The sequence below is a fragment of the Pelobates fuscus genome, chromosome 12, assembly GCF_036172605.1.
Source record: "Pelobates fuscus isolate aPelFus1 chromosome 12, aPelFus1.pri, whole genome shotgun sequence".
In the NCBI taxonomy this organism is placed as follows: Eukaryota; Metazoa; Chordata; class Amphibia; order Anura; family Pelobatidae; genus Pelobates; species Pelobates fuscus.
This window is the reverse complement of record NC_086328.1, coordinates 106,925,381-107,069,559: the sequence shown is the minus strand read 5'-3', so window position 1 is coordinate 107,069,559 and position 144,179 is coordinate 106,925,381. Positions and strand designations below refer to the sequence as shown.

General features: G+C 41.5%; 2 protein-coding genes across 3 annotated transcripts; one reads left to right on the top strand and one right to left on the bottom strand.

Moving 5' to 3' along the window:
* The first annotated feature begins 51,611 nt into the window (after positions 1-51,611).
* DKK3 (dickkopf WNT signaling pathway inhibitor 3) lies at positions 51,612-85,932 on the top strand. The gene is made up of 8 exons (XM_063437953.1): positions 51,612-51,780; positions 53,199-53,456; positions 60,417-60,554; positions 62,767-62,841; positions 70,239-70,331; positions 75,877-76,015; positions 79,571-79,727; positions 84,947-85,932. Exons 2-8 carry the CDS (start codon positions 53,229-53,231, stop codon positions 85,161-85,163), a joined length of 1,047 nt encoding a protein of 348 aa, XP_063294023.1. The 5' UTR covers positions 51,612-51,780; positions 53,199-53,228; the 3' UTR covers positions 85,164-85,932.
* A 2,376-nt stretch (positions 85,933-88,308) lies between these two features.
* Positions 88,309-135,828, bottom strand: USP47 (ubiquitin specific peptidase 47). 2 transcript variants are annotated; one of them, XM_063437948.1, is made up of 29 exons: positions 135,683-135,828; positions 117,258-117,317; positions 115,818-116,021; positions 115,225-115,338; positions 113,754-113,907; positions 112,494-112,590; positions 109,140-109,285; positions 108,518-108,597; positions 107,989-108,138; positions 107,730-107,825; positions 106,642-106,794; positions 104,387-104,554; positions 104,028-104,156; positions 102,412-102,488; positions 102,267-102,322; positions 101,615-101,727; positions 101,331-101,435; positions 99,807-100,014; positions 99,188-99,303; positions 98,845-98,964; positions 97,656-98,421; positions 94,659-94,834; positions 93,248-93,328; positions 92,661-92,776; positions 92,398-92,516; positions 91,850-91,980; positions 91,257-91,304; positions 89,841-89,971; positions 88,309-89,133 (listed from the first exon to the last, which is right to left on the bottom strand). In XM_063437948.1, the coding sequence occupies exons 1-29, from the start codon at positions 135,719-135,721 to the stop codon at positions 88,959-88,961; spliced, it is 4,128 nt and encodes a 1,375-aa protein (XP_063294018.1). In that variant the 5' UTR covers positions 135,722-135,828; the 3' UTR covers positions 88,309-88,958. The 2 variants fall into 2 exon arrangements, with proteins under 2 accessions (XP_063294018.1, XP_063294017.1); XM_063437947.1 differs by lacking the exons at positions 115,225-115,338; positions 115,818-116,021; positions 117,258-117,317; positions 135,683-135,828 and having other exon boundaries at positions 104,387-104,557; positions 113,754-113,849.
* Positions 135,829-144,179: the final 8,351 nt, after the last annotated feature.

The following is a 144,179-nucleotide window of genomic DNA, read 5'->3' as shown; positions in this document are numbered from 1 at the left end:
TAATGTCCGATCAAGCATTTTTTTTACTATTATTTTGTTATTCACTAGATCGGTAATTGTAGAAAATTGACAAAGGAAAGTGACAGAAAGAAGCTTATTGAAAGAGCGATACACTTACTGCCGCAATTCGTACCATAGAGACGGCACTGCAGAATGCATACCTACCTCTGACCCTGGGGTTGGGTGAGAGACCAAAATGGGGGCATGCCAGTAACGCAAATTGCAATGGTGGTGATGATGTGAGGAGATGTGTCAGCCTGGTGTGCATGTGTACCAGATCAAAGCACACGACTGCCAGCCATGGAGGTCCAAGTGCTGGGAATACAGGAGCAGTCTTATATGGCCGTAAATGCCATGCAATCACCTTGTGCAAAATCGAGAGCGTTTAGGGATGCGTTTGAGCATCCCCAGAAATGACAGGTTTGCAATTAGAGAAAGGAGCATTCCAGATATTGAACAAGATGGGTTCATTAGTCACACAAACTCGATATGTACCTGGAGTGGGGGAGAATGAGTTTTGTGCATCTTCCATTCCCTAATAAAGATGATGGGAGGTCAATCCCCCCCTTTTAGAGAAAATGGCACCCGGTTCATCGTCACACCACCAGCAGGCCCTGCTAAAATGGGGGCATGGAAATGTTCATAGATAATGATGCTGCTCTATTTGAAACATGATTGGCATCCACGCTCATGTATCTCACCAAGCCAGATACCAGCTGTGCCAACATGGAAAAGTGATAAGATTATGCTTTATGATTTTTCTTTCCAGATGATGTATAAAAACAGGCACAAAAACATGCCTTTATTTGGATAACTTTATCATCATTCATAGTTATGTGCACTCTATAAAACTGGTAAAAGCCACATCTGACCCTCCTCCCCAGTTTGTTCTCCTACATAAAGGGCCGTTCAGAAATAGTTACACATATTATAGGGACACGAAGCCAAAAACATGACCAAATGTTTTGTGGTGGTGTTATAAATCCTGTTATTCTTTACACATGACCCCACTGCACTGAGATTTGATGCAGTGTGGTGGGTGGCCTGTCCCACCACACTGCTATGTCAGTGCAGATTGCCAGTGTTTGTCCGAGATGGGGCAGTTAGTCTGTTGGCACGTTTTATTTGGATGATAAAGTCCATTCTACATTATCCCTTTAACCCCTTAAGGACACATGACATGTGTGACATGTCATGATTCCCTTTTGTTCAAGAAGATTGGTCCTTAAGGGGTTAAACGCCTGGGTGTTTTGTTTTTATGGTCATTTCCGATTTTCCATTGCTTGTGAGGCTGACAGTCCAGGTTCCTGGCATTGCAGAATTTGCTGTGTTAATGCCCAGAATACAGCTGGCAAATAGGTGAAAGGGCAGCTTTAACTTTGCCCGCTTGGTTAATGAAAAATGGTCAATCTGTATATCACCGGGAGATCATATCCCCTTACAGCTTTACAGGAAACTTTGCTGACATCAAGAATCATTTCACGCACTATAATATTAAACATAGGATGATTATGGGCAGCAGTAACCAATACAAGGATTCCCAAACCTTGCGAGTGCTAGAATATAGAAAAGAGTAGGAGGAGACCGTGCCCCAAACAGCATAGATAAAAGGTATATACGTACACAAATCATTTGAAGTTGTCCACACAATTGACCTAAAAAACAAAAAGACAAAGGAAATACAATAGTGCAATATGGTAGTGTTCAGTGGGTGAATACTAGAATAATTTTATATGGTATCACTCACATTTGCTAGAGCTAACTTAGAGCTCAGCTGATGCGCATGGACGGAACAATCCCCGTCTAAGGATATATGTAGATATAGATGTCTCTGGTGTCTCAGATATGGTGCAGTTTGCAGGTCACATAGAAAAACATAGAAAAATATGCCAATAGTGAAGTAAGTACTTTTTGGTGTTAAAAAGAGAATAAAGTAATGTACTCACATTTACTAGAGAAGAACTTGCTCTAGTGTATACAGCATAGGTGGTATAATCCCCCCCTGGGAATATGATGGTGCCAGGAAGTGAATAAAATTAAGGTAAAAAAATGAATTTGTAAATATAACAATTTTACCATTTATTTAACAATAACAATAAAAACAATATCAAAGAGGACCCTTTGAAGATATTTGATAGTTTTTATTGTTTTTGTTAAATAAATGTTAAAATTATTATATTTACAAATTGAAATCACATTTTTTTTATGCAGCCCTAGTCACACCTCCCTGCATGTGACTTGCACAGCCTTTCTAAACACTTCCTGTAAAGAGTCAACTAATGCTTACACTTCCTTCCTGTCAGTCACAGCCAGGGTAGGTGTGGCTAGGGCCGCATAAACAGAAACAAAAAGTGATTTAACTCCTAAATGGCAGATAAATGATCAGTGAGACTGCAGAGGCATGCTCTATACACCAAAACTGCTTCATTAAGCTAAAGTTTTTCTGGTGACTATAGTGTCCCTTTAATTAGAATATTTGCTTATTACACATTTATAGCATTCATATGGCATTTACAGCTATATTTGACCATTAGACACTTTTTTTTTAATATCTAGATTCTTTCTGCAGAGCCCCAGTTATTTCATTTATTTATACATATGGTATATACTGTAAAGAGCAGAGGTGAGTAACAAGTTATTAGCTCCTAAAGGAAATTAATATATCAATTGTTGTAATAACTTTTTATATATTTAGTGCTTAATGAACTGATAACCATTACAGTAAACCTGTCATCAATTCTTAAGGCCCTACTCGAGATTATGTATACTTTCAGATCCCAACTCCACTAACAGACCTGACTTAGCCTTCTAGTTTAGTTTAAAGTGCTGACCATGATGGTTTCAGTTGAACATGATTTGGGTAGAAAGCACATTATTTAATTTCCATAATTTATATATACCGTACTTGTTCTGTACTGAATAAAACAAGGTCTCTGTCCAAATAGACAGAGTTCGACTGACATCTATGAGAGTAGTCATAGATAAGAAGACTTGAAGGGTTCTTATTATCAGAACATAATTTGGCCGCTGCCACCATCACCAGTGGCGTTTGGAAGTGGCGTATCAGCTGGTAAACAGCCTCCAGCAGACAGCCACAGGTGTGGCTAAAAAAACCATAAATCAATCAACATGCTGGGTACATCCGCCAAGAACCGCTTCCTAGCTGGAACAGGGGAAACCTCAGAGCTTCTGCCCCAGTCGCCATGGCTTGTCTTGAGTCCTCCTGGAGCCTCTCTGTCCCGGAACAGGACAGGGGACTAGCTCTATTCACTTCCAGGGACTGGACGACACACAGTCCTGGGAGCTGTAGTCCTTACAAGGACTTTCCCCGCCGAATCCTCCTCAGGCTGGAACAAGGTGCTAAGCAGTGATTATAGCCCTTCCCCTACCAGTAACTAGACGACACATAGTTCTGGGAGTAAAATTGATTTAATGCATCCAAACACAGCCTTTTTATACACAGACCCCAGCCGGGGGTCTCCATTGTCTTCAGCACAAGCTCCACTCAAGAATCTTGGGACCTGGGAGATAATTGCATTAAAGACCGGTAAGCTAATAATCTCCCAGGAACAGAGAGGCAAACAAACATAAAAATACCCCAAAACATGATAAAAAAAAAAAAATAACCCCACAAAAAATACATGATTAAATAGCCCTGATCTGAGCGCCAAAGTTCTCCAAATAGCACTCAGATCCATGCAGTGTAAGGGAAATGCCACTGTGTTAAAGTTTTGACTGGCTGCACACGTGGTCTTATGCCCAAAATAGTTCCAGGGAGTTTGGTGCTTTTGCCAGTCAACTTTCGGGAGCTCCTGCGGCCGCAATATGGGGTGTTCCGACCTGGTTCTTAGGTAGCGATTGTTCCCCTTAGTCTCAGATACCTTTCCTCCAAAAAGCGCTCTTCTGGCAGATTTCAAAGTGGTTCAAAACCACAAACCAAGTTGTCCGGGAAGCGCACGGTCACCTCATGCTGAAAACAGTTCCAAAACATTCACGGCTTGTCCCACTGAGGTGACCGGGAACCCACAAAGTCCTCATGCCAAATTTAGTTCCATAGTGGTCATGGCTATGTACCGCTGGGACTATTCATGGATTTGGTTCATGCGAATGGGAGCGTTTGTCACAAATACGTTCAAAGCAATAATAAGTAAATTATAGATTGAGGTTTAAATGGAAGGATGTCAAGAATACAGACTTGCATGGCATCCCAATTATTTTTTGTTTATAGCAACCCAAGAAACATGGAGCCTCCCCTCTCACCTGCACATCCACGGGTAATTATTTGGGACAATACTTGGCAGGAATTGTTGTGAATAGGATATCGAACTGCTAACTTAACCGAAATATAATAGAAAACAAAGTCCAGTTTAAAAAAAAAACAGCACTTTTTCTTAAAATGTCAAACATTTTAAAATATTTTTTAATGTCCAGCTTTGCACTCATTACTGTTTAGTAAAGTGAATACACTTTCAGTGATAATCATTTGATGACACATTCATTAGTGAAACCCTAAGTATCTGATGGGATTACAGCCTTTACACCTTTAAGCCAGCGACAGAAGAATCTATTCATTACAGCTCTGATCCTCATCCTGTGAAGAAGTCATTACTGACGACTTTGTCCAATCAGATGCTTCTCATACAGACATGTTGGAACAAACTGTGCATGCGCGACAATCTCAGAGATCACCCATAATGCTTCTCATACAGACATGTTGGGACACACTGTGCATGCGCGACAATCTCAGAGAGCACCCATAATGCTTCTCATACAGACATGTTGGGACACACTGTGCATGCGCGACAATCTCAGAGATCACCCATAATGCTTCTCATACAGACATGTTGGAACAAACTGTGCATGCGCGACAATCTCAGAGATCACCCATAATGCTTCTCATAGAGAAGTACTGAAACCAGTGCTTCTCTTTGAACTACAGTAAAGTGATTCATGAGCTGTAACATTACAATAAGCTATGCAATAAGCTGTATATTAAACTGCACAATAATCTGTACAATAAACTGTGCAATAAGCTGTATATTAAACTGCACAATAATCTGTACAATAAACTGTGCAATAAGCTGTATATTAAACTGCACAATAATCTGTACAAGAAACTGTGCAATAAGCTGTATATTAAACTGCACAATAATCTGTACAATAAACTGTGCAATAAGCTGTATATTAAACTGCACAATAATCTGTACAATAAACTGTGCAATAAGCTGTATATTAAACTGCACAATAATCTGTACAAGAAACTGTGCAATAAGCTGTATATTAAACTGCACAATAATCTGTACAATAAACTGTGCAATAAGCTGTATATTAAACTGCACAATAATCTGTACAATAAACTGTGCAATAAACTGTACATTAGACTGTACTATAAATGATACAATAAGATGCACGATAAGCTGTGTAATAAATAAGCTGTACAATAAGCTGCAGTGGTTGTGGTCCTTGCAGAGTCCCTTTAAACCCATGCAGTCAGGGCTATTCACTAAGCTGTTTTTGTGAAGACCTTATCAAGAATTGCAGGTTAAGAAGTGACGTTTCAGACAAGTAAGGCCTTTGTCAAGACTTACTTGGCCGAAACGTTATCACTTCTTAAACTGCAGTAAGTAATAAAGTCTGTGCAAAAACGTTTTAACGTTTTAATAGTGCCCAGATCTTCTTCTAGTTCGGTATAGTTTGGGGCATGCTAGCCCCTTGTTCTGGAGCAGTTCTCTGTCACTGGTACATTGTGGGAACCAGAAGTCAAGTCCCCCTTTTTGCTGGGAAGAGAGGGTTAACGCCATTAAGGAATATTTACTAAAGACAGAATTAACCCATTCCTGGTTATAAAAAAAAAATATCTGTAACGTAAGATTTCAGTCTGTCTGGATGTAAATTAATGTAAAAATTAAAATCCAGCGCACTCCCTTATCTGCTAAACAGCTATTGTGCTAGTTTTATTAAAAACACCTAATCTAGGCAAAAAATAATGGGGGTTTAGTTACATTATAGGATCATACATTGCATAAGCCTGCCACAATGTCACTGTACCCCATCTTTGGCAGGTCCTACTCTAACAGTCAACTGTCTACTAAAAGAGCTACTCACTTGGGGAAATCCTTCCATCTCGAGTTCTCTGCAGTACAGGGCTAAATAGGGTCTGAAATCAGAAACGGAATAATGAAATAGACAAACTCTAATAATCCATAATAATTCGTCAAAATTGGCCACTTTCAGCAAATTTAGTTCAATCGAATTTACAAAATTACAGTTATTGGCCAATTCTGTTACAAGCTAATACATTGTGAAAATCTGTCATTAGCATTATATTATTAATTTTGAATATTTTAACCCTTCTGCTGCCAGTTTGCACAAATCTTGCAGATTTCTGTAGGTTTGCCAGAAAAAAAAGCAGGTAAATTAATTTTGTGAGTTTGCCTTCTACCATTTTTGTGAATCCGGCTGAAATTCTGTGTTTGATAAACATGTGACTCCATATATGTGAATTCATGCGAGAATTCTGGATTTTAGAGAGGACACCTGTTGATATTGAATAAGATGTGTTTGTTTAGTTGAAAGAACCAAATTTAAAGCAGGTGTAAATATGTTAATTGCAAAGTTTGGTGATCTGGACCAAATTCGGTCCTTAGTAAATGACCTTGGGTAAAGTTTGAAAGAAATTTAACTCTCTCATGTATTCGCATCTCCTACCTGCTGCTACGATCACCAGTCTTACTCTGTTTTCTTAATGCACAGTGGGTAACTATGGTCCTCCTAGAGTCTGATTCCAAACCAACTGTGTTTAAAAACTGTAGCCATACCCTTAAATCTGAAGCCATTTACCCATATAGGGTATGAGAATAATTCTGAGATAAGCATATATGGCGTTCCCTAGCAAAGCAGGCTTATTAATCAATAACTACGCTCTATGTACCTGTATCACACAGACAGGTGCTCTCTCCGTAAAAGGAGCTGCATCTACAAATAAACAGCCAGAGGCAGACATGGTATGCTCACTGCCTTTTATAGATATATTTGTCAATGACAGTTACGGCCAACCGCAGCTCCCCAGATAATGTGTGATTGCGTTTTAGCTGCCGTGGAGGAGCGGTGAATGAATAGTGATGGCCAGTAGAATGTATCATTCACATTGTAACGCACAGGTAACGCGCTCAACTGTCGGAAATTCAAAGTGAATTTTGCGATTTAGACCAAAGAAACCAGACTGAAAAAATAGTTGAATTGGAGATCTTTTCGAACTGCCTGTTTTGACCTAAAATGTTAAAATTCACACTTTGGTGACGAACCCTGTGTGAAAATCAAGTTAATTTATCATGGAAGTTATGTGAATTTTTCCAACACCATGTAAATAATACATCTTACAATCCTACACAATTTATGTCTTTCCCACCAGCCCGTAGAATTTAAACCGACATCAGAAAAATTTATAGGGGTATTAACTGTTTGGGTACCATAACAACTTCATTTAATTAAGTTGTTTTGGTGCATGTAGTTCCTTTCATGTTTAACAATGCCAGCTTTCCTCTTTTTATATCTCGCTGTAAATTGAACAGTTTTTAATAATAAAAAAAACAAGAACAATAATAATAAAACAAATAATTTATGCAAGTAAAAAACACCGCATAATTTAAACCCCATTGTCAGAGAACAATGTCCTCTGTGACCATAAACAAGGACGTTTGTTGGCATTTTTAAGAAACTTTTTTTGACTGCTTTCTTTTGTAATTTTTTTATGTGTACGTTAAGTCTGGATTGTCGCTTTAACATTTGCCTTGGGAAAATGGCTGAGTTGGTAACGCTAGAAAAGGCATCATGGGTAATGAATGAAAAAATATCTGCGGCAACAACAGTCCAACCTGACCATTGAATTATTGCGCATATACATAGCTTCTAATGCTACAGAGTAAGTGTCTCCTTTAGGTAGGTAATTTCAGTATTGCAAGTCTAACAACATGACACTTTGAAGATAAAAAGATCCTACATGTTGCTGTTTTTTATCTGTGACAGATTTGGCTTCTCCCAGGGACAATCAAATATTTACTCGTGTAGGAATTCAGAATGAGATGCATGTATTAACAATCTCTTGGGGTTTGTCCAGGTGACAAAGTGACACAAACCATACCTTTCATTCATACAATTAACCTCTTTTTAATCAAAACACAAATGTTAGCATGGTATTTATGGTTTGAAACATTGGATACATTATATATTCTTGACAATTCACATTACGTAGCAGAACTCTGTGACTCTTTAGGGGTACATGTGGCACTCTGGCGTACGTGTGAAACTCTGGGATCTCTCGCCTGGACTATTGCAATACTCTTCTCAGTGGTCTTACATGTTCCCAGATTGCACCGCTGCAATCTATAATCAATGCGGCGGCGAGGCTCATTTTCCTGTCCGCTCGCACCTCCCACGCCTCCCCGCTCTGTCAGTCCCTGCATTGGCTTCCAGTTAGATATAGGGCTCAATTTAAATTTCTGGTGCTTGCTTACAATTTCCTACATAATGCTGCTCCAACCTTCCTTTCCTCCCTAATACACAAGTATCTCCCATCAAGGCCCCTACGCTCTGTCAAAGACCTGCGTATATCCTCTGTCTCTACTCCCACCTCTAACGCTCGCCTCCAATACTTTTCCAGGGCTGCACCTCCTCTGTGGAACTCCCTTCCCTTCTCCGTAAGAATTTCACCCAGTCTCCACTCATTCAAAAAATCATTGAAAACTCACTTCTTCAAGAAAGCATATCAATTAAACTGTTAGCAGGTTTTCATCCCCCATGACTCCTCTCCTTCAACTGTCAAAAATTACCTACTAAGCCCTCAATTAATGCTTTTCTAACCTACTTCGTACCCCTACTTTTACCCTCTGTGTCACTATACCCCACTCCCTCTAGAATGTAAGCTCATTGAGCAGGGCCCTCCACCTCTCTGTTCCTGTACGTCCAGTTGTCTGGTTACAATTACATGTCTGTTAGTCCACCCATTGTACAGCACTACGGAATTTGATGGCGCTATATAAATAATAAAATAATAATAAAATAATAATATGGCACTCTTGGATACATGTGGCAGTGGCACTCTGGGAAACATGTTACACTCTGGGATACATGTGGCACTCTGGGGTACATGTGTGAGCACATGTAACGTGTGTTCCCCTTTATATCTTTTATTAGTGGAAGCTGCATGCTTCCTCCATTTCTGTTAGAACATCGGTCCAGGTAACTACTACTTCTTTTTGAAGATTTTACACTTGATGCTTCATTCTTTCGTTCTCCTGCTGCAATTTACTAAAGTCAGGTCTTTTCTATGTATGTGTGCGCAACTCTGTGAGGGGTCAGGCCAAAAATGGCTGCCAGGCAGTGAGCTGCACAGATGCTCCCTAATCACCAGTGGGGTGGATGTATAGCAGGCGTGCTTCCTACTGGCCGGTCCCTCGCCCCCCTTTCATGTCTCCCAATGATGTTACACAGTAAAGGCTATTTCAGTATGGGATTCTAATACATATTACTGTATCTATCCTGACATATTACACAGCTCTGCTTCTAAGCAGCGTATTCACTAAACTGTGAATTGTGGTAATTTGCATCAGTCTGGCAAATACAGCCTAAATTAGCTGTGTTTGATTAAAAAAAAAAAAGCTCAAATTCAGCAGAATTATGTTTTCCTAAATTGTATAGTTTCTCAGTTCACTCAAATGTGCTGTTTAGAGGATTAACCCCTTAGTTTCTGACAATTACTGTTACACGGGAAGAATTGATAGAGTAACTACTCTCTAATTACACTGGTGAAACCACTAAATAAATTTACAGAGTTCATCCTCCCTTACAGACTTAGCATCGCTGATTTTGGCAATGGAGGTGACTCCAGTTACCCCTCTTGGCGGACCTTTTAAGGACCTTACTTCAAGTTCAGTGTTCTCAAAATTCTGGGAAAGAAGTTTACGCAAACAAAATGAAAGAAAATATGATGGATTTTGGCAAGCAAAAAAGCACGCCGGTTAGCTTGGCAGAGTGTTCCTAAATCTACACGGTTTCATCCATATTTGAGGAAGACGACTGTTATACGCCAGGGGCAGCAAGAAAAGAATGACTCCCCATCTATTTTAGAACTACATCTACCATGATCCTTTGCCAGTTCTACATATTTTTATGGCCACCATACTGTATACGGCACTTCATTCCAGCAGACATGCAGGTCCTCCCCCTATTAGGCCCTATGAATGATTTATTGCTTGACAGTATTGTGTTAAGTACGCAGTCACACCTTATCCTGCAACTTATCTACCCATGCAAAATTACAACAGAAATATCTCTGCAGATCCACAGATGAAGTCATCGTAATGAATTTAAAGCAGCATGTGCCTAGGGCGATAAACCCTCTCGCTGCCAGGAGACCCTCTGGCTGGGTCACAACTCAGAAAGGAAATTTACGGATCTGATTACTAGTGTAGGGAATGCACATGAGCAGGCAACAATCAGACTAAATTAGTAGGTTTGAATCAGGAGATTACAATCCGCCCTGTTCATGTTTCCCACAGAACTCTACGGTGGATGTTAAAGTGAACTTTTTTATTTACAGAAATGAAAAAAAATAATGATTTCAATCTTGTATGGTTTTCTATTGCTAAGGAAAGTTTCAGTAAATGCTTTACATCTCAACTTAGGAATACAGTAAATTTTTGAGATAACACATATTTAAATAGGCGCAGATTTTTTTTGCAAGAAAATAAAATTCAATTTCTGTTATAATTATAGCTTGACTATTTTAGCCTAAGTTTTGAAATTAGCTTTTCAATTCAATACAGTTTTAGTGTTTAGTAAATTAACAACCGAACTGTTTTCAGTGTGAAAATCTGCCTTTTTGGAGTGTTCCATTTGGTTCAGATCATGTCGTCGTTCCTCCACTTGTCACATTTACAAACATTGAGTGTGTGAATTCACATGCTATAAAGAGAGCAGACAGGTCGGGTCACATTTTATGGAAAATAAATCTGATTTACTTTAGGGAGGCGAGAGTGAGTCCCTCTTTTATGTTAAATTGCTTGTATTTCTGTTGTGAGGCCGATATTGATGTTTTTGTAGAACTTGTTTCATGATTTGTTTGTTTTATAGACTTCCTTGCTTGTCGACAGTTTTGTTCTGTTACCTGTTCCTGATAGTAAATATGATGTTCTTTTTCCAATACTAATTAGCCTGATAAAATCAGATTTAATGAGTCACTAATGCCTCGTTTCCACTGAGCGGATCGGTTCGGGTCGGTACAGTTTGGAAGGTTTAGAATGGTCCAGCCTATTCTGGTGAGCGTTTCCACTGCAAGTCAGACCTTTCAGGCAGGGGCGTATTAGCCGCGAGGCAAACAAGGCATTTGCCTTGGGCGGCATTTTCCAGGGGGCGGCAAAAAAAGCCGCCCCCAAATGCCCAAGGCAAATGTCTTGTTAGCCTTGCGGCTAACAGACATGCCTGGCTGCTGGGCGATCGGGCGGCACTGCCTGGCGGGCGGGCGGGCGGGCGGCCGGCGAGGGAGCACTTCCCCTGAGCTGTCTGCTCAGCTCCCTCGCCAGCCGCAGAGTGAGGCTGGGAGGCGGAGCCGGAATATGACGTCATATTCCGGCTCCCAGCCTCACTCTGAGGCTGGCGAGGGAGCTGAGCAGACAGCTCAGGGGAAGTGCTCCCTCGCCGGCCGCCCGCCCGCCAGGCAGTGCCGCCCGATCGCCCAGCAGCCACTGGACCACCAGGGAGGAAGAGCCACCCCCCTCCCCAGCATTCCCAAAGGTAAGGAGGCTGGAGGGGGGGGGGGGGTGTTAAATAAAAAAAAAAGTGTTAAAAATAAATAAAAATAAAATGTGTTAAAAATAAATAAAAAAAAATGTCTTAAAAATAAATAAAAAAAATGTCTTCAAAAAAATAAAAAAAAATGTCTTCAAAAAAAAAAAAAAAATGTCTTAAAAAAAATGTGTTAATGTGGGTGGGTGAGTGTGTGTCTGTGAGTGTGTGTGTCTGTGAGTGTGTGTGTCTGTCAGTGTGTGTGTGTCAGTGTGTGTGTCTGTTAGTGTTTCTGTCTGTGTCTGTTAGTGTGTGTGTGTCTGTGTCTGTTAGTGTTTGTATCTGTGTCTGTTAGTGTGTGTGTCTGTTAGTGTGTGTGTCTGTTAGTGTGTGTTTCTGTTAGTGTGTGTGTCTGTTAATGTGTGTGTCTGTTAATGTGTGTGTCTGTTAGTGTGTGTTTGCCTGTGAGTGTGTATGTTAGTGAGTGTGTGTGTCTGCTAGTTTGTGTCTGCTAGTGAGTGAGTTTGTCTGTTACTGAGTGTGAGTGTGTCTGTTAGTGTGTGTGAGTGTGTCTGTTAGTGTGTGTGTGTGTTTCTGTTAGCTAGTGTATGCGTATCTGTCAGTGAATGTGTGTGTGTGTATTTAGAATGCGGGCGGGGGGAAAGGTTGGGTGGGGGTGGCGCGGGGGGAGGGGGGGCGCCTGAGTTTTGTCCTGCCTAGGGCAGCACAAAACCAGGATACACCACTGCTTTCAGGGCCATGCGGGGTTTAGAAAAAATGCTCTTCCTGTCCACCAATCAATGGATTGTATAGTAGCTCCACCCTAACCGAACCGTTCCATTTCCTATGGCCCTACATCTGAAGCAGGACCCTGAATGGTGCGGTACGGTTTGCTTGTATGGACTTCTTTCATAATGGAAACACCCAAAATAACGAACCGTACCGAACTGAACCGAACCGATCCGCTCAGTGGAAACGAGGCATATAAGACACCAACTCCTGTAATATCAGCTGCCTCGCAACAGGTCTCCTTGCTTGTGCATGTGCATTATGGGAATTTCAGTACACCATACCTTCCAACTGTCCCGGATTTAGTGTAACAGTTCTAATTTGGGATATAATAATTATGATTTATAAAGTGCCAACATAGTTTGCTGCGCTGTACATTAAGCAGACTAGCAAACAATAGTTTCAACACGATGAGTTGGACGTACAGAAACAGAAAGGGCTCAAATTACCTTACATTCTAAATGGGAGTGGAGTTGACTCTCCTGGTTTCTGATTTTGAGTTTTTTTAATGAAAAACTTATGAAAATTCACTTTTGAGGGTGTCATACTATAGTCCTCACAAAGCCCAGTGTGACTTCTTCAGTAACGGGGCACCACGACTTGCATTGACAGAGGCTATTTAATGCGTGATATAGATAGTACATTAAAACAATGCAAAAACTAAACTATTTACTATAAAAACAATATAGATATATATAATTTTCAACAAGTCCCATGCCAGGCCGCATCTGCAGTGACCTCTCTCCAAACTTTTTGGGAGCCGCCAACCGCCTAGCACAATTAGGGCCAAATAGCTAAGTTGAGGGACAAAATAAACACACTGTTTAATGAATAAGCCCCCGAATGACCAATCGGTAAAATATGCTGAGTGTTTAAATCTCTTAGCTATGAGGATCATCATCTTAGTACCACTCATCGTGTTCCCAAAGTACATGTGGGGGCGAGTCAGATAAATGTAGATTGTGTTTCAACATCCCGTGCAAAGTACCTGCCCAAATTGGGATTAGTGTTGGAGAGATGCTGTGTATTTAGAAGAGAGTTTGAACATTCTTATAACGTTTAATTTTCTCCCAGCTGCACTTAGTCACTGGTCGCGTAAGTGTCGAGTCACATCCTGAACCGGGAGCGCTTTACTCTTAATGGTTTTAGGATATTAACCCTATGCCGTCCTCAGTCATTCGATGGGGTGCAAACATATTAACTGTATCATGGACAGTACAAGGCCATCTCTTCCTGGAACCACAATAGCTCTCTCAATATATCATCAAAGACCACATAGGGCCAGATAAGGGGATATATGTATATATGTGGGACTACATCAACTAGGATAGGAACTAAAATAATTTGGCATCTGAAGCGTGAGATGCTGAGCCTTGGCACGCAAAGGTTTAATGAGTTTATATCCGCTATTAGAAAACGATATCACCTGGCCTAAATGACACTGTAATATGTGTAACAATCATTTTATAGCAATGATGATATCAAGTACAGACAGCGTGGTCTGGTTAATAGTGTCATGGAGTAGAACGTGCTACAGTATTCAGGAGATTATGATTTATACTTTAATATATTAGATGTGAGTAAGGTCCTTTGTCACTGTGAGCACTATAATTAGACCATGTAGGGGGAAGATTTTATAACGTGCTATTACGTAAACCTGCTCCTGTAAGGCAGCACAGCCGCAGATACAGTGTGCATTAACATTCCAATATTTTAAGGCAGACTGTCTGGGGCCATTTTGTCTCTGGAAGACACGCCTCTTCAATAGATTATGTTGAATGCTCTTAAATCCTAGATCACTTGCTGGAGGCATCACCTAGTGATTGTTTTTAACCATTGATTGGCTAAATACACCATTTATAAGATGTAAATAAAACTTTGTGCTCAGCAAAAGCCTTTAACTCTTGGCTTTATGGAAATACTAATGTGTCTCCACAGCTCTGTGTCTGACTACTGCTGCCTTCACAGCTCTAGAGCTACTTCATCCACAGGTCAATGTCCTGCTACCTACACAGGTCAATGTCCTACTGTCTCCACTGCTAATGTCCTTAGAGCTCTATGTCATACTGTCTCCACTGCTAATGTCCTTAGAGCTTTATGTCATACTGTCTCCACTGCTAATGTCCTTAGAGCTCTATGTCATACTGTCTCCACTGCTAATGTCCTTAGAGTTCTATGTCATACTGTCTCCACTGCTAATGTCCTTAGAGTTCTATGTCATACTGTCTCCGCTGCTAATGTCCTTAGAGCTCTATGTCATACTGTCTCCACTGCTAATGTCCTTAGAGCTCTATGTCATACTGTCTTCACTGCTAATGTCCTTAGAGCTCTATGTCATACTGTCTCCACGGGATTGTATTTACCACAAGGCAACAAGGCATTTGCCTAGGGCGACACTTTCAGGGAGGAGGCAAAAAACGCCATCCCAAGCGCCCAGGCAAATGCCTTGTTTGAATATTAAAGGACCACTATAGGGTCAGGAACACAAATATGACCCTGTAGTGCTAAACCCACCATTTAGGTGGGCTCTGCCCCCTTTGGGACATCATCAAAATGGCTGCTTTATGGGAAAGCATTGGATTGGCTAAAATCGGCACGGGGAGGGGCCAAATGCTGTTTTGGACAATCAGGACCTCCTCATAGAGATCCATTGAATCAATGCATCTCTATGAGGAAAATTTAGCTCATACACGCTGAGGGAACGCTGAACGGCAGGGCTGCTTACTGTAAGCAGTAAGCAGCCCTGAGTCAGGAAGTCCCTCCAGTGGCCATCTAAGGAGTGGCCACTTGGAGGTGTCCCTAAGGGGAATGTAAAAAGGCAGTGTTTGCATTAAAATGCAATTACATTAAGCTGTAGTTGTTCTGGTGACTATAGTGTCCCTTTAATATATGTACTTATCATACTGTACTCTTATTGGTCTATTAACCTACAGCATTACTCAGGATCCTATCATACTATATTGTAGTTTACACTATAACATTATGAAAAGCTTCTGGAGCTCCATATCTGTTTTTAGTGTGAAATATGCACATTCTGAAGGGGTTAATATGGTTTTACTATGGAGGTTGTTTCAGTGCCTGCCGTTTCAACTTGTTCCCCTTCGGGCTTCCTCCGCCCACCCTGACGTCGTGGCATGAGATTGGCCGCTATAGGTCACTGTTCTTCGGTTATCCCCGCACCCTGATGTTGTGGCACCTGATTGGCCACATGACGTCATTTGAGGGGTGGATTTATACCATTTAAATACACTGCGGGCTTCCCCTGTCAGAATGCTCTTGATAAAGGCTCAATGTAGCGCCAAACCGGGCGTCGAGCAGGACGCTGACGTTAGGCTATTTGTTTTTATACGGCCCTCTATGTTTTTCATACCTTAGAGCTGCCTTGTAGCAGCTAACTCTGGCCCCAGCATCACCAAGCAAGAAGAGCTCAGTTCTCAGCTCAATTGAGCGCTTGTACAGCCAGCCCAGCCAGTAGCCCCAGCAAAGCCAGTCCAGTCAGGAGAGCCAGCCAAGCCAGCAAGGAGCCTGTCCAGCCAGCCCAGCAGCAGTCAGGGACAGGAGCCACCCCAGCTCTCCCAAAGGTTGGGAGGCTGGGTGGATTTGAATTGAAAAAATATATATATTAATAATTGGTGAGTGTGTGAGAAGATTTGTGTGTGTGTATGAGTGTGTCTGTGAGTGTGCTTGCGTCTGTCAGTGTGTGTGTCTGCCAGTGAATGTGTGTGTGTGTGTGTGTGTGATTGTGAGTGAGTGTGTGTAGCTGTCAGTGTGTGTGTAGCTATCAGTGTGTGTATGTGAGTGAGTGAAGGTATATGTGTGTCTGTCAGAGTTTGTCATATCAGTGAGGATGTGTGTGTCAGTGTGTGTCTGTCAGTGTGTATGTATCTGAGAGTGTGTGTCTGTCGGTGAGTGGGTGTGTCAGTGTGTGTCTGTCAGTAAAGGTGTGTGTTTGTTGAACAATGTGTGACTGTAGTGTGTGCCAATGACTGTGTATCTGTCAGTGAGTGTATGTCAGTGCATGTATCTATGACGGGGGCTGTGATTGTCAGCCAAAAAAGTGTCATTGACACAAATTGGTGGGGAAAATTTAGATTGGGGGTGTGCCTGAATTTAGTTGTGCCCAGGGCAGCACAAATCCAAAATACACCACTGTGTCTCCACAGCTCTACAGCTGCTGCCTCCACAGATCTATCTTATACTGCCACCACAGCTATTCAGCTGCTGCCTCCACAGTTCTATGTTCTACTGCCTCCTCTGCTCCCTTCAGAGCTCTACAGCTATTGCCACCATGGGTCATTGTCCTACTGTCTCCACCCCTACTGTCCTGATAGCTCTATCTCATACGATCACCACAGCTCTACAGCTACTGCCTCCACATCTCCTACTGCATCCATACCTTCAAAGTGTTTAATATATAGAAACACATGGTTAAGTGGTAGACAACTCTATTCGAAATTTGTATGCAAGAGTTTGTGAGCACGAATGCTTTATGACAGCACATCTGCGCATGTTCACTATATACTGATAGGGATCCCTGTATTGCAAAAGTCAGCCCTCAGCAGCTGCTGGGCTCTTGGGAGTTCTGATGTTATTATTTTATGTTATTTTCATCCACAGGGAAGCAATTCCAGATCAAGGTGCACAGATAAGGTCAGGTGAGATAAGGATTGCAAACTCAGTCACACGGATGCAATTATTGGAAAAGTAAAAAAAAAACATTTTATGATCAATGACTCATGTTTTAAAACAAATATAAGGCTGTGTTTACACATTCAGGTCATTATATACATTTACTGCTAATGGATCCTATTAAAAGACTACATGCTCAAAATCTGTCAAAATGGGTCTGATATAGCATCACGCAGGTATACGCCTTGCACCTTAGCTAGATTCCCTGTCTGTCTCATCCAAATGAAGTGCGGATACACTATCAGACAGCTTACAACTATACATCACCCAGAAACCACCCAGTAAATGCATGACAACGTGTAAGTACATTGCAACCACAAACGCCATTTTTGCAAACTCCATTTTGATCATGAAAACAGTTCATGCAAAGGAAATTTAAAATAAAACAAAAACAGGTGAATATATGGACACTTGGTGTCTGTGGCGACATTCTGCGAATATTTCAAAGCCCTCTTTATACAGAAATACAATTTCCATTTTAAAACTTAAAAAATAGAAATTTTGTACCTCGTTGAAATACAAACTGCTAAATAAATTGATATGCAAAATGGCTGATCTGGAGATTGTTTAATAAAATGACTGTGTCTTTGCCTTGTCAAGACTGTAAGAACAATATTCGCTTACTCAGTTATTTTTCAGTATGGAGAGGTCAAGCCAATATTTCAATGACAAATATAATAGTGGAATGGTCATAAATCTTCCTCTCCCATCATGAAATTCAAACTATTTCACAGCAACTTGTGACAAAACTGGAAAAATGGCTGCCGCAGCAAATTCACAGCTAAAAGTGGCCTTGGACGTCTATATTGATTTCAATGGCAGATTGCTGTCCCTTTTAGGAGGTCACGTGTTTACGTGTTCATTACACGAAAAATTTCAATAAAATAATGTTATAAAAGCAATTTTGCTTTCCTTTGGAATCCAAAGAATTCATAATTTAATCACAGAGTTTAATTGGAACTAAATTATACTTTAAAGTCTCGTAACAAACTAATCATTGTATATCATAAAAGTGATGAACTGTTTTAATAAAATGTTGGCACTGCATGTACACAACTGCGTTATTGAACTGCGCAAAATTTACAGTGACGGCTCAGCGTTAATGAAAGGTTTCGAATTGTCCCGTTCAGTAAGTTGATATCCACATTGTATAAGGAGTGGCTTAAATATTGTATAGCGATATGGACACATTTAATAGCAGTAATAAACTACTCTAAAGTCCCAGTTGAATTCTGCGCAGAGAAACTTTTTTATTAAACTGACACTCTATATAAAATAGTTCTGAATTATTTTTCTGGTGTCAGAAGTGTTTAATATTTCTTAATGTGGCAGTTATTGCTGCCGAATGGATTTTTTTTTTTTAATAGAAATTTCATCGAATGTAATCGTACTTTTAGCTTCAATAATTTAATGCTCTGACTGTAAACTATTGCCACTTGCCAATTTTTAATTACAAGGCAATACCTTGTGCATGGGATTTTATATTACCTCTTAACCAAAAAAAGAAAACGCAATATTTAAGGCATAGATAGCATTTTTCAATATGTGCTTGTACTTGTGATAAAAAGATTGCTCAAATTAATGAATTTTATTCTCACTAGGAGCGTGTCCCCCCAGGTTTATTTCTTACACTGAACAAACATTAACAAGGTTATTCAATAAGTACCACATTGTAGTAGATTGCATTTTTATGTACAAGAAAAAATCAAAATCATTGTGAATTCCTGACAAATTTCACTTTAGTTAAAACCTCTAAAATAGTACCGATTTGGAAAAATTTGCGAACTCCACTATATTCATATATTGATCATTTTAGATTAAATATCACAATTCGGATTTTAAATTAAGTACACGTCACTGTTGAGAGAATAAATCAGGACGATGCAGGTGATTTCAATAACTTTGGGATATTCACAAATATACATTTCTACAGATATGTTCCCTATTTCACAGCAACTAATGAACCCCCCTCCAGAATAACTTTGTAAGCAATACGCTCATTCTCTTTGAGAGACCCACACAGACAGAGACATTAACGAAGATAAGACAAACATGCCTAAACATACAAACAGAGACAGACAGACAAAGTGAAAAAGACAGATAACAAACACATCTTAAATAATAAAAATCATTCAATACAAAGTTGTTTTTTGTTGTATTTTGCCATAAACGTAAAACACTGAAATTTGACTTTACAAACCTGCGTTTACTGTCTGTTTGTCGAAACTGGAGACTGCAGCCAGGGGATATATCAGCAGATGGGGTATTGGTTCCTCAAGGTCACTGGTTGGTTCCTGAAAGTGACAGTGTAATAAACAGAGGCTTGCTTTTAATTTAGCTTTCCCCAAATTATAATTAGACACTACACTTGGATCCAAGACCATATGGAGTCTCAGATTTATGGTTCATGTGGTTTAAAGGGAGTAAAAACCAGAAGATTTTAGAGGAAGAAAAGTTTTATTCCAAATAAACCATTTATTCGAGCAATCAATCACAGTAAACTGGTTTCTCTACACGTGTCTGTTTGTAATTATCCATAAATGGGAATAAAATTGAGCTAAAACACTTTCCTGCCATCATTCACATTAAGTTTTGTTTGTAATACACAGTATGTGTGATATACAGAGAAACCAGTGGTATTATTAAACGAAACTCCAGGTACGTTAAATATACATCCCAACATGTCACATGAACAAAGAGGGACACTTTATATTTAGGGGTGAGACTGGGGTGTGACCTGGGGCGGGACTGCTCTAAGTGAGTGGGGGGAGGGGGGGGGCATGGGCAGGGCTATTCTGAGTTGTTGGAGTTGGAGTGTGGCCAGGGGTAGGGCTATTCTGAGTGTGAGTTGGGGTGTGGCCAGGGGCAGGGCTATTCTGGGTGTGGCCAGTGGCAGGGCTATTCTGAGTGTGAGTTTGGGTGTGGCCAGGGGCAGGGCTATTCTGAGTTGTTGGAGTTGGAGTGTGGCCAGGGGTAGGGCTATTCTGAGTGTGAGTTGGGGTGTGGCCAGGGGCAGGGCTATTCTGGGTGTGGCCAGTGGCAGGGCTATTCTGAGTGTGAGTTTGGGTGTGGCCAGGGGCAGGGCTATTCTGGGTGTGGCCAGTGGCAGGGCTATTCTGAGTGTGAGTTGGGGTGTGGCCAGGGGCAGGGCTATTCTGGGTGTGGCCAGGGGCAGGGCTATTCTGAGTGTGAGTTGGGGTGTGGCCAGGGGCAGGGCTATTCTGAGTGTGAGTTGGGGTGTGGCCAGGGGCAGGGCTATTCTGAGTGTGAGTTGGGGTGTGGCCAGGGGCAGGGCTATTCTGAGTGTGAGTTGGGGTGTGGTCAGGGGCAGGGCTATTCTGGGTGTGGCCAGTGGCAGGGCTATTCTGAGTGTGAGTTGGGGTGTGGCCAGGGGCAGGGCTATTCTGAGTGTGAGTTGGGTTTTGGCCATGGCCAGGTCTATTCTGAGTGTGAATGGGGGGGGGGGGGGGCAGGAATGGGGCTAATCTGACCTACTAATAACAATTTATAAAACCAAAATGTAATTTATAACAAGACCAATGTATCTCATTTACACAGACTGATTTCTAAACACATTTATTAGTAGTTTAACCCCTTCAGGACGGAGTCAATAGTGCACGTTCTGATCAAAACAAAACGTAAACAAAAACTGGAATTTGCGCTATATGTCTGTTCACCCGTAGTTCCCCTCTTTCAAATTATATGCACCCACACTTATTATATATCATTTTGTTCAGGAGAAACAGGGCTTTAATCTATCATTAACTATTCATATATGGAACATCATTTATTATGAATAAAAGTAAAAAAAAGTGAGAAAATAAGATTTTTTTTTAAATTTGCATTTCCGTCTGACATTTTAACTGTGAATGTCATGATACTGTTAGGTTTTACTGCAAAAAAATGCACATATTTGTAATCAGCGATGTCTCACGAGTACAACAGTACCCCCCATTAACAGGTTTTATGTTGTTTTGGAAAGTTACAGGGTCAAATATAGAACATTACATTTTCAAATTGAAATTTGCCAGATTGGTAATGTTACCTTTGAGACGGTGTGGTAGCCCAGGAATGAGAATTACCCCCATAATGGCATACCATTTGAAAAAGTAGACAAGCCAAGGTATTGAAAGTGGGGTATGTTTAGTCTTTTTTAGTAGCCACTTAGTCACAAACACTGGCCAAAGTTAGCGTTCATATTTGTTTTTGTGTGAAAAAAGCAAAAAACGAATATTTGGCCAGTGTTTGTGACTAAGTGGCTACTAAGAAAGACTGGACATACCCCACTTGCAATACCTCGGGTTGTCTACTTTTGCAAATGGTATGCCATCATGGGGGTAATTCTCATTCCTGGGCTACCATACGCTCTCAAAGGCAACATAACCAATCTGGCAAATTTCAATGTGAAAAAAATGAAATGCAAGCCTTATATGTGACTCTCTAACTTTCCAAAACACCATAAAACCTGTATATGGGGGGTACTGTTATTCTCGGGAGACTTCACTAAACACAAATATTAGTGTTTTAAAACAGTAAAACATATTACAACAATAATATAGTCCATAAAAGTGCCGTTCGTTTGTAAAAAAAAACTTCACTTTTACTTAAAATATCATCGTTGTAATACAATTTACCAGTTTGAAACACAAATATTTGAGTTCAGTGAAGTCTCCCGAGTAAAACAGTACCCCCTATGTACAGGTTTTATGGTGTCTTGGAGAGTTACAGGGTCAAATATAGTGCTTGCAAATTAAATTCTCTGCACTTTCTCCCTGTGTTGTCAGGCATGTCAATCAAATTTTAATTAATCAAATCACATAATTACGTTAAAAGATTATTTAAATATACATGTAGAATTTTAATATATATGCATTTATAGGTATTTAAATTCTACGTGTATACTAATGTAATCTTTTATGTAATTATATGTATTTATCTATATATATATATTTGCGGTTATTTGTATTTTATATATATATAGATATATATAGAATGTCATTCTAAGTGTATTTTGTTACCGATATATATATATTAATAACAAAATACAGTTAGAATGAAATTACATATGCATATATAATTTATATTAAATTTTGTTTCAATATATTATTTATTTATTTTATTATTTTATTTATTTATTATTTTAATTATACGTATTTATATATAATATACATATGTACATCTATTATATATATAATATATATACATATTATATATATGTAACGTCATTCTAAGTGTATTTTAATATTAATATATATACTTATATTAATATTAAAATACACTTTGTATGACGTTACATATATATAATATGTATATATATTATATATATAATATATATACATATTATATATATATAAAAATATATTTAATTTATTTTTACACTTGTGTTTTATTTATTTTTTATACTTCCCACCAGCAGGGGGACTGTCTGATATTTCAAACAGTCCCCCTGCTGGCATATCCACAGCCAGCTATAGGGGGCCATGTGATCGCTCTTTGAGAGCGATCACATGGCCCCCGGGGGCCTGATTTGCCGTGGGAGGGCTGCCTGGGCTGTGAGGCAGTCCTCCCGAAGCGGATCGCGGCGGAGGTAAGTATAACTTACCTCCTGGGGCTGCAAGCCGTTACGGCGTGCTATGCCGTCATAACGGCGTTAAAGCCCACTTAACCCGTGACAGCATAGCACGCCGTAACGGCGTTAAGGGGTTAAATACACATTACTGGGAGTATTATTGCAGTGGAGCTCTGTTATACACTCAGACTCATCAACAAGATGGAGCTCCTAAAAAAGAGGGACATTAGGATAGAAAAGAGGGTTTGAATCCAAAATATTGACTGTCCCTCCTAAAGAGGGACACTTGGGAGGTATGAGTAACTGCATAAATACACCTAATGGAGCATTGTGCAGGGTATCTGAGATTTTGTTTATTTTGCATTAGTTAGATGCATTTTATTTTGTTTTAAATAAGTAAATGCAGAAACCTGTACATTAGCTCTATCCCACGTTTTCCCTCCCAACAATAACGAAGAGAAATGCTGGGACCTGTACAGCTAGATGTATGTTACCCAGAAAGCCTTGAGAAATACACAGGTCTCCCCATTCCTGTGGATTGCGTTTATCACAATGTATCTTATGTTATCTGTATTTAATGCATCTGAGATAATTATTTAACAGTTAAATTGCATTTAAAAAAACCGGGAATTGCGGTGGGGCCGGACCATCAAGCTGATCGGACGCCATATTTCACAGCTCCGGTCTTGAGCCCGATAACCTTTAACCGTCTTCTTTACAAAGGCTTTCATCTATTACCACTTACTATTTAACAGAAATAATCCTCCAGCAACAATTTGATAAGCTTTTTGTGTTAACGCTTCAAGAACTCCTTTTACAAACAATGCGGCCTACTGCTCACTGCGAGACCTGTAATTTGGTTAAGAAGCCATGTTTTCCCTGCAAGATGATTCCACTTTGTATCGATATTGTTGTGTACAAACGGAGTGACAGAAGCCCCTCCCCTCTTTTTGGGTCAATGGGAGCTATCCCGGTTTCCATGCCCAAGTTTCAATTTGTATAATATTTCATTTTGATTTGTCTCTTTCCCCTACCTTCCATGTGACGGGTTGTAGATCTGCTAGGCCCTATTTATCTTCTACCACACCTGCTACCTACCTACTGTCCTAGAGACTGAGGCCTTGTTTCTGTGTTGCCGGATGTGATCGGTGATGAAATTCAGAGGCCTCCAGCTCCGGGTCTTGGTGAGGAGTCTGGAGATTGTTCCCTTTGCTGAGAGTCCGACTGGCCTGGGATGATGAGGCCTCCAGAAGACTGGTTAATGAGGGCTGTGTGATGTTCGACTCAGACAAGTGGCTGGCAATGGGAGAGACATTTGTAAATCTACGCTGGGACTTTATTGGCGAAGTGGAAGTTCAGGAGGCTGCTGGAGAGGGAGCTATTTGGATGAGGGTGGGGGAGGGGCAGGGCTGGTCAGGTGGATTTCTGAATGCCCACTGTGCCACTGATGATCCCACGAACGTCTGGCCTGGTTTATACAGTTCTGCTGATTCCATACGGTCTGTTTTGACTGCGAAAAGAATAGGCTATCACATCTCTGGAGCTGCTCACTAAATTCTATAAAATGGTCCTGTGGACTTGTTAGCTCGTTGTGCATATAGTTTGTAGTGATGCTACACCAGCCGCGAGTGCTAGGATTCATATCTTCCGGTTTGCCCCAGAAATGTTCTGTTTGCTCACCAGGCATACCACTGGGCTATTTCCACGCAGACTATTTCTTTTCATGTGACATATTTCATCGGGACCCATTCCTTCTCTTCTGCTTCATTTCTCTCTCCCGTTCACTCTTTTCCTATCCAGCTACTCAATCCTTCTCTGTGATATATGACACTATAGTCACCAGAACAACTACAGTTTAATGTAATTGTTCTGGTAAGTATAATAGCTCCCTTCAGGCATTTTAATGCAAACACTGCCTTTTTACATTGCCCCTAGGGACACCTCCAAGTGGCCACTCCTTAGATGGCCACTGGAGGGACTTCTTGGCTCAGGGCTGCACAGTAAGCAGCCCTGCCATTCAGCGTCCCCTCTATGAGGAGGTCCTGATTGGCATTTGGCTAAAAAGCGGCCATTTGGATGATGTCACAAAGGGGGCGGTACCAGTACCAGCAGAAATAAGGTGAGTTTTAAACTTTTATAGGGGAGCTAAGGGGGGGGGGGGGGGGGGAGGGCAAGCCACCTAAATGGTGTGTTAAGCACTATAGGGTCAGGAACACATGTTTGTGTTCCTGACCCTATAGTGATCCTTTAACTCATATACAAAGCACAATATTTTATTGTCACTTTAATATGGTAACACCTCAGGTCTTCCTACAGGAAATATGTCTATGTGCCCTATTCGTAACCTATCATTTTAGACCCTAGACACGATTCAGTGGAGTCTTAATGGATACGACTTATAATTTAGTAACTTATAGAATAGGTGCTTTCTAATACTACTACTATTTTCTAATACTATATTTCTCTCTTTAAACCATACTATGTCATATTATTGCAGTATGTACCAATTGTCATTTGCATTATACATCACCCCACTGCTTATATGTACATTTCATATTACTGATATCCAGGACATATGCGATATCTGTCAATAAACCTTGAATTACAAAAAAAATGTGTTTTGTTTTTTTAAAAAAATAAGAGTTCCACGTATGTAAGATCGAATGCCAATGGGATAACTCACTAAAATATGAATGTCAGAGATTCAAAGTGAATTTCAAAAAGTTTACCAAAATAGCTGAATTGAAAACGGCTCATATGGAGGTTTTTTTTTTTCCAATTTAGATATTTTGACCTACATTTGAAATTCACTTTAAATGTATTTTTAATTCCTGGCAATTCATTAGTTCACCGAATGGCTGTTTATGTTTCAAAATGCGTTAGGGATTTATTACTCCCAAACAGGTGTTTAGGTCCTGACAGAGGGCCCTTTAAACAGTGAGGTGGATCACCAATCATGTTATTCTGGTTAGTGGTAATTTGGCGCCATCTGCTGGATTACACAAATTTGTGCAGTCAGTTTTTACACTATCCTTATTTCCCTCACAATGCATAGTTACATACAGTAGTTATTTAGACTGACAAAAGAATTGTGCCCATCAATGTTTCTCAGATCTACTTTTGCTGTTGATCCAAATTAAGGCAAACCGCCCCCCTCACAGATTGAAGCACTTTCCAATTTTGCAACAACCTAGGAAAAAAATCCTTCTTAACGAACGGCAGTCAGATATCTCCTTTGGCTATCAAACCCATTAACCCACTAATTAAAAATGATATCCCTGAATATTATGTTCTTGCAAGTATTCATCCAGTTGCTGCTTACACATCTTTATAGAATCTTCAGGTAGATAATTCCACATCCTTTCTGTTCTCACTGTAAAAAATCCTTAAGACTAAATCTCCTTTCTTCCAGTCTATATGTGTGTGTGTGTGTGTGTGTATGAATGCAGTGTGTGTGTGTATGAATGCAGTGTGTGTGTGTGTATGAATGCAGTGTGTCTGTGATGCAGAGTGTGTGTGTGTGAATGCAGTGTGTGTGTGGGCATTTTATTATTTTTTACAATTATTATTATTTTAATATTATTATTTTTTTGTTATATTATTAATATTTTATTTTTACATTATTATTTTTTTTATATTATTAATATTTTTTTATTATTTAAATTTGTATTTATATTTTTTTCGTCCCCCCTCCCTGCTTGTTAGCTGGACAGGGAGGGGGGATCTCATTCCCTGGTGGTCCAGTGGATGGGCTGCGTAGGAGGGGGGCATGCAGAGAGCTGTAACTTACCTTTCCTGCAGCTTCTGTCAGCTCCCTTCTCTCTCCTCCGGTCAGCTCCCCACTGTAAATCTCGCGGTGTGACTGCTGCGCGGAGCATTGCCACGGTAACCCGTGGCAACGCTCTGACCCCGCGACTCTCACAAGATTTACAGTGGGGAGCTGACCGGAGGAGAGAGAAGGGAGCTGACAGGAGCTGCAGGAAAGGTAAGTTACAGCTCTCTGCCAGCCCCCAACAGGACCGCCGGGCTTGTAATGAGCCCGGCGATCCTGGTCTGTATTATGGCAATGTAAGTTGCCATAATACAGACAATTGACTTGAGTATAAGTCGAGTTGGGGTTTTTCAGCACAAAAATGTGCTGAAAAGCCCGACTTATACTCGAGTATATACGGTAAGTTAGTTTGACATGACCTATGTTTCATAGAAACATGATATGATTTGCTAATAACAATGCTCTTCTCAATGAATTCCAGAATATTATCCCTTAATAACCTTGCAAATACTTTTCCAGCCACAGACATTAAGATCTCATGTCTATAATTTTCAGGCAAAGATTTTGAACCCCGTTTTGAATATAGAGATCACATCTGCCTTTCTCCAATAGTTTGGTACAATTCCTGAAAGAAAGATAACCTGAAAGAATAAAAACAGAGGTTTGCTTATTTCTGCGCTTGGCTCCTTAAGTTCTCATGGGTGAATACCATTAGGCCCTCTGGCTTTGTTTATATTCATAGCAATGTTCCAATAGAGTGTTTTTTTAAAGTCTTGGTATCATAATCCCTAGTGGGTTCTATCCCTCAGGTTCTTGGTGAAACCTCTTTTGAGGGGTTTGACCAAAACGGAGGATCCGTATGACACCTGCATCTTAGCCATTCTGCATGTCAGGGCTGATAACATGGAAGCTAAATTTTGTTTACTGTTCTGTTTAATAAAATAACACAATGTTGCATAAACAGCTGAAAAGTGGGACAGCACATTGTGATGTTACTTCTAATAAGATTATATGAGAAAACAAGGGGCTGGCTGCACTCACCTAAACATGCTTAAATGGGGTGCTGCTGGGGGCCAATAATGACAGTAAAAATGAAAATCCAGCGCACTCCCTTATCTGCTAAACAGCTATTTTGCTAGTTTTATAAAAAACACCTAATCTAGGCAAAAAATAATGGGGGTTTAGTTAAATTTTTAGTAAAAAAAATTTGGGGGGAAGGATTTTCCCAAGTGAGTAGCTCATTTAGTAGACAGTTGACTGTTAGGACCTGCCAAAGATGGGGTACATTGACATTGTGGCAGGCTTATGCAATGTATAATCCTATAATGTAACTAAACCCCCCTTGTTTTTTGCCTAGATTAGGTGTTTTTAATAAAACTAGCAAAATAGCTGTTTAGCAGATAAGGGAGTGCGCTGGATTTTCATTTTTACTGTACTTATTGGCCTGCAGCAGCACCCCATTTAAGTACGTTTAGGTGAGTGCAGCCAGCTCCTTGTTTTCTCATATATATATATTTAAGAGTCTAACCAGCTCCTTGGGTTTGCACCCCTCCCTGTCACAGGTGTCTCCCCTCAGGACCCTATTTAGCCCTGTACTGCAGAGAACTCGAGATGGAAGGATTTCCCCAAGTGAGTAGCTCATTTAGTAGACAGTTGGTTGTAAGAGTAGGACCTGCCAAAGATGGGGTACATTGACATTGTGGCAGGCTTATGCAATGTATAATCCTATAATGTAACTAAACCCGCATTATTTTTTGCCTAGATTGGGTGTTTGTAATAAAACTAGCAAAATAGCTGTTTAGCAGATAAGGGAGTGCGCTGGATTTTCATTTTTACTTCTAATAAGATTGACATATAAAATTGTTATAGACTATCATTACATTTGTCTCAACTCTGCCCAGGTTTCATCCCTATTGAGCTAATTATTGATTTCTAATTACAGTGCAAAATCCGTCAGCAAAGAGATATTATCAGATGAAGGGAAGGAAATCTACAAGACTTAGATTTGGAAAAATGTAGAAACATGTCCAAACTTTTTCCTAACTTAATAAATTAATTTAAAATTTTCTATTGCAACATCAAACTGCCACTCCCTGGAGGACCTCATTGTAGAATATAACGTTCTTGCAGTAATATCAGATTACACTCTCGTTAAAGCCTCATCATGCCTATAATGTGATGATTCAGATGGAATCTCAACTGGTTGTAAACTTTCAACTGATGCTTTAAGCACCAAAACCATTATATCTTACATAGACAGTGCACTGTAGTGGTTAAGGTCAATGGACAGTTCCTTCAAAGCAGAAGGGAAGAATGTTGTTTCCCTCCCACTTTTTAATGGCTCTTGTAGGGTTATCCTGTGTCCCTAGCTGGCCATTGATGACTGGCATATACTGTATTAATGTATTTTTTAAAATGTATTCAAAGTTTATTGAATCAGGGTCAGTCAAATGTATGCTATGATAAAAAGAACAAGAACCGAAAAAAATAAACTACAGCAGTGGTTGACACAGTTGGTATGTAGGATAAAAAAAGGATAACATAATGAGATAATTATAACATAACTGAAATAAGCATGAAATAAAAGAAACAGTTAAATATCAGTAGTGTGATTACGGACAAGGTGGTAAAAAGGGAAAAAATAAGAAAGATGAAACCATAAAGTAGTGTACTCCAGTAAAGGACGCGGGGTAAGCACGCACGTCTCGGCGGAATTAACCAGAGATGCGGGAGTAAAGTCTTACAATATTTTGAGACTGATATTGGGAGAGAATGTCGCAGGTAAACTTCAGGAGGAAAAATAACTGGTGTGTCAATGAATGTAGTAAGAACAGAATACATGTTTTTCCAAAATGTCTACATAAGGGCGTACATCAACCAAATATGAAATAAAGGGCCGAGTTACTGATTACGATGCAGGGTCCTGATGTGCAGAGTAAGAAGTTAATTTATCCTGTGTTTTATATTAGTGGTTGAGCATTTTGTAACCAGATTCATGAAACTTGGTACTTTACCCGTAGATGAGTTATGAGTAAATCACTTATCTGGAGGATGTCCTAGGTGGGGCAACTTGTATCTAAAATACGGGAGAGAAGTATTGTCTGTGGGCGCAATCAGTGTTGTGTATAAAAGGGATATGATTTGTGTCAGGGGTCTCGAATAACTGCATAGGAATTCAAGAATGGAAAATAAACAAGATGAAGTTAAGACTCCTGGCATGAGTTAAATAAAATATGTGAAAGTTAGTGGGAGCAGAACTTTAACGTCATTGAAAAGGGCTTACCTATGCCGTAGCCTGACAGTGGAAGAAGGGTGCCATCTTTACATACATTCACCAAACAAAGAGGATAGAGTGGCAGTGAATTGTCTGGATAGAGCAGTGGTAAATAAAGGTCTCCAGATATAGGAAACATGGGGGAAAGTGGTGGAGAAAGTCCTAATGTCTTAGCATTCTGTCTTCATACAATATAATAAGTATAGTAGGATGTCTTTGAGCTATGCCAAGACATCATCCCAATAGAAGCTAAACAAGAAGAGCATATAAAGAGGTTTCAGAGAAACCATTTTCCAATTCCACTCAGAGCTTATTCAGTGGGCAGATAACCCACTAAACTATCCTGTCTAGATGTGCTGCCTTGTAGTATTTGGCAGATGAAGTCCACCATGTTGTTTTGGTCCGGTAAATCCAACAATATTCTCTGTTCTCAGTCTAGCTCACTGTTAACATCATCTTGTTTTTTTTCTGCTTTCTACTTTATCATTTCACTATAGAACAAATGATATCTCTTAATTCAGAGCCTGAGGAGCGATATTTGGGGGTTTATTTACTGAACACCAAACAGAAGCGGAGTATTAAGTTAAATTTAGACAAAATTATCCAATTGCAACACCAGCACTGATCCATCTCACTGATCCATCTCACAAAATACAGATATAGGAGGATTTCTCTTATGGATGGTGGAATCCTGGTGGTAATGGATGGCTAAGACTGATAGGTATTATGTGAATAGTATAAAAAAGGGACTATATGACTGAGGAGGACAAAGTCTATATGGGACTGTATGGCTGAGAATGATGGGTATTATATGGATATTAGCATGAGCCAAGGAATGGATGGCCTGGGATGGTGACTAATAAATGTTAAACAGGGATGGAAAGAGGGAGAGAGGAATGGGAGGGATAGGTAGATAGATACAGATGTAATCCAAATTATTCAATCACCATTGAAAATCGGGTTTATTGTCAAAATTGACACTGTCGAGCAGAGTAAGTGTTGAGAACCGCACTCAGTCCCAACGGCCAAGGGTGCTCCAGAGCAGGACCAGCAATCCCAGTACAATAATCCAAGAAGAAAAAAACTCACAGGCACTCCAACTTCAAGCCGCAGGCAGATTTATTGTGACAGAATGCAACGCAACGTTTCGACCATTGGGAAGCGCATAAATGCGCAATACGAGGCACCTTAATTCGCCAGGGAGCGCAGCGCAAGAAACTACGCGCCAAAACTATCATGGACCTCATCCAGACGGTCGCCGAACTGGAAAAAAGACACAAAACCACACTGGATGAGCAGGTACATACAGAACTGGTCGTGGCCCGGGCCGCCTTAAACTCACACCTATCCCACAAGATAGCATTCCAACTACGCAAGGCACAAACTAATTACTACGAATATGGCAACAAAAGCAGCAAAATGCTAGCTAGAGCCCTCAGGAAGAGCAGACAAAAAAGCTTCATAAACAAAATAGTCCACAACGGCACGACTCATGCCACGCCAAAGTCCATAGCCGAAGGTTTCCGGACTTATTACGACACACTGTACAACATCTCTCCGCGGGGCACACACTCAGAGGAAAGAGAACTCCACAACCACGCCTCAAGACGACAGGCTTACCTAGACACCCATATCCACCAAAAATTAGATGATGACACAGCACACTCTATGGAAGAGCCAATCACGGCAGAGGAACTGTCCTTAGCCCTGAAACTGGCCAAAAATGGGAAGAGCCCAGGACCGGACGGCTTTACCACCAAATACTACAAGACATTCTTTAAGACCTTGGCCACACCCCTCCTTAATATGCTAAACAACCTGAAAGACGGTGGCACACTAGACCGGAACACGTTACTAGCGCATATTGTCGTATTACCAAAGGAAGGGAAGGACCCGACCGCATGTCCCAGTTACAGGCCAATCTCCCTGTTGAATGCGGACTTAAAACTGCTCGCAAAGATCATAGCGCTACGTATTCAACCAACCCTACCACAACTGATCCATCCAGACCAGGTAGGGTTTATCAGAAACAGGGAAGCACGAGACAACACTACCAAAGTGATCAACCTGATACACGCAGCCAGAAAGACCATGGAGCCTTCGCTTCTGATATCTACAGATGCGGAGAAGGCATTCGACAGGGTGGATTGGCCTTTTCTGTTTGACACGCTGAAACAAGTGAGACTAGGACCCAACATGCGGGCATGGATCGGAGCTCTATACAGCAACCCAACCGCACGGGTCTACGTCAACAACACTCTGTCGAAACCGTTTGAGATACGTAATGGCACCAGACAAGGGTGCCCCCTCTCACCCCTATTGTTTGTCTTGAGCCTGGAACCATTTCTTAATGCCATAAGGGAAAGGCCGGATATTAAGGGCATACGCGGCGGATGGGGAGAGAGCAAAATATCAGCGTATGCAGATGACCTACTATTCACAGTGCAGAACCCATCAGCATCACTCCCGGCCATCATGCAGGAATTCGAACAGTACAACGCCCTCACAAATCTCCAAATCAACTATACAAAATCGGAAATTCTCCACATCGGCTGTGACCGCACACTGATAGCATCACTTAAAACACGCTTCCCACTCCGCTGGTGCAAGGACGCAATCAAGTACCTAGGAGTTTGGATAACCTCTGATATCACGCACCTCTTCCGACGCAACTTCCCTCCTCTACTGGAGACGGTGACCGCAAACCTCAAAACGTGGACGGTGCCTCACATCACCTGGCTGGGGCGGGTGAGTGTCCTCAAAATGAACGTGCTCCCAAGGTTCCTGTACCTTCTGCAGACACTGCCAATACCAATCCCTCAGACATTCTTCGCTCAGGTGCGCAGAGCCTTCACAACATACATATGGAACAACCGGATGGCAAGAATTAAATACGAGATCCTGATCAAACCCAAACCGCAGGGAGGCCTTGGGCTCCCTGACCTAGCCACCTACCACCGAGCGATCCATTTACTACGGGTGATCGAATGGACAACAACACCCCCGGATAAACTCTGGACGAACATAGAAGCCAGCTTCACGACTTTTCCTCTGCGAACACTCCCGTGGCAACCCAAAACACCAGTGACCAGGGGAGACCGGAGCCACCCCACAATAGCCGCCACCCTCCACATCTGGAAAAAAATACAGGCAGGGGCGGACCTCTCCCCACCGACCTCTCCCCTTTACCCCATCACAGGAAATCCGGTATTTAGGGGCCTGGACACCGCCCGGACAATGACCAGCCTGGGACTGCCGCCACAATGTAACCTACATCACCTGCTCACAAACGGAGCCATCACACCACTCCCTGAACTGACCACACCGGAACCTCCAGGTCTATTGACCAGATTTAGACACCACCAGCTCACACTCAGACTCAAACAAGTACCTAACATAAACTCAGCTGACAGACCGCTAACCACGTTCGAGACACTTTGCATCCAACCGCTCCCCCCACCACATGCCATTTCGCTGCTTTATCGACTACTGCAGACACCACCAACGAACCAGAAATTTCCGTATTTCACCAAACACTGGGAACGAGACCTAGGCCACCCTTTGACAACAGAACAATGGACCAACGCCTTTACGCTAACGCATAAGTCGTCAATCAGCACGAAATACCAGGAATCCGGGTACAAACTAATCTCTCACTGGTACAAAACCCCAGAGAAACTCGCTTCTATTAGCACCACATGCGCACCGGAATGCTGGAGATGTGGCAAGGAGCTGGGCACGCTATTCCACATATGGTGGACGTGCACCAAGATCCAGCCATATTGGCAAGAGATACACCGGATCGTATCGACGCTCACAGACGACTCCGTAGAATACACCCCAGAAACCTACCTGCTCCACATGACCCCCATACCGCTGAAGACCTACAAGAATACCGTCATTCCATATTTGATAAACGCGGCACGCAGCCTCGTCCCGACCTTCTGGAGGCAGAGCACAGCCCCCTCCACCAAAGACTGGATCGCGAGAGTGGAAGACATCAGGAACATAGAGGAAACCATCCTGATGGCAAAGGGGAAAAGCCAAACCTACCATAAAATCTGGTACCACTGGACACATTGGCTAACAACAATTTACCCGACCCGGAACGGAAACACACAACTTTCCACGGCGACGGAACAACCCCCACAGTGCACGAGGACACCTGGAGTGGTGGGGCCGCCTCCGGATGCTTCCCGGGGGGGGGGGGGCCGGGGCCGACCCGCTGACACCCCCTTTCCTACTAGACCCCATCCTCTACCTCCGGACCGGGCCTCCCCCTCCTCCCCCTCCTGCCCCCGCCCCTTGCCCTTGGGCTCTTCCGTCACTCCGGGTTACTGGACGCAAGTCCCCTCCACTCTAGAGGAACATTCCACACACATAGACGACCTAGGCCGAACAACCACACAGTGGCAAAGGACCCCCATAACACAACCCCGATACCCCTGACCCACCCTCCACGATCCCTCACCTGCCAATGAGCAACCAACAGGTCGGAAACAAACAAAGGGCTAACGTGACAAGATCCCCTCAGACTCACGGCTAGTAATAGTCCACGGAGGAGGTCTGTCTCAGCACAGGGATGCCAGTAACAAATGACGGAGCAGCCCCCCTACTCTGTTGGCCTACCTGGGATCAGTGTATGGATAGGCAGGGATGGCTCTGTATTGGCTTACTATGATGCATTGCAAACTCTCACCTTGGTCTCACTTAATAGTAATATTAGACAGAGGGAGGAATGGGGCTGCCAGTTCCCAACCCTCCCAACCCCCGCACCCAATACCGAAGCTCTGCCCTGATCGATTCCTGTGGCGGGCCGTGAGAGGATGAGATACCTCAAATCTGTAGCACCTTGGGGAATACAGAAAGGCCGTTTTCACTCCTGTACGAGGTACCATTTCTGGGCTTGTTTGTTTATGGTTTTGTTATAGTTTTTGCTTTGTTTTCTTTGGTATGCCAGTATTTTTATCCGTACACACATAAGCTCGGGTTAAATCTGAATGTATATTTAAAAATTCTGCGCAAGTTACAGCTCTGATCCCCTGCCTGCTGGTTACATTAGGTACTTGTACCTTGCTTAAATCAAGGAAGGGGGGGAAAGGGAAAAGAAAAAGAAGAAAAAAGAGGAAAGGAAAGAGCTATATAAACACATATATTAACCAAGGACAAGTCTAATGCAATCAGAACTTGCATACCTGTTGACTCATACTGCAAATGTAGGGGTACTAACCTATGCAATGATCCCTTTTTGTAATGATTAACGCTATGTCAAAAATACCAAACCGACAAGCACAGAATGTCAAAAAAAAAAAAAAAAAAAAGTTAACCCATGAGTAACGAAGCATTTGAAACGGTGCAGATAGCTTGCAATATATGACTAAATATAGCACTATGATTTCAAGCAAAACTGTTTTAGACAGCATGTATAACCTGATTGTTACTGGTATTCTGTTATGCCTGACTATGTTTACTCTTGAATTTCTTATAAAAGAAAAATTGCAATATATCTTAAATCTGACACCAAATGTCGACTACTACAACATTCTCTGTCAGTATTGAAACTTGTAATCATCTATGCACATTCAAAAATAAAGAATTATAAAAAAAAAAAAAAAAAAAAAAAAATGATTCTACCCCCTAAATAGAATCACTCACAACAGCACAAATATGCAAAACAAGTGTTGTCTCAAGCGCACCAGGTGTGCTTGAGCAGGAACACTTGAAATATCTGAAATGTGTAGGGGTTTGTTGAGTGTCACTTTTGACTGCTTGTTATAAATAAGTCAAAAGAATGGTCCACAGGGGGGGCGGAGCCTGACACGGACCGGAGCGGCCGCACATTACCGGAGCTCCGGTACAAGCCACTGCAATCTGCAGAAATCGGGGAGAATCTACATCACCCACAGCCACACAACCGAGCACTGACCTCGGAGGACTACACTGATCCGCCGATGCCGTTCCTCCTGACACCCGGCTCCAAAACTAAACGCCGAGGCGGCAAGGCCTACAGGACGGGAGGGCAACCCCAGACCCATTCGGGAACGCACTGGCCCTGGAACGTCCCGGACTTTGAGGACTGGTACCCCGACCCACTGAGCTGAGATGGTACCCCGACCCACTGAGGTGAGATGGGCCGCAAGACGCAAAAAACGCCCCAAAACACCGCAAAGCCACAGCGCGATATAGGCCAAATGCTACAGGCCTCAAACGCAGCAAAGGCCCAAACTCCCCGAGACACATCCCCACAGCCTTCAGAGGAAGGAGACACACAGGGCAATCCACACCCCAGTCCCCAGCACCCAACACCCACATGGACAGCAGACACTAGCGCACCGGCCTCCAAAAGTGACATACAGGCAATGCTGACAGGCCTTCAGCAGAATCTCAGACAAATGTGGGAAGCAGATCTAGCAATACTCAAATTGGACGTACACGCGGTGTCAACGCGCACACAGGCAATCGAAGAAGAAGTCAAGGGACTGAGGGAGAACTACCTAGCCCTAGGGGAGAAAGTGCGACACTTACACAACTCACAATTGACAATGGCCAGGCAAGTTAATCTCCTGGATGACAGGGGGCGCCGCAAGAATATTAAAATTCGAGGGGTGTCGGAATCAGTGCCATTGGAAGAATTGCCACACTTCGCTAGACGCCTTATGGCCACACTTTTACCAGCCAAACAGGCGAAAACATTCCAATTCGACGGGATCTATAGGATAGCTAAATCCCCACAAGCACCCACCTCAGCTCCACGGGATGTAATATTAAGATGCCAATCAATGGCGGACAAATTGGGGCTAATGGCAGCAATACAAGGGCAGACCCCGTTCGACTTCGAAACATGCAAAATTTCCTTCTTCCAGGACTTGAGCAGAGCCACACTACAATGGCGCAAAAGCATGCACCCGATCACCAAGCAACTCCAAGCGGCGGGTATAACCTATAGGTGGGCGACCCCAGGAACTCTCTGGATCACTAAGGACGACAAGCACTTCAAGGCCACCGAACCCACGGAGGGCCCAGCACTGATGACTGCCCTGGGACTACCAAACATCACAGCGAAGATGGGGACACCACAAAACCCTCAGCCTGGGACATCCGAAGCTGACATGGCTGAGACTCCTGGAAGAGGCAGAGATGCCAAACCCAAGACCTGAGGGACATATTTAAGCCGACAACCGACTAGGCTCCTGTTCGAACATTTTATTTCATTTCAATGTTTTGTGTAGCTAACCCTGATTTTTAAACCATATGTTGTTCTTTATGTTTTCTCGTTCTCACAATTGTTGCAGTACGAACGAGGCTCACTAGAGCCAACCATCTTTGCTCCGACGACACCTCCCCCCCCCCCTCCCTGGGGTTATAGGGAACTGATATCGAGGGCGACATAATTACACGGACTGGTATCAGGCACGTCAAATACGCTATTAACCATAACCTGTAACCACACGGGCTCGACCTGATCATGTCATACTATAGCGACCTCTAATCGACTAGACATACTAGCCATAGCTGTGAACTGATTTAGCGACTATACGCAGCCACCAATAGACAGAAGGGGCACCTTAAGACTCCTTACATGCCATGCACACAGGTGCATCTAATAACCTTAGTCAGAAGCGAACACGAGAGCGGTCCCAGACCTAGAAGTGACACCCACAGAGGGATCCCATGACCACCATGGTCTACTCCGGACCTATGTGCAGATGGGCCACATCATAAACCCACATCCTTGGGACATAGGGCGAGACGTTAGACATAGTACCCAGACTTAGTCTTTCCCACCCTCTCCCCGCAGCCCACGACCCTAAAATACAAGGGGCGATATTAGCAGACAGGTACCCTTTACCATCACGATTACACGACTTACATTACTCATTATAACATTGAGACCAACTGTAATTATAAACTGTTTGTGAAACGATTCTAGTCATACATGCGCACATTATTCCCTGTTTCGATGTGTACAGGCTTTTGTGACCTTACACATATGTTCATCATTTTCACATTCGAAAAATAAAGATTTACAAAAAAAAAAAAAAAAAAAGAATGGTCCACAAAGTCAAGAGAAGAGATCATCACCCTTCAAAAACAAAGGACGGGATACAAAAAGATAGCGAAGGCACGGAATGTTCCTAGAGAACCTGGAAGCATAGTTTGCAAGTTGAAAGTTGAAGGAACAGTGGTTACACTACCTGGATGGGGCAGAAACAAGAAGCTATCAATGGCTGCAAATTGAGATTTCTGAGAAGGCAGGTTGTGAAAAACCCTTGAGTGAATGCAATAGGCTTGCAGCAAGACTTGGTGGCAACAGGCACTGAGGTTTCAGTGAGCACAGTAAGGAGCATACTAAACGCAAAAGGTTTCTATGCTAGAACTCAAAGACGGACACCACTACTGACCCAACGTCACAAGAAAAGTCAGCTCCAATATGCTCAAAATCATAGAAGTTTTGGGATTCTATTCTGTGGAGCATTTAAACAAAACTGGAAATTTTTCAGCTCAATGGATCAGCGGTATGTCTAGAGAAAGAAGAATGAAGCACATGCTGAAAAGTGAGCTCTGCCTACAGTTAAGCATGGTGGTGGGTCAGTGATGCTCTGAGGCTGCTTTGCTTCCTCTGGCACTGTAAACCTGCAGTGTGTTGAAGACAAGATGGATTCATTGAAGGATCAGGAAATCCTAGGGGAAGGAAGCAGAGGAAGCTTGGGTGTCATTGGACTATCCAACAAGGTAATGACCCCAAGCATACCTCAAATTCCACCAAGGCTTGGTTACACAAGAAGTCTTGGAAAATTCTACAGTGGTCATCAATCACCCTACTTGAGCTCCATATAAAATCTCTGGTGGGATTTGAAGAAGGAGGTTGCAGCACGCAAACCCAAGAATATTACTGAAATAGAGGCCACTAAGAATTCAAAACACAAAACACTAAGAACTAATGATGCTTGCCATGAAGGAGAGAAAAACAAGTAGCAAGAGAGGTGAGAACGGACAACAGCTCAATTAGCCTGCCCTTCGGTGGGTCCCCGCTCATCTAGTGCCATTACAGAACATATCTGAAGCATATGAGACTGGTCCCACCCGTACGGACAGTCCAGATCCAAAATGCCAGCAAGTTCCCTCTGTATGAGAGATACAGCAACCCTAGATGGTCGTTTCAACCTTGCAAGGTATCATCAGTGAGGTCTAGCTAATATCCCTCTAGGCACCGTGAGGTCCACGTCTGGATTGCCCTTTAAACTTAAGGAGAGGAAAACAAGTAGCAAGAGAGGTGAGAATGTACAACAGCTCAATTAGCCTCCCTTTGGGGTTAAATAATTTTGAGACTGGAGAAGTCATTATAAATTGTATTCTCAGTTGAATTTGAGGAAACCACTTGAAGCATTTGTTGTGTTGAGCTATTTCTTGGTGGTTGAATAATTCTAAATAGATGGATGGATAGATAGATAGAGAGATAGATGGATGGATAGATAATGGCTGGATAGATATGATAAAGAGATAAAAGAAGGATTCTGACTTCCATTCTTGGTTGAAACACATTGTCTAAATTATCTTGAATACATTCCTAATATTGAATATATTTATTTCACGATTGAATAATGTATTAATAATTATATTAAAGAAATGTAGTGTATTTGAATTCTGTTGGAATTGGAAGACAGAAAGGAGTATTTTTTATATACACCCCTATATACTTATTAACCCTTAATAAGGAACACATGGGATGGGTGGCAGCATTGTAACATAGCTGTGTGATACGAAAAGTGAATACAAATACAAAAAGATAAGTCCTGCGCTCACTCCCATCACTCCTGGGCAGCAGCAACGACCACAGTATACATCAGCCCCAATACATACAGAAAAAAAACAAAGTAAAAGTTACCTGCGCTCTCTCCTAAATCCCTATATATATTTAAACAAATGGAGGTTATTTAGTTACTCCAATGGCCATTGGAGGCGCAGGACTTGTTTTTTTGTATTTGTATTCACTTTTTGTATCACACAGCAATGTTACAATGCTGCCACCCATCCCATGTGTTCCCTATTAAGGGTTAATAAGTATATAGGGGTGTATATAACAAAATACCCCTTTCTGTCTCATTAGAGATATCTTTGTCAGAAGCTCAAGGAAACAAGGAGAAAGGTCAGTGTAGGACCCACCTGAGGGGGTTTGACTTGACGGGGCAGGCGGGCATTCCCTCCAATGGCCATTGGAGTAACTAAATGACCTCCATTTGTCTAAATATACATAGGGATTTAGGAGAGAGCGCAGGTAACTTTTTCTTTGGTTTTATAATAGTTACTAAGGTTCTAATGTTTTCACTCTGTTTCTGGCCGTACTAAATTGATTTTTTTTTTTATATACCATTTTTTAACAGCTCAGCATAGTAATACTGCTTAGTAATACTGAATCACGTGAGGAACTGGCAGTCCTTCCAATACATATGGTTGTAATTATATACCTTCAGACATCTGGGTGTTTTGTTCCCCGAGACATATTCACAGAACGTTTTTTGGTATTGTTATAATATATTAATAGAAACTCTGAAAGGGTTTGTTCGAAGTTGGTGTATTAACCCTTTAACTATGAAGGACTTTAAAATCAATAAACATAACACAATACATTTTTGTTGAAACAATGTATTTACAGATGTTACTAGGACCAAACAACACTTTATTCATAAACTACTGATACCAAAAAAGGCAAAAATTTAATATTTGTCCCCGTTATTTATTTGTTCATCTTCTTTGCAGTAGTACTAGGGTGGTGTGTTAACACATTCAAATTAGAGAGAAAAAAGTATATTTTTAGTTTAGAATAATACAAATTTCACATCAAATATTTATGTATGAAACATAATTTAATATGAATAAAATATAAAAAAGTTGTTATTTTTTTAGTTCTGCGTGGCATTTTAACTGTGAATGTCATAATAGTGTTAACTTTTACGGGGGCGGGGCCTGGCAGCCAATATGGACGGAGGTGCTTTCTTTGGGCTCCTGCACTAGTGGGCAAAAAATCGACTCTCACGACTGCCAAAACTGTCCCAGCTACGCAAGAAGCCTGTAATCAGTACCAGGACCGCACGGGGAACAGAACAATACCCGTCTAACAATCCAACTCAACACAAGCACCGGAACCGAACATGCGGCCTACACCAGAGCAGAGCCTGAGGCCTGGGGGAAGCGGCCGATCCCCCGGTACAGAACCTCACCACAAGCGGCAATCAAACACTGCCCTGCAACCCCCCCCTCTGGACCGGCGGGGGTTATCCCGGTCCTCACGGGGGCCGACCACCTCCACAAAACAACTCACACACGCGAACAAACTTGCAGCCGAGCGGGACTCTCGAGGCCCGAGCAAGATGGCGGCGCAACAAACGCGACCGGCAACAAACAGGACCCTCACCACACCGCCTGCTCACACTCTGGAGTTTTTCGATCGACTCTATGCCAACCTACGGATACAACTCCGCACCAAGAGTCAGCACCTCCACCGGGTTGTGAGGGAAATGGCGGCGTGGATACGCCCGGCCATCCGGCGCCACCTCTGTTACCATCCAACCAGAGCCCCTAAAGCAGCTTCCAGCCGGGGGAAAAGCAGGAGACCAGAGGGCCAGGAAACACCGACATACTCCACTCACCTTCACACGTGGCAGAGTGAGACCAGCAAGATTGACCCATCCACTCGCCAGCAGGCGGCATCGGACTCCCCCGCCCAACGTAACGAGCCCCTACATGCAAGGACTGACACCGTGAGCCGCGCGGCACACTCCTTGGCAGCACAGCTCCTCACCAGCAAGAGACACGGGCGGAGAACACCTCCGGACCCTGCAAATGGAGACACAGGACCGCAACACCGCATCATCCGTTGCAGCTGGCCCGTCCACCAAGATCCCAGAACCGGCAAGGGGGACATAGAGCGAGAAGGCAGCCCACGAGAAGCCCGCTATCAGCTCACCTGCACGGACGCCCCTTCTGAGCACAAGTGGTTCCAGCCGAGAGCCGGAGTCGGGTGAACCCCAGAGACTGTAAGCTCCAGCCACTGAGGACATAATAATGACCCCCAAAGAGACTTTCCTATGATACCGACCTACCACTTGCCTGATAGCCCAGTTTAAGCTAGCAATTCTGCCCAAATGTTCTATTTTAAGTTAATCTAGGCCTTTTACTGTTACAGCAAGTAATTCACCCAGTGGTACCCTTACGCATTTAATCATAATAGCATAAAGCTTAATACACTAATTTACTAAGCTTAATCGTTTTGCTATGTTTAGTAGTTTTAAAAGGCTATGGCACACCACATATCTGTATAGCAAGAGTTAAAATATATATTTGTTTTTTGCATCCAGTGGCAACATAAGTAAATCATAATGTCAGTTTGTGTATCCAGCAGTATGACATGTACCTCTCTATTTTCTCCTATGCTATTCATATCAGCTTGTTTACTTTGATGTGTCCTTTAACGTCTCACTATACTGCCATTCAGCCTAGCATGATATATCTACCACTTATGTGTCCCTATCTCCTGGCAAGTTCTACTTTACCATGTTTATTAACATGACACAACTGAGCCGTGACATTGTAAAACACAGTGACTCCCACGCCTCAATCAGGTACTTTCCGCAGATGGGCATCGGCTGAACTCGGAATGATTGCCCAGTACACATTACCATAACCCACTACTGTGGTACTGAACCCCTGCAAGAACCAACGGACTGTCTCTGGTGTGCTCATGTTCCCCCCCCCCCCCGGCATGATATGCTTTATTTAGCTAACTCTGTTACTGTGCTAGATGAGGGCAGATGGGGGGCGGCACAGACAAGACGAGGCTGTATAACCCTGTTATTTTGAATTTTAGAGTGGGCTGTTATTTAGATTTGTGCCTATTTTGCTTCTGTGTTATTAGTGTTCGTAGACCAACGACTAGCAAATTTACCGACGTTAGATTTCTTGATAGCTCACTCTAGCTTATGCCACCACAGTCTTAAGCCAACAAAGAACTCATCTGTTTTTCCTTGTTCTTGTGAAGGCACTAAACTGTACCCTGTAAACCGCACAGACACACCAGTTACATGTTAAACATTATTGAATTGTATAACCCATTGGGCCCAGGTGGACCAACACGGTAACTTATTATGCAAGCCAGGCAATCGCTACTAACACTAGGCATAGCACTGACGGGCTTCTTATTTAGCCCCCACAGATCAGCCTTAGCTCATGCCACACAGCCTGAACGTTTACGTGTAACACTTAGGTGATATGGTCGCACCTGCCATGTAATACCTCAAGCTAGCCTGTTTCAACTGTGCTACCTACCGGATCCTATGATCCATAGCCTGTATTTTAATCCACTGATTGATACTTATAACATTTAACCTAATGTTTAACCACTGTTTCTTTAAACTGTGAGCTTATTGCCTACACACGTGAAATCACCTGTAGGACCTCTAAGATTTTGGCAAGTTGCTTACCGGATCTTGTGATCCTTAGCCTGTATTCTCTAACTACTGTTTTAACGACTAAAAATTTAAAAATTTATCTATGTGTAATCTGTCGCCTGACTAGCAGGACCTAGCGAGATATTAATCCGGATCCTACGATCCTTAGCTTGCAATTTCAAATTGGTGATTATCTACGTTACTTTAAAATAAAAAAATAAAAAAAATTAGGCATTGAAAATCTGGAAATGTACCTTAACTTTGTGTATTGTTGTACCGACCCTATAATGTAACTCGCTTTAGCGTTTCCTCCGTCTTCTCTTCTGTACCCCATACTATATGCCTTAATAAAAATCAGATTGACAAAAAAAAAAAAAAAAAAACTTTTACTGCAATAAAATACACATAATTGTATTCAGTGATGTCTCAAAAATAACGTACAGGTTTTATGGGATTTTGGAAAGTTACAGGGTCAAACATAGCACATTCCCCTTTTCAGTTTATACACATTAAAATTTGCCAGTTTTGTTATGTTACTTTTGAGGCCGTATAGCAGCCCAGGAATGAAAATTACCATTTGTAAAAAAGAGACAACCCAGGGTATTCAAAATGATGTGTGTCCAGTCTTTTTTTTTAGCAACCACTTGGGCACAAACCCTGAAAAGTTACTGTTCATATTTGTATTTTGAATTTTTCACAAAAAATGCTGCCATTTTACTAATAATATCATCAGCATTATACATTTTACTGCTCTGTAACACTCATATTTGTGTTCTGCGATATCTCACGAGAGTAACAGCACCCACCATGTCCAGGTTTTATGGTGTTTTAGAAAGTTACAGGGTCAACTAAAGTGCTTGCGCATTTCAGTTTTTACACATTGAAATTGGTAGCCCAAGAATGAGAATTACCTCCATCATGGCATACCATTTGCAAAAGTATTCAATGGTATTGTAAATTGAGTATTCTGGTACACCCACCATCCTCATGGTTTTAAGCAGAAAACAGAACACTTTTTGACAAAACAGTAATCAAACAAAATTACTACTCCTTTCTGCCTGTAGGTGGCACTGTACACACAGCTTTACCATACCTCCCAAGTGTCCCTATATAGGAGGGATAATACCCTATTTTGGGCTCAAATCTTTTCTAAGAGTTCCATAAACTTTTTAAATGATTTAATATTTTTGGGAAAAAAAGGTTTATTATTTTGATATTTTATTATTTTGATATTTAATATATAATATAATATATATTTGTATTGATTACTTTTTAAATATAAATTAATATTTTTTTTATATTAGATGCATTTGTGATATTTTAATATATTAAAAAATCATTGAAAATTGTATCCAAAAATATTAAAGCAAGGTCAAAATAAGTTTTTATGAAGTTTTTCAGTTTTTATGTGGAATTGTGGAGAATTGAAAAGAACGTAAGGTACTTTAAAACCAGCTGAGTTGGAGTTTGTTTGCCTTCTTTTGGATTAACAACAAAATCAGATGTGGGAAAGGCTGAACTTTATGGACACAAGTCTTCTTTCAACCTATATAACTATGTAATTAAGTACAGGACGAGCATATGGTCAACTCGTTATGGACCAAGGCTTTTTTGAGAGACAATGCATTTGTGACAAAGGCCTTTTGGGCTCCTACCACAATTTATATTTAAGTGCACCCATACATATGTCATTGTTTAAAGGAGAATCGGGGCTCCCATATGTATACATTATGCAATATTAAATATTAATACAATATTTTAAAAATTGGTAAAAAACAAACAAAAAAAAAACTTTTTTTCTCTGTTTTTCATTTAATAATTTCTACACACCAAGTTCAGATAAAGAAAACTAACTCAAAATAGATTCACTAATTAGTCCTGAATGTTAAATTACCCGATGTGTCTAGGATTTAAAATAATTTTTAGAAGTTAAAATATAAATACTTTTAATGGTAACTTTAACTTAAACTTTAATTGTAAGGACAATGACCATATAAGGAGGCGGCTCTTGTTCCGATTCACCATTCCGCACTGTATAAAAATTATTGTTTTTATTACTATGTTAGACTTTGCTTGCTAAGATCTGACTGTGATCACAGTTGCTTTGGATGATCAATAAAACTCTTCTTTGAACCTAGTAGTGATTCGATTACTTGGCTAACAACTGCAAGGTGTGAATTACAGTTTTAAAGCTAAAACATTGCAAAATTTGGCACCCTGATATTACAACCTTAATAGTAATCACAGAATCCAAAACACAAAAGTATATATTTGCAGAAAGTAAACCTCCCACGCTATGTAACTACGAGCATCTTAATTTATTGTGTTTTTGTTTCCCACACATATTTGATTTTGGGGAAATTCACAGACTGCAAATGACCCACTACTGCAAACACCTCTTATTTGTATTCTGTTTCTATTCCCGGGAACAATGATACCTACATGTATACCTTCTCACCCAATAGTGCCCCAAATTGTTTCTCTAATCCAACTCATGATACAACCCCTAATACTTGGGGGTCACCTTTTATTTAACTCTGCGGGCTGGAAGCAGTGTTAGAAGTAACACAGCTCAGTAGGATCGCTCAGTTGAGGTATTTAAATGGCTATGAGCAGAGCTAACTCTGAGCGCTGCGCATAGATCATCTGTCAGTCTGTTGTCCTTGGTACCAGCAGGAATTTAACCCCTGCTGACACCTTTACTGCATGACAGTCTATGCCGTCACTGGGCGTTACAGCCCTGCACTGCATGACGCATAGACCGTCATGCGGTTCTTAAGTGGTTAACCACATTGTCACTGCTCATATACAGTCCACGGCTGGTTTCTAGACACTGCTCTTTCCAAAGTCCAAATTATTATTATGATTATTATTAGAATGTGGAGTGTGGAGTTGTGCAAACATAAAAATGGTCTGGTAGAAGGCATGGGTTGTAAATAAAGGAATATTTGAGAGAGTTTGGGTATAAAGATATAGTAGCTGTATATGAAAAGATCCAGTAGAATATGTGGGACTATGAATAAAGGGATCTAATGGAGGGTGATGACATGTATATAAAGGGATCTGGTACGGGGGGTTGGGCTGTGTATAAAGGGATCTGGTAAGGGGGTTTGGGCTGCGTATAAAGGGATCTGGTAAGGGGGTTTGGGCTGTGTATAAAGGGATCTGGTAAGGGGGTTTGGGCTGTGTATAAAGGGATCTGGTAGAAGGTACGGGCTAGTTATAAAGGGATCTGGTAGGGGATATGGGTTGAGTTTAAAGGGATTTAGTAGGGAGTGATGTGGTGGGTTAATGGATCTGGTAGGGAGTATGGGCTGGTATAAAGGGCTCTGGTAAGGGTATGGGCTGGGTATAAAGGGACCTGGTAGGGGGTATATGCTGTGTATAAATGGATCTGGACGAAGGTATGGGCTGGGTATCTATGGACCTGGTAGAAGGTATGGGCTTGGTATCAATGAATCTGATGGCAGATATGGGCTGGGTGTAAATGGATCTGGTAGAAGGGATGGGTTGGGTATATTAGGATCTGGTAGGAGGTATGGGATGGTTTGGGTATCAATGGACCTGGTAGAGGGTATGGGCTGGGTATAGATGAATCTGGTAGCAGGTATGGGCTGGATATATTAGGATCTGGTAGAAGGTATGGGCTGGGTATAAATGGATCTGGTAACAGGTATGGGCTAGGTATAAATGGATGGATCTGGTAGAGGTATATGCTGGGTCAGGGCCAGATTAGGAGCCCAGTGGGCCTGGTGCTGACAATCATGATGGGGCCTAATTACAGAATCTGATCGACCAAAAACACTAAAACAGTCATATCTCTCAAGCGTCTGATGGAGTTATAATAAAGCACTCTATGCTAATCACTTTATCTAATTAATGCTTTCTTCTTTCAATTAAATCCAAACCCCCTAACAGCAGTGTCTAGTAAAGCAGGAAGTCAATGGGCGGGGTAAAAGAGTGTACCACTGGTGCGAATCAGGTGACCAGAACTGCCAAACGGGGCGAATATGCCCAAAAGGGGGGCATGTCTGTCCAAAGAATTGGAAGGCCAGCCTGGCATCAGTGTCCCTATGTATCACAGTGTCAGTGTCTCCATGTCGCCCAGTCCCCTAGTCTCCCAGTGTCTGTGTCCCCACAGTGTCCCCTAGTGTCTCAGTGTCCCCTAGTGTCTGTGTCCCCATGTGTCCCGTAGTGTCTGTGTCCCCATGTGTCCCTGCAGCCTTTACCCCATCCCTCACTTCCCTGAGCTGTAGGCTGTCTCTGCAGGCTGGGAGCTGCTGTCTGGACTCTCTGTGCTGTGTACCTGCTCCCCCGCGGATCAGTGAGTAGAGAGAGGCAGGGAGGGAGATGCTGTAACTTCCTATCCCTGCCTCTCTCCACACACAGTGACCCCTACTGGGCGGTGCTGGTATTGCAGAGTAATCTCCATTTATTCTGAGAAAAATATTTGCATTTATATTGCCGGTATTACTGCAATACCGTCATGGCCATGCGGCCTCAAATACCGGCTGTGCCTTAAAATACCAGTCAGGTGGCAAACCTAAGAGTAGCGTGTAAAAAAAAAAAAAAAAAAAAGTAATTTTTTTTTTTCTAAATGGGCCTATTCCATGAGCCTGGGCCTTGACCTGGAGCTGCAGCTCCATCAGCCCCTATGTTAATCCGGCCCTGTGCTGGGTATCAATGGATCTGGTAGAAGGTATGGGCTGGGTATAAGTGGATCTGGTAGAAGGTTTTAGCTGGGTATAAATGGATCAGGTAGAAGGTATGGGCTGGGTATAAATGGATCTGGGGGGGGGTATGGGATGAGTATAAATGGATCTGGTAGGAGGTATGGGATGAGTATAAATGGATCTGGTAGAAGGTATGGGCTGGGTATAAATGGATCTGGTAGGAAGTATGGGCTGTGTATAAATGGATTCGGTAGAAGGTATGGACTGGGTATGAATGGATCTGGTAACAGATATTGGATGGGTATAAATGGATCTGGTAACAGGTATTGGATGGGTATAAATGGATCTGGTAAAAAGGTATGGGCTGGGTATATTGGGTCGGTCAGTCTCATGTCTCCTGTCGGTTTTGGGAGCTGAGTTTAATTCATCCTGTCTGGCTGCAGGCACAGACATTTTCGCCTGTGGAAAAACGTTGAAACCACTAATAGCACATTACTGACTCACAAACAAAATCTGCTTCATATTAACCCGCTCAGTGCCACCGTACTGACAATGTATACACTGTAATCACATTACTTTATATAATAATACTTAGTATATACTGTATACAAACCTCAGTAACAATAAACATTATCTACATCCTAAAGCAAATGAAAATCTCCTTTGTAAATTCCTGTCTAAATAGGTCATTTACCAGAGCCCCAAGATCATCACGCACTGTTTATTGTTGCAAGCCAAGGCTGCTGGGACTTATACGTTTAACTCATTTTCTTATACCAATGTTAATTTGACCGTTTAATTTTCCTCAGTTCTTTTATGTTTACGCCTGCTGACACGCTCCACTTATACAACCGCAGTAGGGCGTCAGAACCTCCACTGACCCAGAACCCAGACACATGGGTTTGGTAAACCTGGCGGGATGCACTTTAATGCACCCTCCCCTCCCCCCATTCCCTAGGTTACAGGGATAGAAATCACCGGGGCACACACGGGTCACCACTTACACGCCGACCTTAGAGGCAAGGGTCACACCTCCATTGGAGACCAATAACCCCACACAACCCTAGCCTAAGTCGTTCGACTCATTACTTGCTCCCCACAAAGGAGACCACCGCAGTAGACACGTAGAGCGTCAGGAAGGAGCAACATCTCCATGACACACCACAAACAAATGTAGCGGGCATACCCACAGACAAGCTTCACTCGGAACTCCCAACGGAGACACTATGTGACTCACTATGGGGATACACTACAAACACATAGGTCACCCCGTTATAACCACACAGCCCAACCAAAACAAAATGTGCAACATATTGAATGCCATGTTCATTGTATAACTTTGACAGTTTGACCACATGGAAGTGGCAACCACAAATGATCTGTATTATACAACATGCACCAAAAATAAAGAATTTAAAAAAAATAAAAAATAAATAGGTCATTTACAGCAGATGCCAATAAGTCTATGTTACGATGTTCTATATTAACTGTAATATATATTGCATAGGTAGTACAGCGCTTATTTAATATAATAATACTCTGGTCTATGCTATCACATTGTATATAATATAAAGATAATATGTTACTTTATATAATAATACTTTATATTGTAATACTGTATATGTTATATAGGTAATGTAGTAATATATTAGTCTATATAATAACAATAATACACTATTATGTAACATTGTATATATTGTATAGGTAATATATTCTATATAATAGTACTCTGTGCTGTAACATTGTATATATTGTATAAGTCATATATTATATATAAAATAATACTCTATGCTGTAACATTGTATACAGTATATATAGGTAATACATTCTATGTAATAATACTCTATATACTGTAACATTGTATAGGTGATATATTCTATTTAATACTATTCCATACTGTAACACTGTATAAACTGTATAGGTAATATATCCTACATAATACACTGTAATGTTGCATTGTATATATTGTATAGCTAATATATTCTATATAATAATATCCTATACTGTAACATTGTATACATTGTCTAGGTAATATATTGTATATAATAATACTGTATACTGTTACATTGTATATATTATCTAGGTAATATATTGTATATAATAAAACTCCATACTGTAACATTGTATATATTGTCTAGGTAATATATTGTATATAATAATACTCTATACTGTAACATTGTATACATTGTATAGGTAATATATTGTATATAATAATACTCCATACTGTAACATTGTATATATTGTATATGTAATATAGTGTATATAATAATACCCTATACTGTAACATTGTATATATTGTCTAGGTAATATATTGTATATAATAAAACTTCATACTGTAACATTGTATATATTGTCTAGGTAATATATTGTATATAATAATACTCCATACTGTAACATTGTATACATTGTATAGGTAATATATTGTATATAATAATACTCCATACTGTAACATTGTATACATTGTATAGGTAATATATTGTATATAATAATACTCCATACTGTAACATTGTATATATTGTATAGGTAATATATTGTATATAATAATACTCCATACTGTAACATTGTATATATTGTATAGGTAATATATTGTATATAATAATACCCTATACTGTAACATTGTATATATTGTATAGGTAATATATTGTATATAATAATACTCTATTCTGTAACATTGTATATATTGTATTGGTAATATATTGTATATAATAATACTCCATACTGTAACATTGTATACATTGTATAGGTAATATATTGTATATAATAATACCCTATACTGTAACATTGTATATATTGTATAGGTAATATATTGTATATAATAATACTCCATACTGTAACATTGTATATATTGTATAGGTAATATATTGTATATAATAATACCCTATACTGTAACATTGTATATATTGTATAGGTAATATATTGTATATAATAATACTCTATTCTGTAACATTGTATATATTGTATTGGTAATATATTGTATATAATAATACTCCATACTGTAACATTGTATACATTGTATAGGTAATATATTGTATATAATAATACCCTATACTGTAACATTGTATATATTGTATAGGTAATATATTGTATATAATAATACTCCATACTGTAACATTGTATACATTGTATAGGTAATATATTGTATATAATAATACTCTATTCTGTAACATTGTATATATTGTATTGGTAATATATTGTATATAATAATACTCCATACTGTAACATTGTATACATTGTATAGGTAATATATTGTATATAATAATACCCTATACTGTAACATTGTATATATTGTATAGGTAATATATTGTATATAATAATACTCTATTCTGTAACATTGTATATATTGTATTGGTAATATATTCTATATAATAATACTCCATACTGTAACATTGTATATATTGTATAGGTAATATATTGTATATAATAATACTCCATACTGTAACATTGTATACATTGTATAGGTAATATACTGTATATAATAATACTCCATACTGTAACATTGTATATATTATAAAGAGCTCCTGATCTTCATCTAAGTGACGCCCACCCTTCCCAGCTCTGCAGTCAGCCAATCTGGTGATAGTATGCAAATTAGCAGGAGCCTGACTGTGGCTGGGAGGGGAGTGTGCGATACAGAGAAAGGAGCTGAATGTATCCTGGGCTGACTGTATCAGGATACCAGTGTCTGTCTGTCTGTCTGAGTCTATCAGTGTCTGTCTGTCTGAGTCTATCAGTGTCTGTCTGACTGCAACAATAGCTGTCTATTTGAGGAGAGCTTCCTTCAGTATCAGGTACATATCCCACCTCTACCTCTGTATACAGACACATATCCCTACCTCTGTATACAGACACATCCCATCCCTACTTCTGTATATAGGCACATATCCCACCCCTACCTCTGTATACAGACACATATCCCACCTTTACCTCTGTATACAGGCACATATCCCTACCTCTGTATACAGACACATCCCATCCCTACCTCTGTATATAGGCACATATCCCACCCCTACCTCTGTATACAAGCACATATCCCACCTTTACCTCTGTATACAGGCACATAACCCTACCTCTGTATACAGTCACATCCCATCCCTACCTCTGTATACAGGCACATATCCCACCTCTACCTCTGTATACAGACATTTGTCCTACCTCTACCTCTGTATACAGGCACATATCCCTACCTCTGTATACAGTCACATCCCATCCCTACCTCTGTATACAGGCACATATCCCACCTCTACCTCTGTATACAGACATTTGTCCTACCTCTACCTCTGTATACAGGCACATATCCCTACCTCTGTATACAGTCACATCCCATCCCTACCTCTGTATACAGGCACATATCCCACCTCTACCTCTGTATACAGACACATATCCCACCTTTACCTCTGTATACAGGCACATATCCCTAACTCTGAATACAGACACATGATCCCATCCCTACCTCTGTATACAGGCACATATCCCACCCCTACCTCTGTATACAGGCACATATCCCACATCTACCTCTGTATACAGGCACACATTACACCTCTACCTCTGTATACAGGCACATATTACACCTCTACCTCTGTATACAGGCACATACCCTACCTCTACCTCTGTATACAGGCACATATCCCATCCCTACCTCTGAATACAGGCACATATCTGATTCCATCCTCTATATACAGACACACATTCCATCCTCTATATACAGACATATATCTCATCCCTATCTCTGTATACAGACACATATTCCATACCATCCTCTCTATACAGACATGCATCCCACCCGTACCTCTGTATAAAGATACATATCCCACCCCTACCTCTGTATACATGCACATATCCCATCCCTACCTCTGTATACAGACACATATCCCATCCCATCCTCTATATACAGACACATATCCCATCTCTACCTCTCTACTACAGACCCACTCCCTCTATATGTACTTATTACCCAATATGATGATGAAGTTAATCCCCTCCTTGGTACTGTTGTGTGTCCCTATTCCAAGTTGCACGCATCCCCCCTCCCCATGAGTGCTATTGTTTTTCTCTAACTCAAGATTGCTGCTGGATTTCAGGCATTTCCCTATTAATGGGTGGGGGACCACCTTTCCTAGAATAAGTTACATTATTTGGTGCTAATTGTGGCACCGGTCCAGTTGCTGACTGTGCACCCTCCCCTCACCCTGAAACTTTTCTATTTCAGGGGGATCCAGACGAAGTGACCCCAAACGAAATGTCCAGTCTCATACTCTTTGTCCTGCCCTTGCTCCTTGGGACTGTGGCCCCTTCTCCTGCCAGGTGGGCCCCAGACGGTGAGGATGTTCTGATGGAGGTAGATGTTTCTCCCATGGAACCTGCCTTCAATGTTGGAGCTGAGAAGGACAGCCTGAATGAGATGTTCCGGGAGGTGGAGGAGCTCATGGAAGACAGTCAGACCAAGCTGCAGAATGCTGTTAGAGAGGTAAGATCCCCTTTAAAAAGATTTAATCTTTATAAATGACCATCAACTCTAAAAGACTCCAAATCATTATCACTGAACACTGGCATTAAAAACTCCCATTGGATAACTTATCAGTGATCACCCTCACCATTGGGAAAACAACCGCTAAAGGTAGATGCCCAGATGTTTTAAAACTACAGTTTCCATGATGTTTTGTCATTCTAAAGGCATGCAAAGCATCATGGGAGTTGTAGTCCTACAAAATCTGGGGATCTACCTATTGGGCACACCCACCCTAAATCATTATCAATAAACACCGGCCTTGGAAGAAGACCCCTACAATTATGATCAAAGATCAGTCACTCTGCGAAAGACCACCAGATCATTATCTGACCCCCCCCCCCCCTTTAACAAAAGACCATGAGATCATTCTTTTTATTATTCATATTATTTATGATTGAACTGTCTTTCTAATTCTCACTTTAACATTGCTCTCACTACTTACAATGGTAAAAGCAAGTCTTATGGCTTGACTGGTGTGTGTATTTGTGTTTAACATTGCATTAACTATCCACTTACTTCAGGTGGAAGGGGTTTTCATCCACACTTTTTTTCCCACCACAACTTAGTTGGTATGTAAATCTTACTATATATGCATTGTCTGTGTCTTAACCGCTCATATTTATTAGTTTTTAGTTTTATATTTACCTATAGACCGGTTAACTTACAGGTGGATTCCAGGTGTTTTGTAAGGGTTCCAGCGGGAGATGTGAAGTTGTAGCCACCCCTTAATTCTAGGACACTTAAAGGCTATGAGGACCCCTTTGGTAATACACTAGGGGGATAATGTATAAAAAGAGGAAATATTTTATAAAAATGTATGAAAAGATTTACCTATTAAACTTTGACTTCTCCAGATGCCAGGACGTAACTGACATTTCCAATCCAATCCTGGCACTATAATTTCTTTAGGTAGGAGTTCTCCTGAAATCTTATGAAGCACATGCAATTGCAGAAAAACACGGACAGCAAGCTCTGTGTGTCATTACCATTGCAGGGAGCGTAGGTGCTTGGAGTGGCCCTTAAAGGGACATTATAGGCACTCAGACTACTTCATCTCATTGAACTTGTCTGGGTGCAGTGTCCCTGTCCCACTTAGTCCTGCAATGTAAATCATTGCAGTTTTTTGAGAAACTGCAATGATTACCGGGAAGGACTAAGACTGCCTCTAGTGGCTGTTTGAAAGAAAATCACACAGCCACTAGAGGCACTTGCTGGTGGTTAGGTGACGTTTGGTTGCCTAAGTGACGCTGGACGTTCTCACGCTATGCATGCAGACATCTAGCGTCTGTAAAATACTCATACAAAAGCATCGATACAATGCGTTCGAATGGGGAAGGCCTAATTTTAAATTTCTCACATTAACGAAGAGATTTGGGTTAGGTCATACTGAATTGTAGAACATTGAATGCCAACATTTTTTTCCATTAAAGTCAATAGAGTCTGGATCAGCATGAGGGGCATTGCAGTCTGCCCCGGGCAACCCCTAGTAAGTGGCACCCGGGGCGGACCTCCCCCCACCCCCCCTTAGTACGCCACTGGTCATATCATATGCGTAGAATTTCTCCTTATTTTCGGTTCAGTGTTTTAGTGTTCACAGTTTTTCGAATAGTGTAATTTTAATTTTGCTAACAATTTGAATGTAGGCCCATCTTGATATTGAGGCCCTAGGCTGAAGCCTAGTTAGCCTATAGGAAAATCCGGCCCTGGCTAAAGTAGCCAAGCTAGAAGCATAGCCGAATTACAGAATTTTGTCAGTTCAGCTATTTTGCCTTTAAACTTAAAATTCACTTTATATTAATTTTGAATTAACACTATAGTGAATAACCCTGTTGGTTTTCAATAAAATGCTGCTCTTAGAGAACATTTGATTGGTGCAGCATGGCACATTGTCACGCGTGCTCACTAACCTCCCAGTGCCCTATAGGGAAGCTTTGGATTGGCTGCGATCATCAATCTTGATCATCTCAACCAAGGAAGTGGGGCAGCCGCTGCGAGACGACACAGCGAGGGAGTAAAGGTAAGTAAACTCACCTTTCAAACCCTGATTGAGGGGTGACTCCACACCAAAAAGGTAGGATAAAACTAATGCATTAGGAATACATGTTTGTAATGTTCCTTTAAAATAACTGACTTTGCAATCTCATATTTACTATTGGCCAATCTGGTTAAAATTAAGTTATTTGTTTGGTACTACCAGTGTCTGCAAAATAAAAAAGTGATTCTATAGAATCCCTCATATAAAACAAGACTTGCATACTTATAAAACACCGAATTTCAACTGGATGCAGTCCGAACAAGTACGGCAGAAGGCAAATCCCCAAAATAAATGTACCTGCTTTTTGCAGGTGAACCTCCTTTTCATAAATGAACCCTTTATCAGCGTAAGCAGCCAGCGATTTAATAAATAATAATAATAATAATAATAATAAAGGAATGATATAATATACAGTAACCTAGATAAGCATGTTTTAATTATTTTGGACTCAACATTTGCTTTCGTTACAAATGACAGCTGTCTTCCTTCAGCTTCGACCCAACTGATTTGTGTAAATTGGGTTGAAGTGAGTTTGCGGCAGATAGCTGTGAATTCTTTCTAATCCTCACAGTGTTTGTGGGTTTGGTTGTGTATTTCTTTCATTCGGTTCTGGATTTCTTACATCAGGTTGCATCAGGACATGCTTAAAGGAAGACTATAGTCACCTAAATTACTTTAGCTAAATAAAGCAGTTTTAGTGTATAGATCATTCCCCTGCAATTTCACTGCTCAATTCAATGTCATTTAGGAGTTAAATCACTTTGTTTCTGTTTATGCAGCCCTAGCCACGCCTCCCCTGGCTATGATTGACAGAGCCTGCATGAAAAAAAAAACTGGTTTCACTTTCAAACAGATGTAATTTACCTTAAATAATTGTATCTCAATCTCTAAATTGAACTTTAATCACACACAGGAGGCTCTTGCAGGGTCTAGCAAGCTATTACCATAGCAGGGGATAAGAAAATCTTAATTAAACAGAACTTGCAATAAAGAAAGCCTAAATAGGGCTCTCTTTGCAGGAAGTTTTTGTGGAGGGCTGTGCAAGTCACATGCAGGGAGGTGTGACTAGGGTTCATAAACAAAGGGATTTAACTCCTAAATGGCAGGGGATTGAGCAGTGAGGCTGCAGGGGCATGTTCTATACACCAAAACTGCTTCATTAAGCTAAAGTTGTTCAGGTGACTATAGTGTCCCTTTAACCCCTTAAGGACACGTGACATGTCATGATTCCATTTTATTCAAGAAGTTTGGTCCTTAAGGGGTTAAAGGGAAACCCCTTCTGTCACTTACCTGAGTCCTGTGCCGCTGTCCCTAGGTGCTGATTCAGGTTCCGCATCCGCTCCTCCCCCACCAACAATGGCCGCGCTCACATTAGTACTTCCCCCATAGGAAAGGTCTCTCTAGTGGTTGTCTGGTAGACAGCCACTAGAGGTGGAGTTAACCCTAGCAGGTCATTATTGCAGTCTATTTAAAACTGCAATAATTACCTTTCTAGGGTTAAGGGACCTGGGACACTGCACCCAGACCACTTCAATGAGCATGCCTATAGTTTCTTTGAATCTGGTTTACATTCAGTCTAAGGTGGAGGCTGTTTTGCAGAATCTGAACATTTCTTCAGAACAATGATGGATTTTGCAGTCGATATACCTCTGAAAGGATTAGTTTAAGAATAACCCTGCGTATGGAATTAAGACCACAAATTACATTTTGGAGAAATTCCTGAACTCACTAGAGTTACAGCTTAGCTGTTAGAACCTACATTTTGCCATTCGGGTTTAGATTTGATACAATTTGAAGTTTAGTGAATAGATCACTTTATGATTTGTGACCAGCGCATGATTTAACAGTAAATGACTGAATTGTGTGACTTTTCTACATTTACCGCTGGTTTTCCGAGGGCTTTGCACATGCCTTAAGAATTACCCACAGTTCCCTAGATTTTTCTTTTATGTTTTTTTTTTTTTCATGCATTGAAGAGATTTTTCTCGACAGCTCAATAAGTAAAACCTGCAGGGGAAATAAAACCATTCGTCTTTAAAGTTCTTTGTGGTTCGCTTTTCCAAAATGACTGCTTCTACAAGAAAATGTCCTACCCAGCCAACTTTCCGAAGAAAACCAAATATTTACAAGCAAAATACCTTTAACTCGCCGAGTCCCAAAATATAGAAGAAAGGAAGATTGACAGTTTACAGCATTCAGGCTAATATAATCAAGCTATGTATGGAACGGAGATACAGAATGATTTCAAATAATTACACCTAAGTTTTGCATAAGGTTTCCAATTCAACGTTTAATGGATAAAACCCTATAGTTATATTGTTCCCCTTTAAATCCTAGAGTGCAAGCTCTTTCTGTTTGTATCAGTAACTCTCAAAACGTATTGAAATGTGTAACGCAGTGTGTGTTGGGTTTTATTTGAATTATTATTATTATTTATAAAGCGCCAACAAATTCCGTAGCGCTGTACAATAGGTGGACTAACAGATTTATTTGTAACCAGACGAGCTGGACGCACAGGAACTGAGGGGTTGAGGGCCCTGCGCAATGAGCTTACATGCTACAGCAGGGGTTCCCAACCCAGTCCTCAAGTACCTCCTACCTGTCCAGTATTTAGGGATTACCCTGTTGTATCTAAAGTGTTTTTTTAAATCCTTAGACACAACTGGGCAATCCCTAAATCCTTGACTGGTAGGGGGTGCTTAAGTACTGGGTTGGGAACCACAGTGCTAGAGGGAGTGGGGTATAGTGACACAATGGGTAAGGGTAGGGGTAGAAAAGTAAGTTTGAAATTCCCTTCGAATTCTCTTTTAAGAATATAACCCTTTAAGTGCTATGAAATCTGGTAATAAAGAAAACTATTTGTTAAGACTAATTGTAGTGGTTATAGTTGACTTTTTTGTCAAACCGTTTTTGGTCAGTTTGGCCCAAAAAAATGGTCTCCCCCCTCTTTTGGCACCCAAAAACCCACAGCCATTACACTGGTAAACATATAGGGAGGGATTTAATTTCCTTATTACCTGTCCAAATTTTTTACTGTAATAAATACAGGCTCTGGGGGTGGCCTAGTGTTGCTGTAAGTAAAGTTTGTTTTTCTTGTGGTCAAATATCTGCGTTATCAGAGTAGCAGCAGTAGGGATGGGCTATGGGTGCTGGGAGTAGGGATGGGCTATGGGTGCATGTAAAACTACTTGAAATTATTTGACAAAAAACTGAGAGACTGCCCCGAAAAACAGCTTGTTCCACGCTCATTGCTCTAAGCCGAGATCACTTATTAGAATCTGTTTAACTGCAGCAGGGCATTGTTTTACCAATGCAGGACAAATAATGTATTGATAGATTTGTTTTCTGAGGAAAATGTATGGATTTACTCTCTAAAATTTGGGATTACAGATGCAGGGCAAAGGAATTGCAAATTATAGGGCAAAACAGGCAAATTGGGAACGTTCTCAAACTCAGATATTTCCACACAGGTATTTTGACCTAAAATTTGCAGTTTCTTTCTTAATTTGTGCACTGTTAAGAATTTGGCGGAACCCTAAAAGAAAATGGACTTATTTGTCGGCACAACATACATTTTTTGTGTCATTGATATCCCATTGTATGTACAGTGCTGTGGTATATGGTGGTGTTTGATAAATCGTATTATCGGCTGCAGAGTTTAGACTTATTTTCCTGACTATAGTTTCCATCTGGCTCCAAATGCGTCATTTTTATTTCTTGAGAAATCCAAACAGAATTATTTGATTTGGCACATTTTCACTGCTCTCTTCACACGAGTAAAACACTGAAAAATGGAGGATAGTTAAACATATGACTGTTTTACATGTCGGTATTTGTTCTGTTAATGTCATTGTCACCCGGTGCCATGCTTATCAGTCTGTCACATAAAGCACTCCAGGGTTTGGGCGGATAACTGTGACACAGCCCGAAATGGCAACTTCATCCCTGGAGCTTTAATTAGTCGCAGAACCTGCCAAACTGGGCAGGAAAACCTCTGACTTCTGTACAAAAAGTGAATTCCTTCCAGTAAGTTCTCTAATAAAACAAAATCTTATCGATTGGCACATTAATCCCATATAAAAACAAGGATTCTAACAAGTCTTCATAACGATTACTCCGACTGTCCTGTCACAATATAATGTAACGTTCATATATGTATATATATATATATATATATATCACTTTGCAGGTTTTGGTTTTAATCTTTTTTTTTGTCCCTCTATTTGTTCTTCTTCAGTTTTTTTAATTCTCCTTAGTTTTGTAGTTATACTTAAAGGGACACTATAGTCACCCAGACCACTTCAGCTCAATGAAGTGGTCTGGGTGCCAGGTCCCTCAGGTTATAACCCTTCAGATGTAAAGATAGCAGTTTCAGAGAAAATACTATGTTTACATTTGGGATTAATCCAGCCTCTAGTGGCTATTTTCCGGACAGCCACTAGAGGCGCATCTGCGACGCTGGAGGCATATTATGCCTCCATCGTGAAGAGCGTCCATAGGAAAGCATTGAGAAATGCTTTCCTTTGGACACTTTGAATTTCCTGTACTGCAAATCCACGCGTACTGAGCCACCTGGTATTGAAAGAGTGCACAACCAGTTCAGGGATTCTATTCACGGAACACTAAGCTGTAGTGAATTGAAAACAGAATTGCAAAATGTAGACAAAAAGTGTTGATCTGGAAATATTCTGCAATTCAGCTATAATCACAGCTTGAATATTTTAGCCTAAATTATGGATTGACTGAGATTGCTGGTTTTCAGTTTATTACAATCAGCTGTTTAGTGAATAACTGGAAGGAATTCTCAATGAAAACGTATTCTTTTTATAGCGCACATTGCTCTTTGGGCTCTTTTAGTAACACCTAAAATGTTAATTTTCCAGATGGAGGCTGAAGATCTGTCCGCAGCAAGATTACCAATTGTGAACATGAAAGATTTGCCGCCGAATTACCATAACGAATCTAGAACAGACACTAAAATTGGAAATAAAACCGTTCACACTGAGCAGCAAATTCTAAAGGTACGAGGGGTTCTGGGATGGGACAGTTTGAGGGCAAACCATCTCTGAGAGCAGGAGGGAGGTATTTCTAACAATGGTAGTTATATAGAAAATGTGGAGTAATAACCATAGAAACCAGAGAAATGTTGCTGTATGTAGCTGCGCTCACCACATAAAACAAACAGGCCCCTCATTCGCCGCTATAGCGTGTCGCTTTATTAACCCCTTCGTACCAGTGGACATACATTGCACATAGCCTCAGTCATAAACTCTCATTAGCTTTAATGTATTTAACCTACACTCTTAACAGATATGTCTAAATATTTTTTTGTATGCATTTTGTTTTGCACTGCAAAATCTGCATATATTAATATTTTGTATTACCTCTAATTTATTACATATTGGCATGTATTAGTTACTGTTCTTTATTATTACTTTAAAGTACCTGAGCGACACATGCCAAAAATGATCACTTTAATTTGCAATATGAGGATTTGTGCTCCTCATATTTACTAAAGATAAATTAAGAAACATGTAATTTGCAACCATCTGGCGTCTGTCTTAAAATCAATGAGGCCTTGATTTAATGTTTTCGGATATGTTTTTCAAATGATTCCAACCTGTTAGAATAACTTTTCAAATGATTTATCTACAAAAATTCCCATAGACCTTAAAGGGACAGTATAGTCACCAGAACCATTGCAGCTTAAAGGGACACTGTAGGTACCCAGACCACTTCGGCTCATTGAAGTGGTCTGGGTGCTTTGTCCCTTTTGCCCTTAGTGCTGCAATGTTAAACATAGCAGCTCCAGAGAAACTTCAATGTTTACATTGCAGCTCTAAGTCTGCCCTCAGTGGCTGTCTATTAGACAGCTACTAGAGGGCTTCCTGAATTGAAACGCACCTTTGGTCCGGTATCTGGCGCTGGACATCCTCATGCTCTGCATGAAGACCTTCGGTGTCAGATTTTTCCCCATAGGAAGCATTGATTCAATGCTTTCCTATTGGAAGGTCTAATGCCCACGCAGCATTTGCCGCGCATTCACATTAACGCCCACTCGTCACGGGACGTTGGAGGGGGCAGAACTTTGACCAAACACAGAGGGACATTGCCTCTGGGATCAGGTAAGCAAATAAAGGGATTTAACCCTTTATTTAAGGGGGAGGGGGAGTGCGTTGGAGGGGAGAGGCAGGGGGAGCGATTGTGCCAGAAATGCAGCTTTGTATTCCTGCCACCAGGGACGTATTAGCCGTGAGGCAAACAAGGCATTTGAGTTTTGTCATGCCTAGGGCAGCACAAAACCAGGATACACCACTGACACTATAGTATCCCTTTAATGTGGGAGAAAAGGTACGTTTAATACCTTTTCAGAGTGATCTGAGGGGGCCAGGAAATTAGTTTAACCCCTTAAGGACCAAACTTCTGGAATAAAAGGGAATCATGACATGTCACACATGTCATGTGTCCTTAAGGGGTTAAAGGACCACTCTAGTGCCAGGAAAACATACTCGTTTTCCTGGCACTAGGGTGCCCCCACCCTCAGGGACCCCCTCCCGCCCGGCTCTGGAAAGGGGAAAAGGGGTAAAACTTACCTTTTTCCAGCGCTGGGCAGGGAGCTCTCCTCCTCCTCTCCGCCTCCGTTCCTCCCCGTCGGCTGAATGCGCACGTGCGGTCCTATGGACGCTTGCGTGCTCTCACTGTGATTTTCACAGTGAGAATCACGCAAGCGCCTCTAGCGGCTGTCAGTGAGACAGCCACTAGAGGATTAGGGGGAAGGCTTAACCCATTAATAAACATAGCAGTTTCTCTGAAACTGCTATGTTTATAAAAAAAATGGGTTAACCCTAGCTGGACCTGGCACCCAGACCACTTCATTAAGCTGAAGTGGTCTGGGTGCCTAGAGTGGTCCTTTTACACTAAGTGTTGGGAATACATGTTTGTGTTTCTGACACTATAGTGTCCCCTTAACCCCTGAAGGACCAAGCTTCTGGAATAAAAGGGAATCATGGCATGTCACACATGTCATGTGTCCTTAAGGGGTTAATGGTGCCTCTGTAGTCAAATCATTTAAAAAGCTTTTCCAACGGATTGTGATAATTTGGAAAGCGTATCCAAAAGAATTAAATCGAGACCCAATTCTCATCTTGGCAAATACTCTATTCTTTGGATGTACATTAAATACACGTTATCTTGTGACATGAAACACTTGTCTTGTCTCACTTTTTTCTGCAGGCAACAGATAATCAAACAGGATCCACTTTCTATGCAGAGTCTGTATTCTCGTCAGTGAGAAACAAAAAGAATTACGTAAGTCTCTTCATTACTGTATGAGATGTCGCTATAAGGTGCCAAAATCTATTTTAAATACACCCCCAAAGAATATATGCAGAACTAAACGCATTCATATTTTCATGGGGTACATCTTCTAAACAGTGATTTTTGTTTTATGAAAAAAAATGGACAGTGAAGTGCCTCTTCTGTCACCTACTTGGGTCCAGTGCCGATGTCCCTTGGTGCTGGTATGGGTCTGCCTTCTCTCCTCCCTTGACTCGCCAACAGCCGGCTGGGGAGACCTAATGCGCATGAAAAGCATTTCCGTAGGAAAGCATTATTCTATGGGGTTTTGGGTAATGCTGGATGTCCCCAGGCATAGCGTGAGGACGTACAGCGTCAGTTAAGCGACCAAAAGTCGTCTAAAAGCTTGGAAGTACCTTTAGTGGTAGTCGGGTAGACAGCCATTAGAGGTGGAGTTAACCCTAGCAGGTAATTATTGCAGTTTATTAAAAACTGCAATAATTACCTTTGCAGGGTTAAGGAACCTGGGACACTGAACCCAGACCATTTCAATGAGCTAAAGTGGTCTGGGTGCCTATAGTGTCCCTTTAATGAGGATTGTGTGAGATCCCTGTTCATTCGTTTGCGGTAGCAGAGCTCCATCAGATTCTCTCTGTGTATGTTGGACCCGTAGAGATATTATTGCACTGATCTCACTTATTGATCCCTTCTGGTTATAAGGTGGTCCTTCCGACCCCCAGTATCTCAGGGTTTCATGGTATTGCGACGTTCCCAGAAGATAAACTTTGCTCTTGTTCGACCAGCTGTAACAGTGTATGAAGGGTTTGAAGCCCTGAAAATTAGCTGATTTTGCCATTATTTATTTTTATTAATTGACTAAGTGTACATAGGACACTGTACAAGTCATTGAATATACATTTTATATTCAATTAATGTTTTCTTATGAAATCTCATATTTTATTAAGAATGTGGAGAGTCAAACATGGATGACATCAATCATACAGTGAATACGATGGGTCCTCTGATGGTATTATCAAAGCATCAGGCACTTATAGTTCAGCAAGATCTGACGATCTATCCGTTGATTGCCCCGGCTATAGCCTAGTAGCTTTCATGTTCAGTTAATTATTTTAATGGTCTCAGATCTCGACGGAAGTATGTTGCTTAAATTTTGTTTTCACACAATGAATTTATGAATAATATTACTAATAATAATTATAACATGCAAAGTATGGGGGGCTGAGTGTGGAAGCCGTAAGATGACAAAACATAAAGTCACTGGCTGAGTGCTCTATACTGGGACACGCGACATGGTCACATACTTAAATAGATAAGTCAGGAGAGGACATTTCACTCACACTCACTCTAGATAGACACACAAATTGTCTCGCTGACACTGGACTGCTAATAGCAGGAAAGGTGTGTGTGACAGTTTGCAGGGAACCGGATTGCTCCTCTTAGGGGGGTGCTTGCAATGCCCAGATATGGATCTGTGAGTAAAGATGAGTGTGACAATTCTTTCATTTCTGAGTCCAGAAAATAGGATTATTGCTTTTTACCCCTTCATGAACAAGGCTTTTTTTTGAGATCCGATGTCTTTTCATGGAGAAATAGGGCTTTCTTTTAATAACCTACATGTATACATTATGCAATATTAAATATTATTAAAACTTTAATTAAAATTTGAAAAAAAACTATTTTTTTTATCATGTTTTATCTAACAATTTCTACACAGCAAAAACCTGGCACAAAATCGATTCACTAATTAGTCCTGATTGTTAAAATGCCCAATATGTCCAGGATTTCAAATAATTTTTTAGAAACTAGAAAATAAATATTGCCAGGTTGGAATTACGGTTTAAAAGCTATAACTTTGCAAAATTCGGCAAGCTGAGATACCTTGCCCTAGGAATCTGCCAAACCCTGAATGGACTAAAATACATTTTTATTCACAATCCGAGCTGGCAGATATTTCAGAAAATGTACAATAAAAACATATAAAAAAAATTAAAATAGTGCTTTTACCATCTTTAAAACTTGCTCGATGAGCGAAGATACACATTGCCATATTGTGTTTTTTTGTAACGCTGCGTTTAAATGTCTTGATGACTCACCCTGTGTCTCAGACATGCCAGCTTAATGTCTGCCTCATATTAGCAGACAGATGTTGAAATAATTAATACATTACGTGCATGCAGACGTGTCCTTACGTAAGTGCAAATATGCTCTTTACAACCTCAGACACATCTATCTCTATGCTCCAGGCCCGCGTCACTGTAACCTGGACTCGGGTGACTCAGCCGCAATCTTTCAGTTTTTCGAGCTTTCTACATTTTGCTTGTTAACATTTTTGTTGGTAACTATTGCATTCTCTCATCGTCTACCCTTGATTGCTTTTGTATTTGTTCTGAATTTTCATGGAGTGGTGCCATGAAAATGTACGGATCAGCCTTCTCTCCTCCCTCGCCTCGCCATCAGCCGGCTGGGGAGACCTAATGCGCATGCGCAACAATGCCGGCGATCTCATTAGCCGGCCGCTAGTATGTTTCTTGACAGTTCCATGTTGCGAGGATGTGATGGTTTAGTGTTTAGTGTCTGCCCTGCAGTATTTTTTCAAACATGTGCAATAATTTGTTCTCAGCGATTCTTGGTAATTGTCTAGTGAATCGGTTCCAAATCGTTTTACCTGCATTTTTAGCTGTGAAGTCTACAGATGAGAGCAGTTCAGAATCAATTAAATGGAATTTTATTTGGACGAACCAATTCAAACTTATTTTTGCCCAAGTCTAGTATTCATAGCACCCAGTGCAACAGGTGAGGCTACTTTAACCTTTTACCATTCCCAGGTCAATATAACAAGCTCCATTAAGTTGGGTAATAATCTCATTTATCACAGGAGATTATTTATGGTGTTTACCATGCTAACTGGAATTAAAAAAAAAAAAAAAAACCACTATATATATATATATATATATATATAAAACTTATCAGATAATGATTTGGGCAGAATTGTGGCATGGAAGGGGTTAAAGATAGCTAACCTTTTATATTTCCCTACATTCGCACACTGCAGAGCAAGACAAGACATTATATCTGCTTTTTTCACAATAAAAGATAAACACTTGGAGTCGGTGCGTAATGGCAGAAATATCACGAGATGTGGTGCTTGCCAGGGACAGATGGATCCCGGCAGCTTATATTAGGAATGATAATAAATAAAAAGAATAAGACAGCGCTAGATAACTTATGGCAGCAACCTTAAAAAAAGGGAATCCCTCAAACCCTTTGAAATAAGATAAATAAATACAATAAAAAAGGCTGCGCACAAATATAAAATCCAATGGTTAAACAAAAAAGGAGAGATCTCTCTCCTTTTTTGTTTAACCATTGGATTTTATATTTGTGCGCAGCCTTTTTTATTGTATTTATTTATATTAGGAATGGTCTGAGTTTTGTTTGTTTTTAATGGCCAGATACCAATTGGCTTTGTGAATGCTTCCTTGTCTGCTCTGTGCTGAGTGAGCAATCGCAATACTTAGAATTTAATGCTCTTATCTCTCCAGACCCTGTTTATATCAGGAAATGAAAAAGATATCACAGCCAGTATCCACAGCAGGCAAATAAAATAATATTTTATTAACAATCCTGGCTGGACGGAACCTAGATCCAGTAACTGTTGCATCATGGGTGTTGTAGTTCTACAACGGATGGGCATCCGCCTCTTGGGCACTCCTGAATTAGCTCCGACTATTTGGCAGACACGGTTTAATCCAGCAAGTTATAAATACACATTTTCTAGTCCAGGCAGAGTTTGCCATTAACTCTCAACATATGATTTAACACATCGATAATACCATAATGCAGACTGAATCTCTGTCCTTTCTTTCATTTTTTTGTTTCATTTTTGGAAAAAACTAGGTGAATTAGGTAGGGATTGCAATTTGTGACAATAAACCTGCAGTATTTTTTAAAAAATTGTGACATTATATTTCCTCTGTTCCGTATTGCAAAGCCAACATATTTCTAGTTCCTTCATATTACATTTCTGCCTTTTGTTTCCTCAAGAAAAATATGAAAAAATCATATGTATTCAGTATTAACCTGACATCCCATTAACCCGGTATCTATTAACCCGGTACCCATTACCTGGCATCCCTCTAATCTAGTACCCATTAACCCGGTATCTATTAACCCGGTATCCATTACCTGGCATCCCTCTAATCTAGTACCAATTAACTTGGCATCTATTAACCCGGTATCCATTACCTGGCATCCCTCTAATCTAGTACCCATTAACTTGGCATCTATTAACCCGGTATCCATTACCTGGCATCCCTCTAATCTAGTACCCATTAACCTGACATCCCATTAACCCGGTATCTATTAACCCAGTACCCATTACCTGGTATCCCTCTAATCTAGTACCCATTAACTTGGCATCTATTAACCCGGTATCCATTACCTGGCATCCCTCTAATCTAGTACCCATTAACCTGGCATCTATTAACCCGGTACTCATTACCTGGCATCTCTCTAATCTAGTACCCATTAACCTGGCATCTATTAACCCAGTACCCATTACCTGGCATCCCTCTAATCTAGTACCCATTAACTTGGCATCTATTAACCCGGTACCCATTACCTGGCATCCCTCTAATCTAGTACCCATTAACCTGGCATCTATTAACCCGGTATCCATTACCTGGCATCCCTCTAATCTAGTACCCATTAACTTGGCATCTATTAACCCGGTACCCATTACCTGGCATCCCTCTAATCTAGTACCCATTAACTTGGCATCTATTAACCCGGTACCCATTACCTGGCATCCCTCTAATCTAGTACCCATTAACCTGGCATCTATTAACCCGGTACCCATTACCTGGCATCCCTCTAATCTAGTACCCATTAACTTGGCATCTATTAACCCTGTACCCATTACCTGGCATCTCTCTAATGTAGTACCCATTAACTTGGCATCTATTAACCCGGTATCCATTACCTGGCATCCCTCTAATCTAGTACCCATTAACCTGGCATCTATTAACCCGGTATCCATTACCTGGCATCCCTCTAATCTAGTACCCATTAACTTGGCATCTATTAACCCGGTACCCATTACCTGGCATCCCTCTAATCTAGTACCCATTAACTTGGCATCTATTAACCCGGTACCCATTACCTGGCATCCCTCTAATCTAGTACCCATTAACCTGGCATCTATTAACCCGGCATCTATTAACCCAGTACCCATTACCTGGTATCCCTCTAATCTAGTACCCATTAACTTGGCATCTATTAACCCTGTACCCATTAACTTGGCATCTATTAACCCGGTATCCATTACCTGGCATCCCTCTAATCTAGTACCCATTAACTTGGCATCTATTAACCCGGTACCCATTACCTGGCATACCTCTAATCTAGTACCCATTAACCTGGCATCTATTAACCCTGTACCCTGTAAATGAGCTATATCGATTTTTTTGTTGGTAAAAAGAAAACAATGACTTTGAGTTTATCGCGCTACCGACACTTTAATAATAAAGCACATTACCAGCCGTAATGGCTAAACAAAAATACACCCAATCCAGTGCAACGGTAAGAGAGCAATTTCATGCGCATGCTCTCCTAACATCACAGTACGTGTGGATAAGAGAGCCAGGAAGTAACAGTCTTGTCTATCTAATCCAGAGGGCTTGGAGGGGTAGCTTGAAACCGCGCTCCCAAGTCTTCAAATTATTAAAATAAAGAAATGTAAAATCTCGGACACATTGTAACTACGGAAGGCACTCTAGCAATTTCACTTAGATGAAGTTGTTATAGTAAGTACTGTGATCTTTTCAGGATATTCAGTTAACCATTCAACAACCGCAGGCTAATGCTAAAGAAACTCCAAGTTTTACTTTAACGTTTTGAGAGATTTCACTTTGAGGAAGAAGAACCCCCGGAATATCTCCCTTTGTAAAATCTGCTGGCCCCTTAGTACATTTCTCCCAGTTTCTAGTTCCATACGTGATGATCTGACATAACTAACTCGTGACGCGTGCAGGGTTCCTGTCTTGGTACAAAGAGTTAACCAGGCTCCGAGACCATAGCAAATAGGTCGCTGTTCAGATTACATATTAGATTGTGTTTCTATGGGGATGGTGCAGTGATAAGCAGGAAATATCAATAAAGCTTCATTTCTCCACCAGCTTCTGGTACAGTTTGTGCTCGGCAATTAGAGGAAGAATCGGAAATATAAACAATCATTTGCCATTCTTCAGCTTTCTTTCTAATTAGATCCAACACGGCATTACAGATACGCAGGACAGTTGCACGCTCTGGATGTTTGGCGAGACAATGGATTTGTAAAGCCAAACAGCAATATATTAAAAAAAACTATGTGTTATTTTTGTGTCTGAATAAGCTCTGTAAAGTTATCTATATAAGTTATTTAAAAAAAGGAATCTATGACGTGACAGTAAACATTAACTTAATAGTAAAATTGCAAGCGCTTAAAATATACTTAAAAAGTAGGAAATTTTTTAAGTGTTTGTGTCAAATTTCATTAATCAATAGAGAGTAGGAAACATCTGCCTTAACCAAGCATAGACATATTCTTCTGTTTTCAAAATGTATCTCCAGTCTTCCATTTAATGGACAGATTAAAGGGTCAAAGTACCATACCCTGGACCTGTAGGGAAGGTTTATGGGTTAATATCAGACCCCTAGACCAGAAATAGGCTTCTGATTGGTTGAGTCTCTTCCTGGTCTGTGAGGAAGTCTGTGCGGCATTTGACTTTGCCTATTGTGTCCCTTTAATCTTAGGCTGTCATGTGACAGAATTAATAGGAGCAGGCTTTGCTGCCATAGCAACAAAGTGAAATGAGTGTATAAAACTATTGAACACAGAATCCTGTTTCTTATTGCTTTGAACTTTGAAAACTGCTTGGCTGAAACAGCAGCTTTAATGTATTTGTTGTTGGTTTGCTGACTCAGCGGAGATTTAACTGGATCCTTTTAAATCCCCCAGATAATTCAACGCCCAAAACAGAGAATTGTGGTAAACTGAACACTGATTTTCACAAGGTTACGACAGAATAGCTACGCTGGAGTTAAAGATAATTTTAAAGAAAATGTTTTATGGAAAAAAAGCAACACAATTTCATTAAACGGTTAAATTGTTTTAAATTGAATTAATTAAAGTTCAGACTAATTATTCTACAGCAAATCAACTTGGTTTTGTGGGTGTATTTGAATAACGTTGCCTTTATTATTATCTTAAAGGAATTGTAGTAATTATTATAGATGTTACTAATCAAGCATTTACACATGCATGAAATATTTATATTTGTGATTATGTTCTGCAGCACGGAGATATTAGATAATTAATGTATTTTATTTATGTAATTTTTTTTTTCTAGGAGTGTATTGTCGATGACGACTGTCAGAATAGGACTTACTGTCATTTCGAAAAATCTCAATATAAATGTCTTCCATGCAGAAATGAAGGCACAGTAAGTATTAAAAGGTCCTGAACGGGAACAGCTCATTATATCAAGAGATATTCAGGAGTTTACCTACTTTATCACAGGTTTATTGTGCAGAGAGTTCTGTTTTCATTATCCTTAAATCAGTGGAACGCCAATCTAAATCTAAAAGAAAGAAGCAAGACTTGTATTTTTACTTAAAGGGCATTCTCCAGGCTCTCACACACATTAGGTGCACTGTGTAGGTTAGGTTAGTTAGTTATACTGGGTGAGTTTATATTATTAAAGGGACACTCCAGGCTCCCCACACGTTAGGTGCACTGTGTAGGTTAGGTTACAGTTAGTTATACTGGGTGAGTTTATATTATTAAAGGGACACTCCAGGCTCCCCACACGTTAGGTGCACTGTGTAGGTTAGGTTAGTTAGTTATACTGGGTGGGTTTATATTATTAAAGGGACACTCCAGGCTCCCCACACGTTAGGTGCACTGTGTAGGTTAGGTTAGTTAGTTATACTGGGTGGGTTTATATTATTAAAGGGACACTCCAGGCTCCCCACACGTTAGGTGCACTGTGTAGGTTAGGTTAGTTAGTTATACTGGGTGGGTTTATACAGGGGCGGACTGACCGGTCGGGCACTTCGGACATGGTCCGAGGGCCCGGCCGGGAGGGGGGCCCGCCATCAGGGGGCCCGGCCGCCCCTTTAAATGCTGCAGCCGCCTGAGCGCTCTCTTAAGAGCGCTCAGGCGGCTGCAGCTTCTCGCTTCCCCTCCCCGTAGCGCGGCCGAGCTGCTCTGCGTCCGCGGTGCCGGCCGGAGTTATAGGAAGGTGCACACACACTGAGTGTGCACCTTCCTGTCAGTCCGGCCGGGTACAGGAAACAGAAACTCCTGTTCCGCGCGGAACAGGAGTTTCTGTTTCCTGTACCCGGCCGGACTGACAGGAAGGTGCACACTCAGTGTGTGTGCACCTTCCTATCAATCCGGTCGGCACCGCGGACGCAGAGCCTCTCGGTCACGCTACGGGGAGGGGGTAAAAAGAGAGAGGGAGGGAGGGGAGGGGGGTTAAAAGAGAGAGGGGGGGTTAAAAGAGAGAGGGAGGGGGGGTTAAAAGAGAGAGGGAGGGGGGGGGTTAAAAGAGAGGGGGGGGGTTAAAAGAGAGAGGGAGGGGGGGGTAAAAGAGAGAGGGAGGGGGGGTTAAAAGAGAGGGGGGGGTTAAAAGAGAGAGGGGGGGTTAAAAGAGAGAGGGGGGGTTAAAAGAGAGAGGGAGGGGGGGTAAAAAGAGAGAGGGAGGGGGGTTTAAAGAGAGAGGGAGGGGGTTAAAAGAGAGGGGGGGTTGTTAAAAGAGATGGGTTAAAAGAGAGAGGGAGGGGGGTTAAAAGAGAGAGGGAGGGGGGGTTAAAAGAGGGAGAGGGGGTTAAAAGAGAGAGGAGGGGTTAAAAGAGAGAGGGGAGGTTAAAAGAGAGAGGGGGGGTTAAAAGAGAGAGGGAGGGGGGTAAAAAGAGAGAGGGAGGGGGTAAAAAGAGAGAGGGAGGGGGGTAAAAAGAGAGAGGGGAGTAGGGGGGATAAAAAGAGAGAGGGAGGGGGGTAAGAAGAGAGAGGGAGGGGGTAAGAAGAGAGGGGGGTAAGAAGAGGGAGGGGGGTAAGAAGAGGGAGGGGGTAAGAAGAGAGAGAGGGGGTAAGAAGGGAGGGGGGAGTAAGAAGAGGGGGAGGGGGAGTAAAAGAGGAAGGGGGGAGTAAGAAGAGGGGGAGGGGAGAGTAAGAAGAGGGGGGAGGGGGTAAGAAGAGGGGAGATTAAGAAGAGAGGGGGGGAGTAAAGGGGGTAAGAAGAGGGGAGGGGGGAGTAAAAAGAGGAAGGGGGAGTAAGAAGGGGGGGAGGGGGTAAGAAGAGCGGGGAGGGGGTAAGAAGAGGGGGGAGGGGGTAAGAAGAGGGGGGAGTAAGAAGAGGGAGGAGTAAGAAGAGGGAGGAGTAAGAAGAGGTGGGAGTAAGAAGAGGGGGAGGGGGAGTAAGAAGATGGGGAGAGTAAGAAGGGGGAGTAAGGAGAGGGGGAGGGGGAGTAAGAAGAGGGGAGAGTAAGAATGGGGGTAAGAAGAGAGTGGGAGTAAGAAGGGGGTAAGAAGAGGGGGAGGGGGGAGTAAGAGGAGGGCAATTGCCCCCTCCCCTGTCCGCAGGCACCGTGCGGGCAGCCGGCAGGGGAGGGAGGAAGAGAGGACCCGGGAGCTCAGCCTGCAGCTCCTCTGGGTCCTTCTTGCGCGAGCACAGATCGTTGCCGCGGTTACCACGGCAACGTTACGGCTCTTGCAAGAGTAAACTCTAGCCCTGGAGCTATGGGCTAGAGTTCACTCTCAACACTGTGACCACCAGGTATTCCTGGTGGTCGCAGTGGTGAGAGTGAACTTTAGCCCCATAAACACACTGCCCCCACACCATACACATTCACACACTGCCCCCCATACACACACACTGCCCCCACACACACCATACACACACACTGCCCCCACACACACCATACACATTTACACACATTGCCTCACACACACACACATACACTGCCCACCCATACACACACAGCCCCCCATACTAACATTGCCACACACATACACAGCCCCCTCGTACACACATTGCCCCACACACCCTACACATTCACACACTACACCCCCCTCACACACACTGAACCTTTCACACAGACTGCACCCCTTACACATTGCACCACTGCTCCTATACCCTACTACAGCCTCATATCCCAGCAGACCCCAGGTAAGTTGTCAAACTGTTCTTAAACGGTTTGACTACTTACTCTGGGAGGGGGGCCCGGCCCTCCTGGCACCATAACGACTACACAGAGTAGTAGTGGTTATTGTGCATGGATTATTTCTTTAAATAATCTACGAGTGCCCCAGTAGCCAGCAAGCCAGCCAACCCACAGGCCAGCCAGCCCACAGGCTGGCCAGTAGACAGCCAGCCAGCCTACAGGCCACCAGTTAGGCTTAAAGCCAGCAACCCCACAGCCTGCCAACCGCAGCCAGCAAGCCACAGCCTGCCAGCCAGCAAGCCACAGCCTGCCAGCCGCAGCCAGCAAGCCCACAGCCTGCCAGCCGCAGCCAGCAAGCCCACAGCCTGCCGGCAGTAGCCAGTAAGCCCACAGCCTGCCAGCAAGCCCACAGCCTGCCAGCCGCAGCCAGTAAACCCACAGCCTTCCAGCAAGCCCACAGCCTGCCAGCCGCAGCCAGCAAGCCCACAGCCTGCCGGCAGTAGCCAGCAAGCCCACAGCCTGCCAGCAAGCCCACAGCCTGCCAGCCGCAGCCAGTAAGCCCACAGCCTTCCAGCAAGCCCACAGACTGCCAGCCAGCAACAGTAATTAAGGTAAGAGGAGCCAACTTGGCCTAGGTATCAGCTATGTTGTGTTGCTATATTGTGAATAGGAACCAGAGTGTTGGAGAGACCCCCCTCCAGGCCCCATTAGACTCCATTGTAGTCTCTAATGGGACCTGGAGGAAATTCTTTCTAACACACTCTCTAAAGGACACTGAGATAGCCTCTGCTAGAATGCTCCCCCCCTCCATGGCCCATTAGCCCTCAATTGTAGTCTCTACTGGGGCCTGGAGGCGACTGTTTCCAGCAGGGACACTGAGATGGCCTCTGTTAGAAAGACCCCCTTCCAAGCCTGTTAGACTCCATTGTAGTCTCTAATAGGGCCTGGAGGGGATTCTTTCTAACACACTCTCTAAAGGACACTGAGATAGCCTCTGCTAGAAAGACCCCCCTCCATGGCCCATTAGCCCTCAATTGTAGTCTCTACTGGGGCCTTGAAGGGATTATTGCACTTTTGTTCCTTGTGTCTAAAGATTGTGTAGGGTGTGGCTGGAGGCGGTGCATGGAGGCGGGACATGGGTGGCGCTTGCTGCGGAGTATGGGTGGGGCCTGTAAGGGGGCCCTTGATTTATTTTGCCCGGGGGCCCTGAGGGTTCTCAGTCCGCCCCTGGGTTTATATTATTAAAGGATATTCTCCAGGCTCCCACACACGTTAGGTACACTGTGTAGGTTAGGTTAGTTAGTTATACCCTCTTCTCCTGGGGGGGCCATGAGCCGGCCACCTCAGGGCCCCCCGAGGCTGGCCCTGGTGTCACCGGGTGGCCAGTCCTGCGGGCGTGCGAGGGAGCACTCTCCCTGGCTGAGCGCTCTCTACCCAGCTCCCTCGCGCACTGCACTGATGCCGGAGCTGGAATATGATGTCATATTCTGGCTCCGGCATCAGTAAGCGGCGTGCGAGGGAGTTGGTCAGAGAGCGCTCAGCCAGGGAGAGTGCTCCCTCGCGCGCCCGCAGGACCGGCCCCTGGGCAGCCCCACTGGACAGACAGCCAGAGAGCCAGCCAGACGGCCCGGTGACCGGCCGCCCAGCAGCACCACTGGACCCCAGGGAATCCCCTCAGCTCTCCCAAAGGTAAGGAGGCTGGGGGATTACATTTTAAAGAAACGTGTGTGTGTGTTAGAGTGTGTGTGTGTGTGTGTGTGTTAGTTTTTGTGTCAGTGTGTGTGTTACTGTGTGTGTGTCTGCTAGTGAGTGTCAGTGAGTGTGTTAGTTTGTGTGTCAGTGAGTGTGTTACTGTGTGTGTCTGTTACTGAGTGTGTTAGTTGTGTGTCTGTTAGTGAGTCTGTTTGATGTCTGTTAGTGAGTGTGTGTTTGTCAGTGAGAGTGTATGTTTTGTAAGTGAGTGTGTATGTATGTATGTCGCTGTCAGTAAATGTGTGTGTCTGTTAGCTAGTGTGTATGCGTCTATTCGTGAGAGTGTGTGTGTTTTTAAAACCCCTTCAGCACTTACCTTTCTCCAGCGCCGGACTTCCTTGGTGCTGGGGATCCCTCCGCTCCGATCCGCCTCTCAGCTCCGAATACGCTTGCGCGGCAAAAGCCGCGCGTGCATTCAAACCGCCCATAGGAAAGCATTACTCAATGCTTTCCTATGGACGTCCAGCGTCTTCTCACTGTGATTTTCACACGGAGAATCGCGGAAGCACCTCTAGCGGCTGTCAGTGAGAAAGCCACTAGAGGCTGGATTAACCCTCAGTGAAACAGCAGTTTCTCTGTAACTGCTATGTTTTCAGCTGCAGGGTTAAAACTAGTGGGACCTGGCACCCAGACCACTTCATTGATCTGATGTGATCTGGGTGTCTGTAGTGATCCTTTAAGTGTGTGTGTATCTGCATGCACTGGTGTACATACTGCGATCGCAGGGGTCGCAGCCCTGCGATCCCTGCAACCAGGTGCCCGCCGCCATGTGTTCCGGCCCGCGCAGAGTAAGTGCGGGGGGGCCACGGATCAATTTTCGCACCAGGGCCCAATGGGTCGTGTGTACGCCAATGGCCAGGCGTTTAGTGAAGGAGGGTTGAAGTGTTTGATGTCAGGTGGTTAGTGAAGGAGGGTAGCAGTGTTTAACCCCTTAAGGACACATGACGTGTGTGACACGTCATGATTCCCTTTTATTCCAGAAGTTTGGTCCTTAAGGTGTTAATGCCGGGTGTAAAGGAGCGTAGTGGTGTTTGTCAAAAAGAGTAGTGACAATCTATTCTATTTCAGTGCATGCGAGATGGTGAGTGCTGTGATGGGCAGCTGTGTGTCTGGGGCCAGTGCACCATGTCAACAAAGGGAGCAAGTGGCACCATCTGCGAGAGCCAACAGGACTGCAGTGCCGGACTCTGCTGCTCCATTCAGTCAAGTAAATGATTACATCACTTTGTTTTATATTGTATATGAAGTGTAAATAATTTTAACTTTCACAGATTTTATAGAATAAGAAAAATGATCTTTTCAGTAATTAGACACTGCAAGCAACACAACTACTGCAGATTCTTGTGTTATTACAGCTTATTGTGTTATTACAGCTTATTGTGTTATTACAGCTTTTTTGTATTATTACAGCTTATTGTGTTATTGCAGCTTATTGTATTATTACAGCTTATTGTATTATTACAGCTTATTGTGTTATTACAGCTTTTTTGTATTATTACATCTTATTGTGTTATTGCAGCTTATTGTGTTATTGCAGCTTATTGTGTTATTACAGCTTTTCTGTATTATTACAGATAATTGCACAGGTTGTTGCAGTAGAGGCTTGTCCATAGGGACTTGGGGCAGCGCCCCACCAGCGTTTATGTGGGGGGATTTATTTGCAATAGGTTAGAAATACTAAGATATGTTTTCTAGAGTGGAGGGAGGGTGGTAAGCCAAACATAATATGGGGAAAAAATAGTGTCTGTTTAATTCTATAATAGGTTTCAGTAATGTAGGGCTTCTCCCTCTCATTGGTAGCGGTTTGTGGAAGCTTACTTAAGAGCATTTAGGAATGTCAATAAATTGGGGCAGGTTTGAAATCTGCCCTGTTTCAGCAGGTTTTGCACATGCCCAGTGTTTACGAAGTGGCCATTCGGGTCAGCCAGCTGCCCATGAGTGGAGGCATGCTATTGGCCTCTCTATTCAGGGGCCATCATTGGCTAATAGTAGTAGGGGGTGGGGTGCAGTGCCCGCTGGAGAGAGAAGCAAGAGAAGCCATCTTGGAAATAGCACAAGTAGAGCACACTAGCAGCAGCTCCTGGCCCCTGCCAAATATACGTGCATTATATTATCTTTTTATTTCCCCCAATAGCCCTACTGACTGCCTAAAGGGAATTAACACAAATATGTAATTAATGCGACTCTGAGGACTGATCTAATACCAATTTATTTTAATATGTAATAATGATTTGTGATTCTGTTAACCATGTCAGCTACATCTTTACCACTGCAGATTAATTATATTGCCAGCTGCAAAGATAATAAGGTGTCTATCGGTATCCTGCAGGTTTAACCCTGTGTACATGGACTGTTAGGAACTAATAGTGAGCCAGGAGCAGCTGACACGGTTAGAGTCCAACATATCTTGATGCATTACCCTATGCACACTGTGTGCTGAGAGCTAATTGAGTAGCTGACATGTTTTATAACAGTAGCATTATTTAATGGAAAGCAGTTATCATAGCTGGAACACTACTGAAGATTGGATCATGTCAAGGAAAGAGCCAAGAGAGGGCTAGGTAGACAGAGAGAGAGATCTGCAGCATTATACAGAGACATGTACTCTGTGGGGATCTCTGTATTGCAGCTCTGTGTAATCCATCACAGTGATGGCTGTGTGAGAGTTATTGTGCCCAGCTCTGTGGGTTATGTCTCTGTATTTTACTCAGCTCTGCCTGCTGTACAGGTATCTCTGTAGTCTACAGAGTTCTGTGTATTATATAGGTATATTTGTATTGTGCCAGCTCTCTGTATTATATAGGTATCTTTGTATTGTACCCATACTTGTTATTGAAGCATACTTTTTAAAGCGACACAGTAGGCACCCAGAACACTTCAGCTTATTGAAGAGGTCTGGGTGCAATGTCCCATGACACCCTACAGTGGTAATTATTGTAGTTTTTGAGAAACTGCAATAATTACCTTGCAGGGTTAACTCCTCTAGTGGCTGTCTACCAGACAGCCATTAGAGGGACTTCCGGAATTTAAACGGACCTTTGGTCCGTTATCTGACACTGGATGTCCTCAGTGTCACGACTGCTAGTGTGGTCCAACACACAGAAACTGTAAATGTAAGCGTATACATAGAAAACGAAAAGGAAATAAAAGGATAGAACGTAAACCGGTCCTCAGAATGGCCAGACTAATACCTTAGAGACAGAGAATGGTCAAAGGGAAAGCTGAGGTCAAGGAAGCCAGAAATACACAATACCGTTTAAACAAGCCAAGTCAGGGGAACCAGAAATCAGAATAACAAGGCATAGCCAAGGTCAAAATAACAGAATTTCAGAATCACAAGGATAAACGCACTCTCGGGAACCAGGAACAGGAAACCACGACAGGGCAAGGTACTGGGGCAAATCAGGGACTTAAATATCCCTCTCTGGGCTCTGATTGGTCAGAGGGTGACCTCTGACCCCAGAACGTGCGCGTGCGTTAACGTCGTGACGTCACGCGCATGTCTGTATAACTAAATTTGCAATGTATTGTATTTTTACAGCTCAATGGATTATTACAACTCATTATTATTACATCTTATTGTATTATTACAGCTCAGTGTTATTACAGCTTATTGTATTATTACAGCTCAAATAATACACTGAGCTGTAATAGTGCAATAAGCTGTAATATTACAGTAAGATGCAATAATACAATAAGCTGTAATAATACACTGAGCTGTAATAATACGATAAGATGCAATAATACAATGAGCTGTAATAATACAGTAAGATGCAATAATACAATAAGCTGTAATAATACACTGAGCTGTAATAATACGATAAGATGCAATAATACAATGAGCTGTAATAATACATTAAGCTGTAGTAATAATAATGGGTTGTAATAATTCATTGAGCTGCAATAGTGCAATAAGCTGTAATAATACAGTTTGCTGTAAAAATACAATAAGTTGCAATAATACAATGAGCTGTAATAATACATTGAGCTATAATAATACAATAAGCTGTGATTGTTATAGCTCTTGGATGTCCCTTTTGAAGCCTACTGTAGTGGTTATGATGCCAGTAGTATCCTGTGCCATCCCATGGTACGATATCAAGCAGTTTTAGCACGATATGATTATTTATCTAGGTCCTGCCATTTACCCGTGCTCAACCCAGGTTTCTGTAGCAGGAGAAGCCGAGTAACTCCATAGAGAAATAGAACCATACAGTTCTGCAATCATTGGCGTCAACTGAGTGCTGTCAATCAATGATTGCTGTCCTGCACCTCTCCTTCTAAGCTATAGAAATGTCTGGCTTCTTCTACTGGAGGAGACAGGATGTACCAGATGTGGAGAGGGCAGCGGGCAGGACCCAGGTAAAATTTGAAACCTTGCTAAAAAGCCTGACATTTTATTATAGTACTGTGACAGGGCACAGCTGACTGTAACGGTTATGGTTCTTGGAGCGTTTCTTCAACTTTACCCACTAATGCTTTATGCCGACTTGTCAATCTATATATGGGATATGTACTGAAGACTCCTCTCACCCTTTTTTTGTCTGCAATATTTTGGCAGGTCTTTCATGCAACAATTTAGGATGGGAATTGCCAAAATAGCAGCCAATCAGAGTAGAGTGAAAGAAACATGATGTTTAATTACTGTAAGATTTCAGCTGTACAAATATTCTATGTCCGTGCATACAGATAATCTACTGTATCCTGCTGTGTTCTGATGGGTTATAGAGATTTTTGGTTTAATAGCTTCTGTTTGATTTAGGTCTTTTATACCCGGTCTGCGCCCCACTGCCAGTGAAGGGCGAGCTTTGTCACAACCCAGTTCACCAGCTTTTGAATGTTCTCAGCTGGAATTTGCAAAGTGACGGGGTGCTTGATCTCTGCCCATGTTCCAGTGGATTAGTGTGCCAGTCTCAAAGGTGGGTGATCACATCCTAACACGTGCATTGTCCTGGCACTACAACCTTTGGTATATCCATCCCTGTCTGGTCTAATCAACAATATATTATTTTAAGTAGTCATTTCCCCCCACCAGAAATCTGTCTAGTTACCATAATTGTCCAAATGCCATCTATTCTCGAAGCCAGTGATTGTACATATGTTCTTCGCCTCCTCACTGAGAACCAATTTGTGGTGAGTACCGAGGCCTCCATTTAATAAGTTGGGAAAACTTTTAAATTGATATAATATTTTGAAAAATATTTTAATATTTAGATGTTTTGATATAGTTATGTAGTAATCTAGGTTGCAACAGGATCAAAGTCCATCAAGTTCAACCTTGAACCCATTCCTTTACGCTGTTGATCCAAAGGAAGGAAAAAAAAAAAAAAAAAAAAACAATTGTAGCCATTTTCAATAATACCATAAAAAGGTTAAAAACAAGTCCTTTTTGACTCCATAATGGCAATAAGATTTGTCCTTGGATCAACAACCAAGTGACATACATAGCAATCATATCCTTGAATATTCTGCTTATTCAAACAAGCATCCAAGCCTTTTGTAGAATATGATGACAACCTCTTTAGGTAGAGAATTCCACATCTTTATCGTTCTTAAAGTAAAAAACCCTTTCCTCTGCTGTAAGTAAAAATGCCTTTCTTCCACTCTCAATGGGTGACCTCTTGTCTATTGTATCTTCCTGCTTATAAACAGGTTACCACATAACATATTATCATGTGCTACTATTGAATTGTTTCCAATTATACCTGGCTTGCCACTGCAATTCTGTGCATCATTGTCATTTAATGTTTCGGACCAATATTTCATGTACACAGTTATTAATATTTTGGGTGATAGAATTTTGGTTGAAACTTTTCAATTGTATACAACACATTGCTACTCTTCAGGCTGTAAATAACTCCTATAACTGTTCTATCTCCATCTCTGTTCTTCAGGCCTTATCTCACACTCATACTCACTCATAGGAACAGCGATTGTGATGCTCTGCATTTTTCCCCCCTCACCACTAGGCTATCTAGCTAAGCACTTTGTATAAAAGAGCTTCAATGGCAAGTTATCAGGTTACGGGCAGGGCTCTCTCTACCTATTGTATTTGTCTGTGTATATTGTACGTTCTCCACTAATTGTACAGCGCTGCAGAATCTGTTGGTGCTTTATAAATACCAGTAATAAATAAATAACAGTTTGTACTGACCCTGTTTATATCATATCTCCTCAGAGGTGTCTTTTTGATAAAGAAAACAAATGCCGTTTTTCTAGCCTTTCTTCTTAACTAATGTTTTCCATCCTCCTTACTAGTTTTTGCCCAATATTGCACCGCCTATTCAAGTTAGGATCTTATCGTTGATTTATAAATAGGCAAAATTATATTTGGATCGCGTGAATCAATACCCATTTTTATACTCAAATGCACCTCACTAGCTATTGAAATGGCACACCGGCATTGCATACTGTTGTCTATTTTGTTATCAATAATTATTCCAATGTCCTTTTCATTTAAAGTTATCCTTAATTCAAGCCCGTTTAGTGGCTTGTGGGTTCCTTATTCCAAAATGCATGACTTTACATTAATCTATATTGAATCTCATCTTCAACGTGCCTGCCCTGTTCCCCAATTGATCCAAATCCATCCCATTGTACAGTGCTACGGAGGTTGTTGGCGCTATATAGATAATTATAATAATCCGTAAAGAAGATTTATCATGTTCAGCCAGTGCTATCTACCTAGATGTGTCATCTGCAAACATTGACACATGACTTTCAATGCCCACTTTAAGATCACTTATAATAGAAGAGAAGCGGACCCAGGACAATACACTGAGGCACTCTACTTAAAGGGATATGGACATTGCGACATAACTGCTGTCTGTAGAATACTTAGGGACACAGCAGCTAACACTGAAGGGGGGGTAATTAACCAAAACCCAAAAAATCTTTTACACTACAAGGATATGGACATTACAGTTATGCAAAGTAGTAGTAAGGGGCCTATCCTTTTAAATAGCACATGTCAGAGAAGATGGACACAGTTGAGCAGACCACTACAGCACATACATCACAAGTCATAGAGCTACTAACGCAGGTCAGTGACCTCGCTTCGGCCCATCCAACTCTCGGCCACCAGTTTGTTGCACTGGAAGACAAAAGGAGGTGGAAACACCTGAAAATCCGGGGCCTAGCAGACAGTGTCACTACGGTAGAACTGCCTCATTTTGTACGCAGGCTCTTCGCGGCCTTCCTGCACCCTAAACAGGCTAAAGGCATATGCTAGACGCAATGTTCTGTCTCCTTAAGCCTCCATCAGCTGTTGCTTCAGCCACCAACGACCTACTGATTAAATTTCAGAATGGCCAAGTCAAGGCCGCCATCTTAAACGCAACTAGAGGGAAATCCCATATCAGTTCAAAGAAATGGACCTTGCCTTTTTCTCAGACCTTTCCAGCATGGCTCTGCAGGGGAGGAAGTCATTACGTCCTCTCACATCAATCCTGTCGAATCAAGGTGTTAAATACCGCTGGGGCTCCCCTCTCATAGTCATCATACAACACCAGAATGTGGAATACAAAGTGTCTGACACATCGGAGATGGACGCTATCCTGACCAGCCTTGAACTGCATCGTATCTCCACACCTACAACTCCAGCCTGGGACCCGACCACCATAACATTCATAACAGAGTCAAGAGTGTGAACAAAGTGGTGGTTACTTGGCTTTTGCACCTTCTTTTTTTTTGTCAATCTGTTTTTTATTGAAGGCATATAAGATGGGATACATAAGAGAAAGCTGGGGAAATGTATGGGTGGTTTACAATATAAGGTTGATACAACATTCAGCAAGAGTATGTTTCATTTCCAGAATAACAATGCCTCATTTTTTTTTTTTTTATGTTTAAACTGTAGTATGAAAATACAAGCTATGGATCGTAAGATCCGGTATGTAACATGCTAAATTAACAATGCATTAACTAGTCTTAATGTACCAACAGTGTCTTAATGTACCAACAGTGCAATACAGTGTAGGTTAAACTATGAGTCAGCTGGTATGCATTTGCTAGTCGTATGTTGCATATAGGTAATCCATGTATCCTGCTAACTGTGCCTAAACTGCGTGTTGTAATACAAGCTGAGAGCAGGCAGTTATAACTTGTGAACACATTTAATGCGCTTGTAACATAACTGTTGTGCACCGTAATGGGGGCTTACTCAAACTGCACATAGCTTAATACATGTGTGAGTGATGCGACAGGTAAAGTGTTTAGTGGTGTAGTACCGCTGGACCCACTGGTGAATTGCATGAGTGTCTGGTAAGCAATGTCCTGGTGCAAACTTCAAGTGGAGTCGTTTAGCTAATTGGGAAACACGCTGTATTATCCACCAAAGAGTTCATGGCTGTGGGCGGCATGTAGTGGGGCTGCGGGCTTACGGTCCATCTATCAGCCAATACCCCTGCTGGGATGGTCGGAGCCATGAGTTGGACTGGTCAACAAGAGGCCGGTGAGCTGTTGGTACAAGGAGGGAGCGCTCCAGCCCCAGGCCGGAATGAAGGCAAGCACCTGCAGTCCACAAACTCTAGCTCTCATGGTCGAGGCCGGGTCTACCCTCTGTTGGGCGCCATGGGGAGCTCGGATGTTCGCCTGCGACGGTCGGGCTTCCAGCGGTGTGGTCGGTGCCGTGGAGGCCTTCAACCCAGGAAGGATTGCAGGGCGGGCTGCGACATTAGCTTTGCGTGGTTTACCCGATGTAGGTATTTTCCAGCTCCGCACCTCGTCCCTCCTTACTGTTCCCACCGGGTCAGGTGGTTCCCATCTGCAACATAGCTTCAGTCGCTCCCAGAGCCTTTGAAAGAGCCTGTCTAGTCTCTCAGCGTACTGCTCCTCTGTGTAGTATCTTTGGCTGCTTTGATGGGCTGGCGCGGGCTTCTGCCACTGAGTTGCGGCAGCCATTTTGGGTGGCCCACAGGCCGCGTTGTTCGGGCTACGGGGTATAGCCGGGGCTTGTGGTGTCGTTTGCCCTGGTTTGGTGGGGACCGGGATGACCCCCGCCGGTCCAAAGGGGGGGAACGGGACCCATGTCGAGGTTGTAGCTTAATATGGCCCCAGGAGAGTGGCCGTCTCCCCCGTGGTCCGTTTGTCTCGGTAGGTGGTAGGCCTCGCTGCTAGGCTCCGGTTTCTGCGGTCGGAGCTGCATGCTTTGCGTACCGTTAGGTGCCGCTTCAGGTGCTGGTTATCCTCCTCAGTCTGGTAGGCTGCCGTTAGGGCTCAGATTATGCTCCTTGCCACCGGAGCATTTAGCATCTGCGTCCGGCCATCTTGACGGTCAGGCCCCGCCCCCTTGCACCTTCTTTTTATCCCTTATATCCCGCATTTTCCCCACCTTTACAAAAAAGACACTTACATACTGTTTTAGTTAGATTTTGTTTTGTTTCTTGAGGTTTACCCTACCACATTTATGGAAAGGGTTCTCTATGCTCCTGTGGACTTTCTGAAATACCCCTGCTACGCTGGCTCCTCCATTGCCACCAAACCCCACACGTATAGTTTCTCACTTTACTCCAACATGTGGAGCCGTCTTCATTGATCGCTCAACTTCCTCTATTTTTAAGGTTATATTTACCTTTTCTCTTTTTCATTATGGTCTTTGCCAGGCCCTTATGAATCTACTGCTTCTAACGAACATACTTTTTAGTGCGGCTGTTCTAAAAAAAACCCAAAACAAACCCCCCAAAAAAAACCTGCTGTCAATAAAGTTACCCTTACGATTACACGTATGTTTCTAACCACTGTCATGTTTCAACTTTTCTATCACACGCCATGTTTATCATTAACATGCCTGTAACAAAAATAAATAATAAAAAAACAAAGCAAAAAAATCTAAAGAAACCAGCAAAAAAAAAAAAACACAAAGAAAAACCCTGCAGCAGTCTGTATAATGGTTAGATTGTCACATTTTACTTTGGCCAAGCATGAGGTAGAAGTATTAACTATCAGAGACTAGCATCTGGCCAGTGTGATGTTGGCATGCAGACTCCACTTTGTGCAGAGGACAGCAGGAAAGCAAATGTTTATTAATTTCAATGGAATAAAGAACTCATCAAATCAAAGGGGATTGGGGGGGTTGGAAATTATATATTGTGTAAATTCAGTAACTTTCATATTGATTGTAATACTCTCTGTTTGTCAGTCATACTTTAGTGTCCGTTTGTGAAGAGCTGCCGCAAGACATTGACAGGAGGGCGAATCCTGAGGAGCTAATAGAGGACTTTCCCTTTGTCAGCTTGCTACCACAGGAAGAATTAAATTACGAAGACAGTTACTCTGTGACAACTGGGTCCAGCCCGACTGCAGACTATCACATGCCAGAAATGTATCCTGATGTTCTCAGCCAGGACGAGATCTGAGGAACGCGTTGGATACCTACAGACTGTAATAGAACAGGGTAAAAGACTGTTACCGCCTCCCTCATGCAGTGGATTGCTCTATATTCTCCAACATGCGTTGATTAACCCTTTAAGAGGGCAGCCTTTATGATTTCTCTTCTCAGAAGGAAGTTACTTTTTTTTTTCTAGTTGCCAATCAATTTTATGGTTTGTGTCTACCTTTTTTTTTTTCTTCTTGCTTACAAGAGGGGGACTATTTACATACACATTCTTAATAGAAAGAAAACAAAATCGGTGGCAATGTTTTAAAAAGTGCCAAGATTGCTATGGAATAAATAAAATAATCAGGATAATTTAATTGTTTCCAAGGCACTGCTCTACTTTTAGAACTTTTCACATTACCAATCTGTATAACACGAACACATACCTTCACTATCGCCTACTGTAGTAAGCAGTGAATGGCTGTTGGCGAATTACAGATTAAAGGCATACAATTTCCTCCTGCCATCATTCTTCTTATATTATTTTTATAGTGATAGTAATGTGGGACCCTTAAGTAACCAGGTATGTATAAAGTAGGTTTCTAAATGGAGAGATAATTAAAGAGTCCCTGATCATGTCACCCAAGGCAACATTTTGTGTATGAAATGAAACTGATGGTTGTTAGGCAGGATCCCAATGGCCACAGTACTGAATCAGCAAGTGACTGTCAACCTCTGGCTCCCTAATCAGTTAGGGAGCTTATTAACCAAACCGTGAATTTAATGAAATGTAAAGATTTAGACTTGGGGGGGGGGGGGGGGGGGGGGGGGGGGGAAATAAATCTGCCATATCATCTATTTATGGCTAAACGTTATTGCAATGTACTAGCAGACTTGCTGTTTATTCTCCAGTCTCTCAGAACCAGACACCAGAAACAGGTAGCCCACTGCATGTCTGTATGTATGTATGTATGTAGAGTTAAATGGAACTGAGCTGGTGTTAAATAATTGTTCAAAGACACATACTACATTTTCTCCATTTTAAACACAAAATAAAAACATAGGGTGTTAATCTTTGATTTGAGCTGTAATTATTCACCTATTCTGAAGGTTTGTGTCTCTGATCTTTCTTCTGCATTAAGTACATTCAAATGATACAAGGTTAATTCACATTTTATTTCTCTCTTTTAAATCACATGTGTAGACATTTTTTTGTAAAAAAAATTTTTAAATCACAACGGAAAGAAAAATATAATTTGATTACAAAGGCCTTAAATTTGAGGGCTGGTGTTTGTCTAAAAAATTAATTATTTGAGTCGAAAGAATCGTACAAGAACCAGCTGACTCATACCAACCACCTATTTCAGGGGTAGGAAACATTCAGCACTCCAGATATTATGGACTATATCTTCCATAATGCTCTTACAACCATAATACTGGCAAAGCATCAGGGGACATGTAGTCCACAACATCTCTAGTGCCAAAGGTCGTCTACCCATGACTTATTCTATTATGTACAGCTGTACTTAACACTTCATAACCTCATGGGCATTTAAGAGATGTTCGTTTCTAGAACCACATCATAACCACTTCCTAACACAAGCACTACAAAACCTTCCCAAGATAAGCCAACAGCTGGAAACTATAACCAGAACCTATTGAGCAGGGGAGTAGATTTTATGGGAAGCACTCCGAATGGGTAACATTTGTCGTTATCGGGGGATCAGCTGAATAAAACCTCTGCTGGAAGAGGGAGGGAGGGAATATGTGCAACACTGGTTCTTTAACAGAGCACATGTAAGAGATTTGTAAAAAGGTGCTCTGCTCACTATACAGTGCAAACAAAACTCTTAACTAATTAAACAGCCCTTTAGGGACAAAACTCAGAATTTCGAGTAATGTTTAAAATTTCCCCAAAATACTACAACAATGTGACGCAAATTAACCATTGGCATTATTAAGAGGACCATGAAAATAACCGTTTTAAAGCATCTAATGAATGAATCATTAAGAAACAACCTGCAAAAACGCAAATCGTATTTACTGAAGTGTGACTTGTTTGGAATTGAAACGACGTACAGCACAAACGAAACAATTAAAGACGCATAAGCTGCATAATAAAAGCTGGTTGAAGCCCGATTCATTTTTTTATCACTATAAATTAAGATTTGTATAGGTTATAGAAGAAGCCATTATTTTGCTTCTGGTATGTATGTATCCATCGTTGATCATACCTTTCCATGTATTGAACACATTGGTGTCGCAGATCAGCAACAACCAACGACCCAGTGTAGTACAGATATACATACGGTAATGTAAAATAAATATAAGAATTACAAAAGCTAAAACCAAGAGGCAATAAATTTACAGGAGTGTCTAGTAAATACTCCTGTAAGTCTATTGCCTCTTGGTAAAATATGGTATACTACATGGGCTAATCACCGACAATATGGACCACATGTGGAGGGTGACAGCACCTTTAATTGGATCATGTGGAATCTTTTAACTTACCTTTCCACTTGTGACCAGAAATCCAAATAAAACATGTTTGTTTTAAAGAGACAATTTAATTTGTGTGGCTTTCTCTTTTTTTAATTTTTATTGGCATGTTCATTGTTTGTAAACAGCATCCGGCATGAAGAAAAAAAATAAAATTATCAAAACCTTGTATTGATTAGTTATAAATTACACAGCAATTTCAAAAATGTATGCAGAAATATTTATACATATTTTTTCTACTATTTTTGTGTTGCAAATCAAACAGCAAGGATTAAAAAAAAAAAAAAGACTCAAAATGGCATTTAATGAATTCAGTAAATTATGTTTGAAATTAATCTTCCAATGGTTATTTAAAACATACAGGGGGAGGAGTTTGAACTGAACACAAAATAAACATGAAAAAACAAACAAAAAACCCACCAAAAAAGAAAAAAAAGTGTATCAATGTAAAACGGCATCTCCAAAAGCTAAATATATATAAGAAAATAAAAATGCAGCTTTACACAAAAAAATTAAAATTAAAAACGAAACAAAAACAATGAACAAGCAAACAAAAAAACTCTATAGTACCAGGATAACCAAACATGGGAAAAATACAAAAGGAAATAAATTTAAATAGGCAGCTAAAGTTTCTCATGTACAAAGTGTTGATATGTGAGATTCTAGGAAATTGAAGCATTGCAGTCTGTTGGACTATTGGTAATATTTTATTTACACTCTGATGAAACAGCAGAATAAGATTGCTCTATTGGTTTTAATACTTTGTCCCCTTGCTACAAGAACCTGTTCGTAAACAGACGCGCATCCTTAATTCCAGCGTATACCTACCTTCTTACCCTCGTCAAATAATGGTACAGCAGCATCAGGCATGTACACAAACCTACTACTTCAATTGAGGTAATGTGTGTATCAGCGACATAACATAGAAAACTATTCCAAGCTCCTTGTAGCTTTATGTTGAAATCCCTGAAAGATCTGAGGAGATCTCTCTCTCTGAGAGGGCTCCAAACAATTGCATCCAACCAAAGCTGGGTAACAGCCAAATATCCAATCCACTTGGTTTGATTTTTATTACATTATATATATGCTTTTGTATATATTTATATATAATCTTATTTGCACATCCCTTTACAGTTTAATCGACCATAGTGCAGAACATGATTACAAGTCAAACAGTGACCTCACTGGGTCCTGCGGTGCTGATTGGATTACAGTCCACCAATCAGTGCTGGTATTATCAAGTCACACCTTGAGTGTCCTGCAGAGAGTCCTTTCTCTGTGCCGACAGTGAACCTGCCTGCGAAAGCAACCCTTGAATGGAGTCTTAAGCTAAATGTCAGTCCTGAGCAGCGTCTTTACTCGATGCTCCGTCCAGGTAAATCTTTAGTGCCTTTTCTTTTCGGGGGGAGTAAGTCACACGGTGCCCAGTTTTTTGCAAGCGGCTACTTTCCTTTTTCATTAACTCATTCCTCTGCTCGTCTGTAAGTTCAACTAGATCCTCCGTTTTATCCCTAAAATAAAAAGTAACAGATTTTTAAAAACATTTTTTGGAAACCCACAAGGTAGTTTACCTTTTATAAAGATAAGAATTTCTGTTCATTTAACGGATGCATTAACGATCTCTTCACTTTGACTACTTCATCCAACAAATGTCACCACCAAAACGTTTCAAGGGAATCTGCCGTGGGCAAAACTACTTTAGCTCCTTTGCCATCACTCCAGAAGAGTTACGGAGGAAGTTTGCCCTGCTTAGGGAAAATCACAGGTGTTCTTAGAAACAGCTAATGTGAACTATAGGTGGGTGTCCCAGGAGTCTACACCCACTTAACAAAGGAGATCGCAAGGGGGAATGTAGAACCATGAAAGTAGATACTGTTTCTCTTGTCAAGCAAAAAAAACAAACAAACAAAAAAAACCTTGTGGACCATTTGCCCCAGGTGTGTATTAAAGGGGAACATAATTCATACTCAAAACAGTACTGAACCGTTTTCATGAAAGAATTCTGTTAATTTTCTCAAGCTTCAATAGCATGTGCCCACCTAAATAAATTACCGAGCATCTTCAAACCACTAAAGAATATAACTGTTCAGAGACTGCATATACAAAGTACAAGGCTGTATTCTTTCATAATTTGACACACGAGGATGAAATGCTGTCATGAAATGATTGACGGAAAGGTTAGCTTTCAAATCAGATAATAGGAAATGTGGTTACCTACCTGTAAAATATAACTGCTCCGTCATCTGAAATGTACAGAGGCCAGGCATTCAAAGTTGAAACCTTTGGGTTCCAATCTAAATCTTGATGGATCTCCAGAATCGAAATGTCGCATGGGAATGTCCCTCGCCCCTGTAGAGTTTAGCACATACATGTTCAAAATACAGATTTTAGAAACTGAGGTATGGAGTGTCTGTAGAAGAAAATCAAGACACAGTAGCACTTTTTTGCTTTCCTAAGTGGTAGATTTAAATTTTAAAGAAAGTCTAGGTTAAAAAATGTGCAATTTTTTTTAATGCACTTGAACTGTTAAAATAAAATATATATAAAAAAAAAAAAAAAAAATGAATTAGTCAATCACCTTTTTGCCAAGTACAAACACTTTCATTCGTACTGGTGGTGTCCAATCAAATGCTTCAGAGAGAAGCATTGCTGACAAATTCACACATTAAAATAGATGTTAAATAGCAGGGTGGAGGAAGTAAAATTAAATATATTATTTTTGCACAAAATATTTGGAACAGGTCTCGAAAGGTGTTTCTCTGAGAGTGCAGACAATTCTGCTGGTTTCAGAGAAAAATCTATTTGTTCCTGTGATTCTCTCTCTCTTTACCTAACCTCAGATAATCAAGCAGTGAGACTGCAGGGGCATGATCTATATACCAATACTGCTTCATTAAGTTGAAGTTGTTTTGGTGCTTAGAGTGCCCTTTTAAAATAAATGCAAACATGTTAACGTTTGACTACATTGGCTTTGCAGAATTTATCAGCATTAAATCATTTCTTCCCTTCAGATAGGTGTTATTTATATTAGGAGAAGTCAAGCGACTTCAAGACATAATTTATTAAGTATCCCTGAATGTGCTGTTAAAATTAGACCCACATAGCCTGCTATGTCCCATCACAAAGGGTGTTTCAGACCATTGTATATTCAGATTCAAGAAAAGGGGAGCATGTGCCGTCAGGCCTGTAGCCTTTCCGGAGGAATTGCCGATAAATGCAAGTGATATACAGTATTCTCTGACCAGGCAGAAGCGATATCTTCATATTACTTTAATGTGTGGTTTATTCCAGAAATCTTTGGGGAGTGGCATAGTATGGTCATTCATTGTGGAGATTAGCTAGCCAACCAATCGGCAGTGAGCATGAGGAGTCTGCCAGTATAATTTTTATGTCATTTGCTGAAAGAAGCAAATACACCAACCCCCTCCCCCCCCCCCCCCCTTTTTTTTTTAAAGACTAATTACAGGTTAAACAAAAAAGAACATGGTTAATAAATTATAGCAGTTAAGAGAATAATCATTAAAATAATTGAATGTTAACGCAAATGGTGACAGATGTAAAAAGGAGTATAAAAAAAAACAAAAAACAAAAAAACATGCAGCTTTTTGCCTTTTGTAAAGTAACAAAGACTTACTTTTGCAAATTCCAGATTTTCCAAAGGTATGTCACTTATTTCACAAATCTACAAAAGAAGAAAAGCATAGATCTAATAAATATCAGGGAATTACTATGTAATTTCAGTCTATCCCCACCCAGCACGGGAAAGGCAAGTTTGTATAACCGTCAGAGCTTTGAGAACATATGTTGGATGTATTCACTAAATAAAGAATCTTAAATCAAAGTCCATGAAAATAAGGTTTAGGCCAAAGTAGAGTTTTAGGAAGGATTTACTCTCTTGGTTACTTCGGCATGCAATTATCCAGTCTTATACATTGAAAGTCTCCACAGGTAAAACCCAGACGGATCTATTTACTGGTGTGTAAATTAAAAGGAATTTGATTTGGACAGTCAGGATCAATTTTTTTTGCCCAAGCCTAGCCTAGAATGGAGTATTACTAAAATGAACCAGTGACTGCATTAGGTACAATTTAGAAATGATTTGAGTGGTGGATAGTGTGAGACCATCTGGTCTCAAAATTAGAAAAATATACCTTTACTACTTAAACATATTTGCTTAATGGTGCAGATCACCTCATTGAGGCGAGCTGTGTTCTAGTTTATGGTTACCTTCTCTCGTAGCTCATCAACGTTATTTGTCTCCAGCACAATTTCCTGAAACGGGTCAAGCTTGAGTTCCGATGGCCTCCATCTCTTAGTAAATATAGAAAGCTGAGACATGGACTTCATCTTCTCGTTTTCTGAGCAATAAAGAGATAAAATCAGAGCTACCAACATATTGTAAATCAGAAATATAAGCAGAAAGAGTAAACTAGACAAACGTCTGGAGAGAGCCCATGCTAATAAGTGGTTTGATCAACTTTTCTGCTAATTATACAGAAAATGATGATCTCCCTTATGCCAGGAGAAACACTGAATGATGAAAGTCATGCCAAGTAGAACTCTGCTACTGTCCAATTCTTCAGGTAGTTTGAATGATTAACATAAAAAAAAAAAAAAAAAAAGTAAAAAGAAAAACGTTTTCCCCCTGAAGAAACCAACAGTTTTTTTCTTGAGCAAATTATAACTGAATAGATGCCTGGTTTCTTAATTAACTAAATGCCTTTTATCTACAATCAATGCCAACATCTTGCATGGGTCGACAGTGAAAGGCTTACCATTTAGCACCTCTAAGAACACTTCCCAGTTGCTGGAAATACTAATATCACTTTCATAAACATGGTAATCCAGAAATACTGTTCCTGGGTTCTTCCAGGTCTTCTTTCGGAGTCGGAATCTGAGGCAGAAAGACAGTTTGTTTGTGTGGAGTCTGAACAGATATGGGTCAAACATCACAACCTGCAACATGGCATTAGGTCTGTTGCTGGCAGCAGATATACTGCATGAAGATAAAGAAAAAAAAAAAAAGATGTATCCTCACCGATCTATGGACAGGTCCAGACCGCACTGCTCCCTGAGTTGTGGTAACAGTTCTTCTTTAGATTGGTGGACACTCATTCCTTTAGCGAACACAGCATCCAGCAGGAACTTGCAGGGCTGGGTAAAATAAAATAGTGGGTGAAACATTGTCTGAACATGGTTATTCTAGTAAAAGGAAACTCTCAGAGACTGGTGAGGTTTCAATGCTCCGTGACAGACAGAAAAAGCTCTCTCTGAGAAACTAAAATGAAGTAGAATTTTCAGTATTAACATGGATTCCAAGCAATACCATAACCTGACTCTCTCTTCCAACCAATGCAATGGTTTCATGTGTGTATGTTCTACTGACTTCCCTCTAATTTCTAGTAAGCTTCTAAGACCTTCTGTTTGAGTGCATATCAATATAGGTTCTCATGTAATTTATCGCCTGTTTGGAACCCTGTTCACAAATGCACAACTCAGAATTAATTTGAGAGAACAAAATACAAACAAAAAAAAAAAAAGTGTGATTTCCTTTCATTGGGAAGACAAGACGGACTAATCCCCATTTTGTAATAAGTATGATAAAGTACTATTTTAAGCACTTACCTCTGTCTCATTTAATAAAAGTTGGAAAACTTTCACTCTGTATTCCCCCTTTTTAAGTGCTCTACCGAGCCGGATGGTGATCTGAAAAAAAAAAAAAAAAAAAGGGTACATAATTAAAAGGGTTACTACAACAATGGCTTTGAGAGGGGGCTTATCAGGTGTGTGCCTTAGTGGGAATTGTGGAGAAGGTCCCCCTTTCAATGGGCTGCATAACCTGTAATAAGTTTTACTCCCCTAAACCCAAAATCCAGCGCTGGGCAAAGTTCCCAAGGCAGTTCTCCCCTCCCCCTTCATGACGTCACTGGGCCGATCACAATCCAAACAGAGGCTTCTCAGAGATGCTTGTGATTGGACCAACTATCTACTCAGAGCGCATGTGCACACTGTGTTATAGAGGAGGGGGAGGTGGTGGGAGAAGGATAGTGGGAAAGACCAGTTATTTTTTTTTTTTTTTTAAATAAGCAACAGGTTGGTGGGAGGGGAGAGCTAGCTTTTCCTTGCTGGCATTTTGCTGCATGGGGAAGATTTTAAAGTCCGTTATCAGCGTACAGTGCATGCTGACAGGTGTAAATTATGCACAGAATTGACATTATATAGCCTGGAACAGGGTTCTGGGCTGCCCAAGTCACGTGTGCTGGAGGTGCAATTAGCCCCAGCACACAATTAAGTATATCTCAGTATGTGCAGTGTTTTAAGCTAAAACACTGCACATATGGACTCCTACCACCATGACCCCTTTAAATCACTGAAGTGGTTATGGTGGTTGGAGTAACCATTTCACTGTGCTGTATTGAGCTGGTCATTGCAGCTTTTGCTGAGCATTAGGTGCGACGATCAGCCATATTAATGAGCAAACAAAGAAACAGTGATATAATACAACAAACATCTGTAAAATAAATCTCATTAAAACTTTAGTAAAATATGCCATCATAACAACATAACCTTTAAGGTTTATTTGCATTCTATGATATCACTGCAATGTGGCCTTTTAAAGCTTCATATCTATAGATTATGCCCCGGCAGTCTAACTGCTCAATTCTCTGCCATTTAGGAGTTAAATCACTTTGTTTATGCAGCCCTAGTCACACCTCCATGCAAGTGACTTACACAGCGTTCCTAAACACTTCCGAAAAAGAGATATCTAATCTTTATACTTCCTGCATTACACAGTCTGCTTAATTTAGAATGTTTTATTTCTTGTTCTGTTTTTTGCTACATGTTAATAGTTGCATAAACAGAAACAAAGCGATTTAACTCCCAAATAGCAGAGACTTGAACAGTGAGACTGCAGGGGCATGATCCATACACCAAAACTGCTTCATTAAGCTAAGGTTGTTTTTGATGGGGTTAAACTACAAAATACACCGTTTAAAGAGGTAGTGAAAGCATTGCTCAAAGGAAAAGCACATACCTTATTGTCGTCTGAAAACGATGAAAGGGTTTCATTCAGACGGACACTCTCAAACTCCTGATTACTGGCATAAACCCGGAACACTTTAAACTGGGAGGAGGGCACCCCCACAAAAGGCTCTAAATGTTGTTTGAAGGCAGATAAGGTGATTCTTTTATCCACGTTCACCAATAAGCCTAATAAACAAAAGCAGATGCTAACAAAACATTTCAACATCAAAAAACAAAAAAACACACAGACCAAAGAAACATAACAAAAAGTAGTTTGGACTGGGGTTCTGCCATTAAAGCCACAACTCTATGGACACTCTAGAAAACTCAGTTCTGTATTACCCATCCAACAACATACAATGATAACCCCCCAACCATGGCCAGCAAGAGGTATGATAAGACACCAACCTTTGCCTGCAATGATGGCCTGTAAGAGGTAGGATAAGCCACTAACCTTGGCCGGCAATTATTGCCTTTAAGTGGGGGTCTAATTAACCAACACACTGGTTGGCAATGTGGGCATCTGAGAGGCGTGACTCTTTGCACCATAAACACTACAATAGGATATAGGCTCCGATGCCAACAGTGTTACTTTAAGGCACATTTATGACTCCCTGCACACTTGCAATCTGAAACAATGTCACCTGTGGTTGTTTGATAATTGATTTACAAACTGCTTATAGGACCACTATAGACACCCAGACCACGTCAGCTTAATGAAGTGGTCTGGGTGCCAGGTCCATCTAGGGTTAACCCTGCCTGCTGTAAACATGTTTACTTTAGGGTTAAGCCAGCCTCTAGTGGCTCATTGACAGACGCTAGAGGCGCTTCCAACTGTGATTTTCACAGTGAGAAGATGCCAACGTCCAATTCTCAATGCTTTCCTATGAACTGACTGAATGCGCGTGCGGGGCTCTTGCCGCGCATTCAGCCGATGACTACCGAAGGAGGAGGAGAGGGAGCCCGGCGCTGGAGAAAGCTAAGATTTTAACCCCTTCCTCCCCCTTCAGCCTGGCGGGAGGGGGGCCATAAGGGTGGGGGGAGTGACGAAATGCCTTTTGTCACTGGATATTTAGGTGACAAGCTGCCCTTTGCCCCTGGCTGTTGGAGGAGCCTGATTGCTAGCCTCCTTCCTCATGACTATGGCCCTGGGGAGATTTTGCCCTTTAACCCCTTAAGGACACATGACATGTGACATGTCATGATTCCCTTTTATTACAGAAATTTGGTCCTTAAGGGGTTAAAAACATTTGGCCATATCTGATTTTATTTCACTACTGCTGGACCCTGACCTTCCCCTCCACTTCGACGCGTCGGCTAAAGTTGAAGTGCGTTCGACAATTCGAACGCCATGTTACACTGTGCTATTTTCACGAATGGGGACCGTTCGCGAATTCAAATGGGACTTAGTCGTTTTTTTCTGTGTGAACTGACTTTAACATTGTAAATAGACCGGCCGCACAGCCAAACTCTGTGGAACTGTTTTGGGCAAGAAATCCTGCGTGCGGTCGGTCAAAAGAGGTTTCCCCAAAACTTTAACCTCATGGCAAATTTACTTTGTTCGTGGGATCTGAGCGCTGTTCACCTATATCCGAGCTATCTGGGGATAGGTTAAATGTGGGGGTTCTGTGTAATATAATAAGAATTATGTATTTTTATGTACTTTTACGTATTTTTGCAGTTAGTGTAAAATTTAGATATTTTCTGTACCTAGAGGTAATGGAGTTTACTGCAGTGCCTTAAGCCAATTATCTCCAAGACGGAGAGGAGGGATTTGATTGTGTATGTGGGAGTGTTATGTTAATTGGTGTTCCCATTGGTTTGTGTCCCTTTTGTTACACTTTACCACCAGGTCCAGGGGGTGTGCCTCTGACCTGAAAACTTGTATTTAAAGGAGTAATAAACGCTCATTGGAGTCAGATCATCTTGTACCTTCATGAAGTTTCGGCTCATGTTTGGGGGATTGGAGAACTACACTCTGGGTATTGCTATAATCACTAAACTCCCTAGGGTATAATCACTAAGCTTTGCTAAGAGCTTGTTCCTGCTCTCTGGAATTCGGAGAGGTTGACCTACTGGAAGCTGGACCCTGGTCTTGGGTCTAGAGTGGGTGGAGACTGTGAGACCCCAACCAAGCTGGGGCGGTTCGCGGGAGTCTACAGTGGTTATGGTGTCTGGCGGAGTGCTTGGAGTCCTCAGGAAGCGCTAGGAGCATCCATCAACAGAAGGTACCCGGTCGGGGTGCAAGCGGTTCCGTTACAGGGGGGACCTATTAATACTATAGTGCCAGGAAAACGAGTTTGTTTTCCTGGCACTATAGTGGTCCTTTAAATGGTGTGAATAGCATTGTAAACCACAGATAAACCTATATTAATATTTATACACAATCACCGATTATTCCAACCAATAAGGTAAATGCCGTAGGATGTGATATCAAACAGATCAACCATGAGAATCAGGAGGAGGCCAACGCAGCCTGTATACAGAACCCTGTATTTCAGTAGAACCAGCACAGTGTCCTCGATTCATACCATTTATATTAAGGTTGTGTCGGTACAATACTCTGAAAAGCAGAAGTTATGGGATTTTATCCCCCATACCTGCACTGGAGAACACCAATAAAGCAACCAAGCTAAGTCCTAGTTATGCTAGCTCAGGATAACAGTACAACTACTTCACCAAATGTGCAGTATTAGAAATCCTAAAACAAAGTAAAGCCATGCAGAAGATTTATGATTTGAAAGAAAAAAAAAAAACGTGTGTGTATGTATATATATATATATATATATATATATATATATATATATATATATATATATATATATATATATATATATATATATATATATATATATATATATATATATATATATATTTTTTTTTTTATTAAAATTCATTTAGAAATAATTTTAAAAATTAAACAAAAGCATAACCAGGTCAGGACTACAGCTTTGCATTCTCTCCCCAAGTTACCAATCACCTTAAACTGAAATATTGAATAACTTACATTTATTCCCTTCACCTGCAGCAGGATGTGATTCTGTCCGGAAATACATGTATTGCGTCTCTCCTCGACTTTTCCGGCTGTCATCATATTCGCTATCTGTCCCAGAATCCTCCTCGGCTGTGTCCCAGGTCTCCTTCTTCCCTTCATGGGCTTTGGACCTCCGGCTGCTGGTGATACTATGGGAATCAAGTCCATTAGCCAAGGGGATGGGGGCACTATCTGCATTGCAAAGGGTGTCACTACTATGGCTTGAGCTGAGAATATCACTGTCCACAGAGCTCGTGCTCCGGTCATTATTCACGTCGGAATCTGATCGCTCTTCCGACTGGAAATTGTTTTCGGCATCAGTTGCCAGAATTCGATTTTCCAGATCTCGGTTATCGGCTGAACCTGAAGAATCCGCCTCGTTTAGAGGCGAATCAATGTTCTCAAAGTCACTTCCCTCCGTGCTCCTGCTGCTGTCCCCGTTCCCACCCTCCTGCTGCTGCTGGAGAGACAAGCTCTTTAGTTTTTCAGTGCTCTCTTCCAAAATAGCATCCACAGATTTTACGTTTTCTTTATCTTGGTCAGAAAAGTCATTAGGTTGATTCAATTCCCCCCCACAAGCTTTTGGGCATGCAGACCTGGCAGTGGGAGGTCCAGGGGAGTGCTCAGGTAACGAGACAAACAGTCTGATTGTATTGGCATGACGATCTAACAGCTTCCATAGCTGAGACTCTGGAAAGAGTAGCTGGTGATCCAATGAATCAGAACTCTCCACAAAGACCTGCAGGAAAATAAAGACACGGCACACCTCAAAACCAGTATGAAACAAAGTGGAGAAAACACAAATTGATACAATGTGTTCTTTCAATGCACAAACATCTAATTAATAACAGCAAAGAACTCATGTCCAAATCACGCCAGATGTGACAATAGCTATGACTATATATATATATATATATATATACACACATATAGTTCTTAAAGTCCATGCTTGTCAGCAAAATCCAATATTCTTTTTCTAAATATGATTTTCATTGATGAATTTTAGAAAGATGGTGTTCAGGATCCCTGCTGCCCATACAGAATTATTAGAGAATCATCCTGACGGAACTTTGAAATTCTCACACATTTGGCGACTTAATATGAAGTTTTTCAGTAACTTCACCTTTAATATGTTAATGAGAGGTAACAGTTCAAGTTTCACCTTATTGCTTCTAAAGAATCCTTCTGCCTTCAGAGTTTTATTTTGGATGTTGAGCAGTCGCAGATCATTGTAACATCGTTCCAGCACTACCCTCATGTTGTCAGGGGGCAGATCCGTGCTCTGCAACACAAATCACACACAATCATATATACTGTTAACACTTTGAAAGTGTGATGTGTTGATTAGTGGGATGATAGAGAGTTAAACAGGTTAAAAGTAAGGATTTGTTGTAGTGACATCAGGACCTTCCAGTCCTTTGATGGTCCAAAGGCAGATAAATTACAGCAATAACACCAACAGTTCTATCCATGTTTGTTAATACTCTGAAGTGAAGTCTCCAAACCTTAGAAATGAGCTGCTTGAACTCTGTGACCGTCTGACTCAGATACGCCCGAACGCTCAGCGGTGGAGCCACAGTCTCGGTCTTCAGATCCACTACACACACCTTCACCATAACCTCTGCGGAAATAGAAACCATGTTAAAAATAAACCTTTGGCCCCGACAACGCACAGCAATAACCAAGCTTCAAAAAATAAGATATCAGAGCAAAGAGGGAAAAATAAATAAATAATCAGCGACCAGTGAGAGGCAAAATCTAGACAAGATGCCCATAAAGATAAACAATGAAAAAATGTTTTTTTATATATATCTATATCTATCTATCACAGTCACCTTTTGTAGCAAACAGGTACATGCAACCATTAAAAACATTCTCTAATAAAGCAGCAAACTCAAAGGATAACTCATCACGTGTATATTATACTTATAGATGATATCAACATATGAAATAAGCCATTGACCACAACAGGTGGTATAGCTACAGCTATAAAGGTAGCTGGAGAGACCATATCACTTTAAATACCTGCCGAAATTCAGAAACTATAAAGTAACAGAAAACAACTGGCACAAAGTGGCCGCCGTGCAGCAAGTCTTTGCCCAGAACACAGTGAATTCCTCTTACCGCCCGGCTTGTACGACTGAAAGACTTGCTCCGGCCTTTTGGTTTCCAACAGTAGGTCAAACATATAGGAGGATTTGACTCCACCCAGGAGGCATCCCATTGGTTTATCCTCTTCGTCTTCATATGATCGCTCCAAGTAATCATGAAACTCATCGTATTTCACAAGTCGGCAGCAATCGAGGGGTACAATTCCCTCCAAGTCCATGATCTAAAGCAAACACTTTCAGTGAGGATACTGGATATGGACTATATTTGTGCGTGAGATAGATATATACATATGTAGATATATATTATTTAGATGTGCTTGATTTATTCATATATAATTTTTTACATTTTCTCTTTACAACATTTAGATTTTATCAATATGAATAATCTGTCAATGACTTTTCATAATTTAATGCAGTAAAAAGTTTGAAAAATCCCTGTATATTTAGTAAACATTTTATTTTAGTTGGATATATATTTGATCTAATTTTAGTTTGCCCAAAAATTCTAAATGTAAAAAGCCCCCAGATCATGAACATAAGAAAAATCATAGAAAAAAATAAGAGACATTTGATTTTTTTGTTGGTCTATGAAAGAAATCACACACAATATATCACTCTGTATACAGCTATAGCTAAGCAAGGTGAATTGTTCGTTTAGGACCCACCTAAGAGGTTTTGCCTTGACGTGGCAGGTGGGCTTACACCAATTGTAGTGTCACTAAAAAATCTCTAGTTAATTAAATATGCATAAGATTTGGGATAGAGCACAGGTAACTATTTTCTATGGTTTTCATTGTATGTATTGTGCCTGATGTGTACCTATAGTCATTGCTATGTCCCAAGAGTAGTGGGAGTCTGAGTGCAGGACTTATTTTTGTGTATTAGTATTTACTTTTGTATCACCCAGCGATGTTACAATGGTGCCCCCCAATCCCATGTCTTCCCTATCAAGGGTTAAGAAGCATGTAGTGGTTTAGAACACCCCTCGGTGTCAGATTTTTTTTTTTTTTACCTGAAGTTTAACCCCTTAAGGACACATGACATGTGTGACATGTCATGATTCCCTTTTATTCCAGAAGTTTGGTCCTTAAGGTGTTAAGGAAGCAAGGTGAATGGTTAAGTGTAGGACCCACCTAATAGGTATGCCTTGACATGGCATGTGGGCTTACACCTAATGGCCATTGAAGGGTCACTAAAAAAAATAAAAAATAAATACTCAAATTATTTAAACATGCATAGGGGTTTTGAATGTAACTCTTTTCTTTGGTTCTTATTGCATGTACAGGGGCATGTATCGGATGTGTACTATGGCTATTGCTGCCACTCAGCACTAGCGGGAGTATGAGCGCAGGACTTATTTTTGTGTATTTGTATATAGCTACATCTCCCACAGATCTTCTGTGTTCATTATCGGTTGTATTTTGTTGATTATTTTTTTTCAATCAACACATTTGGTCAATAAAACATATTTAAATATATTACACTGGTAAGTATCCCAACGCATTCCACAGCCTCCCTGTAATTTGGTCATGTATACCTTATGTGCTATTTCTACTGCCTCCTTCAGAGTCTTATCTTTATGAACCTCCAGCTTACTCTCCATCATGATTTGCTTGACTGGGTGCATACAGAACAGCTTCAGCTGTGAAAACAACGCACGTTCATTATCATAGATTAAATGCACACAAGTTATTCATTGTCAAGTAAAATGCAAGAGTCCCATTTGTTGTAAACATTGGAAGACATTTATAAACAATGAGTTTTTCTAGAGCACTGTGTTACATACTGTTAATGTGTGTAAATCAATGGTGGCCCACTTACTTTGCACGTATTGCGTTCAATCTCTCGCTGACGTTTCTCTTGCTCCTCGTGCTCTTGTTCCTTCTGTACCAGATGTTTTATATGTTGTGGAAACTCAGAGACATCAAGAAACTCTAAATCAAACCAAGAACATAAATCAGCCAACAGGATCCCATGTTATAAACACACGTAAGCAGCTTTCATGGTCTTAATTTGTGTTTAAATTGAAAAAAAAACATTTGAATTGTGAAGGCAAGTTTTTCTCCCAGTAACATCATTCACAAAATAAGATAAAGGGGTAATCAATGGTAAATGTATCTGGAAAACAAAAGAACCATACAAGAGCCTTACTAGACAGGCGTACAAGAAACTAACAACTTGAAGCTTGGAGGCTCACTCACCAGGGGCGGGTTTCTACTTGCAAGGACATTGTGAACCCTGGTTTCACCAGGTTAGCAGCACCTGTCAATCCCCTTAACGACACATGACATGTGTGACATGTCATGATTCCCTTTTATTCCAGAAGTTTGGTCCTTAAGGGGTTAATGGGCTCCTCTGAATTTCACTTTACTACTTAGGCTGACACCAATAGGGTTATATTTTGATAAGAAATAAGGGAATATTTATAAAACTGGAATTCAATTCAGACTGTTTAAAACAAAGCCATACTTACTTGCATTTTTAGCTTGATTCTTTAGCCGATACATAAGCATATAAGCATTCGTGGAGCTGAGAATGGGAGGAAAAAAAGATAGAACATTAATACTTAATTAGGGTTAAGGATAAACAGGAATTGACCTCCCAACCCTTACACATACCTGGCGAAGGCACTGGAGTAGTAACCACGATTTGCTGTTGCCCCACCATAGGTCTTTTTAATATCCTCTTGTGTTATCTATATGAAAGATCAATACAAATATATAAAAATATAAACCAAAGCAAAAAAAGGCAAAACAGGACTAGTACGAAGGCTCTGAATAATAAAGTGTTCAATAACGACATTAAAGCTGTGATCACAAAAGGGAATTTTAGGTTTAGAACCCAAGGACATAATGTGAACACAGAGAAGCGGGGAACTCTCCATGATACCTGGAGCGGAGAAAAGAATCACAGGAGGAGGAGCGGAGAAAAGAATCACAGGAGGAGGAGAGGATTCTCTGGACCAGTTGGATTACTAGTTTTTGGCCAATATTGCTGCAAAGCTACAAGCTAGATATACAGTCAACTTAACCCTTTCATAACAAGGGCTTAGGCCCAGTAATGTTGAATCCGTGTAAATTTTTAAATGTTGCATTAGACCAATCGCAGGCCAAGCATATCCCGTAACAGGACCAAGTTAAAAAGAGAAATGACAGGACACCCTGGAACTACAGTTTTTTTTATTTTATTTATTTGTGCCCCCAAAGACCACATCATATGTATTTTCTTGTTAACCCCAGCATCCGCGGTAGAATCACCCATATAATTCATTTTACAAAGTTCCTCACACAGGAATTCAGATGACCCTAATTTGCCTCAAAAAATATTCCCTGCTCAGATAAGCATTTTTTTTTTAAAATCTGGTTGCAGATTCTCAAGCACATTTATAATTGCTAGAATCCAAGAATATTACAGTATGTTTTTGATGTAAGATTTCATGTTTTTCCATACCAGAGGGATAACTACACATGTTCTTGTACATACATTATAGTGGGTGGCTGATGAAAACTTGTATCCCTTGCATGAAGATGCAATACCAGGCTTTTCAAGAACATTTAACTGCAATTAAGTATTAAATGAATCCCAAATCAAGATGGAATCACACGCTGATCCAAAATGTGAAGCCAGAAACCCAGTCTCTGACAAGCAGGTAGTATGTAATGGGTCAGGTCTTTTTCTAAGCAACTCCTGTGGCTGTGTGAGGATTTCTTGTATTACATTGTTATAGAAGCATGCAAGATAATTCCTTCCAGGACACTAAAATTCACCATCCAAGACCATCACTATTTCACAATGTTCTTAGAAATCCTAGAGGACTTTAATCTAGAAATGTGTGCACTGGTTCCATGATGCAAAGCATGCAGATGCCATCTAATTTGTCTTGACAGCCAAGAAACAAAAATGTTCAAACAATAAAACTAATCATAAGCGATGCTTACAATACAGCCAAAATTATTAAACTGAACATATGTGAAACTTGCAATATATCAGGAGTCAAATAAAATAAAGATGTAGTTACCTATATTACCACCAGCCTTTATTTGCACAAATTACCATCTTTCACAAATCGACTATCCTGAATACAGGACCCAACACAATGCCAGAATGTTACTGCAGCAATAAAACAGCCCCAATGAGAATACACGGGTAAAGTACAACAGCTGATATTTCCTAAACTGTTTGTAATGAGCCTCACTCCAGGTGAGAGGTGCGATTTCCACACTCTAGGACTTACCCTGCTCACATGCTGGTCATTGAAGCTGTACCACTGGTCATCGGCAAAGGACTTGATACAGGCGTAATAATGGCCACCCGCGGCACTTCCTGAATGAACCATCACGGAAAAAAGTTCATACAAAGTAGGCTAGGAAAAAAAATTCACAGGAGTTTCAATCAGCGTAACCAAACCGAATTTACACCCCAGAGGTTAGTATTAGTAAGAATTCAATTAACTGATACATTCTCTATCATGGGATACACATATCACCCAAGATTATTTTTGTTACTTCATGTTAACATTTATAGAACCCCCCCCCCCATTTCACACACACACACACACACACACACACACACACACACACACACACTACTTACCTTGTCTGTGGCCAATTTATTCAGCTTGTCTACATTGCTGTTACTTTCTAGACAAATTCCTTCATCCAGAGCATCGTCCGTGGAGAAATCATTGCTCATCTGGTCACTGTGACAACTGCCCTCATTCTCTGCCCCGCTGTCTGTGCAGCTCTCTGTCACTGGGGACTTCTGCTGAGAAAGGGGATTGCAGGTAAAGTAATAAATCAAAACAAAATCAAGCACCATTCTGTGGGCATTGCTTGCCTCCAATAAATGATAAACATATCCCATAAACCACTTCTGAGAGAAGAGTCAAAACAACGCAGATTTGAATTTTTCCTCAAGAGTATTTAATGTTTGTAAAGCTATTTCTGCAGCTACAGCAACAATTCTATTCAACATCACATATTTGAATGCCATAGTTTATAATAAAGTTTGGGGTTTTACTAAAACACTTTAGGCTTCCCGGTTAAAGTGGTTTTGGAGTCCATGAGGGGCAAGTTGTGCATCACTGCGAAAAAAAGGTTCACTCAGAGATGCTCTGTCCTCAATTACGATCTTGCATGTGCTATACAAATTCATACCAGGGATTGGGACAGTGATGGGCTGAGAGCAATCAGTTGATGCTCTGACTACCACTGCCAGCATAGCTCTGCCTCTGTCATTTTTATCTTTAGAGTCTGGGCAGTAGTAGGCTGCCAGGGGCTGAGCATCTCTGCTAAATGGTGAGTAAACAGTTTAGCAGTGATACAGGACCTGGCAACCCCAAACTCTAGATGTGGTTAAGGTGCCTACACTGTTCCTTTAAAATTAATTTAATTACTTAACAATTTGTATATAGATGTCATGATTCGATTTAGGAACAATACAAATTAAGTAACAGCGCATTTATAAAATACATTTCTAAATTATATAATGCTACTGAATCGCCTCTCAGCAAACAAATATGGGGATTCAGTTCCACCATAAAACCATATCGTGTCAAGCCCACCACTACTTCACAGTACCCCAATATCGGTGAGTCCTACACTAATTATATATCTGCTCTGTGAAAATAATTGAAGAGACATTACTATCCAAAACCTCCTCAAATATATACCTGTGGTGACCTCCAAAGGAGCCTCTGAAGCTGGGGGGCTGGGTACTTTACCCCAAATGTAATCTGGTCTGGATTCCAAACTTACATAGTAAAAACAAAAGGGAATTGGGGGCACACTTGGAACATGCATCTTTACAGGAATGGCGCTGCCACTGTGACCAAAATTTATATACAATACAGATTAAGGAACAGCGCACTCATAAAACACTTTCCTATTTAGGATTCTATTTAGGAACAATATTGCTATACTATCATTTCCATTTTTGTACTGAAAACATGTTAACCATAAGCCTCCATATACCGCGCTATGCTTTAAGGTGGTTGATGTGAAGGCTAATAAACTTGTATATAAATATAATCATTGCACACGCTATGTAACAGATAAAGTTCCTCTGGTGAGTACTGACAAGAGATAGGACTGAATCAAGATACAAACAATTATTGGTACAAGGGAGTCTGTAAATAGGACATGTCTCACAGTTGGCATGAACAGTTAACAGACAGACATTCTGCCAGATTAAAATCGACCTTTCTAAACACAGGAGGACTCTTTAAGTACCTTAACTAGCATAGTTTTTTTTTTTTGTGCATAGGGATTTGAGATTAAGGGCAAGTAACTTTTTATTGTATGTATTGTGGCTGATGCGTACCATAGTCATTGCTGCCGACCAGGAGTAGTAAGTGCTTGAGCGCAGGGTTTAATTTTGTATGTTTGTTTTTACTTTAACAAAGGCTTGCAGTCAATATGAAAAGCAGCGATTGCACCCCGCCCAGAAGAACTACTTTTCAGCAATGTGTCCAGGAATAACAAGACCACTACTTTGACTCAATACGTACCCTTTGTGTTACTGGTCATAGATTACTGTCAGGGTTTCCTCAGAGATCCAAGGTTGAGGAGTGGGAGCTACTGTCTGAATATAAACTTAGCTATGTATATCCAGTGAACAAACAGGCTGTAACGGTCAGGAAGACAAAGCTTGGAATAGAACTACCTTAACTTTCAAACTTTACAAAAAGAAATCATTTATTGTAGTGATACCTTACAGGAGATTATTCTGTTTTTCTGCTGGGATGTACAGAGAGGTCTGCACAGCTCTGTTTGACATCATACATTTCTAATCTAATCACTCAATTGCGTTACCTAGCAACATTGCTAGAACGGCAAGAGGACACCAACCTCATCTTCCACGTCAATAAATGGGCTCATATCCAGCTCTTCAGGAAACATCATGCGATCGTTGAGCTTTATTCTATGCATACTTGTGTAATCAAAATCAAATCTCTTCAGCTGCAGTGTCAATAGGTAAGGAAAGTGCAGAAATCGCAGGCCCTAAGGAAAATACATAGACATTGATCACAGTCGTGCTGTAAGGACTAGGAGTATTGATACGGTGTATCTAGAACAGACACAGCCAAAACCTCAAGGCCAGCAACCTAGGGCACAGGATTTTCAGCTCCAATTGCTGCAGACATGCTTACTGAGAGGTCCCAACCCACTTTGTAAACTTGGGGAACCACAGCACACATAAAAAAGGAGAAATGGTGCCTTATCCTGGTTATGAGGTTATACCTTTCTGGTACTATTTTACCGCTTCATACATTTGTCTTATGTTACTATTAAAAAAAAAAAAAAAAAAAAAAAAAAAAAGACTATCAGCGATACCCGATTAACAGAAATTGTACAGGAACAACGACCTGACCACCTAGCCTTTCGCATCAAAGGAATATCATCGGATGTCTATTGTACATTGCTTTCTGATTGATGTAAATAGTTACTGTGAATTGTACTTAATGCCTGTCACTGAATGTGAACTTCTCATAACATGGTGTTTAACTGGTTGTCAACCTTTAAATAAAGAATTTAAATTAAAAAAAATAAAAACAAAAAACATCCAGCCTCTGCCCTCCTCCCACCTGTCAAAATATATACTGCTTTGCTATATTGCATATTTCAGTAAAGACGATTTTCTTTTTACAACTGTGTGCAGGTGGATATTTAATGGGGGGGATAAAAGTACTTACAGCTGGTTGAACAAATGGAAAAGATAGAGATGACTGACTAAACATAAGCATCAGTAAAAGCACTGCAGGTCTAAAATGGACCACAACCAGTCCACAGCCCAGCATTCTAATTCTGCTTATTATTTGGAGCAGAAGATCTAGAACAAATCCCAGTAATTCCAGAGTTCCAGGATTTCATTACACAGACTATGCTGGAATCTCAGGATCTACAATGACTGTTAAACAAGCGACAAAAATGCTCACCTTCCTGGCATCGCACTTCTTTTTACAGCGTTCACAGAAGTACTGGTTTGGCCCGTCCAGTGTCTCGGGCTGAACAAACGCATGTAATGCTTCTTCCTAAAACAAAGAGGAACATTCTCCATGTTAGGACTATGATAGAGAAATGCAGTTTATTAATCTAGAGACTATAATAAAACAAGATCAACAAATTCACATTACACACATGGTTTGTACAATCGCTTTAATTAAAAATGGAGGTGAAAAAATGAAAATGACATACCACGCTGCCAAATGCAGTGCTGCAACCATATGGCCGAATGACTAACGGGATATCAAGAAAGGTGTCAATTCTCCAACTTTCGTATCCGCACTCCAGACAGCGGACATAGTCTTTCAGTTTGCCTTGATACAGCTGATTTATTAAGTCAGCCTGAAATGTCAAATTTACAAGGCACATTCATTAGCAACACACAACTAGCACTGAAAAAACAAAACACTAAGAGTACAGATTCATATTCGTATACCAAGAGTACAGATTCATGTGTTACAGCAACGCTGGATGTTAAGTAATGTTCCACCGCAGCTAGCATGCCTGAGTCTTGATCAAAATACAACATTCAGACCAAAGCTGTGATTAATTTGAGTGTGCTAAATGAAAGATGGCAGTATAATTGTGACTATTGCTGGTACTTAAGGTCAGATAATGCCTTAAAGATATTTGTTGGAAGTACCAAAACAAGCCTCACTCTGTCCTGTCATTTCACGTAAAGATGCCAAGCGTTTCCTTAAATAGTCCCGTAGGCACATACCTGCTCAGTTTGTCTCCACTTTTGCTCCAGTGCATCAAACATGACCCGACAGAGTTCCTGAACATCGTGCTGCTGCCAAGCTATTAAAATTCAAAGACAAGGTTTAAGGACTCAGTCTAACACAGGCACTGGGCTCTGTACTATTCATTTTTATTGGCTATTCTTATAGATGTGTGAATCCTGTACGCAATGTTACAGTTAATGTTTATGTAATCAGCTTATTTTACCTGCACCAATGTGCACTGTGTGAGAAGTCAAGGTGTATAGTTTAATGAATGACAGACACCCTCACCAATAGCAAACCAGAGCAACGTTTTCACACAACAGGCTCACACTAGGCAGAGAACAGTATGTGAAAACAGGAAGTGCTGAGAAGGAGTCTATTTCCTTCAGTTCTTTATGAACACAATGAAATATGATCAGTGTGTAAGGGGATATTACTAACATGCATGATGCTATAAGGCAGGAGCCACACAGATTCAATCCAGGTACAATCACCAAAGTATTGATGGCCATTTCTGCACTCAATGGGCTCTGCCCAACTGCAATATACATACACGGGCAATCAGCCACACTCACCGACACCAAAAACATGTATATAGAGACAATAAACTGTGCCTACCTTCACTGCTATCCCAGCCAAAGCTGCGTGTTACATCTGTAGTTTCTATGGCGCGTTTTTTGCTTGTCTGTAACAAAACAAACAGTCTTTGGAGCTGGTATGGTATGCTGGTGACAGGATCTTCTTCTGAATCCTCGAAAGCCCACCTGTTGGCAAGAGAACACATGCTGAGCTAATGCAGTATTATAGATCTGAAGCGGCTCTTATCAGAAATTGTAGCATTTTTAAAAGTGCATGTTTTGTTGATCATTTCGCTGGTTTGAATTTTATTTAAAAGGAAAACAAAAACTTAAAAAAAAAAAAAAAAGTGTAAAGATATGCAGCTAACTGTAACAACCCCTGGATGTTGGGCTACGCCAACATCCCCAAGACGTATTTGAAAACCAGAGTAATCTAAATGTACCTTTCCTGGTTATATACTTTGTTATTATTTAATATTGTTATTTATATGTACTGTTTATTCTTAGTTTAAACACATTAAACTCAACTAGAATTTATTGCCAGGACATTAGGATCCAAATGTACATGGTTTTAAGGTAAAGGAAACAGAAGTTAAAATATGCCAATACGCAGCTGACACTCCTTTTGATGGTCAACATGTCTTCTTCAGTTAAAAATGTAATGTCATTAATACAGAACTATAGCTTTTTGTCAAATTATAAGTTAAATGTGGAGACAACAACAGCTATGCCATTTTATATGGAGAAACCAGAAATAAAATATCTTAACCCCTTAAGGACACATGACATGTGTGACATGTCATGATTCCCTTTTATTGCAGAAGTTTGGTCCTTAAGGGGGTTAATAGCATCTTTTACAAACATGGAAGAACATGGAAATCTCCTGGTGGGGAAGAGTTAAAACCATAAAATCCTATATTCTACCTAAATTTATAAACCGCTTTAGAATGGTTCCCTTAAATATATTTGGCTAAACAAAAAAACCCAGGATAGGTGTCAAATTATTACACCTTAATAAGAAACAGGGAGGGATGTTTCCCACGCATTGAGCTATATGATAGAGCTCTCTTTAAAGGGACACTCCAGTGCCAGGAAAACAATCAGTTTTCCTGGCACTGCAGGTCCCCTCTCCCCCCCCCACCCCAAGTTGCTGAAGGGGTTTTAACTTACCTTTATCCAGCGCCGATGTTCCTCTGCCCACGCTCCTCCCCCACCGACGACATCCGGCGGGGGAGACCTATTGTGCATGCACGGCTGGCGGCAGGTGAGACGCGCATTAGACCTCCCTATAGTGAAGCATTGAAAAATGCTTTCCTATAGGGATTTCAGCGACGCTGGAGGTCCTCACATAGCGTGAGGACGTCCAGTGACGCTATAGCAAAATCTGTGCTATAAACCTGGAAGTGCCCTCTAGTGGCTGTCTAGTAGACAGCCACTAGAGGAGGAGTTAACCCTGCAATGTAATTATTACAGTTTATAAAGACTGCAATATTTACAGTGGCAGGGTTAAGGGTAGTGGGAGTTGGCACCCAGACCAATCCAATGGGCAGAGGTGGTCTGGGTGCCTGGAGTATCCCTTTAATGCACGTAGTACTTATGCACCTCGATAATTATAAATCCTAAGGATGGTATGCTCTAGAGGCAGATAGTATTAAATTCCCTTTTAATTTGATAAACTATCTTTGGCCAGTTAAATGTTTGAAGCAAAAATGTCCTAATGCGGTAGAAAATATAATACTGCAAAATCTCTTTAAATTTTGGAATGGTTTTAAAAGAGATGTGACCATAAAATCTTGACGTCTCTCCCGCTTACACACCTGATGAATGTTAGAGAATTTGGATTTGTCATCACGGGTGCAGCAGGGTATCAAAATCTCCATGCTCTGGATTAAATTAAGCCTTAAAACCTTTCAAAATTTACAACAATCCTTCAATATTCCACAGCAGGAGATATTCAACGATATTAGAATCAGTAATTTATTTAAAGACGTCTATATACAAAATAAATTCTAATGAAATAGTAGATAATTTAAACATTATTATTGAACTTGGAAAGGATTCAAAATTACTTTCGAAATGTATAGATATAGTAAAAGCTATTAAAGGAACTACTATCCCCAAGGCAACAGAACAGGTGGATTAGAGATCTTAAAAAAAGATTTTGATATCACAGAATGGTACGCTGCATTACAAACCGTATACTCATCAATTCACTGCCTTAATATAATGGAAACACATTACAAGATTTTAAATAGGTGGCATTTAACACTTCAAAAATTTAAGAAGATGTATCCTCGGGATAGATGTTTCCGCTGGAGATGTGGTGCTGATATAGCTGATAATTTACATATATGGTGGGGATACCCTTTAATTAAATCTTGTTGGGAAACACCTTTTAAATATATCAATAAATATCTGGAATTAAATTGGGTGTGGACAGAAGAGATGGCAATATTACATTTGAAATTACCATCTCTATTGAAAAGCAAAAGATGGTTTTTGATCTATATCTTAATGGCTTTCAAATGCTCTATTGCCACAAATTGAAAAACTTCTAAAGTTGAATCGTGGCCACAAATGAAAGAGCGTGTCAAGTTCCAGTGCGAGATGGAACGGGAAATTGCTTCTAATTTTTGTATCAATCAAAAAAAAAAAAATACTTTGGGACTTGGTTATACTTTGGTATTTGGGATAATTAGTTAAAGATCTTAGCAACAACACCATAAAGGGAGTCGAGACCCTGAGACGACATGAGCCAAGTAGAAAATATATGGCCTTGCCCCATTCCAAAGGTAGTTCAGGTTATGTATGAATCTTCTTCACTGCATGTCTATATATGCAAGTTATTATATTACATAATATAATATTTGTAGGTATTTGATAATGAATAATGTAATGTATGTATTTATATTTTGAAAACTAATAAAAATATTATAATAAAACAAAAAATAAAAAATGGATTGCCAGGACAGTCTCCTTGCTCCAGGCCAATCGCCTCTTCTAAGATCATCAATACATATAATCTCAACCCGTTCCAGAAGAAGTCAGTGTCCATGATCCATGAACAGCATGTCTCAGAATCACCACCCCTAAAACATCACACACAAGGCAACAACTCTGTTCATGCCTCTTAACATCAGTACTCTCAATACCAGAACCATGTCTCAACCGCCATATTAAATATAGGGTCAGAAGCATGTCTCAACCTCCCTCTCCCCTCATTAAACCTAAGGGCACCAGAGACAACTCAGAACAGACACAGTGATATATCTTGGCTTTCATTTTGAGAGCCTATAAAATGAAAACAAGGAGGAGGAGGAAAGCACACCATGTTCCTACTCATTAAACACTTTATTATTAAATGAGCAAAATATTGCAAAAGCAGGATACTAACTTGTACAAGGCATTCCGGAACTCTGGAGTCATGAACAGTGTTTGCAAAAGGCTGTTTAAATAACAAGTCATTGCCTGGTTTACAAGACCAACATAACCTGAGAACGAGAGAGAAAGAGAAACAGGACTGAAGGTAAATCTCAAATAAAATGCACGGGTTCCTTAGTTTGAGGACTATAAAGAAGCGTGTGTTTATTCCAGCAGACAGGACCACCACCAATATGGTTTTAATGGCAAATTGTAGAATACAGACACGATTACCAAAACCATGTATGGTACTAAAATTTTGTTTGAGTTCTGGATAAATAATTCCTTGAATTTTAGCTTGCAGAAATTAGTGGGGAGATAAAAATCAATGACGAGGTTTTACTGGCCAAATATCTGGACTTAAAATGGAAGTAATTTCCCTGGTTTATAACCAAGATTGTTATATAGTGCTGATTTGTCTGCAGTCCTCAGGCACAGAGCTGGGCTACGGTTACCCAGGGCCCTAAGCAGGGTGCTATGTTGCAACCCCCTCCTAGAGCCCTGGGTTCTGTTTCTGTGAGTGGTGTGTGTGAAAGCATGTGCAGTGGTTAAGAGTTGTGTGTGTGCGGAGGAGCCCGAGCGCTGTATATCTAGCACTATGTACCTATATATGTCCCTCGGAGTGTACGTGCAAGATTGAGTGAATATGTCTGTCATGGTGTACCTTTGCATGTGCCTAGGTATCCTTATGTGTGAAGGTGTCTGAGTATGTGCATGGGGTAGTTGCTTGCTTTGTGTTTTATTTGCGGTGAGATAGTGTTTCATGTGTGGGAGATGACTGTGGCAAGGTGGGGAGGAGGGGGATAAAAGTGGGTGAGAGTGAAAGGGTTGAGGGATGGTGTGGGGGACTGTGTTTAATACATTGCACCCTCTTGTGCAGGAAGGCAGCACTGGTGGTCCAATGGGCTGCAGCAGGCCTTTCGGTCGGGCGGTCTGTAAAGAAGTCAGTATAGGCTGGGAAACCCAGAGCCTGCACTCTGACTCCCTCAAAGAGCTCAGGAACCACGAGCGACCCGAATTAGGTTACAAACCACCAGGGGAGGGCTTGGGACCACTGAGAGCAGCAGTTCCCGTTTTAGCATGAGCCATATGCAGCTACCCGGGTTTCCTTATGGGTAAACAAGTTCTATTGTGTCCTTCATGTGACAGGGTTAATGTGCTGTATAGATACAGGCTAAGTTACAAGGTATATACAGGGTGTTATATTAGTATGGTAAATTGAACACTACCATACCTGTGTCAGACTTATTGAGGAGAGAGGAATAGGAATAGTTTTGGCTGGCATAATCACTGGTACAACCCATGTATCCTTCCCTGGGTAAAGGTCCAATGAATTTCTCCTGCGAGCTGTCATCCAGACCGCTGCTGTCCGCTGTTCCAGACTCATCCTGAAACAATAAAAAAATATTAACAGCCCACAGGGGTATATCAGAGGCAGAGGATATTAGCTAAACATTTTCCACCTAAACCAATGAGGCCACCATAAGATCAGCACTGAATTTACCTACGAGCAGGATAACTTCGTTCCAATGTCTAACCCGCAATATTTATCTACAAGGTCCAAAAATCATCACTGATTTTACCCATCTATAGGATATAATAAATAACAAGTACAATTTTAAGCGCTTGTATAAAAGGTGGGTAGGCAGCTGGAACAACCCGAACCAGAGCCTGTCCCTGCTGGTGGTAGATACAAAAACTATTTTTGTATCTAGAGGATGACTTACAACGGTTACCAGCACTGAAACTACCTAACTGCAGGATTACTCACTGTGCTGGCCCTTTAGCACTGAATCTAAGTTCCTTCAGGACTACTCCGTGTAGACATCAGATTGTCACCACTGAAACCAACTACCTTCAAAATAACCTACTGATTGCTTTCTTCTTTCTTAACAGACTGGGTGAAAATATGCCCACAGTACTAGCTTTCTGGCTGTATGCGGTGGTTTGACTGTTGCAGGAAGCATCACTCTACAATTTTGCATAACAGAATAGTTCATTTGTGGCAAGGATATTTAAAGCAGAATGTGAAATATTTAAGCTTTCTGAAGCTCTTATTATGGAAGAAGTTTACAAGGATTCAAAGAGGTACCTACCCGGAAGATAACGTAGACACTAATAGGAATCATAGCCCCCCCACCAGGTGAAGGCAACACAATAGCAAAGCCAACTCCCCCCTTACCTAAACCTAAATGACCTCGATCTAGCAAACATCACTGGCACACAAGCCCCGCAGCACTACACGTAGGGGGGGTCATCTACCCCTAACAGCGACCAATTCGTTACAACCCAACAGACCACCATACCCATAAAAAATGTGCACTACACTAACCCGACATAACTACTAAGCCATAATGTTACATGCGATGTTATCCACTGTATATGACAATGGTGTAAAAGTGTACACGTATGTTACATGCAAATCTGCACCAAAAATAAAGAATTACAAAGAGGTGGTTTTACCGAGGTTGCCCTGTCATTTAAAATCAAGGAAAGGAATTTACTCAATTTTTATATAAATGTCTTAACACAATCAAGAAATAAATCAGACAAGAGTATATTTTTCTTGTTATGGATACAGAAAACAGCAAGTGTTATGTCAGACACCACAGCCACTAAAGATGTTGGCCCTGTCACAGTAAGTAAAGGAGTTAGAGGGGCATATATACTATAATATCTAGCTGTATAAAAGGTATGCTGCTCACCGAGGCAAGCTGCGGCTGCTCTCCATTTTTATCAGTCAAATGAAGGAAGTTTTTCTTTCCTGCTTCAAACCCAGCATCCTCTAAAGTCCTGTCCAGGGAGTCATCAAGAATGGCCTATAACAAAAAGAACAATTAAATATAAACATTTCTCAGCAAATTAAAAAAAAGAAATCATTTATATCATTGTCAAATCAAATCCACTTTAGTTGCTGAAATAATACAGAATCTAACATTAAGCAATGGAGTAGAAACCCACAAAATGTGACTCCTTGTAAAAACCCTTTTCCATACTGACAGCCATTAAGGGTACATAAGACACTCATTGTACGTTTCCTTTTCCATAGGACACCAAGTCCCCGTCCCCCCTTATCAACTTTAGTTTACCAGGTCTGCAGCTCTGCCCCTTCTCCCCCGTTTACATTTTTTTTTCAGAACAATGGCTAGGATTGGATTTTAATAGACACCATGCACTATTCACAGAAGGCTTGCACGGTGTTTTATTAAAGTTGTTTAAGAGACAGCCCAATTAAGTTTAAAGTGGCAGGGGGTTATCCACAGCGTTGTAAGCAATTTACCAAGAGGGTAGGTCTCACCATATCTGCATTAGGAGCTCCATTCCCCCACATCAGGCTGAAGGTGCCGGGCACGTAGCCAGCTTTACTGGACACATCATTGAACAGTTGCTTGACGGAGGTGGATGCGGGGAGGTTTAAGGTAATCCGTTCATTTACAGTTCGGCAGTTGGTGATGTCTTGCACTATACACAGGACTCTCGGTTCATCAGCAGCATTTTCTATCTGAAAGATTACAGAGAAAAATAAAAAAATGAGTGCTAATGTTTTGTAAAATGCCACACAAAGCCCATTCAGTTTTGATCAAACTTGGCATAATCTTGCACACAACACAGGATTTAATTTGCTAAAGCAGATGTCTTATTGGATCAGTTGTTGTGGATGACACAGACGGGACACGATACAGTTGGCGAAAGACCATTAAAAGCAGAATTGTTACTGGAGTTTTTGTAGAAACAACCTATAATAAACTCAAAGTTTGTGTTGGCATTTTAATGGAATCCGAAGGCAGTAAGCAAATTTGAGCAGGGACCTCACTATAATTTGTTTAATTTATGTATCGTGAACTGCGCTTACATCGCTGAAGAAAATGTTGGTGCTTTAAATAAATAATATACGCGAGAGACACAATTTTGTCTCAGCGAAGTGCAAATTGTTGCTAAAGTAAGCAAATGGCCAGAGGCCACTCTAACTGCCTCACATTACCATCAGTCATCTTGAGAGACTGAAGATGTGAAAATACATCTTCGTTAACACAAACATTTAGGAGTGCAAAGTTCTGCTTTAAATCTATAACCAGGTTCATGTGCCAACTATGGCCTAGTTCAAGGGTAGGGAACCTGAAGCACAACATCTCCTCTGACCTCTGATGCTTTGCCAGTATTATGGAAGATCTAGTCCACAATATCTGGAGTGCTGAAGATTGCCCCTACCCAAGCAGTTTATCTTGGGGGGGGGGGGGGGGGTCAGATTTCTTTGTAATTGTAGTGAAATATTACTGGAATATACCAGGAATTTTTCATAAAGATTCTACTTGAAAGTTGCCTATAAGGAACCGTGTGGCCCTAGGACAGGCTGATGTCAGAGGAAGTTTGAGCCTTACAAACAACTAGATAGGCCTAATACTTGAGTTAAATGTCATTTGTATTGATCCTTTAAGGATAATACACCATTTGTAAACTGCAAAAAGGCATTGTCTAGTAAACATGTTTAGAGAATATTAGACACACATTAATTGCCAAATTATATCAGAAACAAAACTGCATGCACAAGTTTTATAGAATAACCCTCAAATCTGAACCAGCCATAAAAAAGGGAAATTCATGCCTTACAATGGTTAGATATTAGTAGAGTAATTCTTCAATCAATTCCGGTACAGATTAACGGATGGATAAGCCATGCGATGAAGAAAAACATGCTTTTCCTACACCAGAATTCAAATCCGGGGCATTCACAATCTACCTGCGAGAACAACTTCTTCATTTCATTAAAGATACTTTGCCTGCAGCTCCAAAACATACCCTGTGATCAAAACGTTAAGTGTGAGATTGTGAGCATAAGAAAAGGCTAAGATTCAAACAAAGCCTTGAGATGTAGATTAAAGGATGGCATGTCACTTCCGTAAAGGAAAATGATGGCTTCTGGGTAACCAAATTATTTATCTATTTGGGTGTTCTGCATTCCACCTGGATTCTAGATCTTGCTCTGCATACCCACAGAATGCTCCATCTATAAACCCAGACACACAGACTTACTGTTCCAAAATCGAAAGCTCAGACATTAAAATGGAATTATTGTAAGCAACGATGAAAATCAGGACCATATAGACAAATTCAGAGAGTTAATGGGGCAATGGAAGTATTGTAAACACCATTACAATATTTTGGCTATGGTGGCACAAGTCCTTGGCACCATTCAACTGTTAAGACTAGTCAAACTGTATTTGAACGGTTTGACACTTACTCGGGTCATCCAACCACAAAGCCTGGTAGACACAAAGGAAAAGATGCATTGGCATAAAATTGGTTGGAGGAAGGGTCTCTGTGAAAATTAACAATGCACTGCAACAGACCTGCAGCCGTTTCAATAATTGCTATCAAGTTTAACTGCATTTCAAAAATGCAGTACTTTGAAAGGAAACGCTCTTTGAACAAATGGTCTTACAAGCATTAAGCATATTGTTCTAGAAAAATGTGAAAAATTCTTACAAGCACCTCAGAATCTGTCAAACATTCCCTACATGGGTCTGAGGTTAAAATCATAACCTTGGTTCAGTTTTTACCCCTCATCATTTATATATTCATACAACGAGCAGAGTTCATTTGGTAAGAACCAAGATCAAATGAACATCAAGATTTTGGGTCAAAGGGCTGGCTGCATGTAAGAAGCCTAATTTAACTTTAAAATTTGTTTTATTTTTTTATTTGATTGAACGGTCACCAAATGAAAGACACAGGAAAGGGTTTTACTGCACAGCTAAGCTAATTATTAAACTGTATGACACAAAGGGGGAAAAAAATTCAGAAGTCAAAGCTGAGTCATAAAACAAGTAACTTATAGCAAACTATGAAAATATTTTTCAAAGTAAGACAATGTCCAGAGTTTACAAAATGAGGCAGTGCCCACTCCACCGGTAAAAAGAAAAAAAAAGGGGGGGGGGGGGGGGGGGGAACCTAGTCTACTGACCATTTTACAGCAGACAAATTAAATTATAGCCCTTCTCTCTTAACAGATGAGCAGCTCATACAAGGTAGTAATTCATGTATTGTAACCTCTGTAAAGACGGCACATCACTGTGAGCCTGTAGCACTGATTGTGCCAGGCACAGATATTTCACATCTTAACACCACTGTAGCAACAATACACTAGACACAAATTAAGGACCTACTTCTATTAAATTTTCTTAAATGTCACCCAGTTTTGCACTTCAATAAAACCGGTAAAAGTAGTTAAATAACAATTTGTTACTAGAAAAACAAGCAGAAGAGATATGTAAAAAGGTACGACCTGGGGACTCACCTGACTGAGAATAATAAGACGAAATTTGTCTCTTGATTTAGAACAAGTGAGAAACCAATTCAACAAAAACCTCAGCATTGGAAGGTCAGACATTCAATGTAAACCTTCAGGTGACACAGCTCAGGACTGACGCCACGGCCCTTTGACATTCATTACGATGGGCTGAAGACCCATATCTTTCTGAGAAGCAATCAAGGAAGCGATCGCACGACTGCTACCAAAGGGTTGATCCCTTGTAAGTTTCAGCAAGAAGCCAACTTCCTGTTTCTCGTAAATCAAGATTTTCACTTTGCCTCTTATCTGAAAGACTTTGAGCTAAAACCTGTACACTCAGTGTAGAGAACTTCTGCTATAAATACACGTCAATGGAATTGGGAAAAACTGGAGTTTAGACTGAAATATAGTCTGGTAAAATGGGTGTGTAACGTACAAAATGACGAGTGAGCAACGAGGCACAATGAGAATATTCACAAACAGCACCATCATTAAAGTCACCATATAAAAGCAAGAAAGACAGGTCCCCCAGCCTTCCTTCTTGCTTTTATATGTACTTTCATTTATTTAAAATAATTTTTGAGGTGGTTTTATATTAAAAACTTACCTCCGTTCCAGCGCCGAGCTCCCAGCCATACCGCGCCCCCTTTTTCGTCAAAATGACGAAATCGCGGGGCCCAATAGGACGCTTCTCACAGAGAAGCGTCATCGCGATGTGGTGCGCATTGACAGCCGCCCTATGAAGAACCTCTGCGCTTTACCGCGCATGTGCGCGGAATGCGCGTTCGCGAGCTGAGCTGTCTGACTGACAGCTCAGCTCGCTTTCTAAAATTATCAATAAGGGGGGACCTACTGTCCCCCCCAGCCCCCACCCCTGAGCGGCAGGTGGGGGCCCTAAAATTATCAATATGGGGGGGACCTATTGTCCCCCCCCCCCCGGCTCCAACCCCTGAGCGGCGGGTGGGGGCCCTAAAATTATCAATAAGGTGGGTGGGACCTACTGTCCCCCCCCCGGCCCCCACCCCTGAGCGGTGGGTGGGAGCCCTAAAATTATCAATAAGGGGGGGGGACCTACTGTCCCCCCCCCGGCCCCCACCCCTGAGCGGCGGGTGGGGGCCCTAAAATTATCAATAAGGGGGGGGACCTACTGTCCCCCCCCGGCCCCCACCCCTGAGCGGCAGGTGGGGGCCCTAAAATTATCAACATGGGGGGGACCTATTGTCCCCCCCCCCCCGGCTCCCACCTTTGAGCGGTGGGTGGGGGCCCTAAAATGATCAATTTTACAAGCGTGGGAAAGTTCTTTGGAATCTTCCCACGCTTGTAAAATGACACAGAGCACTGTGATTGGATGGATTTCAAGCCATCCAATCACAGTGCTCTGTGTCATTTTACAAGCGTGGGAAAATTCCAAAGAACTTTCCCACGCTTGTAAAATGACAAAGAGCACTCTGATTGGCTTAAACCCACCAATCAGAGTGTTCTTAGCCTAATTGCAGGGCGGGGCAAGGCTTTATAAGCCTTCCCCCGCCCTGCGGAGCTCAGTCTGCGTGGAGCCCTCCATGGGTGAACATGGATTGTTTTTTTTGCGCTCTGTTTTTTTTTTTATTGCGTCGGTTATTATGGCTTTTTATTTGGCCTTTTTTGGGGCTGAAGAAAGAAGATTTTAGAAGAAAGAAAACATCGAATGGTAAGTTGTTTTTATCTCTTTTTTTTTTTTTTTTTTACACAGGTTTAGTTAATGGTCCCCCCCTCATTATTTTAAGGGTGAGGGGGGTAGGTAGGGAGATTTTTTTTTTTTGGGGGGGGGGGGGGGGGGTAAACTAGAGTAATTTTAGGGCCCCCACCCGCCGCACAGGGGTGGGGGCCGGGGGGGGACAGTAGGCCCCCCCCCCTTATTGATAATTTTAGGGCCCCCACCCGCCACACAGGGGTGGGGGCCGGGGGGGGGGACAGTAGGTTTTCCCCCCTTATCGATAATTTTAGGGCCCCCACCCACCGCACAGGGGTGGGGGCCGGGCAGTAGGTCCCCCCCTTATTGATCATTTTAGGGCCTCCACCCACCGCACAGGGGTGGGGGCCGGGGGGAGGAGAGTAGGTCTCCCCCCCCCACCTTCAACCACAATTGTGGACAGACAGCATCCCTGTGGGTTCGGGCTTCAGCTGTCAGCTGAAGCCACGCCCACAGCAGTGCTGACAGGCTATCAGCACACAAAGCGCGTTCACAGTGCTTTGTGTGCTGATAGCCCGTCTGAAGTATTCACCCAGAATGCATCAGACGAGAGGCCTTTTTAGGGCCTCTGAACTCGGAAGTCCCTCTGGTGGCCGTCTGATTGACTGCAACAAGAGGTGTTCCAAGCTTCCAATGTAAACACTGCATTTTCTCAGAAAATACAGTGCTTACAAGAAAAAGGCTCCGGGTAGCTGTAGCACTCACCTGAACAACCTCATTAAGCTGAAGTTGTTCAGGTGACTATAGTGTCCCTTTAAAATATTTTACATAGGAGTTACTGTTTGAGGAAGCCAAATTGGCAACTTCCACACTTGCAGAAAGTGAATGGTACATATGGACTGGCACTTAACTCTTCCATAAAAATGTCCATTAATATAAATATATATATATATATATATATATATATATTGTTGAACAAAGAAATTCCCTACAAACGTAACTTAGTAGCAGCTTACAAGATCATGGTCAGGGGTTTCTTTAGAAGACTTGACAAGTTCTGTGACCCTACAGATTTGACTCAATCCAATACATAACCTAGCTTTGAAAATGAGCCAGTAAATCTAAATCTCCTCAACTGGGTGTGAAAAGAGCAAACAAACATTTTTTAGAGGGGCGTTGAAGGCACTAGAACTGCTTCATCGAATTGCTAAACAAGAATCCCCAACAGCCTATACCCTCTGTACACATAACAAGCTTAAAGAAACACTATAGGCATGTCTCATTGAACTGGTGTGGGTGCACTGTCCTGGTCCCCTTAACCCTGCAGTTGCAAACATTACCGTTAAGCCTCTTGTAGCTGTCAACAAGACCGTTACTAGAGACGCTTCTTGCAGTTTCACCAGGTTTGACTCTCTAAAACGACGATGGACATCCTCACTATAGGAAATGCACATTAGTTCCTCCCTATCGGCTGACGGCAGAGGAGGAAAGTGACATCTGAACTGGAATCGAGTAAGTGTAAAAAGTATTTTTTTAACCCTTTATTTGCCACGGAAGGAAGGGCGGCTGAGGGCACTATAGTGTTAGGAATACAGTTTTGTATTCCTAATAACAGATTTCTTTTAATGAGAAAGCACAAGCATGTGCAGCACTGGGTAGCTGTGACTGGTTGAGAAAGTCAGCTGACTACGGTCAGCCAATCAGAGCACCCATTGCTGATGATTCAGTATGACTAGAAGGAAGTGTGTCATCTCTGTATTAGCCACACCTCCAGCAGGGGCAGGACTGTGGGACGCTAGGGAACCTCATCCAAGTGTTAAATTGCTCAAAAATGGTTTAGCACTGAATGGAGAGACAGCAGGGGACTCCAGGTTCTAGAACCACATTAATGTGAAATTATTACAGTGTTCCTTTCAAAGCCAAACAATTGTTACCTAAAGCATTAAAGCACTAGCATTAAATAGTGCTGCAAGTTACAAAAGGAGGATATTTCTAACTTTATGTGGGATATTACACAAGTATATGAGAGTATCATGGCAATATATTCCAAACACAATATAAGCTCAACCGACAAAATCCCAAGGTAAGGTTTGCACTTAGATTTAGAATTTCTCTCTATGTAGAGCTGGAACAGACTACCAATAGACCCCAGGTAAGTTGTCAAACTGAGCTTAGAGTGTGTATACATACATACATTCCAGTTTAAAATAGAACGGTCATCAGAAAATACATACATATATACATGGACACTAGGGTTTAACAAAGGTTTATAGGTTTTCACATTTTTATTCTACACGTAAAATCACTTTGAATTAAACCAATTAGAAATGTTTCACAAATATTTACATAAAAATTATATTTTTGAGTGTATAATCCTTTACAATTAGTAAATCTAATGGGACCGTTAGAATTGCATTTTGCTAATAACAAACCAAGCAAAAGGGAAACTGAACATACAGGAAACAGCTGAAAGGGTGTGTATTTATAGGTAAATATAAAAAGGTTTACATGATATTTTACTCTATCACAACCCCACATCTCACTACCACATTTACCAACTGTAGAGCAATATGGTTACCACTCCTATTATAAACTAAACCTCTCCAAGACACAAGCAATGCCAATAACAGTCCAAGCTACAACATTAACGTCAATACGCGCCTCTTTCCCACTTGACTGGAGAGACGACTACATTACGTTTCTCGGTATCAAACTATTGAAAAATCTTTCACTCCTACACAAACATAACTATAAACGGCTCATAACCCCTTAAGGACCAAACTTCTGGAATAAAAGGAAATCATGACATGTTAAACGTTGTGTGTCCTTAAGGGGTTAAATTAATTTGCGACCACAAAACAACAAAGGGAGGGCAAATACCGATCATGGTCAGGGAGGATGGTGGCGATAAAGATGATAATACCAAAATACCAGTACCGATATCTCTACCTAAAGCGTTCTTGGACAAATTGCAGAGAATCATTGTACGCTTTGTTTGGGGCAACCGCCAGGCCAGAATAGCAGCACATGTTCTGACCAAGAGCGTGACATGGAGCTGCCAAATGTCAAACAATACTACAAGGCGGCTGTGATATCAGCAGTGATCACTTTTCAGGCAATAGAGAACAGACCTCAATGGACAGATATTGAATCACACTGGGCGGGTACACAAAATCTTAGGGCCACATATTGGACTCCGAAACACACACACGTAGCTTAGCACACACTGCCCTCCCCAGGACAACGCTTACCCTCCGAATGTAGGACCAACTCAGGCCGATCTAACTAGCCCCTCCGCTGCCGACATACGATCCCAGTACTTGGATCTCTCAGAGATGCACTCATATTTACAAGCTGTGCGATAAAGCCACAATTTCACCATTCCCAGATTTTCACTTTCAGTTTACTAGCAACTGCTCAATTTCACCATTTACTAGCAATTTCTACCGTTTAATAGGAACTGCTCCATAAAAGCTGACTGACAAATTATCTACCTTTGAAAAACTAGAATTTTGCCTACTGTTTATGGGTCCCAGCAATATGACACCTGTGGACGCAAAACTCACATTTCACTTCCTCATAAAACCATGTACCATCGATGCTGCTGGCCAGCAACCATCCCTCTAATACGACAGATCTGGGGTAATCTGACAGACTGCTCTCTGCTAGCGAATAAAATCTACCCTCTACGAGACACGCGGTACTGCCGGACCCCAGGCCACCCACCCCCTACAGAAAACCTGGTTAGTTTTACTCCCTGCCGAAGCCTCCAATGATCTTATTGGAGAAAGAACAGTCTGTTGGATAAAGAGATTTCCCCATGCAGGGTTCAAACAATAATAATGTGCAAAGGGAGGGAAAAAAAATAAAAAAAATAAAAATGGGATATTGAATAAACACTCCAGTGAATAAAGAGCACTGTATATTTCAACAAAGAAATATTATCAAAGTCCTAAACTATTGGGTTTGATAGATGGACATCTAATAAACTACTGAGGAGAGGAACAAGCATTAGTGGAAGGGGCATTTATTATGATGCAGCCACGAGAGGAAACAGGACCCCTATCGCTGTGTGACAAAACATTAAGTGAAAATAAGCAGGAATGATTTGAGAGGAGAGAGACTTCTGTGCCATTAAATGTCTTTTAAAGGGATGATTAGTACCAATGAAGCAAAACCTATACATCACACATACACGCAGCACTGTTCAATCTAAAATATGAAGGAACATATATGAGGAAAGTATAAAAGAACGCGCCGGAGATGTCCGCATTTGAAAAGGACAAGTTCAGGTAAAACATTTACCTACACGTGGGAATGTCCAAGTCCCCAGACGGTGAAAGTGCCTCTTTAACACATATTTATTCAAGAATTTTTAAAGGGACACTATAGGCATCAAAACAACTTTAGCTTAATGAAGCAGTTTTGGTGTATAGATCATGCCCCTAAAATCTCATTACTTATTTACCATTCAAGCATAAAATGACTTGTTTCTGTAAACCTAGCCACACCTCCCCATGCTGTGACTCACACAGCCTGTATGACTTTTTTATTTTCAATAATATGTTAGTTAACTTGCTTTAGAAGTTTTAATCTCCTGCTCTGTAAATTGAACTTTAATCAAATACAGAAGGATCCTGCATAATCTAGAAGGCTATTAGCAAAACAGGAGAGAAGACATTCTAAATTAAACATACTTTGCAATAAAGAAAGTTTAAACATTAGATCTCCATTTACAGGAAGTGTTTATAAAGGCTGTGTAAGTCACATGCAGAGTGGTGTGGCTAGGGCTGCATAAACAAAGTGATTTAACTCCTAAATGGCAGAGAATTGAGCATGGAGACTGCACTGGAATGATATATACATTACAGGAACACCTATAGTGTTAAAACTATTCCCACCCCATAGAGTAAAAAAAAAAAAAAAAAAAAAAAATATTAATTATATATATATATATATATATATATATATATATATATATATATATATATATATATATATCTATCTCCCCTTATTTCCAAAGCCAGGCGAGTACCGCCGGCGCTGTCTCCGTCCCTAACCAGCCTCCTTGGCTGACATCAGAATTGATGATCTCAGCCAATCACAATGCTTTTCCCCCAAATCAGTGTTTGTCTGAGTGACCGCCACTGGAGGTGTTCCTAGACTAATGCTAACACTGACTTTTCTCTGAAAAGACAGTGTTTAGATTAAAAAGCCTGCAGGGACTGACTATTCTCACCAGAACAACTACAATAAGCAGTATTTGTTCTGGTGACTATAGTGTCCCTTTAAGCTCAAGTTATTTTGGTGCTTATAGTGCCCTTTTAATGTAGAGGAGCACAAGACCCCTCTAATGCAAGAGGGTAGCTAACTATGTCCTGATAACCGTTGCAACTCGAGAATTTTATGTTGAGGCTCTGTCACTTCTGAGTATATCAAAGATTGTTTATGATACACTCATACCTACTGCTCTGAAATGCCAATGCAATCAAAAGATAGAAAAAGAGACTTTGTCAAATATGTGGTCTACTCCCACGGCTGATGTTAGAGACAGTGCAGAGAAGGCTTCCTCTCATGGGATCCTCCATAGAAGTCTGTATTGTACATTTGCACATATATGAGAGTATGACAGCGACAAACCTCTGTGAGCAGAGGATGGAAGAGTTTGGGATAACTAGATTGCCTTTCAATCTGTCCATCACACACACCAAGTGGTTATGTCACCTTTAGGGGTCAGAAAGCGACAGCCACTTTGAAAGGGACTCTCCAGGCTAGATTTCATATACAGGTTTTTTTCTCTGCCACATAGTTTGATTAGTTCCCCCCCCCCCCATCTTTTCTGATTTTACGCTTTGATGGAACATATTAGCTATATAAAATGGTTTAGCTGTTCATGTCCAATTTAATTGAAGGTTCATGCAAAAGACTTACTAAAAAGTAACGCTGCGATTGAAAATCCCCAAATAACTCACTTGCAGATTACTAACACAAGGTACAAGTGCCCAGCTTATTGGTGGCTTATAAGAGGGATTCTGGTGACAAATCCATTTAACAGAATGCTAACACTGGATTCTCAATCCACTAATGCGAAAGCAAAATATTGAAGAGAAAGCAGATTACTGAAATGCTGTTGAACTGCTCTGGGTCTTTGAACTTTACACAAAACAAAATACACTGCAAAAATACGTCTATATTAACGCATCATGTGGGAAAAAGAACTATGTAGACAAACATCTTCTGCTGAATCCCTAAAGATAAATAATAAAAATCACAAAACAAACATCACTGTCATGGCGAACACTCCCGTCTCTCGACACTAGGCTATAGAGTAACTTAAGCTTCTGCTTTATCCTAGTGCAAAAGGGCACTCAATGTACAATACGAAGTTATCATCATGTACACAGTATCTACATATTCTGGTACAATTTTACAAAGGGGATAAAACCAGCAAAAACATTTTTTTTAAATAAAGTGTGAACAGTTCCTGCTATCCCTACTGCCCCAGAGAGGTGGATTCAAAGCTTACCGATTTTCTTTCTGTCCCCCTTATTGTTATCAGTTATTGTCTGTTCCAACCCTCCCCCCCCCCCCCCCCCCCCTTTTTTATTATTTTCTTTTGATCATGGCTGATCTTGTTACGTGAAGGAGTCCAAGTAGCATGCAAAAACTAGTTCAAAATATTAAAGCCTCCACATGTTAGCTGCACTGGAAAAACAGATTTACAAGAAAAATTACTGGTGTACAGTGGCTCATTTTTTCTTTTATTTGTAGTAAGGAGACTGTCCCACATGATATTAAAGGGACACTATAGTCACCTGAACAACTTTAGCTTAATGAAGCAGTTTTGGTGTATAGGACATGCCCCTGCAGCCTCACTGCTCAATCCTCTGCCATTTAGGAGTTAAATCCCTTTGTTTATGAACCCTAGTCACACCTCCCTGCATGTGACTTGCACAGCCTTCCATAAACACTTCCTGTAAAGAGAGCCCTATTTAGACTTTCTTTATTGCAAGTTCTGTTTAATTGAGATTTTCTTATCCCCTGCTATGTTAATAGCTTGCTAGACCCTGCAAGAGCCTCCTGTATGTGATTAAAGTTCAATTTAGAGATTGGGATACAATTATTTAAGGTAAATTACATCGGTTTGAAAGTGAAACCAGTTTTTTTCATGCAGGCTCTGTCAATCATAGCCAGGGGAGGTGTGGCTAGGGCTGCATAAACAGAAACAAAGTGATTTAACTCCTAAATGACAGTGAATTGAGCAGTGAAATTGCAGGGGAATGATCTATACACTAAAACTGCTTTATTTAGCTAAAGTAATTTAGGTGACTAAAGTGTACCTTTAAGTGAAACACCAGCCTTGTGACAATGGTGTTCAGTACAAGCCTTTAGGGCCAAGAAGTATCTGTAAACATTTTATGCAACAGCCTATCAATTTAGAAATATCTTCAAGGGGTGCCTGAATGAATTGTCTGTAGACCTTTAAAACCCACAAATGAAAATAAATACTTTTTTTTTAAAAAAATTGGAAATTTACAAAGGGAATTGTCGAAACATGTAAAACTAGTTACACATAATATCCCACACAGTATGTAACGGGTTAAAAAGTGTCAATATATCTTTCATGGAAGCTGTGAAGCTTCATTCTACGACACATCTGCCCATCAAAATGATATATGCGAACATATGTAAATTATCACAGGCCGTAGGGGGACTGGAAGAAAAGGACACAAACTGGAAAAGTGACCGCTAATGGACTCAAAACCTGAATGTACAGAAATACAGGAATAAAAACAAGTCAAAGTTTATTCTGACAACTGCCTTACAGCCAAAATATTACAATATAAAAATACTAGAGCTCATATTTGGATTATTTTGCACAGCATATAATCTGATCCTTAGTGTGGCAGAAATGCCTCTGCCACGTGGGGCCTGCTTGCCAGCCTCTTGCCGAAAGACTATGGGCCCTTTAACCCCTTAAGGACCAAACTTCTGGAATAAAAGGGAATCATGACATGTCACACGTCATGTGTCCTTAAGGGGTTAAAAACTCATGTGATTTATGTACTTTTGTACTCCAGAAAGAGACCGAACGTTGGTCCTAATTCCCTGGAACTGTTTTGGGCATATGCAGGACCATATGCCTGTTTGGTCAAAATTATGACTTCCATGGAAATCCCGAACCCCTGAACCGATCTGGGTGATTTTTGGATATGTTGGTCCCCCAGATCGGGGCAACAAGGGAAAATTACTTTTGTGGGGTTTCCATGTGTTTTGGGGGTACTTTCGGGTTATTGTAAAGTTTATGTTTCCTGTGCCTGGAGACAATTGGGTTTAGTACAGTTCTTGGCTCAATTTTCTCTCAGGCACAGGGAGGGATTATCCTGTTTTGTGTGGGAGCCAATGTAATTACAGTGTGTACTTTGTCACAGTACCCTCTCAGGTCCAGTGGTGAATGCCCCTGGTATATGTTATGGAAAACCCCTTGCATGGGGACTCATAAGGCCAATTGTGGCTGCCATTAAACAGTTCAACTTCACCCTCAACACAACCTTCGAAGGCTCGCTGCCTGGGTGTTCTTTTTGACTCCAACCTCTCCTTCACCCCTCATGTCCAATTAATAGCCAAATCCTGTCGCTTCCATCTCAAAAACATAGCACGCATCCGCCCCTATTTAACCCTGGATGCGGCTAAGGTGCTGGTCTATGCTCTTGTTCTCTCTCACCTTGACTACTGCAATACCCTTCTCGGTGGTCTTACGTGTTCCCAGATTGCACCACTGCCATCTATAATGAATGCAGCGGCGAGCCTCATTTTCCTGTCCGCTCGCACCTCCCATGCCTCCCCGCTCTGTCAGTCCCTGCATTGGCTTCCACTTAGGTATAAGGCACAATTTAAATTTCTGGTGCTTGCTTACAAGTCCCTACATAATGCTGCTTCAGCCTACCTATCCTCCCTAATACACAAGTATGTCCTGTCGAGGCCCCTACGCATATCCTCTCTCAGTACTCCCACCTACGCTCGCCTCCAAGATTTTTCCAGGGCTGCACCTCTTCTGTGGAACTCCCCTTCTCCGTAAGAATTTCACCCAGTCTCCACTAATTAAAAAAAAAAATCATTGAAAACTCACTTCTTAAAGAAAGCATATCAATTAAACTGTTAGCAGGTTTTAATCCCCCATGACTCCTCTCCTTCAACTGTCAAAAATTACCTACTAAGCCCTCAGTGAATACTTTTCTAACAACCTACTTCGTATCCCTACTTTTACCCTTTGTGTAACTATATCCCACTCCCTCTAGAACGTAAGCTCATTGAGCAGGGTCCTCAACCTCTGTTCCTGTACGTCCAGTTGTCTGGTTACAATTACATGTCTGTTAGTCCACCCATTGTACAGCGCTACAGAATCTGATGGCGCTATATACATAATAAAATACCACAAAGCTACCATCTATATCACTAGCTTAGTAGAGGTTTACCCACTGGAAGCAGGATCCCTGACTTGGGTGCAGGGTGGGTGGAGGACACCAGCTAAGGGTCTACAGTGCTGATGATTTCTTGTGGAGTGCTTGGAAGTACTCAGTTACTAGAAAGCAGTGATTGGTGAATGCACCCAGCTCGCAGGAGGACAATACTGAACTCAGTCAGCTGCAGACTAGAGTGACACATCCCCACTGGACCGCCAGTGTCTGCAGTGCCCCCCCCCTAACAAAATTGTAAGACGAAGGGAGGGGGGACAATGTTTTGTTGCTTTTTGTTTTTTTAAATCATTCATACATACATATACAGGCTCTATACCAGCCTACACATACACACACTGAAGGGACGTAGTCTGGAGTACAAACATTTGTCACATCTCGAAAGCGAGGCTTGGAACATGACGGAGCTCCGCCGTGATAAGTCCCTCTTTTAGTAAAAAAGAGGCATGAACTGCAGCATATTTCTTAATTAATGGAAATAACACACAGGTACATAAGTAACAATGCATTATCCCCTTATTAAGGGGGTATATAAACAAGACCAGTAAACCAAAAATCATTGCAACATTCTAACGGGCTGAGGAAGCAACGATCCAGTAGTGAAACATTCTGGGAAGGACTGGAATATTGTTATTGGACATTGTTCTTTTTTATGTTTTCAAATAAATATTTTTACTTTATTTTTAATATTCATTTTGGTTTTCGGTATCCTGCTATACACAAAGAATAGCAGTGTAATCCCAAACTACAAAGTGTGCAGAAATAGAGCCGAACTTAGGCTCTATATTTGTGAGTCTTCACTTGGCTTATAACTTTACATAAACAATACAGTACCATACTACTCTATGTCCCCCTCTTGTATACACTCTAATTAGGATTGGACGCTTGCATCCATCAGGGGTGGGTCGCCTTAACTGACCCGAAAGCTATTCCAACCAGAGCTAGGTTCATTAGCTCTCTGCTTGTGAGTGTTCCATTTTTTATTTATACCCCCTATATTTAAGAGCTCTACACCATGATTTGTCATTTATACTTTTAGGTCACTTGGATTGTTTATATTGATTTAACGTAACAGATTATTAATTTTATCAAGCGCTGCACTAATTATTTTTTTTTTTTAAGATTTTATCTTGTACAGCTGCTAGATCTATATAAGCAGACTTGATAACCACTAAGGTATTACATAATAAGGTAGTATGTAAAGAGTTTATAACTTGCACGCGGCCCTTGGATAAATCTTGTTTTTTATGCGACCTTCTGATTACTTAAGGTTGGACAGACCTGATCTATGCTTTAGCCCACAAGACATACAAGCACTTGAACACAGCTTAATATAGTCTGTGGGACAGTGAATTCACAAGATCTCAGATAAATACGTTGTAGATGGGAATGTTTCACTGATCCCTCTTATAACTAGCAAGGCATTAATTTATTTCATGTTTCACTGATCTTTTAACCCTCCACTCATTCTAAGACAAATCAATTCATTGCTTAAATCACTTAGAAATACTCCTATCTTAATAAAGCTAGCTGAATATTAAACTGTAAGGCACTGCTGGCTCAGTTTCCCACACTGGATGACTGTCAACTACACATCCCAAGATACCACAGGGAAAAAGAGTAGGACACAACAACAGCTGCGTTGGGAACAAGTAGATAGACGACAACTGTTTTGGGATCTTGTCAACAAGAAACATGACATCGAGGAACCAGACACAAATTAAATAAAAAATTAAGAGGCAACCAGCAAAGACAATACAGAGTGATATGAGTGGACACGATTAGATATTATGTATGATGCATGCAGTTTGTCCCACAAGCCTGTAGATATAAAGATCTTGGACAGGCCTCTCTACATCTGTCCTAGCAAAATCACACAACTATGGGAACAGGTGACAAACATGGAAGCTTATATATAGAAGGCCACATCACAGAGAAGTGTTGAAAGGTCACTTGAAAGTATATCTGGACACGGGGACTGTTCCAGTTTGAAATTTGTAATTTCATTCTAACAGCGGATACAAGTTCTATTTTGATAACTAAGTTAACATGCCAACGTGGGCACCAGTGAATAAATCATATCAGTGTTGCCCAGAGTAACTTTCCAGCTGAGAAATGCAATTCCTCTCATGCTCAGCCATACACAGATACTCATCTGTTTAGGACAGCAGCGGCAATAATGGTGCTTGCAGTTGCAGCACACGCTGACTGATTAATCGAAGTGTTAAAGAATGTTATAGAAATCAAAACGCAAAGTCCGAGCAACAAAATTCCTAAAGTAAAGGCCAAAAACATTTTTTTTTTTAAAAAAAAGCCGTCTAGTGACACAAACTGCAGCTAAAGAGGGATTTGTTTATAACGGAGTTCACAAATCTTGCCATAATAAACAGCAGTAAATAAATTAGAACACAGTACAACCACCCAACTGTATGTCATACGTGACGTAGAGAACAGACGGAATACAAGATAAATCTATGAGATTATTCACTGATTACAGAGTATCTGACTAGCCAGGCCTAATCAGAAAATGACTCACTACTGTCACACAACTTTTGCTGTACACCTTTATGTACCAACATGGCCATTATTCAGAATATTGACAAGCCAACCACGTGATCACATCAGGTGTTTCAGTAAAAGTATAATTTAATAGGAGAATGACAGTAAGCAAATACCACAATCTGGATGTCAGCCAACATTGTGTAGAAATGGGTCACCACACGCGAATGTGATGCAATACTAAACCTGCAAATAAAAGGAAACCCACTCATTGCAAATACATTCTATAACATATTGTAATAGTTTGCTTAATCACCAAGTGCCAGATATTATGCTGAAAATTAAGTACTGTAACAGCCTGAGACTGATCATACAGATAAATATGTGTCACTCAGAATCAACAAGGTGCATTCTTGTATTCTAGGCCCATCCATTCTCCCTGAAGACATTTAAGGGGGGTTAAAGCAAGGAACCAGCTATTGATTAAATATAGGTCTGCACATACTGCCGTGTGCAGGACAGGCACTCGTATACTACTAGCTGTGCAAAGTACACAAAAAAGTTCAATCACTAAACAACTAACTGCAGAACTGAAAACAGTCACATCTGGGCAATTCTAGTAAACATTCTGCAATTCAGTTTTCAATTCACCGCAGCCAACTGTTAAGTGATTAAACCCCAATGTGGTGGTGTTTTGGGGATTAGTAATTAAATTGAGAATATATTTTCACAGAGAATGCTTGTAGCTGTTGGGTACGCACACGTGTTCAGAGTAAATTCTGTATACTCCTTTCCACTCAGCATTACATACCAGTAAATTACTGCAGGCCTCTCTCATTAATAGCATCACCACAAGGAAATGGTGTACAACACACCAGGGACACTAGCAAGTATAACTATGCCAAGGACACTATATAGGCACCAAAACATCTTTAACTTAATAAGGCAATTTTGGTGTATAGGTAGTGCCCCTTGCAGCCTCACTGGTCAATTACGGTATCTGCCATTTAGAAGTTCGCTTTGATTTGCACCCTAGGCACACCACCTTAAGTAAGTTACATCTGGTTAAAAGTGAAACCAGTTTGTTTGTTTTCATGCAGGCTGTCAGTCACTGCCAGGGGAGGTGTGACTAAAGCTTCATAAACAGAGACAAAACTGACTACTCCTAAATGGCAGTGAATTAATCAGGGGGTAGTTTTAGTGACTATATTGTCACTTTAAAATTAATTATGCATCTGTACAGTTACGATACAATTATAACAAGATTAAAACAGGCTGCCTTATTTTGCATGATTAAGTCCCTAAAACTGATACAAAGTAGAGTAATTCATTACACCAAAAGTCTGCTGAAATGCTAAATTCACATGATTTGAAACAGTTCAGACATAAGAAATGTACAGGCTATTCACCAAGCTATTCACCCCCCCCCCCCCCCCCCCCCCCGTGTACACAGAGTGTGAGGTGCTGGCTGTGCCCCCCCCCCTGTGTGTACACAGAGTGTGAGGTGCTGGCTGTGCCCCCCCCCCCTGTGTGTACACAGAGTGTGAGGTGCTGGCTGTGCCCCCCCCCTGTGTGTACACAGAGGGTGAGGTGCTGGCTGTGGCCCCCCCCTGTGTGTACACAGAGGGTGAGGTGCTGGCTGTGCCCCCCCTGTGTGTACACAGAGTGTGAGGTGCTGGCTGTGCCCCCCCCCCCCCCCTGTGTGTACACAGAGTGTGAGGTGCTGGCTGTGCCCCCCCCCCCTGTGTGTACACAGAGTGTGAGGTGCTGGCTGTGCCCCCCCCCCCTGTGTGTACACAGAGTGTGAGGTGCTGGCTGTGCCCCCCCCCCCGTGTGTACACAGAGTGTGAGGTGCTGGCTGTGGCCCCCCCCTGTGTGTACACAGAGTGTGAGGTGCTGGCTGTGCCCCCCCCCCCCTGTGTGTACACAGAGTGTGAGGTGCTGGCTGTGCCCCCCCCCCCTGTGTGTACACAGAGTGTGAGGTGCTGGCTGTGGCCCCCCCCTGTGTGTACACAGAGTGTGAGGTGCTGGCTGTGCCCCCCCCCCGTGTGTACACAGAGTGTGAGGTGCTGGCTGTTCCCCCCTACCCTGTGTGTACACAGAGTGTGAGGTGCTGGCTGTGGCCCCCCCCTGTGTGTACACAGAGTGTGAGGTGCTGGCTGTGGCCCCCCCTGTGTGTACACAGAGTGTGAGGTGCTGGCTGTGCCCCCCCCCTGTGTGTACACAGAGGGTGAGGTGCTGGCTGTGGCCCCCCCCTGTGTGTACACAGAGGGTGAGGTGCTGGCTGTGCCCCCCCTGTGTGTACACAGAGTGTGAGGTGCTGGCTGTGCCCCCCCCCCCTGTGTGTACACAGAGTGTGAGGTGCTGGCTGTGCCCCCCCCCCCTGTGTGTACACAGAGTGTGAGGTGCTGGCTGTGCCCCCCCCCCCCGTGTGTACACAGAGTGTGAGGTGCTGGCTGTGGCCCCTGTGTGTACACAGAGTGTGAGGTGCTGGCTGTGGCCCCTGTGTGTACACAGAGTGTGAGGTGCTGGCTGTGGCCCCTGTGTGTACACAGAGTGTGAGGTGCTGGCTGTGGCCCCTGTGTGTACACAGAGTGTGAGGTGCTGGCTGTGGCCCCTGTGTGTACACAGAGTGTGAGGTGCTGGCTGTGGCCCCTGTGTGTACACAGAGTGTGAGGTGCTGGCTGTGGCCCCTGTGTGTACACAGAGTGTGAGGTGCTGGCTGTGGCCCCTGTGTGTACACAGAGTGTGAGGTGCTGGCTGTGGCCCCTGTGTATACACAGAGTGTGAGGTGCTGGCTGTGGCCCCTGTGTATACACAGAGTGTGAGGTGCTGGCTGTGGCCCCTGTGTATACACAGAGTGTGAGGTGATGGCTGTGGCCCCTGTGTATACACAGAGTGTGAGGTGCTGGCTGTGGCCCCTGTGTGTACACAGAGTGTGAGGTGCTGGCTGTGGCCCCTGTGTGTACACAGAGTGTGAGGTGCTGGCTGTGGCCCCTGTGTGTACACAGAGTCTGAGGTGCTGGCTGTGGCCCCTGTGTGTACACAGAGTCTGAGGTGCTGGCTGTGGCCCCTGTGTGTATACAGAGTGTGAGGTGCTGGCTGTGGCCCCTGTGTGTACACAGAGTCTGAGGTGCTGGCTGTGGCCCCTGTGTGTATACAGAGTGTGAGGTGCTGGCTGTGGCCCTTGTGTATACACAGAGTGTGAGGTGCTGGCTGTGGCCCCCTACCTCCGTGGGTACGAGGTGCTTGTCCTCTCCAGGCCCCATGTCTCGGGCTCGGGGGGTGAGGGGCTGGTCTCAGGCGGGGGACATGGTCGGATAGCAGGGCCCTGCACACAGCTCGCTGCCAGGAGCAGACGCAATCAATGGAAAAATGGCCGCTGTGTTCACGCGAGACTGGCGTGACGTAACGTCCGCCCGGACACAAGGCGTTCCCATCACCATAGCAACGGCCGTGAGCGAGTACCAAGATGGCGTCAGTGCTCTTTTCCAGGTGCTCCCCATCAAGCCAAGATGGAGAGTCACTGTCCAGGGTGTAATAAGGGATAGAGTTACATCTACACAAACAAACATCAATGAGAATATACCTATAACGACACCCACCTGCCAAAACCCTCAGGGTTAGAATTAAAAACTATATTTAAATTTTACAGAGAAACAAATACAGTGTGTCATTCAGTGCAAACACCAGGTATACATTCCTTATTAGGGGAGAAATTATCTTTATAAATAAATAAGAGAGAGAGAGATAGATGGACAAATAGGTAGATAGATGGATGGATAGAGAAAGAGATGGATGGATAGATAGATGAATTGATAGATAGATAGATAGATAGATAGATACATAGATAGATAGATAGATAGATGGATGGATTGATAGAGAAAGAGATATATGGATGGACAGATAGATGGATTGATATAAAGATGGACAGATAGATAGATGGATGGACAGATAGATAGATATATGGATGGACAGACAAATAGATAGGTAGATAGATGGATGGATAGAGAAATAGATAGATAGATAGATAGATAGATAGATAGATGGATGGATGGACAAATACATAGGTAGATAGATAGATGGATGGATAGAGAAAGAGATAGATAGATGGATGGACAGATAGATGGATTGATAGATAGATGGACAGATAGATATATGGGCAGATAGATGGATGGACAGATAGATAGATGGATAGATAGATAGATAGATAGATATATAGATATATAGATAGATGGATTGATAGATAGATGGACAGACAGATAGATAGATGATAGATTGATAGATAGATAGATAGATGGATGGACAGATAAATAGATGGACAGATAGACAGGCATATAGATATATGGGCAGATAGAGAGATAGATGGACAGATAGATGGATGGATGGACAGATAGATAGATGAATGGACAGATAGATGGATTCATAGATAGATGGACAGATAGATAGATGGACAGATAGACAGACAGATAGACATATGGGCAGATAGATGGATGGACAGATAGATGGATAGATAGATAGATAGATGGATTGATAGATGGGCAGATAGATAGATAGATAGATAGATAGATAGATAGATAGATAGATGGATGGACAGATGGGTAGATGGACAGATAGATAGATAGATAGATAGATAGATAGATGGACAGATAGAGAGATAGATGGATGGATGGATGGACAGATAGATAGATGGGCAGATAGAGAGATGGACAGATAGAGATATAGATGGATGGATGGACAGATAGACAGACAGATAGATAGATGGATGGACAGATGGATAGATGGACAGATAGATAGATGGGCAGATAGAGAGATGGACAGATAGAGATATAGATGGATGGATGGACAGATAGACAGACAGATAGATAGATGGATGGACAGATGGATAGATGGACAGATAGATAGATAGATGGACAGATAGAGAGATAGATGGATGGATGGATGGACAGATAGATAGATAGATGGGGACAGATAGATAGATGGACAGGTAGATAGATAGATGGACAGATAGATAGATGGGCAGATAGAGAGATGGACAGATAGAGATATAGATGGATGGATGGACAGATAGACAGACAGATAGATAGATGGATGGACAGATGGATAGATGGACAGATAGATAGATAGATAGATGGACAGATAGAGAGATAGATGGATGGATGGATGGACAGATAGATAGATAGATGGGGACAGATTGATAGATGGACAGGTAGATAGATAGATGGACAGATAGATAGATGGACAGATAGATAGATAGATAGATAGATAGATAGATAGATAGATAGATAGATGAATGGACAGATAGATAGATGGGCAGATAGATAGAAAGATAGATAGATGGACAGATAGATTGATGGATGGATAAACGGATAGATAGATAGATAGATGGACCGATAGAGAGAGAGATAGATAGATTGATAGATGGACAAATATTGAGAGAGAGAGATAGATAGATTGATAGGTGGATGGATAGATGGATGGACGGATAGATAGATGGACAGATAGATTGATAGATAGATAGATAGATAGATGGACAGATAGATGGACAGACAGATAGATGGATAGATAGATAGATAGATAGATAGATAGATAGATAGATAGATAGATGGACAGATAGAGAGATGGATGGATGGATGGATGGACAGATAGATAGATAGATGGGGACAGATAGATAGATGGACAGATAAAGAGATAGGTGGATGGGTGGACAGACAGATTGATAGATGGACAGGTAGATAGATGGACAGATAGATAGATGGACAGATAGATGAATGGACAGATAGATAGATGGGCAGATAGATAGAAAGATAGATAGATGGACAGATAGATTGATGGATGAACGGATGAACGGATAGATAGAAAGATGGACCGATAGAGAGAGAGATAGATAGATTGATAGATGGACAGATATATATAGAGAGAGATAGATAGATAGATTGATAGGTGGATGGATAGATGGATGGACGGATAGATAGATGGACAGATAGATTGATAGATAGATAGATGGACAGATAGATGGACAGACAGATAGATGGATAGATAGATAGATAGATAGACAGATGTCGAGTGGGTCAAATAATACAAAGACTGCTCTCAAATAAGAACATATTGTCTATCAGTCTTCTCCTCCTATTGTAAATTATCTCAAGAAAATACCCCCTCAGGTTGTAATTGATATTTCCTATATTACAGCTTTCTACATACCCCAATTGCTTTGCAACGTCTATGGAGTCATAGAACTTATCTAAATCACACATAAAAACTTTTGGATTAGCTTTTTAAATTATTTAATATTCTTGGATAAACTTTTAAAATTATTATTTTCTTAATTATATCAATATATAAAAAAAAATCAAATATTAAAAAAGGTTTTCTACATTTTAAACATTTATCATAAATATTTACAATTATTTAATATGAGTGGGCGTGACCGGAAGCCATGCGAGTCGGATACCTTAATTAGAGTTCCGCAACATGGAACCCGGTTATTAGTGTATCTACGGGCTAAATCTAGCTAACAAATACAATATTGCGGTCATGTCGCAAAACAAATCAAAACAGCAACAAGAAAAAGCCAATAAATGGCATTTCTTCCAACACAAACAGGCTGCCTGTCGCTTTGGAAATCCAAGATGGCACTGAAGGCCTAACGACTGAGGACTCTGTACAAGGCCTAGAATCCCTCACAAAGGAGTTCTTACAAGCCTCTTTGGAAGCAATGTCTGCCAAAGTAATTGCAATCTGACATAAATTTACAATAATTGGAAATCAGAACTTTACATATGATAAAGAAGTTCAGTGAATATGAGGAAAGCCCACAATTCTATTGCAGGAAATGGTGCAATGCCTGGACGCATGTGAATTGAAACTGGCCGACATGAAGGACAAGTCAAGGCAGAATAATGACCGACTAAGGGGTGTCCCTGAATTGGTAAAACCTCCGGACCTTTATGAATATGTCTTGTGCCTGTTTAAGCATATGGTCCCAAATTTGCCACAAGATCTATTCCTACTAGATAGAGTCCATAGACTCCAATGCCCCCCACATGTTCCGGATTCAGAAATGTGATCTTTTCAGCCGACTTCTACCATGCCAATTAAGTACTGCTGAAAAATAGTCGCACAAAACGGGACTTATCATTTTAATATTCCAATGTAAAAATTTTCACCGACCTCCCCGCTGCTGCTCTCCAGACCAGGAGGACCTACCAGAAAGTAATCAAAACATTATGAGAGCACTGCATTCTGTAGCGATTGGGATTTACGACCTGTTTATTGGTATCCAGAAATGGAGTGACCATTACGATCAATACTCCTGAAGAAGGCTCTGTCAGGGCTCCGCGGGCAGCGGTGAGGGGAGGCTGCAATCCTCTCGCAGCACTAACCCTCGGTCCGTCGCCGCCCGCGGTCCCCTCTCCCCTTACCGATAAGCGAGCGGCGTCCTCTCCTCTTGACACGCCGCTCGCGTCCTCCTCTCCTCCTCCCAGCGGCAGCATGTCTAACGCTGCACGCTGGGAGCCGGCACTATTATCTAAGCGCCGGGGTCACTCACGTGACCCGGCGTTAAAGCTACAGTGCAACAAACACAGTGGGGGGTATAGATATCCCCCACGTGTGTTTGTTAATACTGATTGGTGGTTAGCCAATCAGGATTCAGGCTAGGATTTAAATACTTACCTTTCCTGTCTATCTGTGCCCTGTTGTGGTCTTTGCTTTATAGTATCGATTGTGAACGTGTGCTTTCTGGTTACGTACCCTCTGGCTTGTTATACTGACTTTGTGACTTTCTCCTACCCTTTGACCTCGGCTTGTTTCTCGTTATTCTGTTTTCTGGTTCCCCTTACTCGGCTTGTCTCCTGACTATTCTTTGTGTGCTTAGCCCGGCCACTCTAAGGACCGGTACAGCACACTTTCTGTGTGTGTGTCTGTGTGTGTGTTAGCGTGTTGGGTTCCCCGGAATCGTGACATTACAACAGGGCCATAATGGAACCTGCTGACATACCACAGCTCCTAGTTAATCAGGAGGCTAGAATGGATGGCTTGGACCACCGTATGGATCAGTTTGCTCAAGCTTTGCAGACCATACTGGCTCGTACTGCACACCTGCAGCCTGCCGTCCAGGAGGCGGTTGCTGCTGTGCCCGAACCCATTGCCACTCCAGTACCCGTTCCTGCTCATGTAGTCCATATGACACCGCCACAGCGCTATAGTGGTGACCCAGCATTGTGTCGTGGTTTCCTCAATCAAATTGACATCCATTTGGTGATGAATCCACGTTCCTATCCCACCGACAGATCCAAAATTGGAAGCTATACTGTCCTGGCCCCTTCCCCAAGGACTTAAGGCAATACAGCGATTTATAGGGTTTGCCAATTATTATAGAAAGTTTGTTAAAAACTTCTCATCCATTATTTCCCCTATCACTAAACTGACAAAAAAGGGTTTACACCCCAGGGTTTGGAATCCTAATGCTATTGTGGCCTTCGAGACTCTAAAAAAAGGCATTTGCCACTGCCCCTGTGTTACACCATCCTGATCCTTCCCTTCCCTTTGTACTGGAAGTAGACGCCTCTGAATCAGGTATAGGAGCAGTGTTGTCACAAAGACAATCGTATGACGAACCCCTCCTTCCCTGTGGTTACTTTTCTAAACGCTTGTCAGAGTCTGAAAAGAATTACGACGTTGGGAACAGGGAATTATTAGCTATAGTGATGGCATTTAAAGAATGGAGGTACTTGTTAGAGGGAGCTAGACACAAGATTTTGGTTATAACCGATCATAAAAATCTATCCTATATCGCAGATGCTAAGAGGTTATCCTCTCGTCAGGCTAGATGGTCTTTATTTCTCTCACGTTTTCAGTACATAATCACATACAGGCCTGGTTATCGAAATGTCAAGGCTGATGCCATCTCCCGCCAGTACGAACCTGTAGATTCTATTACCTCCACTCCTGAGCCCATTGTACCCACAACTAATATAATAGCTACTACCCGTTTGGTTATCTCGTCTCTTTTTCTTGATGGTATCAAGTCATACCAACCCCAAGCACCCTCTGAGACCCCTACTGGTAAGCTGTACGTGAAAGTAAAAGACAGAAAGAAGTTGTTAACTTTATTTCACACAGCCAAAACGGCTGGTCATCCAGGGGTTACCAAGACTTACAAGGGTCTTTTCCAACAGTTTTGGTGGCCCTCACTCAAAAAAGACGTGGTAGATTACGTGCAGGCTTGCCGTGTCTGTACACAGTGTAAGTCCCCTAATGTTAAACCCCTGGGACTCCTTATGCCCCTATCTGTACCCAAGAAACCGTGGACACACTTATCCATGGACTTTATTGTGGATCTTCCTTCATCTGATGGGCAGACAGTAATTTTGACTGTAACGGATAGGTTCTCCAAAATGGCGCACTTCATTCCGCTTAAGAAGCTACCTTCTGCGGTTCAGTTGGCTCAGGTGTTTGCCAAAGAAGTGTTCCGCTTGCATGGTATACCACAAGATATCGTATCTGACAGGGGCCCTCAGTTTGTCTCTCGGTTTTGGAGAGGCTTTTGTGCTGAGATGGGGGTCTCCTTATCGTTTACTTCCTCCTATCATCCGCAATCTAATGGAGCTGCCGAACGAGCAAATCAGTCTGTGGAGTTGTATTTACGCTGTTTCACGAATGCACACCAGGACAACTGGTCCCGTCTCCTTCCCTGGGCTGAGTTTGCCAGGAACACTGTGTCTCATTCTTCTACTGGCGTAAGTCCTTTTATGGTGGCTTATGGGTTCCAACCCGCTGTCCTTCCCGGTGTATTCTCCGACAAGGGAATGCCCGCTTTGGACGAGCACCTCGCCTCCTTACGGAAGATGTGGGATCAGGTCCATGCTGCTCTTTGTCGTGCTGCTGCTACTCAAAAGAGGTTTGCTGATCGTCGTAGGTGTGCGGCTCCTTCTTATGCTCCGGGTGATAGGGTTTGGTTGTCCTCTAGGAATCTCCGCCTTAGGGTTCCCTCGATGAAGTTTGCGCCCAAGTTCCTTGGTCCCTATAAGGTGTTGCGTAGGGTGAATCCTGTATCCTACTCCCTGGCCTTGCCCCCTTCCATGCGCGTACCTAACACCTTTCACACCTCCCTTTTGAAGCCCTTGCTCTGTAATCGGTTCTCTGGCTCTCTCAGGCGTTCCGATGCCCTCCGCGCGGTCTCTAGTGACGTATATGAGGTGGCTGCTCTCCTTGATTCTCGTTTCTCTCGAGGTCGGTTGCAGTATCTGGTTGATTGGAAGGGTTATGGCCCGGAGGAGCGGTCGTGGGTTTCTGTCTCTGACTTGAACGCCCCCTCCTTGATCCGCTCCTTTCATGCGCGGTTTCCTTTGAAGCCTTCGGCTTCCCGCCCTCTGGGCGGTCTTCGAGGGGGGGGTTATGTCAGGGTTCCGCGGGCAGCGGTGAGGGGAGGCTGCAATCCTCTCGCAGCACTCACCCTCGGTCCGTCGCCGCCCGCGGTCCCCTCTCCCCTTACCGATAAGCGAGCGGCGTCCTCTCCTCTTGACACGCCGCTCGCGTCCTCCTCTCCTCCTCCCAGCGGCAGCATGTCTAACGCTGCACGCTGGGAGCCGGCACTATTATCTAAGCGCCGGGGTCACTCACGTGACCCGGCGTTAAAGCTACAGTGCAACAAACACAGTGGGGGGTATAGATATCCCCCACGTGTGTTTGTTAATACTGATTGGTGGTTAGCCAATCAGGATTCAGGCTAGGATTTAAATACTTACCTTTCCTGTCTATCTGTGCCCTGTTGTGGTCTTTGCTTTATAGTATCGATTGTGAACGTGTTGTCAGGGTTTCTTTGCTGTTTTAAACAGCAAAACCTTTCTGTTTCAGTGATTGAGTTTGCAGCTGCAATTACTTGAGCTGCTTCTGCTTGTTGCCACGGTTACTCACCTGTGAGTAGTAATCAACCCTGCTGCTAATCAGTTCTGCCTATTTAAGCAGCTAAGCCCAGAACCTCCTTGCCCTTGCGTGGTTTCCTGTTTCCCAGAAGTCTCCTTGTTCCTGTGTTTCCTGTTTGATCCTGGTTCCTGACTCCGGCCTTGTTCCTGACTCCGCTGCTCTCCGTGCTCCTGATCCTGGCTTGTCTGACTACCCGCTCTGGTGACTGACCCCTGCTTGATTCCTGGACTTTGCTTTTGTTTATTATTTGTTATTTATTAATAAAGGTGTGTTTGCATCTACTTCTGTCTCTGTCTGGTTCCTGGTCCCTGACATTACGCAAGGGCCATGAATACAGATGGTACAGGCAAGACACCTATACCTAACCTGCTTACCCAGTGGGACCAGCAGAACCACCATTTGGACCAGTATGCCCATCTGGATCCAGTACCCGGCCAGCCTGCGATTGCGGCCGCCTCTGCCTCACTTCCTGTTCTAGCACCGGTTGTAACCTCCAAACCTGTAGCGGCTAGAGAAATGACTGGGTCTGTCCCACTCCCTCAGCATTTTGGGGGCGACCCAGCACAGTGCAGAGAATTTATAAATCAGGTTAAAGGATACCTTGAAACCCTGCCCCAGGCATTTCCTACAGACAGTGACAAAGTTCACTTCATGATTTCTTTGCTGTCTGAAAAGGCCCTAGCTTGGGCAAAACCTCTCTGGGAGGCGGAGAAGCCTATTATTTACAATTACCCTGAATTTGTTGCATCCTTCAATAGGGTTTTTGATATTCCAGCTCGCTCCACCCCTACTGCCGAA

Bases quoted from the DNA above. Each gene is read 5' to 3' on its own strand.
- DKK3 (XM_063437953.1), top strand. From the start codon at position 53,229: ATGTCCAGTCTCATACTCTTTGTCCTGCCCTTGCTCCTTGGGACTGTG. The intron at 60,555-62,766 runs GTACGAGGGGTT...TTTTTTCTGCAG, and splicing joins CTGAGCAGCAAATTCTAAAG to GCAACAGATAATCAAACAGG. The intron at 79,728-84,946 runs GTGGGTGATCAC...TCTGTTTGTCAG, and splicing joins TTAGTGTGCCAGTCTCAAAG to TCATACTTTAGTGTCCGTTT.
- USP47 (XM_063437948.1), bottom strand. From the start codon at position 135,721: ATGGGGCCTGGAGAGGACAAGCACCTCGTACCCACGGAG. The intron at 115,339-115,817 runs GTGAGACCTACC...TTTTTGTTATAG, and splicing joins GAGCTCCTAATGCAGATATG to GCCATTCTTGATGACTCCCT. The intron at 104,555-106,641 runs GTTGGTGTCCTC...CTTTCTCAGCAG, and splicing joins TTATTGACGTGGAAGATGAG to AAGTCCCCAGTGACAGAGAG.